Genomic DNA, 125,727 nt, shown 5'->3' with positions numbered 1-125,727 from the left:
GGCTATATCTAATAAATATAAAACGAATTCATAATTATAAATTTGATATCAATAACCATGATTATAACAATCATAAACGAATACAAATATGTATAAACATTTTGTTATAAATTCGTTAAATATCGTTCGGTAACAATATTATTAAATTTTGCAAAATAAACTCCAACGTTCTCAATCATATAATTAAAAAGAAAAAAAAATGTCGTTCTCAACCGCACCTCAATCGTATATTATTATAAAAAATCTACATCTTATAGTGTATTATATATTTATATACCTACCAATATAGACATGAATAGGTAAGACAGTTTTTAAGAGCATTGAAAAAAAATATCTCTCTCAAATATAATATGATTAATTAATAGTATAAATAAAATAGAAATGCAATATTTTCGGAAAAATTAATTCAATATAGTGCCTGCCATATCACTATAATAGTGAAATAAGTTACTATTATAGTAATATAAATATGAATAGTTTATCATTAAGTATTAAAATATACCTTAGTAGTTAGGTAGTGATAAAGGTTGTCACCACTCTTAAATTTTTTTCGTATTTAGTACTTTTCTAACAAGTTTTCATTAAATTATAATGTAACATATCCATTATAGTGACCTATCCAATGTCGAAGCACACTTGACACTTATTAGTTATTACTATAATTTATCACTCTATACAGCAGAGCAATTTTGTAGTTTCTTTTGTTTTACTAAATTTAAACAATATTTAAATACATACTATCTAATCCTATCACCTACCTATACCAGTCAGTTGTCGGCTTTTATTTTGTTTCGCCATTTAGTTCTTAACATTTGATATCCAAATTACCAACAACTAACAGGATACATTAGAAAACCAGTGAAATTTAAGATTGAAATGTTTTCATTTTGTCTACTCAAAAAAAAAAAAAAAAGTTAACAATCAATACATTTATCAAGAATTTAAAATCTTAACTAATCATTTTTATTTTAAGTAATTCTAGGTTGAAAACCATAAAAAGCATGTAGGTTATTTTTTTATTTTCACTAGTTTGCCTAACTAATATAACTATTTTTATTCATGACATTAATGTATTGACATTTGATAACAATACACAAAACCTAATTGTGTAAATTATTAATTCAGGTAAAAGTCAAAAATGAAAAAAGAAATTTTTGAATTATAACCCTTAAAAATAAAAAAATATTTTACTATAGCAATTTTGATTTTAATTCTGTAAAAAACATTTATGCTAGACTTCACAACACATGGTGAACAGTATGACAGATACTTATTTACACAACACAATAACAATAAATTTGTAACACATATTATATTGAATATTTTTTTTTTTTTTTATTAATATACGACTGATCGGAATCATATTCATGTATTTAAATCTGAAATATTAAGACACAAATAATACAAATAAAAAGAAACAAAAAGGAACCTTATATTCTATAACTGTATACATTTTTGATTTACATTATATACACATTACTGTATTGTTTGCGTAAAATAAAAAGAACGAGTATAAAAATGAGAGGGCTGAATACAAAATTAATTGGATTTTTTTTAAAACTAATCATATAATTTATAGTACAAATTTTTACACGTTAATTATATTAATATAATACTAATGTATATGATCACAGCATACGTCAATCATGTATAATAATGACAAACCTATTGTAATAAGGATACCTATTACTCATTACATTCAAAGTTAACCTATATACAACTACATAAACCATTTAACCAACATGAGCTACAAAGTAATTTTTATAATGCATATATCTTATAGACGTTAAGTGTAATACCACCCGCATAATTCATTTATCATTACGAGCATTTAATAGCATGAAAAAGTTACATTAAATTCATTGATTTTAATACCTAAATTACAACAATTCGCCAAGAACATTTTGGCTCTTTATATAACTACTTCAATGGTTACATTGTTGAAAACTATGAATTATAAAAACACCTAATACTGAGTTTAATACAAGTATAAAAGTGAATAAAAAATAAATTAAATAATAATAATTGATACATACAAAAAAAAAAAAAAATACAATGTTTGAAATGTTTGAATAATTTTGAAATTTCAACTCGCAAATATGCAGTTATTAAACAATATATAAATCATAATATTATGTAAACATTATATAAAGCACTTAGTTCTAAGGACCAAATGCTTATATTTTAAATGAAATAACATAATAGATAACAAGCAATATTAAATTTAAAATACATTATTGGCCATGTCTTTACTTAGTATATAAAAATAATATAACTTATATGAGTACACAATATCTAATCAAATACAGACTATAATATATTCTTACAGTTAATCTTAAAGTAATGAAGTAGTGAGGATTGGGAGTATGTTAATCAATTCTTTAAAAAAGTTTAACATGATTAAAACAAGCATTTTAAAACTATAAAATTTTAACAAATACACATACTTCAGTTTTGATTTTAATAATATCATTCATATAGCGTATGTGTTTTATGCAATAAAATAAATGTATATAAATATAAACATAAATTATTAATTTTGATAACATTTTAAGGTGTGAAGAATAAAATTCCAATACAATTTGTCTACTAAGCAAATTCTAAAGGTAAAAATGTATGATTTATATTAAGGCTTAAATCTGGGTAAAATTGTATAAAGCTGTAGTTAACTTTTCTATATATATATTCATGAGCTGCATTGTTTACTTTGCTAGGAAAATGGTTGCAAATTAACATTTATATTTAAAATAAAATGAAAGTAATTAGACATTATAAGAACACAACAATTTTTGATTTAATTAAGTACACACTTAATTCAAATTGTTTTATTATTCACGGAAATAATTAAATAAAACTAAAGTTATGATATCAGTTCAAAATGTTTCCTAATAAAATTGAATGAAAAAGGGAAAAGTATTCTAAATCTACAGTTTTTATAACTTCTCAAAACTGAAAAGATATAAAATTAATGTACTTCTGTGAGCCTCCATTTAAGAAAGAGTTTGTTTTACAAACTGTAAAAATGTAAAAATCTCATCATTGGTCAAATAATATCATTGACTTGTAAGTTAAAATATCACTAATAACTTGTTTTAATTATTATACTATTATCATTAATTTCTATCATAATACCTAGATCTTAAACTAACATTTAATTATAATTAAAATCCTAGAGAGGTTATAAATATATATTTTTAATCACTTTGAATACAATTAATTTTTACTACAAATGGAGGATCATGTTTTATGAGGTAATGAATTATAGAGAATTTTAATTTTTTTAATCCTGGATTGATTAATTTTTTAATATTACAAATAGTTAAGATCTGTATAATAACTGAATGATTATTTGTATTTACAATATTTTAAAAATGGAAATGTTCATACGGCTATTTGATGATAAGACATACAAACTGAAAAGCCAGTCTCAACTCTCGATCAGTCTCAATGAAAATATAGACAATAAAATATTAAAATTCACAATGCATCGGAGAAGAATAAAACTATTTAGGAACGTTTAAAGCAAATTATGAAATACATTTTTAAATAGTACATGGTTAAATTATTAAATTGTAAGCTAAAAATGTAACATAGACTTTATTTTTTATCAGTATAAAACTTAAATTCATCGAGAATCTAAAAAAAATAATTTATTTCAAAAATAAATAAAATAGGTAAATAATGACTAAAGATAAAAGTTATAGGATGAAATTAATTAAAAAATAAACCATTAGAGATTAAAGACATTTTAAGTAAACAATAAAATTCATTTAAACTTAGTAACAGCATTGTGAAAATAGATTGAAATCCTCCAAAAAGATTTATTGAACTCACTTATTCCATAAATTTAGTTGTCATTAAATAATTACTATATAATTATTTGAGTTAACTATTATATTTAATATTTTCAATGAACAAAAATTCAAAATGTATTGATAAAAAATAATAATAATTATTTTGATCGTTGGAAATTAATAATTTGAATTCATGTCCTCCAAATTATAAAAATATTATACTAATTTCTAATTAATGATTAGTTTAATACTACTATGTTCAACCTTTTACTATGAGTTAGTGTTCAATGTCGGGAACAATTTCAAGTGTTAAATTATATATTATATGTATACAATAAAGTACTTTAGAATCAGGAATATATAAATGTTGAGTATAAACTATATAAAAATGGTAATATATAGGAAAATAATATTGAAATTAATGGTATACCTTTTGAGAAAATTATACAAATTTATAATATTCTAGGTACTTATTATTTGTATTCAAATAATTAAAAATAATACTAAATTTGCATGTCAATGAAATATTTTCTAATTAAAAACTAAGATTAATTAATACTAATAATTTATTGCAGATTTATGTTTATTGCATGTTTTGATATCAATTAAGTTATTGAATAAGATCTAAATTTATTGCTTTCGTTTTAAGGACTAGACGATATTACATCAGATTCTATCAAACTTATTTCTCTAATATTAATATAGGTACCACAATTAATAATTATCCAATAAAGAATTTTACCGTGTAATTAGTTGATTTTAAAATAAATTGATTGGGCAATTATGGAAAATTAAAATGCTAATTTATGTAGGAATATCATTATTAAATTAATACAAGTATGTTAAAAAAAAAAATAGTTTTTTTTGAGACCAAAAATCTGAATGACCTATCTACAATTGTTTATTAATAAATATTATAGTCTGAATAGATATAATAGATAATGTTAAGAAATTTGAATAGATTATATGAGAATTACATCTCATTTTTGTCCAAGTGTGAATTATAGAAATTGTTCATATGTCAATATCAACTAGAGAAGAAATAACCATCAAAACAAAGTAAGTTTTACCTATCAAAATTATTATTTAATTTAATTTTTAAGTTAAATATATTCATATTTATTTTAAATGTAACTTTTATAGAGTCATGTTTAGGTTTAGCAGTAGTAAAGTTAATTTACACATAACGAGAATCTTTAATAGGTACCCTCTATTATAGGCCATCAACATTCATATGAATAATGTTGAATAGTCTGAGAGTTAAACACATCATTTTGCTCTGGTTGCAAATGACACACAACGGTTTGTCCATCAAGTACAGCAATTGTTCTGGCTGTTTGTTCTTTAAGCTGCTGTCTAAATGCTGCATTGAGAGCTGTATGAAAATTATGAGTTTCTGGATTTTGAGTGGGAGCCATAATAAGTGGCCTATGATCTCCATAACTCTTCGATGACTGTCGACTCATATCACTGTTTCGTCGACCATCTTCATCGCTTAAATCCGACACAAGAGCAGCTTGTTCCCGCTCTCGTTCGCGTTCTCGTTCTATCTCTTCGTACACTGGATCATCTAATCCAGCAGACGCGGATATACCTCCCATAATTTCAGAATATGTGTGATTCCACGGACTAGTTGCTCGTACACCACTTACTCCAATGTATTTTTTTGAAGAACAATTGTTGTCAACAAAACCATCACCAATAGTATTACATCGAAGTGAGCATATGTTAGGTGCTCCACGATTACTATGTACATAAGTAGGTTTGTTTAGAGTAAAACAGTTATCTTGGATGTTTGGTTTGCTCTAAACAAAGAAAAAAATACATATAAAAATAATACTTAAAAAGTTTTAATATTAATTTATTTTTAAGTACCTGTGATGACTGTTTATGAAGAGTACCACTAGTAAATACAGCAGTATTTTTTGGCAATTTGGTACGTGAATAACTTTTTTGGCAAGAACGGGAGTAGGGTAACGTTGCACCACATATTCCAGATTTTGGATCTTCATTACATATTGTATTATCCAAATTTGGCAAGTCCATTTCATTTTGGATATCAACCACTTTAGTCACAGCATGTCGCTCATGAGGTTGATGGAATGTCTATAAATTAAAAACCCAAAGAATATATTTTTAAGTAAATATTATAAAGTAGTTAAAGTACAAATAAACTTGTTAAATAAACCTACATTCATTCTATGAGATGACAATGATCTTGGTGTTGAAGACTCGGCTATACTACCTTGACTGTTTTGGCCAACTGATGTACCATATAAACTAGTCCTTTGATTCTTATAATTGAGATTCAATTCTGGTGTAGAATTTATTAAGCAACATTGCCATGGTAAAAATGAAATAATTGTTAACTCAGAAAAAACTTTATACACCTGTAAAAAAAAATAATATGTAATTAAATTATATTTATTCTTTCAACTTAAATTCACAAAACTTACTGAATTGTTTTTAATACAATAAAGTATTATTATTAACAATCCCTGTGAACAATTTACTGCTGAAAATACATACAACATAAATGTTGAATATGATGCTATATATAGAAATGCTAATGTCCACGTAGATGTTATGAAAACAAATAATAAAATAGCACTTTTCAACCACATCCTATAAAAATATTTTTAAAAAAAATTATAAAATGAATACGACAAATAGTTATTAAATGTCAATATTGACATTTTAATATATAACTTACTTCAGAGATGTTATTTTAACATTTTCTTTGCATTTGACCGACATCATAGAAGAATTACTTTTAATAATATATAATGACAGACACAGAAAGACTAGATTAACCTATACAAAGAATAAGAATAACATTAATATTATTCAAACAATGTTTTAATACAAATAACAAAAAATTATTAAAAATATTTATGACTTACTGAAACTACAAACATTATACTATAAATAATAATAGTATTTGCTTGAAGGCAGAAAGAATTATTTGTGTTATAGATATAAGTGTTATCCATATAACAAGCTACAATAACAACTGTTAATGGAACTCCATAACCAACTAAATAATATAAACGCATTTGCAATTTTTCTGAGTCAAATGCTTCAATTAATGTAGCATATAAATGGAACCCTAAAAGTATACAAATAATAATTAAATTACAAAATAGTGATGTTAATGAAATTTTCAAAACTATTATATAAAACATACATTTTATACTTAAGTTTTAGTAAACTCTTATAAATTCAATGTAATACTTGTCAATTATTTCAACTACTAATGCTATTTATTTTCTACTACTAAAAGTTTTTATTTCATATAATAATTAATTAATATAGTATAAGCTGCATAAAGGTATAAAAATATTACACAACTTCAACTTTTCTAATAAATAAAATAATTATACTTGTAAAATTTAAATTAGTTTTAGTATGTGATAGTTATAAAAAAAAAAAAAAATGATATAGAAGAATAATAAAATTTAATTTGAATTTAATAATTTCTATAATTATTTCATTAATTATTAACACATTATAAATATTTGTTTTAGTTTTAATATATTTTAAATATAAATGTATTAACATTTTATGTTTATAACATACAAACATATTTTTGTAAACATATATTAAACATATAAAATAATCAAATTCTAACATGATTAAAAAAAAAAAAATCATCAATTTAATAAACTTATCAAACTGAATTAATAAATTTATTAGACTTTTGAATTTAATTATATAGTTTAAGAATTTACTAAAATAATTCACGAACGATTAAGTAATAAGTTAAAAAATAATAATAAATTTAATAAGTTTACATAATAATAAGTTTTTCACTGAGTTATTTGGTTAATATAACATTTTACTAAATCTTATAAAGCACTTAGTATTTAAAGTATCCATTAGAATAATTGAAACAATAAAAAATAATTCAATTAATTTACTTTTACTTATAATGTAAAAATAATTTGATTTATTTTATTTTTATTTTATAATATTACAAAGAATATAGTATGAAAATAAATCTTTTAATTTTATTAGAACACAGTTATGACATACCTTCAATTAATGTCCACGTAAATGAACACAGCAACAATATATGTAAAATTGCTGCCATAATTGTACAAATAAATACAATATTTTCTTGTGTAATTCCGAACATAAAAAAACATTCAACCAAGAAAAGGCAAAAAAATACATTTTTCAAAATGACTGTTCGATTAGACTGTAAACATAAAAAAATTTATTAATAACATGTTTATTTATCAGTATAATAAATTAATTTACTTTAACAGTTAATTGTAGAGTAATTGCTGCCAAAAGAAAACAAATTCCAGAAAATATGCAACTTATGTACATGACCATATTATTTGATGCAATGCTTAAAGGTTCACTGCCAGAATTTTTAAGGTCCATCAATATTGCAAAATTTGTCAAATGATTACATTTGCATAATGTATGAGTTTGGTTTGAATATATAACAGAACATCCTTCCTCTGACCAACCACTATAAAAAAATTATATGTTAGATAACTACAACATAAACAACAACAAAAAAGAAGTACAGATAATAAAAAAAAAATACATTATTATTTTTATTATTTTTTACGAGTTTTAGTTAGGGTAGTAATTAGTTAATGGATTTAAACATTTAATTATTAAATCTTTTTAATATTAGCAAAACTTCATGCTTATTGGTAGTTGTGTTATAATGCATTTATTTTTTAATCGTAAATGAATACTAAAATTTATTTAAAAAATATGTTGAATTGAATCATCTCATTTTTTTAACATTTATCGCATGTTTGTTAGAAGGTAAAAAATAATTAATTTATTCATTATATTAAAATATAAAAATTAATCAATTAATCAATCCAATATAATCTAAATGAATTGTAGAATTATAATATGGTATTTTTTGACAGGATCAACTATCAAAATTGATACCAAATTCTCCAGAACAATCAAATTATAAAAAAAATTCTGATGACAATAATACATAAAAAATTATAATCAGTATTTGTTGCATATACTTTTTTTGTTATAACTATTATAGCAAAAATAATTATATCAATATATTAATATTAACATGATTCAAAACAAAAAAATAATAACAAATATTTTTTCTTTATTATTTATAATTAAATATCTTTGATTTAAAAAATATATAACTCACTTTTCTGTATAGTCCCAAAATACACAAGTAGGATTACTAACATTGTCGATCTGGAGATGTTGAAAACATAACTTTACTGGTTGGTGTAATTGAATATGTTTTCCTTTACCAAGGGATGCTGATATAATTTTACTATTTATTATTCGAACCCCATTGGCTGATTGAGGTTGTAAAATAGTTTCTAGACTATCAAATGCTATGTAAACAAGTCGTATGAATCCTGCTTCACTATTCTCAAGCAATGCTGTTCTATGCAATTGTAACCATGTATTGTTCATGAAAAATCCTGTATTAGAATGTGGAAATACTTCGGTGTCAACATTTTGTGTAGCAATAACTCTAACACTCAACACTAAAAAAAAAAACAAATGTTTCAATAATATTTTATAATAATAACTGTAAGTATAACATTATTAGTAACTTACAGATATTTTGAACACTATGAGTAATTGTCTTTTCCTTCATCATTATATCAGCAAGTAGAAATGAATTCTCTTCTAGACCAATCAATAAACTTGTGGCTACACGCATTTGTTCACTAAACGTCAAGTCTTTCCATGAAGGATATTGAGAAGCATTAAGCAAATTGCTACTAATTCGCACCACACATTGTAATAAATCAGTAACCATAGCTTCTTGTTGTTGCTTATCAGGAAAAGTAATCATATCTTTTTCCATTTTTTGAGCGACATCTCGTAACATTTTTGTTGTTGTCATCATATCACCTCCATATAATGGTTTACTGTCAGTTACCTATGGTAATATTACAAATTAAAAAGTTAAATTTATTCAAAAACAAAAATTATTAACTAATTATTAATTTATGATTAATGATTTAGATAAAAAAAATAAAAATACAATTATTATTATAAATGTACCTGCGATAAATCATTTGCAATACTAATAATAGAATCTCCCTGATGAAGTCTACTTTCTAAACTTGATAACCATACTGAACGACACTCTGAAAGATCTGGTGTAGGAGGTGATCTAAATGTTACTCCTTTAATATATGTTTGACATCTCCACCTATAAAGTACAAATTAATAATAAATGTATTAAATTTAAATATTAATATAATATAATGTATAGCAGTATAAATGTTACTGTCATATCTCATGAAGTTTTACCTAGCAAGACCAGCAGCACCACCAGGACATGGTTGTACAGCTTCTTCTCCTGATTTAGTCCAATTCCAAAATAAACTTCTTGACGTTTCAGGAGGACATGAGAATGATAATCTATCGTCCATTCCTTCAACATCAATTATGCTTAACTGCGGTGGTAAGTCACTAGTTGGTACAATCCATTCTGTTGTTATTGCGCCTGCTATAATAAAAAAATTATAATATAAAATAATACATAATTGTTCACAAACCAAATACTAATTAAAATTTAAATTGTAAGCGATAACAAATTATATAAAAATTATAGATAAATTAAAAACAATTTATCATGGATTCTTTATTATATTTAATATAATTTTTTTCATAATTTATAACAAAACATATTGAAATATTTCAATCATGAAAAATATTTACTTCTTTATTTATAAGATAGTTTTTAAATTAAATATAGTATCATAATAAAATATACTGAGAGTAGCCTATTAAACTTGATGTTGCTGTGACTAATGCTTTAAATTTAAAAACATGTCAAGCATCATATAAATGAATAGATTTTGTATATATTATGTATATAGGTACTATATTTAATTACCAATAATGTTAATATTAAATAATGATAATAATTAAAGTAACATTTACTTGATTGTAAGTGTTGTTCATTATCAGTCTTGGAATTATTTTCTTTATAATTATTAACAACAATAGAAACTTCTGGCGTAGCAGCAGTACTTGTACTTGTAGTAGTCACAGAAACTGACACAGGCTCTTCTTCAACACTAGGTCCAACAATATCATCTAATTGTGGAGATGACAAAATTGGTGGAATTGGTGTAGCCGGTTTCAGAGTCAATAATTTATCTGCATTCCAAACACTGGGTTGAGATGTTATTAACCAAGGAGGATTTGGTCTGAGTGTTGTAGTTGATAGTGATGCTAGAATTTAATAAATATTATAATGAAAATGAAACAATAAAAACAAAAATCAAATTTTTAAACATTAAATTACCAGGAACACAATGATATTGTGCCTCAAGATACTTCATAGTACCGGGACATGGATCAGAAAATAAACTTGTATTTGCTTGTATGCTGCAATTTCTTTTTTCATTACATCTAAAATAAAATAGCAAATTAATATCAAAAATTCAGTAAGAACAATATAAACATATCATAGTTAATTATTGAGATATTATAGTATACTTGTTAAAATTTCATTAAATAAAAAAAATATTTATTATACATTATAATAATTACCTGGCTTGCAGTAATGGTAAAGTATTTGTGGACATGCAATTGACACTCCAGTCCGTATTACCATGATCATTGCAAACAGTAATAGAATATCTACCATATATAGCTCTATCCAAATGAATGATTTCACCATCTTTACATTCCAATTTAAGAGGTTTTCCTTCACAGGCGTAAACAGTATCATAGCGAGTATCTATAAATTGGACTAAATTATTGAAATGAAAATTTGTAACATAAATCTCATAATTTTATAATAGTAATTTACTATGTATATTATTTAATACCTTTAGTTAAGGTGACAGGAAATAAAACAGTCAACAAGAAGAATACAAGTTTTACATTTGCACTGCTCAATCTTGCCATCTCCTTTTTGACACTAAAAAAAAAAAAAAAAAACATTGAATTTTAGTAATTTAATAAATATTTTTACTGTGATCAAATTATTTTAAATTAAATCAATAGGACCAATAAGTAATCACCGATATTATTATTAATAATAATAATTTAAAATATATTAATATTGTTTAAAATGTTTAAATAAACAGATTTCAGTTTTAAAAGCACTAACATTATGAATTACTATAATACATTTGAATTCTCAATAAAATATTTATTAAGAACTACTACTACAAAAAATAAATATATATATACATAACTGAATACAATTAATTTGATATTTTTAATAAATCAAGTGCCACCATTAATTAAAAATATATATATAATATAGATAATTAGAAAGGAGAAACTAAAATTTTATTTTTCTCCATTTTCATATTATATTTCTATATTTAACATTCATTAACTCATCATTGGTTGATATTTTCTCACTTCAATATTACTTCAAATATTTCTACCTATTATATTGGTTTATTACCTTTAGCACCCATATATTTTATACATGACATTTTAATCAAGTGAGTAGGTATTTGTCTATTATGATCTGTAGTTACACAGTGAGAGAGATTTTATGAATGTGGCAAATAATAATAAATAATTAAGATTATTATAAGACACAATAATTTAATTTTTAATGTTGTATGTATAACTTTATAAATAATAAGTTAAATATTCAAATACATGAATTTTAAAAGTGATTAAAATTAACATTCATTAAATAATACATATTTTATTTTGGCAATTCAAAACCATAAAGCATATAAAAACAATTGAGAAAATTTTTCACCATTAAGTATAAAAAAATTAATGTGACCAACATCAAATAAGACAGTATTTTAAAAAAAAATATCATGTTGATCAAAAAATTAGAATATATAATTAATATAATTGAAGTGTGTTCCTTAAGCAATATCATATAAATCATATTAATAAGAGTGCTTCACAGATAACTAACACAGTTTTTACATTCATTAAATAAGTATTTTAGGCATGTGTTGCTGGCCAAGTGGCAGAACTAGAATTTAGTGAGTACCTACACTCAATAAAATCTTAAAAGTATAATTTTATTTGAATTTAACAAAACATTTTTGTGTAACCTAGAATACACTAATTATTATAAAAAACTAATATGAATTTTTACTAATAATTAAATATTAAAACTAAGAAATTAAAAGTGATTATTTTATTGTTAAATACTCATTATTTAAAAATCGATATGCTTTTTGAAAAAATAAAATGTTATAACATTTTTTAAGTTTTTCCTTATTGACATCATACATTTTTAAATTTCATATTCTGATGTTAAATTATAATTTTTTAAAAAAAATTTTTGTTTAATTTAATTTAAGAACTATGCAAGAAAAACATAAATAGATTTTGAAATGAGTGTTAAACGATAAGAGACACAATAATTATGTTAAATTAAATCTGTATCCATTTTAATTTCTAATTTTAAAACAAAAACTATTTTAAAGTATTAACTGCTATTATTGCATATTATGCACAATGAGACACAATAAAGTTTAAAAGTGATTTAGTAGCCAAAGGGTCAAGTAAATACACTAATACAAAATATAATATAGAAATTTTTTCTTTAATTTTGTAAATATAACAACCTTTATCCAAATAAGTATATTTTCAACAAAATTATTGAAAAAATTACAAAAGGACATAGGATATAGATTGATAAGTATAAGTCGTTATTAATTTCACCAATATATTATTTATATTAATTTAAGGTTAGCTACAGAATAAGAATGGCAAAAAGATTTTCATACTTTAACAATAAATGATTTTCTAATATTCACTTAATAAATACAAAACATTTAAATAAATAGATATTCGTGTTTTTAGTTTATACCTATAATCAATAAATAATTTTCCAACTGTAGTTAGTAACATAACCAAACTGTATTTTTATTCTATTCTAAAGGTATCATTACAACAAAACCTTTGTTCACTGACATGATTTAACAGCAGACACTTTTAAATTCTCTGATCAAGAGGAATTAAGGTAATATCCTTTCAATAGCAGACCCTCTTCATAACATGAACAACTTAACTATTCACATATAGGCATTTTAAAAGCATCGAATAAAATTAGATTTATTACAATATAAAATACAATTACCAATGATAGCTACAGTCAATAACTATGTCAGAACACTTACAACAAAAAAGTGACCAATTTCATGAATTTAAAAAAGATTCTTGAGGTAATTTTTTGGCTTGACCACTACAAAAAGAATTTTAAATCAATTAAATTCAAACCTATGTCATAGTCACAATTTATTGAATCAAATACATAAAAGATTTCATTTAAATAAGTAATAAAGAAAAATAAAATTAAGTATTGCCTTATATATTGATTATTATCACAACTAACTAAATACTAAAATGCTAATAATTACATTTTAATAGATGAAAATGTTCTGAATTTGTTAAATAATATTAATTTCATTTCAGTCATTCCAACACAATATAATTAACACTTCCTAAATTTAAGAACTCGTAAATAAATTATGTTATGAATTTTAAATAATAGTTATTTAATGATGATGTAAGTATAAAAATATATACTTGTATGAATTACATTGATATTGTTTAATTTTAATAATTTATCACTAAGCTCTATAGATACTGTATTACACTTGTCCGAATTAAATGTTAAACTATTATTTCAAATAAACTAATAAAATAAAAAACATTTAGTAAACTATTACACAGAAATGATGGGTTAATAATAATAGTTATCAACTTTAATATTCATGTGTAATAAAATGATATAATATATACTGATTAGTGGTAAATAACTGCTAGGATAATAGCTGTCTTTTGTATTTTTTTCCCTAACTAGCTAATTCTATGAACATATATTATGATTACTGTGCATAATAATGTTGGAAATAACTTATGCGACTTATATATCATAATGATACATTATTGTATACAAAACTAAATCAGTGTGATGTTATTCATTGTTAAGGATAACTATGTAGGTATGTCTATACACATATCTACATAAGCAGTTTTCATTTTTTTACGCAACTGCCTAATACAAATTTAAAATTATGGTTATTTAATATGTTAATTATTTATTCTTTTGTAACTGATCTGATGCTTTTTAGAAGTGACTTTTTAATAATTTTATCAGTGCTGTCCACAGATTGTCTTATATTACTGGATATTTCAAATGAAAATAATATAAAAATCTAGGTAAATGACATATCACATAAATTATGCTTTAAATTTCATCTTTATATCTTTAACACAAACATTTTAAAGCTGTACTAAAATTTAAATTAAAAGAAAAACAAATTTAGATTACATAAAAGTAACTTGATTAAATTTATTTTAACATTATAAAATTTTTAGGTAGTAAAAAAAACTTATTAGTGAAGAAGTTAAAATTTAAATACCTAAATACTTAATTTTTCAAAAGGTTTATTCGAATAATTTCCTCATGCATTAATATAATTTTATAAGCTACATATCTAAATCCACAGTAAACTGGTCACAGATATCTGTAGGTAATTGTTTAAAATGTAGTTATTCAAGAAAAATGCATTTTTGTAATTTTACAGAAAATTAAAAATATGATTACCTAATTTATTTTGAGCTGGATAAATAGTACTTTAAATTTTATTCCTTCTAATCAAATCATCCAATAATTATAGCTAATACCAGAACACTATGAAATCAATGAAATATAAATATTATATAGTACATAATATCATGAATTTATAAAGAAATCATAGGATATGTCTAGACCTGTTCCATTAATACGTTTTTAATGTATACCTCTAGGCTATATTCATAGATTATACATATCCATATGTCATATGGCATTAGTGCACCTCAATATATTATATAACTAATTATAGTAATAAGCATGAACTATTATACTCAGACTACATACTAAGACAATATGTTTATAATCCTTATTTAATTTCCAAATAAAAATAAATAAATTCTAAATTCTGAAACGTAATAATCTAAAAAGGAGTATTACAATATCTACAAATGCATGCTTAAAAGTGAAAATTTCTAGAAATAAAGTTTAGGTACTTGGTATTACATATTTATATATAAAAATAATTAGTTAGTCAAATTATGTAAAATCCTTGACATTAGTCCTTCGACTAAGTTATTTTGATATTAAGTCCATAAAAATTATAGATAAAATATTTTTATTTTAAATTTTATTTCAAGATAGCGTAAAATTTATTCTAAATTTCATTATCATAAATGTATTCAAAAAATGACTGTTAGTAACTTCATGATAAAATCATATTTAATGGTTATTACTGTTTCAACTAAAGCAGTTAATAGGTAGGTACACCTATTGCATATTTAAAAGTAATTAGTAATAACATAATTTTAATACCTAAGACATAAATGTAAAGTGTACTAAATATAATTATTTTATATCGGTATTCAAGAAAATGTTTAATTTATACTACAAAATAATACTATATTTAGATAGCAATAACATTTTAAAAGGTTTTATTAACAATTATATAAAGGGTATGAGATACCTCTTGAAGTTTAAAATATGTAAATTACCATTAACAGCTCATACATAATGTGTAAGAATGCATATACTGTATACTTTATATCTTATATTGTCTATGTATATAATATATTACCTAATAAAAATAATAGCAAAATGATTTTTAATTTTATTGATCCTAAGGGTTTTACAAAATTTTTTCATGCGAAAAACAATTATGTGTTTTTTATAGAAAAATAATAAAATTATTAATTTGTTATTTATTTTTAAGATGTTGATATAATATAGTTTTCTAATAATTGTGCCATACCTAGTAGAAATGATTTTACTAAACTTTATAAATATTTGACTACCTAAATACTAATTACATTTTTAAATATAAATTAATTTTATACAAGCTCTGGAAAGTTAACACTAGAGTAAAAAAAAAACCATTCAGTTATTCAAATAACATCTATTAATTAATTATTCTCTATATTATTTTTATACTGTACCCATGAAAAAAATATACAAGCCTACAAATGCTGTAGATTCAGTGGTGAGTTAGAGTTGCGGAGCCACTGTTATTTCATTAATTAATTTGATACCTACATCAGTGATATGTGATAACACTGATAATATACAAAAATTAATTTTAATATTATTAATATAATAAAATAGAAAATTCTGATCTTTGTGCCACTTTAAATATATAATAATAATTTAAAAAAAAATTAGTAATGTGTATTTAAATTTACATTACTAACACTAATTTTGAAATTAAGAAAATTAATTTTCCTTATTAGCCTTGTGTTTTAGCACCTGTAATACAAAAAAAGCATAATTAATAATATAGTGCTGAATGAATTGGAACAAAAAATAAATGTAGACCTATTTCAACAATTTTCTTTTGTGATTTCATTTTATCCTTTCCTGAATTATAAGGCAGAACATGTTACAAGAAATTGAGCTATCATTACAACAGATAAAATCACGAAAATAACTATATCAAATAAATAAAAAATTGATTACGTCTAGGTACCCAATTTCCATTGCTGCTTCAAAAAAGAAACTGTGCCTTTGAAACAAAAAATAAGTTAAAAAGAGGTAAAATAAAATCACAAAAGAGAATTTTAAAAATAGGTCTATATTGAATTTTCATTCTAATACATTTATTCAATACTGTATTATTAGCTACTATATTCTGTTTTTTTTTTTTTATTACAGGTGCCAAAAAATTGCCAAAACACAAGGCTAATAAGAAAAACTAAATTTTTTTAATTTAAAAATTAGTATTATTAATGTAAATTTATACACAAATTACCTAACTATTTTTTTTTTTTAATTATTATTATATACTTGGAGTTGCACTAAAGATCAGAATATTCAATTTTATTCCATTGATAGTATTAATTATATTATTTAAATTCACGCAGTAATTTGAATGTTATCAATGTTATCACATATCACAGATGTAAGTATCGAATTAATGAGTGAAATAACTGTGGCTTTGCAGCACTAAAACTCACCACCGGAATTATGGCATTTGTAGGACCGTTGAAAATATTAGAACACAATTTATGATATTACAAAATGTAATGCACCTTATCACTAACATAATTCTACAGTACATATCTAATAATCAAATATTTAATTAAAGTAATCTACTAATAAATTTAAGTTTGTAACAAACAAAAACTACTGTTCAAAGGTATAATAGGTAGGTAAATATAAAACAAATACCATTATAAATGTATATAAAATATTGTAATAAGTTATCTTACTAATATATTTTAGTAAATATTTCGAAATACCTATCTTAAAATATCTTAGTATTGTTTACATATTTTCAAATGAATATTTTATCTAATTAGGTATATAATATATACGTCATATTATACAATAATTAATAGAACTTAGAGAATTAAGTTACTTATTGACATTTTTCTTTAAAAATAAGATAATTCAATTTTTTAGTGGGTGTTACTATTAAATACCTAAATAAATTTATTTTATACTTGAATAACAATAATCTCTTTAAATAATTAACTAATAAATACCTAGAAATATTTGTAAATTAGTAGAAGTCTAACATACACAATTGTCAGTATTTGTTTGTTATAGCTATTCCACTGTGCCATATAAAATTTATCACCCGCCACCAGGTGACAATCTGTTGTACAGTGATATTTTTTATATATTGTTACAAAACCGAGTACAAAGCTATCAAACAATGATAAATAATTATAAATTGTTGACGATTAATAGTTGGATACCTAGTAATTAATTAACATTTATGTGTATAAAAATAGAGTTTTCTAAAGACCCTTAAATATTACACATTTTATTTGTCTTAACAATAATCTCGACAATAATTTATAATGTGAAAATTGAATACAGGTATTAGATATTGAAATAAGTACCTACCTACCTAACTTATTAAAATTAATTTTTAACAATATTTTAAAATAAGCTAATAACATTTGTAACAAAGGTATGCATTTTCAATTGCACATACAGTATAGTGAAAAACTAATAACATACTAATTGTAAAATATGATTATAAAATATTAAAATATATGATTTACTATTTTACCATAAATAGATAACATACTAGACTAGCCAACAAATATAATATTATAGAGATAGGTATAGATAAATAAATATATCGAAAATATAAAACTTTTAGACTGCTGAGTGCTGACATAAAGTCACTTAATCTAATGGTGGAGTGATACATTTTATATGGGTACGTAATTTTTACTGTAATAAAAAAAAAGTGTAGTAGGTAGAATCTTATATACATATATAATTTGAAATTAAAATAATTTATTGAAAACATCTATAATTGTAACTAAGAGTTTAGTTCTTGAAAATAATATAAAAATATAATAAGAGTGATAATTCAACAAAATAAGAGTTAATACTCAATAGGTACATACTTTTAAATTAAATTTCCCTGTAGTTTTAAAAGGCTATGGTTGGGGTTATTTTGAAAAGTACAAAACCGGATGAATGTAATGAAGCAATCAGGATATAAATATTTAAAGATAACTTAGGTAAATTTTGTTTGTATGTTAATTTTTTAATGCAAAATTTTAGAAACCAAAAATATATTATCTAAAAAACTTCAGTTAAAATATAGATCTGGACCAAGGTGTAAGATTGTTGAGAAATTACTAAAATTAAATAGTACCTAAATTATAGAAATCAGTTACACCAATTAATGGAAGTAGCCAAAATTATAACAAAAATTTGAAACATTATTCCTGAATTTAGATAAAAACAAACTAAAAAAATTAACAATATTACTTGTAATATTATGATGATCTAAGTGGAGACCATTGATTAATAAATATAGAACATATATTAGAACATTGTTTTAAAGTAGCTATATTTTATCTTACAACTGAATAGGTACTGAGTACTGACTACAATATTCAGAACTTTTCCAATATTGTAACCAGTGAAGTTATCAAGTCCTTTAAAACTTTCAGAAGCATTAAAATTAGTAAAAGAAACACAAAATACATAAATGAAACATTTATTTCAGAAGTTCATAATTTGATTACACTTCTAAAAAATTAAATTAGAATAAAACCACATATTATCATAAAATGTTCTCAAACTTTGTAGCTATGTTTGTAGTTTTAATATTATATAAACACTCTCAGTAAAACCAGTGCAAGTATATACATAATAATTATTTTCAAAACTGAAAATAATTGAAAACTTATGGAAAAATACCATGAGGTGAAAGTATCTTGAAGATTTAACTTCAATAATGAATAAAAAAGATATGAGTCAAAAATTTTGATGAATTAACTGATTGGTTTGCACAATTATAATCAAGAAAAAATCAATGTTATCTATTTTAAATATTCCATTTTTGTACATTTTGGCTGAATTTTTCTTCATATTTATTGTCAGAATAAATGACTTAATAATTATTATTGAAGGTACTTTATAAATATGTTAATTTTATCTGACACATTTTGAACCAATTAATTGACTTAACATTATTATAATTAAATGTTTATTTTTCAACTTAAAATAATTAAGTTATATCTTGTTTGTTTTTAAAAATTTAGGGGCCCCAAGGAATTGTATGCCAAAGGGCCCCTAAAATCTTAATTATGCCACTGCTTACACAGTTTAACTAATTTTAATATTCTGAGTATTTTAGGTACTAGATATTAAAATTTAGTAGTCAACTGCATATTTTATTTATAGGTATAATATAAATGATACCTATTATATAATCCATAAATATTTTATACTTTTAAAGTACCTATATACTTATTGACTACTCAATATCGACTATTTATCAATACAACTAAGACAACAATAAATACAATTAAGCAGGTATTACTTTTAGTACAAGAATTATCTGCATTAAGTAAGGTAGCAAATAAGATTTTAAAATAGGAAATTTACTAGTTTTATTAAAAACTAAGAAAAAACTTAGAATAACAAATAAAATATGTGGCCAGATTAAAGTCAATCACATGTATTAAAAATATTACTAGGTATAATAATAATTATAACAATGAAACTTTGTACAATATACATTTTACTTAACTTAAAATAAATGTTTCTGATACCTTTTAATTGTATTAATCTCCGGAATTGTTAATCTACAATCTACACAGGTGCCTATCAATTATTTTTAAATTACTTTGCGAGTTAAAAAGCTTGTTCAGGTAGTAAAAATAATAATACCCAAGTTAGATTTCAACTGATACTTAATGGTTAATAATAGATACCTATACAAATATAACAACATGGGTTCAAATAATTCATATTTTAACAAGTACCTATGTCAAGATTGGACACCACAGCCCGTTTGGACTAGCGGTATTGAATAGAATATCAGTTATCTTTTTAAACAAACGTTTGCACATTAAACCTGTGATCAGTGATTACCTATTGCCTATAAGTGCGTGTAAACAGTACCAAACGTAGATCGATCGGGTTAGAGTAAAAGACTACATATTTACCTTTTATGTTCGCTATAACAATATGTGTCTTAAGTCCATGTTGGTTTGCTTTTGACTGGTGGTGTTTCTGACAGCGCTTGCGACACCGTCGTTCGGGATGTATGCTGATCAACAGACAGACGGCGATTGGCACTTTGTCCAAACGACGGCAGGATCAGCAGCAGACATCTGCGAGACGGTCGTACGCTTCGGGGCGACAGTCACTACTACTGGACGAACGACAAAAATCTCCGTTTCCCGTACGGCGTTCGCGCAACGATCGTGGTGATGTCGACATTAGACACCGGCCCGAAGACGAGAGCGGGACACGATCTGAGACGAACGCGCGCGCGACACCTGACACACACGGTGGTCGCGGGGGGACGGCGATGAGAGCTTTACGTGCGGTCGCACGCGACAAACGGTCGGCGGACGACGATAATAAATCGCGATAATATTCTGGCGGAGTCGTCGGCGACGAAACGACGGACTGGCGAGAGCCGCTCGACGGGCACCTATGGTGCGGTCGAGACGACGTCACGGCACACGAAAACTACACACGCGTGCGAACGCCCGTCGGACACAACGATTAATTGTTATTATCAGGATTTATTAGCGTATACGGCGATCGCTGTACGTTGGCGACGACGTTCGGAAGTCGAGTCCGCTGGAGTTGTTGTTGTTGTCTTCGTCGTCGTCGGCGGTGGACGGTGTCTCGTTATCGTCGATAGTGATGCGAACTCGGCGGCGGCGGCGGCGGCGGTATCACATTAATTGTTGTCGAAACGGAACGCGACGAGAACGCAATAACAACGAAAAACCCAAAATAATAGCCGGCTACACCCGACGTACGACGCACCGACGATGATCGACGCGACAACGAGACAACAATATCATTATTTTTTTTTATTTTTTTTGCTTATAATCGGGGCTACCGCACGAACAACATATAATAGTAATAGTAATAATAATAATAATAATAGTAATAATAATAATAACAATAAGATAGCAGTGCTGCTACGACGGTCCAACCATTCTGACGTCGGGCCGCGGTGCTCGTGCATGCGCGTGTGTGCGCTTCTCGTACGTGTTAGTGCGAGCGTGAGTGGTTCTTCCCGTTAATATATATATATACATATATGTGTGTGTGTGTGAGTGTGTGTGTGTGCGTGCGTGTATATAATACGCGTGTACGGTCACGGAGCTCGAGCGCGAGTGTGTGTGTGTGTGTGTGCCGTGCGCGCCGACCGTACTACTACGGTATATAGTATTGTAGTGGGGTAGTGGTAGTGGAAGCGGTAGTGGTAGTGGTAGTAGTAGTAGAGTAGTAGTAGGAGTAGTAGTAGTAGTAATAGTAATAGTAGCGCGGTGTGCGCGGCGGAGTGGTATGGAAAAAAAAATTCTTAGGAAGAGAAAACGAAATGGGAATGTGTAATGAATAAAAAAAAAAAAAAAAAAAAATACACAATGACGAATAACGGGTGCCGGCAACAGCGATCGACGTCGATGCGTCCGAAAACGCGGACCGCGGACGCAAGTACACGGCTACTTTTCGGCCGCTCCGTACCGAGCCGCGGTCCGCTATTGTATTGTGTCGACGGCGGTGCACTCCGACCGCCCGCCCACCCACCTGACCGCCCCGCCTCCGCTCCCGACCCGTCCGACGACGACGACGAGCTAACGGGGGATCGACGTCGTCGTCGTCGTCGTCGCCGCCGCTACCGCCGCGCCGCGCTACGCATACCGCATACCAGTGGTGCCCAAAATCGCGGGGGCATTCCGTCGGCGTTTGCTACACGCGACAAACGACGACGACGACGACACGGCGATCCGTACAATAAAAATATAATTCGATCGGTGACCGCGATTTACAAGCGATGTATCGTGACGAGCCTCGGAGAGACGTCGTCGTCGACGTTCAGCTCTCCGATCTCGCGTTTTTAAACATTTTTGTGCGCCGCGTCACTGCAGCAGCAGCAGCAGTCTACGCGATAATAATAATATTATAATATCGTTCGTTATGACCCTTCGGGGACTGCGGCAGGGACGACGGTAGATTTTTTTTTTTTTTTACTGACGACGAGCAGCTCCCGGCGTGTCGTCTGGACACCCCTGTCGGGCGTCGCGTTGACGGTCGGGCGGTGCCGACGGTGGTGCCGTGGCGGCGGCGGCGGCGACGACGACGGTTCGTGTGTGGTGCCCCGACGGTGGTGCGTCGCCGTCGAGTGCACCGCTGCCGCCGGCGGTGTAGTACACCTGTGCGCCGCCCACGGAATTACGGAATTCGCCTCTCGGACGGACGACGACGACGATTCCCATCTCGGCCGCCGCGTACCCGTCGACTACCACTCGTCGTCGCCCGTCGGCCGTAGCGGCGGCGACGATCGCTACGATAAATGATATATTTTATTATTATTATCGTCGCACTGTCACCAGTCGCCGCCGCGCTGGCGCGTCGACAAATACGTACACGCACGAACGTGATATATAAGGTATCGGGAGCAGAAAAAAAGTCTACTAATAAAATATTATTATAAGACTTAAAATTCGGAATATTAAACACGGATTTAAACGCACAAAATATAATATTTAGCGTATTGTAATAGTAATAATTTACACGTTATTACGACGACAAACGATTTCCGTCAAAAACGGAAAATCTTACTAATGCACTGCTAATTGCTAAAATAATATTATCATGTAATAGAGTATAGTGCAGTTATAACAGAACGACAGAAATTGAAGTACCTAATAAGCAGCTATTGTGTTATAAATAAAATGTATATTAATGTTATATATTATTGTTAGGTATACGTCATCTTGTATTTATATTCAAAAATGTAATTAGTTTGTGACTAAGGCTGCAGATGTTATAATTCCCAAAACAAGTCATTAAAAATACGTTTAAAATTTATTTGAGAAAAAAAAAATTAGTTTCGCCCTTGGCTGTAATAGCTACAACAATTAACATGTTTTCAGATTTTCCGCAACATGTTAACGACAACACAGCGTACACATAATATTATATTACGTTGTGTGACTACGTCACACAAATGTATTTACCTAACACACAAAGTAAATTTGAATTTAGCAGTTTCAATTTTATATTATTATCTTTAATAGCAAGGTGAATTGACTTTTTATGCAATTTAAATGAGACTCGTTAAATTTTTAGTAAATAAAGTGAGTTAGTATGAATTACGAGTACCTAGTAAATATCTATTTTACCTGGTTTGATGAATATTTTAATATGCTTGACTCGTTTAAAAATTAAAACATTGTAAAAGACCAACGAGAGAATACAGATTGAAAATTAATAAATTCAGTAGAATAACCTGAATTTCTTAAAGTATAGAAAGAGCTAACAATTCATTATAAAGGGGAGACCGGTGTCTTAACAAGTGTTGTAATGTATCTACTATCTAGATTACTTTTTTTATCTTGTATCTGTAGATTGTAACTAAAAATTTAAAAAATAAATAAATCTGTATCTGTACCTTAGGTTCTTAGATAGGTACTTAACATTGTATATCTTAATAGATGTATCTCAAGTATCGTATATAATACTATACTCTAAACAGAGTAGTTAAGTATTTTAAATGTTTTCAAAAAAAAAACATTCAATACAATTATAAATTAATATTTAAAATATCTTAAGGCATTTAAATATTTAATAAGTTTTATAAAGTAGAACACCTATTCATGAAATGTAATTCGATTATATATATATATAATATATAACTGTTATTATTTACTTATTATATTTAATTAACAATAACTGTACGTATGTACCTACTGTACTTATGTATAAAATTATATTCGAAGTTTGACATAAAAATGATATTGGACCTATTTAAAATGCTGTATTATTTATTTTATTTTAATACCTATATTAAATCTTGATAAAGAAAATATAGTTTGTTTTAAATGCATCTTAATTCTTAAGGTTGAGATACTTGTGCTTGTATTTTGTATCTATAGATTCTAGATACATGATACTAATTGAAAGTATCTTATTACAATACAAGTCAATTCTGGTCTTAGCTAGAATAATTTATAAGTTTGGTACAGTGGCATATTTACGGGGGAAGATTAGGGAGATATGTTTGCCCCTTGTCCCCTTTTCTTTTTTCTTTATACATATATATATGATAGAATTCGTGTTTTTTTTTTCATTAATCATTTTATTCGTAAGTAATAAAATACTGAGACGTGTACCGTGTTGCACCGACAATTTTAGTCACCTCGAAGAAATCCTAAACACGCCACTGGTTTGGTATGCTGAATGATTATGCCGTGACAAATGGTATTTTTGAATTTTGAAGCAACCTACATAGATCCAAGGTACTTACAAATTACAATTTATAATTATTATTTTAGTACATGGTTTCGTCTTACCCTCAAATAATATACGTTCGCAGCTGAACACTAAAAGCATTTTTAAGTTCGTCGTAATTCAATTTATTCTTAACAAATTTATATTAATTTATCTAAGATATTATTATACCATTATAAACTGTTTCTAAAACAGAGACAACTATATTGGTGTTACGTTTTCTTATATAAATTGTAAGTATGTTTAGAAAGACCAGAAAAGGTAAAGATTAAAAGATGTTGTTTCAAAATATCAAAAGCACTATAGGGATAACTATAATCATTTATTATATTTTTTTACTGTATAAAATAATTAAATTTTACAATCTATGTGAAGTTAAAAATGATGTTCCAATACTTTTTTTCCCGTTACTTTTTTCCGGGAGTTGAGATTTTTTTCCTCGAGACTATTTTTTCCTTACCATCTTTCGATATGAATATAACTTACAATAATAAACCTACTAGTGTGTATTGTTTAGATGGTTTTCATTGTGTGTTGTTCATCACCGCCAAACACTCGAATTCCACAAATGCCATTGTATTGTTTCACAAATCACAATAATGACAATAATTAAATGAATCATTTCGAGGTCATAATATTACTATCTCTACACATATTAATGAAATACTTTGTTTATCATAATTAATCAATTGTAAATGTTTGTAATTTTTTTTAGAATTATGCTTTTAGTAATACTAGGTATTTATTTACATACCTACTTGATATTTCGTGGAAATATAGCTCCTGCCTTTTACAATTATTTATTGTCCAAATAACATAGAATGTTTCGGTTGAAATTTATTTTTCCAAAAACATACTTAATCAAACAATTGAAAATATATTTGTTTTAATAGTTGTTATAGATAATACAGTGGAATCAATAATGGTTAAACAATTTTTTTTTAACAATTATGAAAGTGTGTATCATTATTTTGGCAGACTGCATCTTAATTATTTTATTTTAAACTATCAAAAACTATAGGTATTTTACACAATATGGTATTTAATATTATGAGATTAAATTATATTATACGAGTATGTAGTAAAATACCTAATACACTATTAATCCAAAATCCAAATAAAGTTTTAGATATTGCATACATACCTATGAGAAATTTTAATTAATTAGTGATATTCGATAATTCCAAAAATATAAAAAATTGCTAACTAAATATTATGTAGGAGTACACAGCATTAGATAATTTTTTTTTTGTCATTGTCTTATACCCAACTATTTAATATTAATTGCTTATAATCACTTGTTTGTTTTCAATATATTGTATCTATAACTATAAACTAATCCACTTAAGTAGATTATTAATTTGAATTTTTTTTTTTTAGATTACATTATTTTATTTATTTATTTTTTGACATCCGTATATTTTAACTGTAAAATTGAAAATATGTTTATGAACACATAATTATAATCTATTAGTAAACATTACTAATAGAGTCTAATAACTAATAAGTCTGAGTTTGAACAGAATTTAAGAAAATATTTTGGGTTCCTAAAAATTATAAATAGACATGGTGAAGTGTTTAGTTAGTTTAAAACATGAGAACATTATTGTCACATAAAATATAAACATAATAATATTTGTCCTTTATTATTAGTATATCTATTAGAGTATCGAGTACCTATTAGTACTTGTTTTCCAAGTAAAAATGTTTAATTCAAAATTAATACATTTCTTTAGGTTTTCTTTTCATTTTTTTTTAGGTATTAGTTAAATTATCGTTATCTATAGGGGTATACATACCATTATACTAAGTAATATTGTCAAAATACTTTGACTGATAAAATTATAAGCTTTTTATGAGCGTTTGAAATTTTAAAATTTTACTAATTTTATATCGATAAATAGATATACTCGACCAAAAAGCTTTAAAACTTAACACAACATCCTACATAATTGGTTTTTACATGGAAAAAAAGTTACATTTAAAGTTATTTAAAAATATTGAAAATAAATATGCACAATTAATAGTTTTATTAGCATTTTAAATTAATTTTTTTTTAAAAAATTATGAATATTTGAATATTATACCGTGTAGATAAGAGAACTTTAAAAATTTTTAATTTTAATAGCTAATACTTGAAATTATAGGATAATCGTTCCCGCAGAATCCTAAAATTTTCATAAATTTTAAAACAAAATTTTTTCTCTAATTATTTCAAATTCAAATTTAGACAAAGTAAGATATTTAATCAAAAAATAACAATTTTAGTTATTTCTTGTAATTTGAAAATTATTATTCATAGGGAATTAAATACTTTTTATCATTAATATTATTATTTATAACTATAAACAATTAAATTGTCAAAATATTTTTATTAATTTTAAGCTATTTATTACTCCATGGTTCCAACTTTTCAAGCAGTTTTAACTTTTAAGATGAAACTTGAAATGCTAAACTTTTAATAAAATACTACATACCACAGTGTCAGTGCATTAGTGTATTGTAGGTAGTAATCAAAATTAAAGTGGAAGTCCTTCCACTCTAAATATTATAAAAATTAAAAGCAATTCGAAGTAGTTGATATACATATCCTATGTGACATTTATGATTTATTAATTATGTTTATGTGTATAAGTTAATAAAATAATAATAATAATGATCAGATACGTTTTATGGTTTTGTATAAAATATAAGAATAAGGTAGAATATTTACTACTCTAGGCTATAGCGTATAAACAGTAAACAGCCTATAAGCAGTAATACGGCGCCGATTTCCGATGTTATGTCTAAAATAATTATTAAAAAACAAGTAGTATAAAACACCGTATCATTTTATCAATTCCTATTAAATATTAAAAAAAAATCTTTTACCTTCGGTAAAAATGTAAGATTTGAGTTATAGAATTATAAAAAATTCTAATTCTATAATAAATTATAGAATTAGATTTTTTCTATACAGTTTTAAAATTTAATATTCTATAATCATATTTATAAATACCTATCTCAATATCTAGTAAACTGAGATATTATTATAAAAAAAGTTTTATACTTATATCTATCATTTTTATAAATTGACTAATAAATAAGAATGTTAAATTTGAAATAGTGTCAATGAGGCTTCAGTTTCCATAGCCTACTTTTCATATCTACGATGTATACAATTAAATTAAGCTTCGCTCAGAATTGATTTTTATTTTTTATTAGTAATTAATACTAATCGCTATATCTTGTGCCGAGGATAGCGTACTTCCTACTCTTAGTTTCTAGCTACGCCCATTAATCTTGTTTAGCATTAACAATCAGCATTTTAAATTTTAATACGAGGTCACTCATATAGCTCATAAATTCATTTTTCTATGTTCAATTAATGTCCAAAACCATTAATTACTAGTTATATAATATATTATATAGGTACTTTACACTTTAAAAATATCTTATATAAGACTTAAACACCATTACACTAATGTCTAATATACCTGTTATACATTATATATAGTTTAACCAAAATAGGATCTGCACAAAACCATTTATTGAATGAGATAATTTATCATCAGTTTCAAATGTATACCTAGTAGTAATAAATAATAATACACGAATACCTACACCGTAATACTGTTACGAGGTGAGCAAAGCGGGTCTCATGCTAATATCATGCTGTTTTTTTAATCATTACTTGTAAACAAAAATAATATACTTACCAATTTACCTATATTTAAAATGTTTAAATAATTGAAACCCCCATGGTTTATACCTACTATATATATATATACCTACCATATGCGTTTGGCCTTGGTAAATCAAGACAATTGACCACACATTTGAAATTTTAATACAAGGATCTTTTGCAAGTCTCAACGTATATAATAAGTATATTATATAAAATTATATAGTTCCCATATATATTTCAGGAGCTCCATTTGAGGTATCGCAGGGTACCTAAACATTGGTGGCTCAACTTTTCCTAGCTGTATCCTATTGGTCTATCTCATATTTATTTATATTTATGCTGCAGCGGTACCTACAACTAAAATTTATTAAATATAATATATTGTTTTAATCTTTATTGAATTTAACATTACTTTACATTTTTACAGTTTACAGACTTACAGTTATCAGATTATAAAATCACGGTTCAACATTTAAAAATATATTTATAATTTATCACTGTCTTATAAACTTGAAACTTCTCAATATTGTGATATAAATATAAATTATTTATAGTATTAATCGTTTTAAATATCAAGGTGATAAAGTTAAATAAATAAATTGTATGTATGTATTTAATTATAATGTCAGTGTAATCAACATTTAAAGAGGAGTAATATAATGGTAATATAAATACAAAATATATACTTTTAATATAATTAATTGAAAAAAAATGTTGACAACGCAAAATGAATCAAAGAGTTACATTAAATTTTATTTTATCAATATCAGTGATATACCTACTATACCTGTAAGATATAGTACGTATAACGTAAAATCGCATAAATAAAATTATCTAGTTTTTTTTTCTAATTGAGAAATTTTAATAACATGAATACAATACTTATTTGAACGCACAACAGAACGATGAAAAAACATTGCTAATCTTAATAATAATAAAAAAGAAGAAGTAATATTAACACGCCTAAGAATAGGACATACCCGCTACACACACCACTACAGAGAAGAATAAACCAAACCAAATAGGTACACAGCTTGTGGAGTCCATCTGACTATATTAAACATATTATACTCGTCGAATGTAGACAAACAGAATAAGCCGCCAGAACTAATTATAAAATTCCAGAATTTTCATACCAGTCACTAGGTCCAAAGGAATCATCAATCAAGCAATCACTAAATTTCATAAAAGTAGTAAAAATTGAAAATCTGTTGAAAAAAGTATTGTAATAACTAATGTTAACTATGTAAAAATATAATTGTCTAATGTCTGCAGTTAATGGTCACCACTGCCGAGGCGTAACTTAATAATAAAATATAAAAAATACTTATTTGATAGGTACTGCCCCGGGACTTCAGTTTTTAATTACGCCTCTAATCAAATACCTAGTATTATAAAATATAGATATTTTTTCTTTATCTAAAATATTTAATAATTAATAATTTACTATAATATTTACTAACATTATAAATGTCTCAATGACGAGATTCGATTTCTCGTCTAATCAATATCTTTAATTTTCATAATCACACATTGTTGAATTATATTGAATAATTTGATTAGGTATATGATTATTCGTGCATACTAAAGTTTGTTTATAGTTAATAATTTATGTATTTAATTATCTGTTAAAAATACAGTGTAATCTGTTTATAACAAATTATTTAATATCATAAAATATCGTTCATATTTATGATAATATAATACATTTTTTTACTTAAAAGATTTAACGAGAGAAATTATAATTTTTGTCCTACACAGCCAATTTTTTAAAATTTGGTATTCTCGAAGAACAACTAATGCACTGCCGAATGTTTTCAAAGTGGAGATCGGTTATTATTGTGGACAATATTTTATTCTTTAAAATCTTCTAATACATCGTAAAAACAGATCAAATATCTATTGTGTGCGGAAAACCAGCATTAACAAAAATATTTTTAGGATTCCAGTTATTTCCGCCCCGCAGGCCGCCTATTGCCAAATCCTGATATAAACATAATATATAATATACGATAATAATTTGTAGGTATTTGTATTATAATATAAAATTACGAAAAGTGTACATTGTAAAATATAGGTATTATCCATTTCATTAAATAGTTATCCATGATATTATGTATTCTTTTTTAAATTCACGATATGGACGAATTTCACTAGTTGGAAATCGAGTTAACCAAAAGATTGATTTCACTAAGTGGATGCGACATGGATACAATATGCCAATATAAGATATTATATAAATAGGTAGGTAAGCATTTTTATTGTATAAGAAAAATGTTATTTACAGACACTGCGGGAGTCTTTTTTTCTCAGAAAAAGGGGTAAAAAGGATTTACAGGTAAGCGGTAGTAAAAATAGCAATAAAAGATACGACTACCTATAGAAGAGACAATTTTTACCCTTTTACATTTTATGCATTTATACGCGTATTATTGTTCAAGGCATATTGGTTTCTACTGGTACCCATGTAAACTGTAAAGATACCTATAGAAAACAGCCGATTTTATTATAATGCTGCTATATGTATGTAGAATATGGATAACATGTTTGTGTAAGTCGATATTGTTCGAGTCATATCTATTCATGTTTTTACACTCTTTATTGGTATAGTTATTAAATATTATTGTGTACATATATTAATATAAAAAGTATTACTATACAATTAAAATACATTTTAATACGAAAAACACTTTTTAATAAAACGTTATAAGAATAGGTAATATATTAAAAAGCTAATATCCCAACTACGTAGGAATTATTATTTACAGGTAAATTATTTTGATATATATAAGTATGTATGTTAGGTATGACTATAGCATATTATAAATCATTACACAAGCCGCACACAATAATATATTAATATTAAGTATATACAATTTAATATTTATCGTTGATATTAAAATTTAGAAGTATGAATTTATTACTACAAACTTCAGCATTTCAATTTTTAATAGTAGAGGAATTATTGTTTTGACCAGACCACATATAACTGACAAAACGTATAATATATACCTACATAATATTATGTATTTCAACAAAAATGATAATTTATAATAATAATTATTATGATAGACGATAGAAATGTTTAAAATGGTAATCTACATCATATTCTAAATCTAATTCATAAAAATTGTACAAACATGAAATACTTATGTTTATTCACTCACAATCATCACACCATTAAGATAGTTTAAAAATCAGGGAATTTGATAAATACTTCTATAGGTTATAATAAAGATAAATTCATCAGAAAAAAATTATAAAATTTATATGGTATTATGGTAAACAGTTATGTTTGAAGATTTAGTATAAAATATTTATAAACAGATACCTAGCCACCTAGGTATAGTCCTACTTTAAGTAGGTACTTTACCTAAAACAGTATAAATTATATTGTTCGTAAGTCTATTGGTTTATAACCTTGTAAATTATTGGTATTTATTTATTTATTCAAACTGGGCACTGGCTAATATTCATTGTTCAATAATAATTTTAAATGTAAGCACAATAAAAAGGTGTAACTAAGATTAAAAATATAATGAACAGCAGAAAGTTAATAGCAGAATAATGATTAGGTACCTAATGAATGAATGGAAAATAATCCATGCATTAAGTCTATACTCTATGATTGCAAAAAGACCTAATAGAGTTAATACCTATTGAACAGAATAATACAATATAAAATGTACTATAGTTGAAAATGATAATATAGATATGATATAATAATTATAATATTATATTATTTATTATAATTAACAAAATACACTGATTTTCTGAAACAAAATTTATAATAAATTTATAATAAAATATTCTTGGCTGAAAAATCGACAGTTTCTATTTAAAATCATTTTCCATTTACAATGGTCAGTACTCAATGATTGAATGATACATCATTGAATTCAAATTTAATACATCCATTGTAGTGACCAATGACCCACTCAATATCTAATGTAGGTACATCAGAGGGGAAGTCACTTACTTACCCACTTTATTATCTTTATTATTTTGAGATGGTCTGGTAATTTTCTTTACTTTTAATGTCTTAATAGAGCCCGATGTACCAACTAGATCTAATTTACCAGCAAAAACCACCATCAGAGTTAAAAATTGAAATTTTTTTTCTTATCTAATAGAAATAAAGCGCACACAAAACATTGTAAAATCAATACATTCATTGCTCATAATCTACTATATGTAAAAATACTAAATATCATTTATACAATCATAGTTGTAACTTATATTCCCTTAGGTTTAAATGAATATTTCAAAATATATTCTGTAAAAAAACATAAAAGTAGCCTTGGTTTATTGCAAAAAAAATTAACTATTGAAATATTATCATAAACTTATCAAATACATTTTAAAAAGTTTAATTTTAATACATTTGAATAAAAATAAATACTAACTGTTATTACTATAAATTATGATCAACTCTAAAATATAATTTGACTAGATTACAAAGATTTATTTTATTTGAGAATATGATACCAAATACTGAATATATTTTAATATATTAGTATAATACACATGTAAATTCTGACACTTATTTAACAAATAGATATTAATCCAGCGCCACGGTCGTGGCGCGAGCTAAGTAAAAAAAATAAAAGCGGCGGCACGACAGTGTATATTATCTCGAAGCAGGAGTTTCACATTAAAACCGTGTAAATTTCGGTGTTTTTTGTCAGATGAGATAATTAATTATCTACTGAATCAATTTATACCTAGTAAATTGCAAAACATGAGGAAAATCATGCAGATGATCCTTTTGTAAAAATCATAAAAATCGTACTGTTAGAAATTAAGTTATCAAAGGAAACGTGAAACATTTTTAATGAAAAATTATATTGAAATCTGGAATCACGGCGGCCGCTTCTCGCGTTGTCGTGCCGACCGGGAAATAAACACTAATATATGATATGTTAAATAAACATTAATATAATTAATATTAATTAATATATTTATTATTATTTAGGTATAAATGATAAAAATTGGTGATATCAAAACAAAAACCCTCCGTCTAACTCCGTGTAAAAATTAGCTAAGTAAAAAAAGAAGAAAAAAATCAAAAAAAAAAATCATTGTATAACCAAAACTTTTTTCGCTTCATATAGAATTTATAAAACCAGTAATTTCAAAGCACTATAAAGATGTGATATCATAAATAAATGCTAAGTAAACTGAATTTAAGTATATTTAGTCTGTTTCGATAATTTATTTACTTGGCGAGGAAATTTTTTACTTCATACGATACAATGATACAATATAAGAACCGTGGCGCTGGATGAATAATTAGACAATAAGACATTATAAATTAAAAATATTACAGTTAACATTTCTATACTAATCAAAATAATACTCTACAACCAATAATAACACTTTACACTGTATACTCTATATTAATACTAAAATTTCCTCGCCAAGTAAATAAATTATCGAAACAGACTAAATATACTTAAATTCAGTTTACTTAGCATTTATTTATGATATCACATCTTTATAGTGCTTTGAAATTACTGGTTTTATAAATTCTATATGAAGCGAAAAAAGTTTTGGTTATACAATGATTTTTTTTTTTGATTTTTTTCTTCTTTTTTTTACTTAGCTAATTTTTACACGGAGTTAGACGGAGGGTTTTTGTTTTGATTGTATTTTACATCATTACTTGTCACCGCGTTTAATTTACACTTAAATATGAATTAGTTTATTCCTGTAATTAATTGTATGTAAAATTAGTCAATTAAATTGAATGTAAATCTAGTTTACCTAAAGTCATTTAGGTAATTCAAATTCAAAATCTTCATTGAATATAATTGCAGTGGTACAAGATGCATATAAATGGAAAACATTACCTATTACAACCTAATCATGAATGGCAGTTCTTAGATAATAGTGAGACAACTAGGTAAATAAATTGTTTTAATGGGAACATTATATATTTATATAATAATTTTGTTTCAATTGATTTAATGCTAATCAAGTTAATTTAAATTAATGGGTGCTTATAAACATAATTACAATTAGCTATAATTAATAATTATTATCTACTAATAAAATAATTCCAACAAATATTGTTATTTATTGTTTACCAGTAAATAAATATTTAAAAAAAAATGTATGAATTAGTCACTAAAATTATAATATATATAATGTATACAGTATTATGTTTGTATCAGTATAAGATGAATTGTTAAATATTATAGACTTAACTAGGGAATAAAGTAAAAATTAATTAAAAAAATTACAAGAAATGCACAACTCTGGAGAATTTTTACAAATACAACTGATAAAATAATAATTATTAAAAGTAAGTTCAACTGTATTATATAGCTGAAAAAATGTTTTTTTTTTTTTAAATTAACATGTTCATTTTATTTGTTAAATTAATAATTGCATATTATTAGTAATAGATTTTAAATAAGGAATAATTCCTTTTAAAAAATAATTTTATAATATGGCTCCTAAAATGTTTTGTTTTTGTTATGTCTAAATCATTTAGTTTTAATAAAATGATATGAATAAACTAACAATAATTATACCTATCTTATAGATAAATATCATGCATCATACTAACTATTAGATGTCTACTGATCAACAATGTTTATTTTTAAGTTAACATTTATGTATATAAAAAAAGGGATACTTAAAATAGTACACTAATAGTAAAATAAATAATAATTTGAATACCTATTTTATTAAACAAAAATGTGAAATTGATAGATGAAGGGTATACAATCATCAATTTTAAAAACCTATTCAAATAAAAAACTATTTATGTTGGATATTTTAAAATAATTTAAATAAAATAAGATATAATTTATGTAACTTGAAAAATCTTAATTAATTAATGTTATTTTACAAAAAATAATAATTAAAGGTAATTAATAAATAAAACAAAACTTAAAGTAATATAGAATATGTTAATTGTGATTTTTGTTTCATACAATTTCAACTGAAAAATTCTATAAACAAGAATGATTATAATTCAAAGAGAAATTTATTTATATGCATTGAATTGAAATAATACAAGATAATAACTTCAGATAATCACTAAATATTTATTTTTAATCTACATCTATTCTTTTGGTTCATATAAAATAAAATATTTTTTTAGTTCCAGATTGATCACAAAATTAAATTATGTCCATTTTACAAATTCTTATGACAACTTAAATAAATATGTTGTCGAATTTATAATAAGTATTACAGCATAACAAACGTTAACTAAAACTTGCTTTAGGATTAGTTATCATTTGATTAAATCATAAAATATTTAAAAATTTATCAACAAAGTTTATCATCTCAAAATTAATATACAAACATATTTTTCATATTTACAATGCAATATAGTACTGTAATTTAAACAAAAACAATGCATATGGTTCTAACATAAGCAATGTTTCAATATTATAGTCCAGTCTATTTGATTTTACTATCTACATAATATTGGGAAGTATTGTAAAACGTTTAGTGTTATATTTTTCAATTATTAATTTAGATTTTGTGTGTGAACATGTATAAACAATAAATTATTTTAATAGATTTACTGACATTGTGATAAAGACTCACATAACTACCAAAATCATATATTATGTATAAATATATTTTATAATTAGGTATGTGAAATTAAAATATCTTAATATGTTCAAACATTTTTAATATAAGAAAAAATAGATTCATAAAGATTAATAATATAATGCTATTAAAACTTTTCAAGAAATTCTATTGTGTTTAATACTTATAAACTAATTTATGTAAAGAATAAAAAAATGAAAACTGATATTCTGAGGCTGCATGCAAACATTAGGTTTTGCACAATTGGTTCAACATGTGAATTCGTCCATGGGTTTTGATCTTATAGTGCTTTATTGAATTGTTACTGGATCTGTAAAAGTGGAAAAAATTTATTAAAATTAATAATTAAGTATCGTTTTTTTTCATACATTTATTTTTTAGTTGTGGTTGTTTATTATAATGATGCATTAAAAGCAATAGAAATTTACCAATTAGTAACACATGAATGAACATGCACACAGAATTGATAATGTATTGATAGCTATTTGTTTAGTACTGAATACTGCATGTAAAATCCCGTGAACTGTGAGCAAGTCTGAAGCTGAACAATAGTTATCATGCCATACCTTATTCAACATATCCTCTAGTCTCTACAGGTTATCACATACAATTTAGTTTATAAAAAAACATTTGTTCTTGTATTTATATTTATGAAATTAAAAAAATATATATATTTAGATGTATGTACCCATAAATTGTCCAAGAAGTACTGTATACAACATAATTGTATGTATATAATCCTTCAACTATCTCAATTTCTTCATTTTCACTGGTTATAATATGTGTAGAGTTTCAGAGTTTGTAACAATAACAACTTTATTATACATTCTAACTTTCACCTGGAAAATAATAAATAAATATTATACAAAATGTTGAAAACTAGATTTTAAATATAAGTTAATTAAAAATACACGTCTAAAAAAAAATTATCCATAATCAATCATTTTACGTTTAAAATGATATTAAATTAAGCTTATAAATATAATGTATAAACCTTGCAAATATAAATATTTATGTAATTTAATGGTAAAAATAAATAAAAATAATATTCTTTAATAATTATTTAATTGATATTTGAGTGTGATTAATAGGTATACAATATTTAATGTATTTTACATTTACAAGAATTACAAATTTTTAATTATCTCACAACACAGACAAAGTTTAAAAAGCAATTTTATATTTACTAAAAATATACAATTGGATCATGAAAATTATTAAGTATCCAAAATGTATGTATGACCTATTATATCAATCACTTAGATGCAATAATAAAACAAAAAAATAATGTATATCTAATGTATCAACTATCAAGTTCTTTAATCAGATACAAATAAAATCAAGCTGCACAATTTGTTATGTTGTATAATACTGGGTATAATAGACTATGTATTCAGTATGAAAGAACTACCTACTAATACACAAATATTTTAACAATTATTCTTATTTACTGAATATTAATTAGTAAGCACAAATTATGTACTAATGATCCTGGAAGTTAATGTGCCATCATTCAAATAACTAATGAACATCAATTATAACTACAGTAGAGCCTCTCTAATCCACCAACTTAGGGATTGGGGGTATGATCGGAACGCGAAAAGGGTCGGATTATCAGAACGTACAGAAACAATAATAAACTGGTAAATTGTATTAATGTATCTAGCTACATCTAGTAACATGTTTTTTTAATATTCATACCAATAATACCAGGGTCTAATCAACCAAAGTGGCTGACCAGTCATGGGCGGACAAAGGGGTTCTACTATATAACATTTAAAAAAAAAAATGAATTACGTAGGTAGTCTTTATTTTCTATGCATTTTTTGGAATTTAAAATTTTTAAACAATTTATTTAAAATATATATATAAATATTCTATATTTATATTTAAAACTATAAATTATAATAAATGCATAATTAATATTATATTTTGTGAAATTATTTAAAATTTTGTTGAAAATCAATACATACGTCATATACCTAAGCATTGGCCTTATATTTTATAAAACTCATCCATCCTTTATATTGTGATAGTCATCTAATTTGTTCTTCAGACGAAATTTTATTTTAATTTTATTCATCCTTTCTGCAACTTTTAAATCAGAGGTATTCATAATGTCTATAAAGGAACTGTGTAAGATACACTCATTTAAATCCAAATAAACTTATCACGTCTTAGTGTTATATCTTTATTTATGTTCTTTAGAACAAACTATCATAATATTTTGTATTTAAATAATTTAAATAAAAAAACTATATAATTATTATACCTAATAATATTGACAATATTGTTCAGAACTAAAGAAAACGAAATGATAAAAATTAAAAAGTAAATAATATTATCATGAATACAATTTATTAATGATAACTGATAACAATTAACCGGTCAAAATCACAATTATATGATAATATTATTGATTAATGAATATGTAGTTAAAATATTATAAGCACAGTCTCATATGTATAAATGTATAATAAAAACTTTATAAAAAATTATATAAGGCCATGTTTAAAACCCTATTAGGTAATCTAAAACCGTGTTTATAACTGAGGATCCGGTTCTCGATTAATAGATATCTTCAGCAGTTCAGTTAGTTCTATCTCGATGGTCGAGCAAGGTAAATAATTAATTTTTAATTAATATATTACTATGTGACATAAATGTGTCATCACCAGGGCTAGGATTTGAACGTAATAAAAAATTGTAAAATATGCATTTTAATTTTTAAATGTAAAGGTACACAAAAATATATTTATTTATTGATATACATCAGTGATTAGCTGATTGTCAGATAACACATATTATAATTGAAATTAAAAATTAAATTATTTATTTATTTTTAACGTTTATAATTTTTTTAAATTTTGAATATAAATGATCTTAAAAAATATAGCAATATAGCAATATAGCAAATGGTACTAGCAGTTTATTTATTTCATTTTTAATTAAATTATTTAATATTATTTAGATGCCTGGTACTAGATGTGCTGTAGCTTTGTGTACTAACAGTTTACAAGCAACCAAGAAAAAAAATTTAAATATATCATACCACACATTTCCAAAAGATCAAAAATTGTGTAATGCTTGGATAAATGCTTGCCGGAGAAAGGATGAATGGAATCCTAAGACCAGCACAATTTGTAGTGTTAATTTTTTAGAGGATCAATTTGAAGTAGATTTAAGAAGTCAATTGATGAACATAAAAACAAAAAAAAAATTGAAATCTTCAGGTACTTAATTAATTAATTATATTATTATTAATTTAAAATTATTAACCTGTGTATACATAATAATTTTATTCTTTTTTTAGTTGTTCCAACACAGAACTTAAAAGAGAATTTTTTATCAAATACATCAACTGATTTAACATCTAGACAAGTACGTGCTAATAAACGTCAGAATGCAACTATTGTTGAAAACTTAATACATCCAACTGAAGGTAATGATAATGCATAAGGTGATGAAGTTCAAGATAAATTATATGGACTGTCTCCAACTTTCATTGAAGAATTTATTAAGGTAGAGTACCAAAAATTACTTAATGTGCACGAAAAATTAAAAACAAAGTATAAACATTTATTACAATTCAAAAGAATTCAAAAACACCGGGTACTTACACTGAACAAAAATGTCAATATACTTTCTCAAAAATTTGGAGAGTGAATTTTACAAACTCAATGCCTAAAAGAATCTTTAAACACAGTATTCAGCAACACTCAGTTACAATTAATAACTAAAAGAAAAAAAAAGTTGTTTGGGGAACAGAAGACATTTCGAGAACTTTTACGTTAAGATATCTTAGTAAAAGATGCTACATTTATCTGAGAAACACATTGAAATATCCACTACCACATGTTTCAACTTTGGTTAAATGGGCATCTCGATTAAATTTCCGTCTGATTGATGTTATAAGAATCATGAAAATAGCAGCATTAAATTTAAATGATATTGAAAAATTGTGTGTCATACAATTTGACGATATGAAAATACTATTAGCTTATGAATATTACAAAAATAATGATCAAGTTATAGAACCACACAACCAAATGTAAGTTATCATGGTGAGACGCATTTTTAAAAATTGGAAGTAGCCAATATATGTGAAATTTGATAACAAGTTACGCCAGAAATTCTCTATGAAGCTATATCTATTTTGTATGAAAATGCATATACTGTGGTAGCTTGTGTATCAGATTGTGATGGTGGTAATGTAGGATTATGGAAAAATTTAGATATAACTGTTGATAAAACATTTTTTCTTCATCCTATTACAAAAGAGAAAATCTATTAGCTGATGCTTCACACCTTTTTAAACTTATTAGAAATTGGATTTTAGATATCGGATTCATTCTTTCTGATGGTTCTAGAATAAATTCAGCCCTATTAAGAGAGTTACTTAATGTTACACGGATTGAAATTTCAGTTTTTCACCAACTGTCTCAAAAATATTTAGACTGTATAAAGTTGCTAATATTGAATAACTATAATTACAAGGAAACATATAGGGCGGGTGGCCCTAAAAATAAATTCTAACACGATCGACTTTGAAATTGTCCGCGATCGACTTAGGATCGACGATCGACGTATACAGTATACGGTCTATACGTGAAGATTCGGGTCTATTGTGACGTCATGTATCACTGATTGTTTTTTATTAGCTAGCGGTGTTTGGCTTCGACCGTATTATCTATTAACCATGGATCCGGTGAATTTGATCACTGATAATCCGTGATATTGGGTGAGGCAAAGTTACAAGGCAAAAATATCTTAATTTATGTTACGAGCTGGATTACAATATTTCTTGGCATAAATTACGAACTTTATTTTACTCCATGATTAATCAAAAATATTTCATTTACGTTACCATATATATACATATATATTATATTATATACCATAATATTTACCACGATGTTTATCCATCGATCGTCGGCATGCAGTAAACAGTATCCCTCTATAGAGAGATAACCTAACCTATCATACGTTAGCGTTAGTACAATACGTCTTGTTAGTCGTTGACGGACTGACGAGCGCGATTTTCGTATTATTCGTAATAGTAAATGATTACGTCCAACGTCCGATTGCAATTCCAGACATTATTAGCCAATAGCCACAGAACTAGAATTTTTCAAAGTAAGTATGCATGCCATTATTGTTCACTCTCATTTAGTGTTTTACATCGAGTTAAACTTCGATCGATTGATGAAATTCGGATTTGCATGTGCGAATGGGACGCATGTCTCGCCGATTAGATAGAATTGCTGTTTTGACGTCGAAATGTCTGTTATAAAGATGCTGTCAGGAATCTAGGGGAAAAAAAGCCCCATACCTATTAAATACATTACTCTTTTTTATTACGATTCATATAATTACTTATAATCATAATATAATCATTAAATCATTAAATTTTTCTATGTAACACCTTAACATATACATAACCAATTATTTTTCATTAATTATTAAATTATTTTATTATATTATTATGCATCTAATTTATTATATTATTATGCATCTAATTTATTATACTAAGTAATACATTAATTTTATTAAAAGGTAACTATAAAAAAAATTACATCTAGTCTATGACACTAAACAATAACTAATTATATCACAGTTAAAAATCACAAAATATAAACCATCAATCAAAATATAGGTACATAATAAATAGTTCAATTGTCTTTGCCACCTGGTTCACTGTAATTATATGATTTCCGATGAATGAGTCGGGTGTCGGGCGCCGTTGGTTGTGTGTTTGATGTTGATGAAAGTAGTTAAGAGCCATTGAATATGCGATTTCTACTATCTTGGGGTTCTTCTAGAAACAATTTGCACGGTTTTTGTTTTTCTTGACAAAGTAGATAATTAAACTAGTGTAAAACACCAGCTTAGTATGTTATGAGATCGAAACTTTTTATTACATGTCTGTATAAGGCATGAGCAGATATAAAATGGAATTGTATAGCTAAGTCCTTGATTTTTTGTTCAGTTTAAAAATTAATATATTCAATATTTGTTTGAATTTTAATTGTTATAACCATCACAATGCTAGTGTTATAATACAATATTTGTATTATGTTTTAGGATGGACGACGAGAGCATCACATTAGATGTTAACCCTAAAGCATATCCTTTGGCTGACCAACAAATGACCAAAACAATTTTAAATTTGGTTCAACAAGCAATGAACTATAAACAATTACGTAAAGGAGCAAATGAAGGTTAATATTGTGATAAATATTTTAAATTGATAATATGCTAATTGTGTTATAAATTTCAGCCACTAAAACTTTAAATAGAGGTATTTCTGAATTCATAGTTTGTGCAGCAGATGCAGAACCTTTAGAAATTGTGCTACACTTGCCATTGTTATGTGAGGATAAAAATGTGCCGTATGTTTTTATTAGATCAAAACTAGGTCAGTACTTTAAATTAATCACGTGTAAGTATTTATCAATTTCACAAATATTTTAACCTTTTTCAGCATTAGGCCGAGCGTGTGGTGTTTCAAGGCCAGTCATAGCGTGTTCCATTACTACTGATGAAGGTTCACAATTACAGCCTCAAATACAACGAGTTAAGACTGAAATTGAAAGACTATTGGTTTAATTTTGTACACTATTTGACTTTTATAATATTGAATAGTGAATATTAATAATAATAATACATCATTCAAATGTTTAAAGTATGTAATTATTTTTAACAATATGATTTATTAATTCAATACATTTCCTTATAATAGATATCAATGAAGTTTTTACTTACCTACTCAAAGTGATTTTACGAGAATGAAATTAAATAATTACGTATAGAATAGGATATTGTTTTTAAACTCCTGTTCTAATAATAATATGAAATATCACATATTAATTACATTATATGTTACCTATACATTTTTAATCAAGTAATTTTTTCTTATATACAATGAAAAAAAGGGTGGTCTTGGTCCATTGTATAACATTCTACTTTATAGTAGATTTTGAGCGGACTTAGGAAATAGAGTAGATCACTATAATGGATGTGTTAAATTTGAATGCAAAGATAGGTGTCATAGTATACGAAAAAACCAAGTCCTCCCCCCTAAAAAAAATACATTTTAAAGAAAGAAAATTTGTTAGATAATATGCGTCATTGCGTCACGTACCGTGGACTCGTTAGCTAATAGCTATTGGGTAGGTAATAGTTATATCATTATTTTCAATGTTTTCTGTTACACAAATCGATACTTAATATAAATCGATAACTAATACTTATAGATTTATAATTAAACACCATTATATCAATGTATTTATTTTTTTTTATATTTTGAATTTTGTGTTCAGTTTTTTAATACCTATTTAAATATTTATTAATGTTACTATTAATAAAAAAAAGGTAAAATATTAATTAATTTGAAAAACGTGTATTTTTTTACCGTGAATCATAATTTATATATATAGTATATATAATATATAAATGTACCTAACAATTAACTTTTTTTTTTTAAAATGACGATAAAAAGTTTTTCGATTGGCCAAAATTGTTAAAAGTGTATTACGAAATTCCACATTTCCATATTCCACAAAAGCTGTTCTTATATCTGCAGTATAAAAATAATTAGGCACATTTTTTTTGTATACATTTTAAGTTCAAATTTTTAAAAAATTCGTCAATATCTTGAAAATGTTTAAACGACAAATACCTATTTTGTAATAAAAAATTATAAAAACTACAATTTATATAGCTATGGTATACAAATGTAATACAACATTCTGAATAAGGATTTCATACTGGAACTAAAAAATCTAAGTACCTACAAGTAGTAGGTACAACTTACAACACAGTTATTTTTTATTGACATATGAACAACATTAAGTATTTTAACGACGATGAGTATAACGTTTTTAATTATTTTGTTATAATTCAAAAACATTATTTTTAGGGTTTTAAAATGTTTATGTACCTATACATATTTCATTATGAATTTTACTATGTGAAATTTTCAAAATATCTTCTTTTTTATATAAGTACCTACATTTATTTTTATGATATTATCTATGAACATTATGAGTTTGTATGTACACTGTTTTACAGCATTTATAATGAGGTTACCTATTATTAGCTCAAAAAAAAAAAATTATGTTTTTCAGGAAGAATTAAATCAACTCACCATAATATTTAAAGTAATATAAGAATTACTTTTGTATACTATCAAAAAATATAACACGAAATAATGAAATACTATTACTTCTTAGTGATATAGGTTGACAGACTAATTTCGCTAAGAATATTTTTTCGTACTTATAATACAATGATATGTTATTGAATTCAAATCGTACATATATGTTACAGTAATCTACTAGATAGTAGATACCTAGTGTATAGACGAATAGTAGAGTGGTCACTATTGTTTTTTATTTAAATATTCAATTTTGTTAAGAATAAGACGCCAAACCCTCAGTGTTGTTTCCTTTCTTTCTTATAAATGTAGTATGTACAACACGGGAAATTTTCGTTCAGTAAAACCAATTTTGTGTGTTAATAGTTTAAAAGATATTAGAATAAAATTATCTATTATCAAACTTAAAAATAAGAGCATAATCTATGTTCTCTCGTTGGTTTTAAAGGTATTTTAATTTTTAAGTAAGTTATGATTTATGAATATGTATAGTATTAATATTTAAAACTATTTAATTATAAACATTTTTAGTAAAATGTAAGCACACGTTATAACTTTTTTATTTCTTTTATTCTCCTAATCTAGTAATCTACCATCATATAGGTACGCAAATCTTTCATCACGGCACCACACAAACCATAAAGGAAACGATGTAGAGACTGATTAATTTTATTAAGATACACCTAAGAAGTATAATATCAATGACTAAAGAGTAATTTTTTCATTTTACTATTTTTAGCGTTTAAGTATAAATAGTATAGGTAATAGGTTTAATAGGCTTATGTATTAATAAACCGGCCTCGACCATAGAGTAGGCGTAAGAGGCCGGTTAAATATAGGTACCTACAACAGTAATGTGCGTCTCTCATTGTTGCCTTTGGATATCTTATATTATAATACCTATAAAATTAAATATATTGTATTTATATAATAATACATATATGCTTTTAGGTAATAACCCATTAATCTTAATTATTGTGTATAATTTTTAATTCACATCTAAAAGCTAGAAGCGCCCTTTGTCTTCACGCCAAGCATCAGGCCATAATTCAAAATAATAGTTAGTAGGTATTATGTACTTCACATGTATGAAAAAAAATAACAAAAATTCTGAATTTCTTAATTATTTTCTACGCATGGAAGATATATATATATATACAGGGTGATTTTTTTATCAAACAACACTCATTATTTCCAAAAGTATTCATGTTTTTGAAAATATTTTTTTACATAGTTTCAAATTGTTAAAAAACAACATTTTTATAAAAAAAATTATATTTTTAAATATTTTTTATCCTTATAATTTTTTAAGTTTTTTACTTTTTTGAATGACAACATAGATTTTTAATTTCATATTCCAAAGCAGAATAATTTTCTGAGTAATTCGATACATACAAATCGAATTTAGGGTGAGTAGTTTATAAGTTATACTTATTCAAAGTTTAGACAAGCGGAGTAGTGGACAAACATTTTGCGGGGTAACCCCGTACCACTCCACTCCGCGCAGCTAAACTTTAAATACTTATAATTTATTAATAATGAATTCAGATTTTATGAAATGGATAAGATCTGGCCACTGGAATAGCATCAGGCATAGGCCTAATTTATTACTGGTTTTCAAAAACTTTGGGTAAGTATGTTTTAAAATTTGCTATTTTTAAGAGTTAATTATCTACGGGTATTCTCGGTTCTTCTTCCAATATTAAATATATCTAAAAAAGCAACAGAGAAAGAAAACATTTTAAAACTATTTTTAAATTTAAAATATATTGCATACATAATTTTTGTGGTAGTAATTCTTTTGTTGAAAGGTTTCAGAGGATAATATGGACTTTTGGCTGTTTTCTTTTTGATTATATGATTCAGAAGGTTTTGAAGGAATTTGAAGAATTGTAGTCTAAAATATAATATATAATGTTTAAAATTATTGTTAGTTAAAAATCTGTTTAAATTTAAAAATAAATTATATAGATAAAATAATATTGATGAGATACTATTGCATTATGATTTATTATTTTGAACATTTAATCAGATAAGCTATACACTTATAAACGTAGTATTAACATAAACAAGCTACATAACTAAATAACTCAAATATTAAAATATTAATGTTGTCTTATACTATTAATTTTTTATTCAAATTAAAATTGCTTTAATTTGGTTAAAAAGTACTCAACACCTATAACTATTCTTCTATCACTAATCTAAATATTTTATTCAGAATTAACTTGAAACTTGCGATGTAATCTGAAATTATGTTGTTTCTTGTCACTTAAATGTTTTATTAAATAAGTAAAAATATATTTACTTTTGACTTTGGTGAAGTATAAGTTTTTGTATCATATCCGGTATTATATTGTTTATTAATATTATAATAGTGTATTTGTGATGCACAATCTGTATATATTTTATCATCATTACACACAAAATCTAGACCCTCAAGAACTGCATTAATTTCCTTTGTTTTTGTCATATATGATTTTCTGTAGTAAAAAAAAAACCAGTACCTATAAATAAATTTATTTAAGAATGCTGTTCAAAATTCAATATTCAATGTGAATTTATTCATTTTTGATATTTATTTGCAATAAGTAATTAATAACATAGAGTAAACAATAATCTTAGCCTATGTGCGTATCACGGATGATAAAATAAATTTACGGCAGGCGGTCCCTAGGTGGTTCGCGAAAAATTAAAATTTTAATGTATAATAGATAAAAATATTTTGAACATATGACTTATTTAATATAATATATATAATATTTTCAAAAATGACAAGCTCGAAAAAAAAAGTAACCTTTGACACGTAGTGTTTAAAAGGTTTGCCATCTCTGATCTATATAGTCATGATCAATTAATAGTTAATACAATAATATGTAGAATTGTAAATATTTATTTGAAAAAATATTATTTTTTAAATTACGATGCAATAATTTTAGCATATTTTCAATATTAATATTGCTGGCTTGAAGAATTTTTAAAAGAAACTAATAATATCACTTACATTTTAATCTGTTCATTTTTAATAGGTGTAGTACATAATTTACGTTTATCTGAATGTAAGTAATCACTAAAGGTTTTATTTTAATTTGGTTTGAATCTATTTGAAAATCTACGATCCCTTTAGGGCTATATAGAGAAATTTCGAAGCATCATTAAAGGAAAAATTTTAAGTGCGTTTGAATTTTAAATTTTTACGAAATTGCGTAACGATAACTATTTATCCTCAAACGATTTTAAATATTTGTTATTATTCAAAAAGTCTAAGTCGTAGATACTTGAAAATTTCACCAGTTATTTAGATTGACATTTTCTTTACATAATTTAATTTCCAAAATACTTCGCTTTTTCAATGATATTTATAGCATTATAGGCATTTGAAATATTTGTTTTTTATAAATATCGATAATTTTTTTTTTTACAAAATACCGACATTATCAGGCGCGTACACAAAAAAATATTTTGGGGGGGGGTTTTGGTTTTAAATTTTTATTCTTATATAATCTAACCTAAGGTTATAAATAATAAAACTTATTTCCTGAAATTTCGGGGGGGGGGGTTGATCCCCTAAAACCCCCCTTGTGTACGCGCCTGGACATTATAAACAATAACCCAAAACATTTAATATTTGACCATTAACTTATTTTAAAACTTAGATTATAAGCTAATTAAAAACAGACATATTTAAATTTAAAAAAGTACATACAAACAAGATTAATATTGTATAATATATAATATATGTACTTAAATCAATAAGTAAGTTACTTCATATTAAGTATCAAATATTTACGATACAATTTAAACTATTTTTAAAAATAACAAGCTTACTAAAGTTGTTACACAATTTGCCCAAGAGGCATTGTTAACTGCTGTTGTTGCTGTGGTGGTGGCAGTGGTGGTGGTTGTTGTTTGAAAGTTTCAACTTTTCCTTATTATAATGATTATAATGACTATGCTACCTTTAAAATAAAGTAAATTAATAGTTCATTAGTAAGTATTAAAATTAGATTGGTTTTAAATATTGAAAGAAGAAACAAGAATAGTCACATTTTATTTATCGTCATAACAACATAACAATTTTTATATAGGAATAATTTATTTTATTTTTTAAACCAATAAACTGTATGTTGGAAAAATAAAAAAAAATATTAAATTCATACTTCAAATATATTAAGCTTGTCACTGATTAATGCTTAAAGAAAACTAAAAAAATTGTAAACAATTTAAAAAATGCTGAGATGTATTACTTCAATTATTACCAACCATATATAATAAGACCCAAAAATAATTATGTAGGTATCTAAATTCTTACTACCAAAACATTCAGGTGTTTAGTCTTCTACTTTTAAATACAATAATAATATTTTGAATCAGTCAATAAAGTGACAGTGCTTAAATAACATTAGCACCTTATGTCCTACTCAATTTGACAAGTGTTTCCTAACTTTGAAAAAAATATGTTATGGTAAATTTGAAGTGTTTTAAAAAATCCCTTTTTTAAAGTCTAAAATAATATTTTAATTTATTCAAATAGGTATTGCTTTGAAAAACAATTTAAATTAATGTTTAATAATTTAAATAAAGTCATAAAAATAAATAAAATTGTTTACACTTATATAGTACTTTAATATGTGGATAATATATCATATATCTAAATTATAATAAGTCACATATTCTCGAAAATATTATAATCCATAAATTCAATATATAATAATATAAATATATATATATATATTTTATTTATATATTATTATAAATGACATATTACTTATAATTTGAATATCTTCAGGTACTTATTCAATTCAACTTAATATATTGTGCTTTGAATGCAGTATTTAGACCGGGGGTGCTGATTTGAAGCCTGGGGGTGCTAAGCACTCCTTAGCACCCTCTAGTACCCCTCTGTGTGTGCCTATGCGGTATTTGTGACATTAAAGTGTAAGACGTGTCACTTTCTTATATGCTTCCAGAAACAATGAATGGCCAAATAAGAGTCTCTGCCACTAAAGAGAAAGCTAGTTTTTTTGAAGCCTTTGGTAAAGCTGATAGCCACTTTAGTCGACACGACCGTGTCGTCTTTTTTATTTTTTGTCATTTTTATATATTTTACATCAATATTTATATTCATTATAATATACCTATATATATAGTTGATATACAAGTTTTATTTTACGGTGTACTTTAAAAAATTCTCGAATTCATGACATCGAAAGCCTAGAAGATTATGAGGAAAATAAAAACGTGAATTTAATATTTGTATCTGACAGGTGATATTATTTTAATATAAAATTATATTCTTCAGCACTTATAAATGTAGGGAAGAATCCCCCAGATTTTTAGTCTCTCTATTCAAGTTTTAGATACCTTTGGCTTTTTAATTTAATTTATTTCTTTTTATCTTATTTTTACGTTATTACACTTGTATCAAATGTTTTCTTGTCTGTGGGTTTTCCAGACCTATATAAAACTATCATATTCAAAAGTTAAAGTTGGTATAAACGTATACAATTATAATAATTATTAAATGTTTAATACGTTTTTCACTGCAAGTTATAATTAATAATTTAATAACTTTTTGTGACTATCGGATTATTAAACATTAAAGCCCTTTCAAAAATTGGCTAATGGAGTTTTGCCTGAGATCTATTTAGCAGAAAATATTCTATAATGCTATTGTTACCTACATGGCTGTATGATATAATTTATACCACGTGTACTGCCAAAGAGGGGTTACTTTATGAGGGTGTATGGTGATGTACTAATGTTATATTATAAATGTATAAAGTATATAATATATGCACGAATGTACTTAATATGTAACAAAAAAAATAAGTATAAAACCATAAACGTATTAACATGTTAAAATATATTCAAAATAATATTTTTCAAAATTTTAAGGATATATTATGCAATATAATATAAAAATGCCGCGTATTAAAATCATTATGTAAAATAATAAAATATAAAAATATTTTAAAATACCTAAAAATATATATTTTTATTACTTATAAAATATTTCAATAAAATACACAAATAGTTAATTTTTACGTATTACTTGTTTTTTATACACAGAAATATTAATAATAATAAAAAAAAACCTGGAAAATATTATAAAAGGTTTATGTTTATATACGTGATGATAGTTCAAAAACTTAAGTGATTATTAAAAAAAACACATTGAGTTTTTTCAACGTTTTCTGCTGTATAGGTATTATCTTTAATAAAATATATCCATTAAATACCTACTGATAAGAATGTGATTTTTATATTTGAAAGATATTAAGATCACAGATTCCTTACAAACTCAAATGATGATGAGATAGCAGGATAAAACACACTGAAGTAGTTTCATATCTTAAAAAATTATACTTTTATTACATTAGTCTTGAATGCATTTTTTTTTTAATGAAGTATTAAATCAAACATTTTATTTTATAGTTTAGCAGCTAATATTTATTGGTTCATAAAATTTCAAATAAACAAAATTTACATCGTACAGCATGTATATTTTACACTCACTCGTCGCAAGATGGCGTTATGTATTTATAGGTAGATATTTTAGTTGTGTATAAAAGTAAAATAAATGAAATTTTGTAATGTATTAAAAATATTTTTATCGAATTTCATCGATTTGCTACAATAACTATAAATTAAGGTTCGAGTTTTTATGTTTTTTGAAAAAAAAAAATAACAAAATATGTGATAATGCCATTATAGGTATTATACTTTTAGTATAGCTAGTCATTATTGATATAAAATATATATTTACCTACAAATTTTAATTTATAACTGAATACGTAATAAAAATAATAATAACGTAAAAATATTGTATGTACATAATTAGAATATTAGAATATGATTTTATATTAAGTAGATAATGCACAAAATAAAAGTTACAAATTAATGATGTTTAGTATTTAAGATAAATATTTCTATAATAGGTAAACATATTAAAATTAATTATGTTTGATTTAGATTTTCTAGATATTTTTGTATTATAAATTCTTTTTTTTTTTTTAAGGAAGGTTTTCCCTTATGATTTTATAGGCATACATAAACTGCGCTCAAATGACCTTTTTTTTGTAAACTGCGCCAAAAATATTATTTTTGTTAAAAAGGTATAATGTAAACTGCGCCTGAATTTTTATCTATGTTAAAAATTAAAAAGGTGTAATGTAAACTCATTGAACTATATGATAATAGATGATATTATCATATAGTTCAATGTGTAAACTGCGCCCGATTTATTAACTTATTAACTTTTGACTTATTAAAGTTTCTATGATTGAAGTTTAAATAGAAACATATATCAAACTAAATAGTATAAATAAACCTTTTAAATATCAAGATTCTAAAACAAAAAAAGTTATAAAATTTAATTAATAAATAGTGGTCAAACTTCAATAAAATTGATGAATAAATGTATCAAAAATATGTTATTATTTGTAATATTTGTAAATATTTTACTTTTTAAAATTATATATTTTTTTAATTCCTTTATTTTATTTCAATTTTAATTATTCATATTATATCATTTATGGCTGTAACGAATTAAGTATAAAGATAATTTGCAAAAATATAGCTATTGGTTTTTAAAATTTTAACCGGGCACAGTTTACACGTCACCTTTTTACACTTGAAAAAAACTCGGGCGTCGTTGTTTACATATGTGATTTTATATTTACCAGTATTTTGAGCGTAGTTTACAATCGCCGGATTTTATATATCAACTTAAAAGTAAAAGCAGATACCTTTACCTACATTGATTTAAAATATTATAATTTATGGGTACTTACTAATTACCTATAACATATTGATGAAGAAAATAGAAGTAATGAAGAATTCTAATGTTTTAAAATTCTTAGTTAAAATGATTAATTATTGAAAGATGTACTTACATAATAAATAATAATAGTAATATAATATTATACCGTCTACCGCAGAGTTATTACGTCAGTCAATGTTTAACGTGTTATTGAAAGACCTCAAAGACCGTAACATTATATAGCACTCGGACCGACACTTCTATTTTCAAGTATAAATTGTATTCAAATATTTAATAAGTCAATATTATGTTTACAATTGTACACACACTGATACATAATAATTGTGTTTGTTGTATCCCCTAACCCTGTTTAGCTGTGTTTACAACATCGGATTATTAAATTTTATATTAATAGTATTAAATGATTTGTTTGTACACTACCACCAAATACCGCCAAGCAATTAAGTTTTTTATTATACCTATATAGCTGTATCGTCTCGTAATTTTAGTATCGTCAAATACGATTGATTAAAAGTTAAAAGAGCATAATATTTTTTTATAGCGTTCTTTTTCAATCAATGTGAGTGGAAAACGTATAAAGTTAAGTGGTGCTGATTTTCGTAAAAAAGACGAAGAAAAAAATTAACTAATTATTTTAAGACACCTAAAATTCAAACTTTCTACAAAAAATAAAAACTAACACTAAATAGTAGGTAAGTAATACGTTTATAATTAAAACAAAATAATAAAATTGTATAAATTGGTAATCGTATATTTAAACAACAATGAAAAATATAAAGTCTCGATTCTTACATCATATTAATTATATACTAAGCTTTTTAAACTAGTTTAAAAAACCAAATTTATAATTTTTGAAATTACGATTTCAAACATTTTTCCTTTATTGTTTATTTTGTATAAAAGGTGGATCGGCAAATAATGCCGATGCTATGCTAAGTAATAATATATGCAATAATTTTTATTATATCCAATGTCTTACATTTTTTTTAAACTAATATCATAAGAATTTTAATGGTTTTATTTTTAATATATATTTATTTTTTATGATGGGTACAAGGTTAATAAAGGGTGGAATTTTAAAATCTTCCTTCAGGTGGCATATTTGTTAGGTTAATACCCAATCTATAATTGTTGGTGTTATTAAAACAAATTGAAGATAAATCACATTAAATTACTTTTATGATATAATCATTTTTATTAATTCAATGAATCTTCAACACTTTTAATTATTTATAACTTTTCTAAACCATTATACTTATAAGTTATAAGTAATAAAAAGTAATAATTATTAAGTATCCTAATTATATTGGTTCTATAAAAGGATCTAAGTATAATTCATTTTTAAGTTTGACTGCAGTTATATTTGTATAATTGTATATTTGTATATATTATAAGTATACTAATAAATAACTAATAATATATATTAAGTAATAACAATAATACTTATTTAGATAACTTAGATAATTAGGTACAATATAGTTTTATTGTTTTAATCATCAACGTTTGCAAAGGTGGGTGCGTGCAGTGGTCCTTCCTACATATCTATTAATATTTTATGCAAATACTGTTGTATAATTGGAACTTTTTGTGATTATACAAAATTATAGTTTTTAATTACCACATGAGTACATGATACATAATATGATATTATGGATTTCTGTTAACATTATTATTTATAAACTCTAGAAATTTGTTTAAAATTAATTATTTTTTTAGATTTAGCGAAATTTTTATTTTATTCTGTTCTTTTTTTTATCATTTTTACTAATTTTATACAAAGTACAAATAAACATTATTTAAACGTTTAAAATCAATCCTTTTTTGATAGGTCTTTTAAATGTGGATTCCAAACTTTTAGAGGATATTTTACTTAATGACTATCTGTGTCTTGTATAGACACATAATATTAGTATCATTTAAAAATTGTAGGTAATAGCTTTGAATACGTCATAAATTTGATTAGATATTTTAATAAAATATTATGTTTAAATATTCACAGTATAAAATAGGTATACTTTATTCAATTTATTTTAAACGCATTTAATAGTTTATTATTTTTATTGCCTATTAAGTTTGAAAAATATTAAAATCTCACTCGAAATAGTTTTTTTGAATGTGGTTATTTCATTCAAATTAATAAAAATATAACAGATCATTATAATATCATGAACTACGGTAAGCGGAGCGTGACGAGATCACAACACCCGGCTTCTATGTCATGTCTGGCTTTTTTGTTGTTTTAATTTATACAACTTATTATATTATACTGTACGTCTGTACGTCTATACCTACCTAAACTAATCTTTTTTATTTTTATTCTTATGCATTTATTGACTATTGTATCATGGTCGAAGGTATGCATTTATTGACTATTGTATCGTGGTTGAAGGTATACACTTAGGTAACATATCCACAATAAAAGTTTTTTTTTGAAATATATTATTTGAATTCAATTATAGATTCAAATAGGTATACACTTATAGTAGTGGCCACTGTTGTTAAAGATAAGAATCTTCATCGTCTTTGTTTCCACCCTACGCTTACAAAGTTACAACTATATACGATCGTCTACCCTTATTGTCATACACCTCCATGATAGGACTCTGTTCCTCATTTCATATTGACTTAAATCAACTACTTTTATATCATTTATTTTCTGTTTATCTATCTCTTTTCGATCTTTCATTCTCTGTCTTCTCTTCCATCTACATTTATTTCTATAGCCACTTTCACAGCATCAGATTCACCTCTGACAATACGGGCAAACAATCAAGAACTTATTCTCCCTATTCTTCTTTTGTTAAAAATAAACATTTATATTATCACTTTAAAGCCGGTATTTTTGATTATATCAAATACTGTTTAATAATATATAATATTATCTATACATACATAAAAGCGAAAGGACATTCACACACTGGCTTTAGTAACTAAACGCGAAAACTTGAAAATCACTTGACCAATGAAACTAAAATTTGACAGGTAGGTATAAGTAATTTTAGGTAAAATGTCAACTAAGAAAAGATTTTGCAAGATTTCCATTTTAAAAACAGACTTTAGGGACTTATTGGCTCATGAAAAACGATTATTATTTGGTTTATATAGGATAGTAACAATTGGCTATTGAGAGTAAAATATTTATTATAATTGGATAAATTTTAGATACGTATTTTGTATTTTGTTAAAACCATACATTTAACGTTCCGTTCAATACATAGGTCTCGATAAATGTAATTTTCTTTTTAATAATTTCATGTTTTAACAGAGAAAAAAATTACTGAAATACTTTAACCGTTTCGCAGACAAGTGAAAAAGGTTTTGCTTTCATATTGACCATAATATAGCATAGGTACTATTATATTGAATCATAAAAAAGGCACTCGTGTTTTTTTTCACGGGCAACATCGGGTAATTAAATTTATAATAAATACATTTTTTTGCTGTTGTTGATTTATGTGTGTTACCTTGGTAACACAGATGCAAAACACAATTATTAATTGTTATTAAAAATTAGCGTATTTAAGTGAATATATTATGTAAAGTTAATGTGTTAGAAATATCATTTATACATCAAATCAGAATACTAATAATATTGTTTATCCACATGTGTTACTCAAAATGTTAGCATTAGAAAATCAAATTCAACACGGATAAATTTTGTAAAGGCCATGGTGAAGTGATCGAGAACAGCTAATTCTTATTTATATTAGTATAGCCGTACAGGCGCTCGTACACAATATAATATAACATAATATATTATATATATAGGTATATAATTTTAAATTATTGATCATTTATTACAGTACATTCAACTTATTATTAACATTTGATTGTTTTTAATGTTTATTTAATTATTATTTATAATAATGTAAAAATATATATATGTAAAATAATAAATAATGTAAAATACTAAATCTGCTTTTAAAATGGCACTAATTATTATTATTTTATATTACATACTACAGTATTGGAAACTTAAAGATCTATATCAGAATAAAAAAAAAATTACCTATTAATAATTTTTTATATTTATCAAAATGTTAACTGATAACTTTCAACACTTACAAGAGTCATTAGTAATTTAAAAAAAAAGAATAATGTATAGATGAATATATTAATGATAATTATTATTCCATTAAACATTTTTTTCTTTATTTATTTTTATTATTAACACATAACACATTTATTTTGAACTATTCAAGATTTTACCATAGTGTGTATAGTTAAGTATACCTATTGACTATTACAAAAACTAACTGTATATAGTTACAAGTTATCATAAATTTTAGAAATAGGTATTTATTTAAATTATAGAACTTTTAAATAGTTAAGTTACTTAAGTTAGTCTACTGGCCCCTACGTGAATATTGAAATATTTTTTTTTTTTTATCTTGCAAATACTATTATAACATCGATTTTAGCATACGTATATGTATAAAAATAAATAATAATATCAGATATTATTATTTACGTACGTGGCTAAATTTTAATTAAGAAGCTGCTTTTAGTGCTTTTACACTTTTTTAAACACCTTGATTAATCCAATTTTACAAATCATAGACTTTTAAAAAAGTCTTACTGGAAAAATTTTAGCATAAATAAATTAAAGTTTTCGGAATAGTTCAAATAAAAATGTATTAATTTTGAACTAATAGAATAAACATACAAAACGATATACCTACCAATTAATTAATAGCATAATAAGAATTACGATTTTTGTAACAATTTTGCTATGTTATAATATTAGATCATTGTAATATATATATACCTACAAATTGAATTTCAACACGTATAATATGTATGAGATAGCTAGAGGTACTTTGTAATTAGAGTTATCATAACTCACTTATAAACTTATTTGAAATACTTTTGAAGGCGAAATCAAAGAGGTAACGTGAATATTGGTGTAATGTATACCTACGGAAAGCAGTATCAACAAGAAAATGCAACAGTTATAATGTCTTACAAATCAATAAAGTATAATGCTTAAACCATTTTTTTTTTTTTTATAATCCTCTATTAATGCATTCAAGGGTACCTAGGTGGCTAGAAGTGTTTTTACGCTATGTTTACTCAGCTGACTGTTTAAATAAAAAGGTGAACAATTATTATAAAATACCATTAATTTAATTTCCATATCTATTGTATTAACCATTAATTTATCATTTAATACATCGATAAGTTTACCTTTATATATACATAATAATACCAATAATTACTATTTAATATAAATGAATGCGGTATAATATTTTTGTATAAATGTTACTTATATAATTCAAAGTAGGAACTTATACCTATACTAAGATTTTTAATTATTATAGGTATGCGTTAGTCAATATAAGATATTAAATGTTTGTAAACGTCCTGCTTTTGAAGTAGGTATATCACGCTTTACTCATGATTAATTTTGAACTCGATGTTAACATGCGACCTACGCGTGTTAATGTTTCACACTTTCATCTACACGTCTTTTTGATTACGGTCAATTGCAAAATGTAGATCGTTGTTTATTAAATAACCACACAACCATTTAATCAAATCCAATACATTTATATCTGATATGTAAATAAATGGTCAGTATGCCGGTTTCAAGCAAAATATGCATCAATGTTTTGACACAAATACCTACACATAGGTTAGTATATGATGGTGTTCGTCATACATATTATTCCGGAAGCAATATTTATAGGTATCATTGTTAACACGATCATCATTATTGTTGTAATATGTTACCTATATTATTGTATTATTATTTTATTAGATAAGCATGGGAATAACGGAAATTATTTCTTTTATGTTATGTATACCTATAATTATTATAAAGCCTATATACGATGAAACAACTCTGCGGCTGCGGGTATAGCGTATCAGGGTGGTGTTGTTGTAGGTGCCTGTACATAGTACATATTCATACGTATTTCAAAGCGAATCGGGAAGCATATTTGCATTATTGTGCCACTCATTCGCGTTAGAACTGCACAGCGCCGTTTGAGATGGCACTGAATTGATTACTGTATTCGTACGCCGCGGCATTTCGCGGGACCGCGGTCGTTCGCCTTTGAAAGCGCCGAGCGATCATTTTCCTGCGGACCTATATAGCGGAAATAAATAACGCGGGCAATATTTCATACACCATGACGTGTCTGGTATGATTGAACGATCGGACGTGTCCATTAAAAGCCCAAAACTTTCATTCAACCCGCATACAATCATATATAGGTATACAGCATTTGAGCGAGTAACGTCGACACCCTCTACCGCCCGTCCGAAGAGGAGCAGCACCATGTACTTTCGGGGGTGGCGGCGACGGTGATTTAGGTGGGGGTGTTCGTTTCGATGGCGTGACTGGTGAAGGGGGTGGTGGTGGTGTATATGTAGGCGGTGTCAGTGGTGGTGAGTGTATACGGTCCGGCGGCAATCGATATGCCGTGAACCATGGCCGCTGAGCACTATTGCCATTTAGTTCCCATACTTTCTGACTGCAACTTGTGTTTTGTTTTAGAACATACTTAGTTTTAAGCACGGATTTTTTATTTTATAATTTTTTATAATTTTTTTTTTTTTTTTTTGGCCGCTTTTGTTGATTTAATTTTTATTCGTGTATTTTTTTTTCTATCTGTCCACCTACAATTTAATATATACTATACGTATATATATATATAAATTCATATATAATATATATACATTAAACATACACACACACACACACACATATCTGTATGTGTACACGTTAAGTTCCGTATATATATATATAGGTACGTATTGTTTTATTTTATTTATATAATACCATTTAACTTTGCAAGTATACGTTATTCGTATATTTGTATTGTACTATTATTATTTTATTATTGTTATATTGAAACACTTCGTTATTATTTGATTATTATTATTGCACTGTAGACGTGACATACGACTTTTTTTAGAATACTACATAATGATTTTATGTGTATATAATTAGGTACCTGCTCTTGTAGGCTATACATTTATATATATATAACTATGCATATGTTGGTATCATATTGAGATTCAAGAGAATATTTTTTTTACCTTTTTATTTTAGTTTCGAATTCGATAGTTTCTATACAGAATCTGTATCATACCTATAAAACAAAATAGACATGGTTACTGATTATATTATATTATTTATGTTTACATATATACATATTACAGGTTGTCAGTCTATTTAGTCGTATGTAAAAACTGTTCATTTTGTAAGACAAATAGATCGAAACCTAAATTATAATTTAGCTGTTTAATACATCACTGTGTAGTGCTTTCTTATGTTCAAATTGTAAATAACCACTAAAAATTTGAAATCATAGTTTCTAAACCAGTAGTGTAACAACATTAAATTGTATTAACAATTTAAAAATTACATTTTTATTTTTGAACTTATAGTTTCTGACTCTAAAAATTCGCTAATCAAATTGTATGTCTGAATAGAATTCTACTTAGCATATATATACTACTTATATAATACATATTGTATAACTATACCGGCTAATTACTATTAGCATAAGTTAATTACATTAAATGATAATTTTACAATTTTGTATAAATAATAGTAGTATAAAGCTACAACCTATTCAATGTTCTTTGATTTTTCTTTATTAAGATAATAAGATGTAGGTAGTATGCTAGTATGCATAATAATAAAAAAAAAATTTCGCTAACCTAAACGGCTATACTTACCATAGTTCTATATATAGTATAGTTTCTATAATTTTTGATAGATATCTTCTAGTCTTATAATCTTATTATAAATTATTATTATATACAATAGTATTATTCACATATTTGAATTTTTAAATTCAAATGCTTTATATGTAAATGTTTAATTATTCGTTTTTTTCCGATGCAAATACAGTTCATAAACACTATCTTTTATAATATATAGGCACCAATATCGTATATTTTATCTACTCAATTAATTTAGTATTTGTACCTATTTGTATTCACGATATTATGAAATATTTATTTTACAGTTAAACTCCATTATTCCGTTCGTTTATCATATATCAGTAAATAGGTATTAGGTAATAGTCAATAAAAGTACTCATATTAATATAAATTATTGATTTGGTACTTTTATATTAATATATTATATTCTGACCTTTAAAATATATTTTTACTTGATTCCAATCAAACTAATTGATTAAATTGTATGTTTGTATAGTATTGGGTACTATATGTCCATAATATACTTATGTTATGTATTATTACCAAATATATATATATATATACTAAATATTAATATAATATGTACCTTAATAAGTAATAACTGTCCATCTATACTGTGCATACATTATTCAATATTCTATTTAAACATAATATTATATTTCATTACTTTTATTCTACCTATACTTCAAAATGTCTATATGTATATAGTTTAATATTTCGTAAAAATTAATAATACTGCAATAGTGCAATAACCACACGTTCTTTCAACTCTTTCAACTCTTCAAAAGTTATTCGCGCGTTTAAGTATATTTAGGTATTTATATTTTTTATTTTAACACAAAAACCATTATCATATAATAAAAATGTTCATTCGTTAATGGAAGGATTGTTAGTAAAACACAAAAAAAGTCGCTATGCTATATTATAATATACGTGACAAGTGTACCTCATATTTGAGTAGGCCAATGTGATGGATAAATTAAATTTGAATTTAATGATAAATAATTATTGTATACACGAAATAAATTCTGAGAGGACCGACCAATTTTGTCAGTTTTTATTTTCAAAGAGATTTTATTATATAATATTTAAATTGACATTTTAACACATAGATTTATATTTCCTGAATTTCTGAACTGAAAAATATTTCAGTATGTAGAATCATCTACATACATATATGTATACAATATATATTATACACCTATATATTATATATCTTTAGTCTTTACATTATACATCATTATCGGTTTAATTGGGTTGTGATAGCCGATTACTCGTTAACGACTTAAAATACAATACGCTTGTTTAATATTAATACTTTTTGGTAATTGTTGATATGACTAATAAAAAAAATCATTATTCGCGGATTATCCGTGGAAAATTCGCTTATCCGTAGACGCCCTCTTGACTGCCACTCTATTCCGCGGATTATCGAGAGTACACTGTGTTCTATAATTTAACTACCTACCTATATAATATTGTTTGATTGAATATTTGAATTGAACTTTTACATTTTTTTAGAAGTCAATAACTACAACATATGTTACTGTGTACCTAAGCATTAACCACCACGTGATATTATAATTTATTAGTTATCAAATCAATGAATTATGAACTTTTGTCTTGCAGGCTTTCGTTTTAACTTAATATTTTAAACTAGTAAGCTAACATATTAAGTTAACTAATTTACGTACATGTACCTAAAATCATCCATTCTTTCAGTGGCGGACGCAGGGGGGTTTTGGGGTTCAAACCCCCTCCGAAATAAATGGATGATTAATTTTAAACGTAGTTATTCTCACGTATGAACCTTCAAAAAATTCTAATTTTTTTAACCCCCCCCCCCCCAAAAAAAAAAAAAAAATTTTCCTGCGTCCGCCCCTGCATTCTTTATATCCAAAATTACATTTAATTATTTATTATTACGATTATTATTTTAGGTAGTTATTTTATATTTAAAGATATAAAATATTAAAAGAAAATTACAATTTATTTAAATTGTCCTCATTAAATTCACTATAGTCTATAGAAGAGATATTTTCATATTATTTATTTATACTAATCACTAATTAATAATTGATACGAATACATCAATTTTGATTTAGGTATTCTAAATTTATATTTTATTTTTAGTACTTTTTTTGGTGAACCTACCTATTATACGTACCAATTTATTGTTGAGAGTTTGGGACCACGCCTATACCATTTCCTTTTATAAATTACCTAACCATAACTAATAAGAATAGTTTTGAAACAATGAGTCAATGAAATGTTTATTTGTATAATACATGTATACTTGTTCAATACCTATTTATTACTATTAGTATAACATATAGTTGAAACCCTTTCGTAAAACATTACTTAACGTACCTACTGAACTAAGTAATCTTAAATAAATTTTCGTATTACATATTTACATTAGGTAGGCAACTTTTTTTAAAGTTTTAAAGATATAAATCATTTTTGATGTTTGGTCATAGAAGTTAAATAAGCAAAATAAACTAATGTAGCAGAAAAAAAAATAGGATTTAAAATATGAAAGTTATATAAAAATACTGGTACTGTAATTTTTAATATTAAGTAAATGTTAAATGTTTACCTTAAAGTAGATTTAAAAAATTGAAATCGAAGACTCTTGGTTTTAATTAAAAGCAGTTTTTTAAATCCCTATAATATAATATATCCTAATATAGTAATGTAGTAATATTCTATTAAATGTTTATAATATATAAATTATGTAATATATTTAAAATCTTTTTAAGTTCGTAATGTGTACCTTATGTATGAATATTTTAAATAGTTTTGATATGCTGCTATATTGCTGAAATTGGTACCTACACATTTAATTGAAATGTTAAATTTTTTATGCATGAAATAATTACTAGTAGGTATAACTCGTATAAATACTAAGTGTGTAAGTAGGTAACTATTTAGGATATAGGATTTGTATTGTGACATTTACTCCTGTCACATACAATGAGTTATCGCTATTCTATAATTAATATTAGTACCCGTCTACAAATTAGTTATATTTTTAATAAATATTGTAATCTGACATAATGGCGTATATATTACAAGACTAGTATAATTAATGAATTCGATGTTTAGGTATACTTACCTATTATACTTACCTACGTACATGTTTTATTAAATTATAAATCCTACTTTAATTAATATTTAGTAGGTAGGTGCCAGATGGTACTTATTAATTTTTATTATTTTAAAATAAATTAAGCTAGATTTATGTTTATAAATTTGGATAATAAAGAAAGACATAATTACACAATTAAATAGTAAAATAATTCTCTGATAATTTTGAAACAAATCTTTATTCTTTATAAATTTAAATTAATTTGTTGATATACCTACCTACGCATATATACATATATTTATTACAATTAATTTTGATATTTAAATTAAATTTATAAATGTGATATAGTTTAATATTTACACACAAAATACAAACTTCACAAAATAGTTGGGTAGGTACATAAATAAATGTTTGTTTTTGACTAGACGTATTAAAACAGTTCCAACTGAAAGATCGTGCATCAGTAATAATAAAGAAGTACAATACTCGTATTCGATGTAGGCAGCATTTAAAATTATATTGGAGAAGCAAGTGGTAAGAAAATGTGAGGAGTCAAATTGTAAGCTTCTAATTTACTTAAATTCTATACCCGAGTTTGAGAGGTTTTATAGGTACCTTATTATATATAAGTAGATACATTAAAAATAAAATAAATCAATACGATCCAAGCGAAATTCAACAGTTAAAACCGAACTGAGGTCCTTATTTATCTTCGATATGTATTTGTTGTTTTGTATATAGATATTCTTAATTCTATTTAATATTACACAATTTTTAAAAATTTAATATATATGTTTATAATCTGTTATATAATTTCAAACTATACAAAATACAATAAAATAAATTAATTTCCATAATTTACACTCATCATATTCTATAGTGACAGTGCTTTATTAACGTTATCGGAATACTACGTTTCTGTGAAATATTTATTTACTTATAATTTATAGTGTTTAAACATATAAATTTATTTATTATTGAACATAATTTATGGACATTTTATTGTATAAATATATACAGGACATAATAGGAACATAATAATATAAAGTGAATTGATTATTACACACTTGGCCACTTAGTTATACATCACGTTTGGTATAATGTGTTAACTGTTCTCTAAAATAACTTATTATAGATATTTAATTATACATAGATTGGATAGATTACCTGACACCTGTATAGTATATAATTTATATGTAAATTATACATATATTATTAGTGATTACAGTATTCAAGTATAGCTCGCGAAAGGTTCAATCATTTTTAATCATTTGTTAATGTAATAAATATCAGTTTTCTTATGAAAAAGAATTTGTACGAGAATGGAATGATACGCAATGCGCGTTTTAAATTTAAAAGGAAATAATTTATCACAAAATTCAAATGTCCAGACAGATAATCCTCAAACATTTATCTTTGAATCGTATTTAACATTTTGTAACCAGGACATAACAATCTTTTTACAATTTCCTATATGGTTATTTATTTTACTTATAACCGATGATAAATAAATGGTCGTTCACACGCAGTGAGTAATATAACAAAGATATACCTAATACGAATTGCGTTTTTACGACGTAACTTTAACCATTTCCCAAGATTTTTAAGTTTCCTCTAACAAAATAATATAATACCTATATACTATATTATTTATAGACATACATTTATTAGCATATTTATTTACATCCGTTCGAATTTTCCTCCGAGACTTTTAAATCGAGTAAGAGACAATTTGAATGCGGAGTCGGCTTTTGGAAAAATATTAATTGAGTACTTTCCCAAATAGTAACATTAACAGTATTTCTAACAATAATATAATATAATTTAAGCTTTATTGAATATCTTGTCTTATTATTATGTCAAAGTCAAACCATTATTTCGTATTTACAATAATTATAGTTGTTATAATACGCATATGTAGATAGTTTTAAACATTTTTACGCTGTCAATTTAGAATTTTCCGCTTTTAATCTTTCCAGTTCATAAATATTTTTCATTGGACCTTTTATAGAGACTTCATCATGGCATAATGAACACGATGGTAATATTTTTTCCCCAACTTGCAGTAATGGGAGATTAAACGAAATTCTAAACAATATACCTACTTTGCAATATTAACTTTTACGTTTCATCTATTACAAAATAAAAGCACCGAGTTATTTTGTTTCGCTAGTTATAATATATGTAATACTCAAAACGCAATTTCCTCGTCGCTACGTTTTTCTTTTTTCTCTTTTATATATATATATATATATATATAGATACCCATAGCGGGCTTAAAATATCGACCGTTGCTCACATCTATATATACAAAACAAAGGTGCGACGGCGGAACAGAGGTCGTTGTCGTTTATTCTATTTGCTCGTTATCTGAGAACTTTTTTTACGACGGTTTCAAAAACGCCATTTAACATTTAATAATCGAATATGTTTTCTGAGCACCACAGCCCTCGGGTGTATACGTTCATGTAAAAAGTAATAGATCTGATACATATTTTCCCTATTGAATTTGTTTCAATATAATGAAATCACACAGACATGAATTTTCTTTAACAATACCTACATTATTAACAAGTAGCATCGTATATATTTTTTTTATTCAAAAACGTATTTTGTATGAAAATTCTGATATATAGGTAGATATTGAATATCACAATTCTAAAAAGCAAAACGCGTTTTGACACTTTTTTTTATTATGTTATCGATAACAAAACATTATATAATGACATACGAGTCTAAGAGTCTACGACTTACGAGCAATTATATTCACTTTTACATGGTTAAATGGTTTCGATTTCAATTGTATGGAATACTTCATACATTTAATAATATTAACAGGTAACTAATGATGAACAACTAGGTATTCAGTTAAATACATTATAATGCGCGCAAAATATATTAAAATTATTAAATTACACTCCGTCTAACTTCGTATTTAAATATTCTTATACGTTTTTAATTAACAGAGTTACTGAAAAGTCCGATATTGCACGCGTTTACTACGGGCCGAGAACGGATCGAAATAAAATATTAATGAAACTCTACCAATAGCCAATAGGTATTTTATGTTTTAATCTGTAATAAATTATGCAGAACGGAAAATTTTTAAGTAAAAAAGTTCAACTAATTTAAACGTTATTAAAATATAATATATTAATATATAATTGTTTTTATCAATACACCATAAAGGTTTATATTTTAAAATATTTCAAAACTATGCATATTACATGTATCAAATAAAAACAAAATAATAAATATTAACTTATAAGTCATAGCTTAAAACTAATGGTAAATAGTAAATTATTAATATTTATTAGTATTAGGAATTATTGAATAAACTATTAGTTACCCAGTGCTCGGCTTAAAAAAAATATATCAAATATATTATATTAATATATTTATTTAAAAATTGTAAAATATATTTTTGATTAAAATTATATATAATTAATAAAATAAATGTATACTACCATAAGGGTAAATTGGGGGGAGGCGAGAGGAGGCAACTGCTCCCTTGATATTTTGTAAAATGTATTTATTAGGTATATTAAGTCTCTAAGTATCTTTAAATATACGGTAGTATATCGACATAAAATAAAATTTGCCCCCCCATAAAAATTGCCCAAGTTACGCCCATGTATACTACCGTAACTATTATATTACCACAATTTTTATAGGTAGTTTTATTCAAATTGAACAATACCTAGGTACGTATTTATAGATAGATATATGCTAAATGGAATTTTCTTTATGCGTCAATTTTGTATTAATTTGATGATTAATTTAATTGAAACTACAAAACTCATTTTAGAAATCTTTCCAATTTGTAAAATAGGGATGTTTCATAAGATTTTTTCTTGGTCAATAATCTTTTTTTGTCCATGTAAATGTAATTGTATTTTAATTACATTAATAATGATGTAGAAATAAAAATGTACGTTCGTTCGAACCCAAACTTCATATTTTGAAACCAATAATTTTCTTTTTAGTTTTTTTTTTTAAAACAAATTTAAATTGTTGTATGATCTTCAATACATTCAGAAATATTTTTAAATATATTATACCAAATAATTTTAATATAATTTTAATTTTACCTTTTCCTTTTAAACAATTTGTTTCTATTTTTTTATTTATTTTTTTTTTGTGATAAGTATTATATAAACTTCTAAAGTAACTTTATCTTTTTTTATTTTTAGTATCTACTTCACAATAATCTTTTTAATTTTATATTATTAGTATTTAGGTATTTCTAAATTATTTTTATCAAATTTTATTTTATACAGTTGATCATAACTAATATTTAATAAATTCTAAGCAGATATTTAGATATTTAAATATCTTTAATATACGAAAAAAACATTTTTTTTTTTTTTGTAGGTTCCAAGTTCGTAATTATGTTATAATATTAGGTACATTTTACTAAATATTGTCGAATTATTCCCGCAGACCCTAAAATTCCCTATTAATAATATATTTGTACTCGATTTTTAAAAACCATTATAAAATATCAAGGTATAGCCCTATTTTTGTCACTTATAATTTTTTTTTGGCAGTTACACCTCCCCTCACAATTAAGCCTATATAACATAGACAAAAGAAAACGGAAACGCTGATATATTCTCGAAAACTCTATATGTACCACTTGCGCACGCCCGTCGTTCAATACAATACATTATACGTGTGTGCGGTGTATTATAAATTATAATATACGCCCCTAGCTGCAACTATTTATTGAACCGACGCGAGTACACAGTACAAAACCACCTCAGTTGTTCACCGGGAGCAGGTCGTTGCGCTCTGTCGCGGTGGTCCGGGTCCCGGGAGCGTTGAAATCTGCGGAAAGCGGTTTCGCGTTTAAAAAATCAATAACGCCCAGGCCGTACGTACACACTATATAGACGTCATGCCAGACGCAAGGTGCCCCTCGCGGTTAGGTTATACGTCGTATTATTTCCTCCGCGAGTTTGCATAGTGCGTTCCCATATCGATATAGTATTGTATTATATACGTATAGAGTACTCGTACCTCGTATTGACATTATTAGTGCATATGCATACACTATATTATAGGCGTTTTACGCTGTTACGATTAATAATATTTACCCACCTAAATATGGGCATTTATACAAATAGTATGGTGTGGGTAATTTATATCCGTGGTTTAGGCGGGGAACTGTTTATTATATATTGATCGTTCGTAGTATACACTTGTATAACTTAAGTCGGGGGTTTTTTTTTATGTCAAGTATTGACGTATTGCATATAAACATATAATATTTCATGAGAATTGAAATTTTTGAACGAGAGTGAGAAATATGTATAGTAGTTTGTGGTCCATAGAAATATAGAATTAAACAAAGTAATAACAAATTAAAGTTTATATTGCATGTAAATTGTAAAATATAGTATATTTTGACGTTTATGAATATAGTCAAATCTGCAGGCATTTAACTAAATGTCTATTTCAAGACAGGCAAATAACAAAAATGATACATTTTGTATTATTTTAAAATTAACTATATTTTCTATTAATTATTTATTGTTATTTTATACATAAAAAAAAACTATGTATTATTTATTAATATTATACAAAACACATAGGTATATAAAATATATTTAATTTTGTATCCATCGGTCATTGTTTTAAAACTTAAATCATAAATCATTTTTTTTTATCTTGGTCATCATAAATTAATCTCAATTTTTCATAAAAAAATCACTGTGTACACATAATATATTATATTTTAAAATTCAAATAAGAACAATCAAAGTTTAAAATATACAAAAGAAATTCAATATATTATAACAATATTAAATCCAATCATAATACACACATTACATACAATATACGTATTATAGTTATTATACACGTATTAAACTAAATTATTGTACAATTCAATTGCATGTTCTGTATCTTTTTTTGTACCTATAACGTCATATTTTTGTCGTTATAATCGATAAGATTACCTATAATTTTTCTCACGGTACTCACTACTCAATGTAGATTTAATTCTCATACAACCAAATATCTATGTTAATTCCTAGGTAAAAACTTTTATTCAACTTTTGGAACTTTTATTTTTATTTAATAAGGATATATAGTACTCACTACTCTTCTATACTGGCTATACTCGACTATAGAGGTTAAGATAATATACTTGTATATATTAATTACAGTAATTACCTACCTATTTATATATTTATAATTTAAGTTTTAAAGCAATAGTACCAATGGATACGAAATTAAATATATTTCATATATTATCTACCTTCTACTTATTATTATTTATTAATAAATAATATATAGTTTTTTTTATACTATATAAAATAACAATAAATAGTTAATAGAAAATATAATTAAATTTTTAAATAATACAAAATGTTTCATTTTTATTATTTGTCTCAGGCAAATTGCCTGATTTGAAATAGGCATTTTAGTTAAATTGCATAAATCATAAAAATCAATTTTTTGAACTATATGCTTAGGCATTTAATAAAATGCCGTACAAAAACATTCAAATTGATAAGATTAAACAAGGATGACATAGTATAATATAAAGAATATATTTAGTTGTAAGCTTTTTTACTCAAAAAATTATTATTTTTAATGTTATTTATTGAAAATTTATATTTATAGTTTATATTTCAATAATATTAAAACAATATTTTTAAATACTGTTATAAAATATTAGCATCATATAAAGTATATTTTGACTTAAAATCCGATTTCTAACCTATTCTATATTGATTGTATTGTATTGTATAAAAAATAAAATATTCATAATTAACAATTTCGAACCTGCCGTCTATCTAATTGTCATGATGTTTTTCTTATCTATTATACATTTTTTTTTTATTATTATTTATTAGCTACTAGTATACAATATGATAGCTCAAAACAAATTCTTAATATTATACATTTTATAATGAACCTTTAAATGGAATAAAAATAGAGGGTATTGTTATTAATTATTATTTACTTATTAATAATAAATTAAAAATGTATAGCCGAACGTTAGTATTTTTTTTTTTTTTTTTACACAAAAATAATTATGTCAGTATCAAAAACTATTTTCGGACTTTTACAACAAATATGTATATTATATTGCCGTTGAATTATATTTTAGTTATGCTCATATTAGACTAAAAGGTAGTAACTAGTTTCTTAAAAAAAAAAAAAAAAATGTTAGTTATGTTAAAAATGTTGCTATGTACAAAAATGTAGTATTACGTGTATGAGTGATATAATTTATATCTAATTCAAGTTAATAAATAAATTAAATATCGGTCATTAATGCATTGCAATTTATTATGTAATTGGATGTATTGAATACAGACGTGTTTGAATATCTAAAATGTACATAATATACGACGGTATAATTATTATATACTTAATTTTTAAAATATACATATGATTTTAAATAATTATTAGTACATACATAGGTAATACGCACTTTAAAATGTTAAATGTTGTTATAGGTTATGACATATGCTAAACTGATGAGTAATATGCTATCATAATAATAACTTAACCCTAATTAATTTTCATTAAACATTATGTTATTCTCAATACATAAATTTAAATTATAGTTCAAAATCATTATTAATTCATCATTTATTTTATTGGCATTTTAGTGTTTGATCTGTATAAAACCCTTATCAGAAGTCTAAAATCTACATTGCTACAGCTTGACCTTTATTATTGCAATAGCTATAAATATTTTATATAAGCAAAAAAAAAATAAACGAGTCCAATATTATATCATTATAAACTAATATGTTCCACATTTCGGTTTTACGCGTTACACCCTCCTTCATTAAAATGCTATACATTGTGTAATAGTGTAATAAACTCTGTAACTAGTTGATGGACGGGAGAGGAAGTCAGCCAGATCTTGCATGATAATATAAACACAAAATATACCATTTAAAAAAATATTTGATCACTTACAAATTATAAATGTTATATTCTCTACGATGTATAAATTGTGATTAAATCGAAAAAAACATAGGTAGGTACCTACCTTTGATTATCAGCATCCGCCAATTGATTAAGATAAGTTTAAATCGTTTCTCATTGCTACTTCACTAAATTTAGTATTAAAAAATAAATGTTCAACAGACTCAAAACACTATAAAAAAAAAAAATTAAAAATAAATAGGCTACAGTGTGTTTATTAATAGAAAGTAATAACTATATTAATAATAAATTACAGATGGTAGTTATTTTCATACTCATAATTTCGATCTTTACACGATATAAGCTTATTCATATTTCATATATTTACAATCTATATTAAAATTTATAAGGAGTAACCTGCATTCTTTTACAGACGATGTGTTCATAAAATTATATCCACTGCGTGTATCAAGTTCACTGATAATATTTTATTTAAGTCCACTAACACCGTGTTTACTGATAAAAACATTTATTTTTATAATTTTTGATAACTCTATGAAGTGCCTTGGCCTCTGTATTTCAAATTTTAATGTATTTATGTATGATCTGTATGATAAATTTTTTCGATAATTCAAATTTCGTTAATTCGAATTTCTCGATAAGTCGAAGTCATTTGAGTTGATTTTTGGCTTATAACTCAAATTCTTCAACATAGGTACATTACCGAAAATTCTGAAGTATAATATACATAATAATTACGTAGTATTAAACTTGCGAGTATAATAAGTGTATGTAGGTACATGTATAACGATATAATCGTAATTGAAAGCCGATTAGTTTTATTAATCTTTACTTAATACTTAAAACTTAAAAGGCAAGGTTATACACGGAATAAATAAATAAAACTATATAAAATAAAGTCATTGTGTTGATTTTTTTTGCCCTAGACTGATTCGGATATTATTTGAGAAAAAATATAATTTAATTGATAATAGTAAAATATTGAATAAAATGTATACTCAATCAAAATTTGATGATATTTTTTATCGTTTTATATGAAAATGAAGTTCGCGTTTAACGTGATCATTAAAAATTGTAAAAATGTATATAGGATATATTATAGGTATTTATTTATTACCAAACAGTAGTAATTTCGAACATACTAACTCTAAATCACTAAACCCAAGATATTTTGAGTTTTGAAAAAAAATGTCAACTTTTCTCTACTATTTATACATTATATATTATAAAAACAATAAAATTAATTAAAGTGGAAACCAATTAATAACAACAAGTTGAGCCGTTAACACATTCGTATCCACAAGTAAACGCTAATGTTTAAATAAATTTGTATTTATTAATTTTTTTTTTTTGTATTTGTCATTAGTTAATATATAATAAGTAAAAACTATGTAAAAATATTAGGTAGGTATCTAATTAAACCCACTCAATTAGCAACAAGAATAAACATAATTGTTGATACTTGATACGTATAAGAAAAAATATCAATTTATTTAGATAATGAATGCAATGCACGTATTAATTTTACAAAATCGTGTATGTGTTTTTTTTGTGACTGTGTACACGATCAGTAATTGATAAAAATGCTTCGAATTTTTTTTTTTTGAGGGTGGATCATAAATCGGTTCTAATTTATACTTAAAAGAAGTCAAATTTAAAAATTCACAGTACATTTTAAAATTGGGAAAAACAAATGAAAAAATTAAGGAGAAACTGGAATTTTTACGCAAATCGAATATTATTATTAAAATAATTGTTTTATAACCACGGTTACCAAAATTTAGACAGTCTTCGCACACTTTTTCTGATTTACTGATTTACTCAATAACGAGTTCCACTCGACACCTAATGTACAACAGAGCGGTATTTACTTGCCCAAATTAAAATTATTTATAACACGTATTCCAATTTTACAATGAAAAAAGTACTTTCACGGGGACCCGGGATCGCGTATAATCTCCTCTTTTTAAGTTCCTTCAAATCTGGAGAGTAGTGTAGCAGCACTTTGAAATCGCATATATTATGCAGTAGTTACGAATAGAGTATAATCTTAAACGCATTAAAATTTCCTAAGAAGTTGTTAATAACTTTTACCAACCCTGTAAAGTTTTTGGCTGTCTAATGCAAAAGCGTGCAAGGGTGTGTTTGCGAGCGCTGTATTCGACGACCGGTGCGGCACACAGCATGTTCCAAAAATCAATATTATTGTTTCGGGGGAATGGGGTGTAGGAACAAAGAATAAAATAATATAATACCATTATATTAAATGCGAGATGGCGATGACGGACTGCTCTACTCGAGTTCGCGCAATCGTTCACGCGGCAGCGGCGGCCGGGCCCGTCGATCGCTCGAGCTCTACTCGGTCGGTAGTGACCCGATAGACGAGGGGGGGAGGGGGTACAGAGAGTAGAGACGAGACCGCCGCCGACAAGCTGCAGTCGTAGAACACCGAAAGGAATTCTGTAAGCTTTTCACTAGCGGCGGGATCCCGAAGCTCGCGTTTTCGCGCACGCGCCCTCGGCCCGACGACGACGTCTGATGATCCGTAGTCGCAGCTCGACAGTTGTTCCACTTTTATCATCATCACATCAACATCCATTAATTATACCGTTTATTCTTCACGCACCGCGGCCCGTAAAAACTACAAACTCGCCAGCGTTATTGTACGCTAAAAAGTCTGAGTCAATACGTTCGGTTCGGTAACTATTGCACCCCCCCACATACGCAGTAGTCGTTATCGCCGTCTCGGGTCTGACTCACCGAGCTTACACACCGTTTGCGTGTCTACGCTTGCGCGTGCGTGTACCGGTGCGCGTGCGCGAGTCCGTATGGCGTACCAAATGATATCGCGTTATTAGCATAATAATAATAATAATAATAATATAATCACGATCATAATCATAATCATAACAATCGTGTGTATATTATTTACATAAATTTAACCGCGTTTAACGACATCTATACGTCGTCGTCGTTTAGCGATTTATACACTTGTCTAGTATATTAATATTATAATAGAGTAGTTACTAGTTACACCGTTTACGCGGAGAGTTGTTATTATTACATTTTAATACTTTACCGTTCGTTTAACGGTCAAATCGAAGTTTAGGCGATTAGGCGACGACGTTCGGCGGTGTGTAACTCACGTAAGCGCGTATTATATTGTACGTCGACGACGAAGACGACGACGCCGCCGCACACGTCGAAGTCAGACGCGTCTCGCTTTTACCGCACTCTCTCCGTCGTTCGCTCGCTCTCGGTCGCCCGGACGTCTTCGTCGACTCTCCCGCACACACACGTCTTACTCTACTTGCCCTGTCACTGTCTCTTTTTTTCTATTTTATTTTTTTTCGTTTCGTATTTTCCGTATTTTTTTTTTTTTTTTTTAATCGTTTTTTAGTGGACCGAAAATGCGTTTGCCTACAGTTGATCCCGTAGTTCGCCGTGCCGGTACTTGTGCGTTTGGAAAATGCAACTGAACTTGGGCGGTTCTCGACGGACTGCAAGTTGCGAGTCAAAAATCATAATTCATAATATTATTTTAGTCTGTCAGCTGTTTTGGCTGTACTTAACAATATATTTTTACGTGGTAGGTAACGATTGCTATTTTTTTTTTATACCTCATCCCACATCTATTGCTTGATAACCGTGGAATTTTGAACTAATAACTCTTCGTTCCAAGGAGATCAACCGTGAAGCTTGGAAATACTCATCCCACAAATTTATCTTGTTATATTTAACATCACTATTTTTGTGTACCTTTATAAGCATCGCGTGAAAAATGTTATTTTTATGTACTTAACTTAGGTAGTAAGCATTCCAACTTCATATAAAAACCAACATTTTCTTGGATAGGAGTAGTTATTACTTATTTTTATTCTATTCAAATAAGGATTGTAGATAGGTAGGTCTAACGAATATATTCATGAATTTTGTTTTACAAGTATTGTTAACGATTTATTATAGTAACACAATTATAATAAAGATATATTTATCATCCAAGGTACCTGATAGTGTATTTTATGACTTCATATAAAAAAAATAAAATTGAATGAGTATTATCCTGGTTAGGGATTATCTAATTACTTCTTAATATATTCAGGTTAACGGTACTTCTAAAATAGTGTTTATTATTTATTTGTTATGTGTAGGTACTACTTTTTTAACATTATGTTATACTTCAACTAGGTAGGTACCATCTATCTGGTTATGATGAATATTCTTATAAAAACTAAATCTTAGATTTGATTGTATTACTTATCAAATATGAAAATAATTTTTAATTGCTATTAGAGAGTTCAAAAACAGATTAATACTATTAATAATAAATTTATAAGATTAGTGCCGGGTTACATGAACAATCACTAAACATTTATTGAATCAATAATTACTTAATGGTTCCTTAAACATGATTTAGTGATCTACAATTAACCCATTAAAGTTTATTGACCATTTAATTAATCAATTTTTCATGCAACCTTGCATAGATCTATTAAAAGTTCTGTTAAAAGTTATTTAGTGATTAATTATTATAAGTAATTACTTACAGTTCATATTCTAAATATTTTAAAACTATCTTTGTCATTGCTTTGTTGTTACTTTAAGACAGTCGTTCTAGTACCATCAGTCCTGTAAAAAAAAAAAATTTATTCAATGAAATCAGTAGTAGATTTCTTAGATCAAAAATGTTAACTTGTAAAAAAATTTTTGAGACATTTCTACATACCTACTTATCTTTCAATATCAATAATAAATTAATAATTACTTAATGTTAATTAATATAGCTCAACTTACTAACTTTCTATTTTTGATTACATTTCAGAATTTATTGTTTTAGTTTTCATTTATTTAATTTGTTTACTGAAAACAAAAAAAACTAGTCAAAAAATCTTTAAGAATAATAATTATCAATATGATGCAAAACGGAATGGATTCACTACCACATAATGGTTCAATACATACCTCAAGTACAAATTCTCATGCATCACAAGGAAATTCTTTGAATGAAGAAAGTAAAACCAACCTTATTGTAAATTACTTACCTCAAACAATGACTCAAGAAGAAATTAGATCATTATTTTCTTCAATTGGTGAAGTTGAAAGCTGTAAGCTTATTAGAGATAAAGTCACAGGTAAGCAATTATATTCATGTCTTTATTTTTTCAAATGATAACTTTTAGTGTGAAATATTTATTATATTATTACAATTAACTACTGTGAATATCTACATAAAAGATAATTTACCTAGTGTAACATAAAATGCTACAATACTGTAGAAAGTAATTGTATAAATGAAATAATTTTAATATTTATTAGTAGGGAATTTAATAAAAGTAAAGTAAATGGTCTTAATTTTATTATTAAATAAATTCTTGGATATTATTAATGTTTATAAATGTATTTGTTAAACACTACTCTTCGTGCTTCATTTGAATGATGTTCAAAATATGATACCTAACTGAAAACTTACTTATTCTAAAAATTTTAAAGTAAAGTTATCCAAAACATTCATTATTGAAATTATTGATTTAGTTTATTGTCTTGTGTTAAATTTGGAATTATTTTGTAAAAAGATCTTTTTAAATGTTGTGTATTATAAATCATTTTTTAACTACGATTGACAGATATAAAAATAATACCTATGTAGGTATAACAATGGTTTTTATATGTAAAATGTAGAATTTATAAATAAAGAAAGTAATCTATATATTATAAACGAAAATTCTAAAACTATCTATTCTACATAGGTATAAAGTAAAACAATTTTGAATTATGAAATATTTATATTAGTATCTAAATTTATTTGAATAATGTAAAAATTGAATAATAAAAATATGTGTATAAATCTAAAATTCAAAATATTTAAAAATGTTCTATAAAGATTCTATAAAGATGCACTAAACTAAACATAAGAACAACCAATATTTAATAAAAATTATCTAAAAAGAAAAAAATTAGGTATGTAGGTATGCTTATATGTATGTATGTAATGTGATGTTTAAGTATAATTCCCCGATTAAATTGAATATACCTACCAAAACATTGTAATTAATTTTAACAGAAATGTTGTATGTCAATGTTCTAAACATAACATATTAATATAAATATTATTTTCAAAATAATTAATTTGTGTATTCATATATTTACCTACTGTTTCTTTGAATATAATAAAATATCATAGGTAGGTATCTCCAGTTTATATTATTTTTGTAACAATACCTATAATTGTTATAGAAACTATAATAATTAAGATATAGATTAAATTAATTATTTGTTTTTAAGAGCTAGATTTTCATCCCATCCTCCCTCAAACCTAAATTGTTATTAAAAAATGTTGGAATAAGACTTGGATCATTATACTTTATTGAGAGTTTAAAATAAATCCCTAGAACAATGCTCCTTAAACATTTTTTTTGGCATGCTGTACCTGATGGAGACTTATTTATTTTTGCTTTATAAAGTTTGTTCTTTCAAACTTTTATAATATTGAATTATTTTGAAAAATTGTTATTATAATTACTACTGAATAGAATGTTTAGAAAATAAAAAAAGTTAATTTCACTATGAATATTTATATTATATATATTTTTTTTTTTTTGCAGAACGATTAAATTATTTTTAGTTTTAAAGATTTGTACCCTATAATGACCTATGTGTGCATTATATATATTTTAAATTAATATATTCCCTGATTAATAATAATTTAATTTAAAAAATATATTGCTTTTTATGAATATAATCAAATCTAAAACATAGGTATTTAAAACCTTTCTCAATTAAAATGATATACAACTACATATTTCTTTTTTATAATGTAATAAAATAATTGTTAATAGTCTGAATAGTCTGATTAGTATAAAATAAAAAATATTTACAAATTTCAAAAGGATTTTTTTAATTTAATTTTGACCATTGAATTTATTATAATAATGATTATAATTATTGATATTTATTATTTGGTACTAAAATTACAGTTTAATTATTATACAACTTTTAATTTAATTAAATGTTTACATACTAAAATTAACTAAACAAAATAATTTATTATTTACAAGAGGAATATGGTTACATAAAAAATTATATTCATGATTTTATAATTTTTCATTTATTTGAAATAGATAACATTTAAAAATATTTCATTTATAGAAAACAAATTTTTTATGTAATGGCATTTTTAAATATAGGTACTCATAACATGTTTTTATTTTTATTTTTATTTTTTTTTCATGCTTTTTCACAACAGGATCTCTTCCATCAGGTACTGTAAAGCATTGTTAGTTCTTAATATGACAATTTTTAATTTAAAACTAGGATGTATAATTTTATTTTATTTCAAAATGTATTATTTATGTTTACTTATGCCCAAACTAGCTGGTTATACAAATACTTACTTAGCTCTTAAAACAAAATATTATTTACTTAAGTGGATATTTATAGTTGTACATTAAAGTATTTGAGACTAGAAATATAAATTAAGAATATTATTTTTATAAAATATAAATGTTACCCATAATAAGTTCATTGCCCAATTGGTCTTACAATTTTTTTTGACTTAATTTCTTAACTTATTTCTTTTGTTTTTTTTTTTAGTAAATCTGTATATTTAATTATATATAATTTTTTTTTTTGGGCAATGAAGATTAATTAGTACAACAAAAGTTTCATATAGCCTCTCTATAGATTAGAAATTGGATACAGATGGTACTTTAGAGAGGACATTTTGAAATTTGTCAATAACTTTTGTCAAAATTTGACATTTTTATTAAATCATATAATATTTGTACCATAGTTTTTTAAAAGGCAGCTGTATTAACACTCACCTTTTTATTATTATTAAATTTATAATCAATTCCAATAAAAAATTCTAATACATATTGGAATAAAATCAATAAAAAAACTATACATCTAAGATCTAACTAGACACCAATGAAACTACGTTTATTTATTTTTAATAACACTTTATTTTATATTGGTGTATAATACCAATTATAGATATAACTATGAGAGCATGTAACATACATACATATAGGTGCATACATACCTATTACTTCATACATTAATTTGATATTTAATTGTTTAACTATTTTATTTGTATTTATCATATAATATGTTCACTATTGTGATTAATGTGCATACTTTAATTGTTTTATTATTTTTGGTTTTATAGGTCAAAGTTTGGGTTATGGTTTTGTTAATTACCACCGACCAGAAGATGCAGAAAAAGCAATTAATACTTTAAATGGACTTAGACTACAAAATAAAACTATTAAGGTATATTTAATTTCATACATATCCACAATATTAGTTGATCAATATCTTAGTAATTAATTGTTATAAAAAACAATTTTAGGTATCCTTTGCAAGACCTAGTAGTGAAGCAATTAAAGGGGCTAATTTATATGTCAGTGGTCTTCCAAAACATATGACACAACAAGACCTTGAAAATTTATTTAGTCCATATGGTCGGATTATAACATCAAGAATTTTATGTGATAATATGACTGGTGAGTTTAGTTTTATATTTTTATTATTTTATTGTCTGCCTTGAAATATTCTAATGGAAGAAATATTACTGATATGTTCACAGTTCGACAATTTGTGGGAAATACTGGAGGAGATCATTCGCCGTGTAAGTTATTGATTTTAATAAAAAAAAATAACACTTATATAATGATAAATATTTGTTCATAAATCATAAATAATTGTTTAGTTTTTAACTAACTTAACAACATTTAAATATTCATAATCAGATTTAAGTTTAAGTTAAACAAGTTTAGTTGGAATAAATATAATTTTATGTTTTTCATAAAACTGTTGTGTGTTTAAAGTTAGATTTTAATAAAAGATTATTAAATTTATTATTAAAAAAAAATATGAACTATAATTTAACAAATATTTATTATAATATCAATGTGAATTATTTTTAAGATGATCATTTTAGACAATAATATGCTAAAAATAACTGAAATATATCTAAATTTAGCATATTTATTTAGTTAGTATACACAATAAAATTTTGTAATTTTAAACCATTAAATTATTTATTTGCTTAATATATATAAAATACATATATAATTAAAATTATTTGTACACATTAAAAAAAATGTATAAATTTAATTAAATTTCCTACTAATAGTAAACTGTAATTTATTAAATTATTATTTGTATGACAACTTATTGTATAAGTGGTCAAATGTGTTATACATTTTATTTACTACAATTTCTTTTTAGCAATTTCAAAAGGTGTTGGTTTTATAAGATTTGATCAAAGAATTGAAGCCGAACGAGCAATTCAAGAATTAAATGGAACTGTTCCCAAAGGTTCAACAGAATCAATTACTGTGAAGTTTGCCAACAATCCTAGTAGTAATAAAGCAGTACCTGCATTAGCAGCTTATTTAACTCCTCAAGGAGCTCGAAGATTTGCTGCTGGCCCTATTCATCACCCTACTGGGCGCTTCAGGTATATTCCACTCTCCCCTTTATCCAGGTATGACCATTTCTTCTCTTCATTTGTTTTACAGTGATATTATTAGAATCAATTCATTAACAATTCATTTAAAATGTACCATTTTTCAATAAAATTACTATTAAAGAAATTTAAATAATAATTTGGTTAGATAAAATGAAATTATATTACGTTAAATATACATTTTAATTTTTTTTTTTAATTTATAGTTTGATAAAAAAAATAAATAAATGTTCATATAATATAGTAAACATTTTACTAATTAAAAAATGTTATTTTTTAATTTATATTTATTGACTAAGGGGGAAATTAATTAATATAATGTAACCAATAAATTGATAAAATGTTAGATTTTTCAAATTATAATATGTTTAATGTTCATTTAAACATTTTAGCTAAGTATTTAATCATTAGGAAGTGATTTTTATTTTAAATGCTCATCATAAATTGATTAATTACTTTTTTTTATTGCGAATTTTCTTTTTATAGTCTCTCAAGTGCTTACTTTTTACTTTTCTTTAAGTGTTCACTTAACAAATTTACTTTTAGTAATATTTTTATTTATTATGTTTCTTGATATTACTTCACAGGTTTATAATAAATAATGATACTTAAATTTTAAGAAGAATTTTTTTTTATTTCATACCTTAAATGTATTAAGTAAAATTTCTAATTATATTAATATCTTTAAACACCAAAGAAAAAGTTATCAAACATTTTCATAAAAATATTACATACTTACTTATATATATATTCTTTTTAATATTGTCTCAATGTCTTCTAAATTAAATTAATATTTATAATGATTTTATTAAACTTTTCATCATAAAAAATTAATGTAATAAACCAATTTATATTAAAATTATAATATATATTACAGTTATATAAACATAACACATAGGGTAGGGATACATGGTATCACGAGATATCCATAATTATATCTATAATTGATGATGAATTTAAATCTTTGTTTTAAAATACTCTATTAATGTTCTTGAATTATTATTATTAAAAAAAAAAAAAAAAATGATTTCTATAAATATTTTAATTTTTACCTGATTAAATAATACTGCACCTTAGTTGTTTAATATAAATATATATTTTATGCATTTATTTGATCATTTTGGATACATAATAAGCAATATATTAGTAATATGTATATCATATCTAAATTTTAGATTCTAAAATGAAACATCGGTATGTTTAAATAATACACTAGATTTTACTTACAATATAATTAATTATTTTAACTCATGCCTGAAATACTAATATTATGTTTTCAACTGCTAACTGTGACTGTATACTGAACCTCTAGGCTCTAATTATATATTAATTCATATATTATGACTATGTCTTTTAACTGCTTATTTAACAAAAGTAAAATAATGTATTCCTGTTAAATGATTCTCATATTTTATAATAATTAATACATTTTACATTTTACTTTAATGTATAAATCACCCAACCTTCATATATTTTAACTTGATATTATTTACGTAAATATATTATTATTAAAGAACCAACATTTTCCCAATTATTTAAATTTTTATTGATAAGTGATTACAGTATTTTTTAAATTTGTTATTCTTTAATATCATTCAAGTTTTAGTATATACTTTTATTTTGTCTTTTGTTTTTATTTTATTTTTTTATATTACAAAGTGTGGCAGCTTATAAATAGTGTTGTTTTACAATTTTATTTTATTTGATTGCACATTATACTATTTTACATCTACCAATATATTAATGTACATATCATAAAATTAATTTTTAGTAACTCAAATGTTGATAAGTAATGTTGTTGTAATGTTCTTTAATTTTATAAAAATATAAAATTGAAATAGAAATGTTTTTGTTTATCAAACAAGAAGTATTAAACTACACTTGCTTAAGTTTACTTTGAGTATATAGGTAGATATAATTATTTTCAATATAAAAATTGGATTTACATCATAGTTTTACCCAATAGCAACTACCAAATTAAATTATTAAAAAAATTATAATTGATTTTTTTTTTCATTGAATATATAAGTTCAGTATTTAGATAATTCACTGCTACAATGTAATTAATACCTATTAGAATAATATTTACTTAAAATCAATATTAATATTATGTACATATATTTTATTACATGATTAGTGTATAAATAAAATACTATTATTTTGCTGGTATTTAATGAATATTATTATTTTAGTTTCCTATTTTTATGTTATGTGTGTATTTAATTTATTATTTAATAACTTTAAGTCTATAAACTTAAAGAACATTACAGCAAAGTGTTAGGGCTAGGAGGATTCAGTTCCAGTTGTGCGATAGTTAAATAAGTATTTCTTCTTAAATTAACCTATTTACTATTGAAATGATGCGTATCATTTGATTATTTATGAAGTGGGATTAAAACTTTATTCTATTAAACTTAAAAATTTTCAACTATAATTTAACTTGTTTTTTTAAATAAACATTTATAATGTATTTTTAATAAAATAACTAAATGTTGTTTACTCTTGCTCCAAAAATTCCTATGCGGATGATGGTCAAACTTATACTTTAATTCATTATTGACATTATTTGTTAATGATTTAAAAGATAATATTCACAATAAATTAAAAATTGACTTAAAACTCAATAACCCAATCAATGGAGAGGAGAAATTGTTCATACCATTCCTGGATCTGTAGCAAAGTGTAATTAATAACCAATGGATTGATGTATCACGAGATGGCATAGGTAATATATTTCCAATTATTTGTATAAAGTGCTAGTAAGCACACACAATTGCTGGTAGGCAGAAATTATTTAAATGTGATATAATTACTTTTGTTGTGCACATAGAACATGTGAAACAAGCTCATGTTTCATATCTGAAAGAGGGGGTATACAGTATTTGCCATTGATATGCATGTAATTATTGGCTTCTAAAGAAAGACATTTTTATTTTTTATCTTAATTTAGATTTTTTTAAGTTGCTATTTATTTATATTTGAATAAATAATTTGTATTATAAATTATTATTAATTTATATATAAAACATGTGAAAGATAGTATTTGATTTATATACTGTTAAAATTTATATAAATGAAGTTTTATAAACATTTATTTGCTTCATTTATAGAAATTATTTTAAATTAATATTAATAATTTTAAATATGTATTAAATTACATAAAATAGGATTATTTGATCAAGTAATTCATTAATCGATTTTTAAGAATATATTTTGTATTGATTTCCTTGAATAAATAATATTTTAACAATATGCTATCAAGAAAATTTGCATCTACCTCCTTATTTTGTTGCATCAAATAACTGTTTAGATAAAAACTTACAATTTATTTTTTCTTGTAACTTAATATTTATAAAAGCTGCCGCTCGTTGTACAATTTATTTTACTTAGATTTTATTGTTTTATAAATATAGATACATACATATATTTATTTATCTTATTTTTATTTTGTTTTAGCACTGGAAAGACCATGCTAGCCATAAACAAAGGCTTACAGAGGTCAGTATTGTTCCTTAAATAAACTTCTGAATACATAGATAAATATAATAGTAGGTAAATGTGAATATAGGTCCATACATTTAAAATGAATGAATAATATTTTCGTACCTTAGAAAGTAGTATAAGAAGAAGTTCATCACTATTTTTTTACTAAAACCATATTAGTGAATATTTTTGCACAAATATTGTTTTATGATATTTTTATTGTAATCTTTTAAATTTCTTAATTCTTAGTGGTGTATTGATTTTAGAATAATTTTCTTGAGGATATATTAATAAGACAGAAATAACACATTTAGATAAATATCCTCTTGATCATAGGCATTAATAAAACATTAATCATTATGATTAATGGATGCAAATACTTATAACTTTGTTAGGTTTTTAATAAATTTTAAACAGAAATATTTAAATTAAAATTATTATATTAAAAATCATAGTATTAAACTTAATAATAAAATAAAAAGTTAAACTTTAAACTTTAAACACAAATAGAACTCTCGTGAATGTTACCATTTAATAACGTTTATCAAAAAATCCTTCTCGTTATATTAGTTGCTTAATCGAGTTAAATAGTTTCATTTAAAATGTGAAATAACTTGATTGTAAAATTAAATGTAATGATTTAATTTTAGATACTCACCATTAGCGGGTGATCTGTTAGCAAACTCCATGTTACCTGGTAATTCAATGAATGGATCTGGCTGGTGCATATTTGTATATAACTTGGCGCCAGAAACAGAAGAAAATGTATTGTGGCAACTATTTGGTCCATTTGGTGCTGTACAAAGTGTAAAAGTTATTAGAGATTTACAAACAAACAAATGCAAAGGATTTGGATTTGTCACTATGACTAATTATGATGAAGCAGTTGTTGCCATTCAATCTCTTAATGGATATACGTTAGGCAACCGTGTACTTCAAGTATCTTTCAAAACCAATAAAGGTAAAGATGATATTAGTGATTTAGAATATTTATTTCGGAAAAAAATTTAAATTTAAATGAAAATGAAAATAAATTGTTGGTGTACCGATGGTTAAGTGTAAAAAAAACAGTTATGTATAATAAATTAATACGCAATGTTATTATAATAATTTACATGTTATAATTTTTAGGCAAAGGAGATGCATCCAGTTTGTTAATGTCTCTTGCTGATTCATTAACTGACTGTTAATAATTTCATCAATCTTCTTCGAATATTTTCAAATGTTTACATAATTCATTCTCCCTTCTAATACATCTTTAACTGAATTGCAAATTTGCTGATATTTATCATGTCTAAAGAAGGTAAATTATGTTTATTTATTAATTATATTTTTAATTAGATACATTTAAATTAAATCGCGTGCACCATAATAACGTTATCAAAATAAACACTTTTCAAGGCATATTATAAATAATATACAAATTATAATTTTTTTTTCCTGAAAAAAAAAAAATGTTAATATTTCCTAAAACATTTTGTTAATGTTTGTGCAATATAATTATTATTGGTACCCATCTATTTAAAAATTTCCCATTTTTCCTTTACTATACTTTTGGAACAGATTTAAATAATAATTGCGCAAGCATATTGACTGATAGTGTTCTGTTCTATTTAACGTTGCTAGTCTAAGATATTCCTAATATTTTATATTTTAAATTTAAATTCGTAAATAATTTATAATATTTTCTTTTTCTTATGTTGCTATTATTCCATTTATATGTGTGCGTGTATTATGTGTGTACATAACAATGTAAGTGTGTTTATATTAAATATAAATTCATTCATGTTTACTATATATTTAGGTAAATATCATATTTACCAATTTACATAAAATGTCCATGAGAAGCTATTTGTAAGTCAATGTAATATTTTTACTTTTTTACTCGTTCTTATAATGCCGTTAGGTACAAGAAAAAACAATACATTTTATGTACTTAATAATAAATAATCTTATCTTCCTCCCCACTCACAACAAAAGACAATTTCTGATGCAATTTCATATTTTTCCAACTTATTTTATTGTTAAATATTTTTTGAGTGAAAGTTGTTACCAACAGTTGAGAATATAACAATGTAATGATTAAGAACTATTGCAAGAACTATTATTCATAGGAAACTTGTTCATTTTGCATTTATTAATAATTCTGAAAGAATCCAGTCAATTTCTATAACGTACCTATGTAATATTAAGAACATATTTGTTTGTTTTTTTTGTTGCTTGTACGCAGTTGTGCAAGTACATAATCAAATTGTTTGATTTGTTTTACTTGCACATAAACCGGTGTGATTATTGATCTCAATGAACAGTATTCAACACTGTTTAAAAACAATAACATATAAATCTAATTAGTACTGATTGTAGTACATAATGTAATAAAGGGTGGACTTATTGGAGATTATTTAACAAAAGTTAATAACTTAATTTAAAACCACAGGGTAATTTTATGAAGGCAAGTTTAATACAAAAACAAAATTCCATCTCTAAAAACTGGATATTTTTAATGCTATATTTATTTAATATGAATCCTAGATTACATTTATTCTAATCACAAATAATATTTATACATTATTCACTATTAAAATAAGAACACATTATTTTAATTTTAAAAAACATTGCTTCTTTTACTATTAAGTTTGAGTTATAAATTTTACAGTGCATCATTTACTATGTCAAAATATTCAAACTAAATTATTTATAAGCTACAGATAATTAAAAAAGGAAATCACTAACATCACACTTAATTTACTCATGAATCAGTGAATCATGTTAGAAAAATACTTTTAAAATTGTTATTATTATCTCCAAAATCTTCTTTAAGTCCACCAAATTTCTTCAGTCAACATTTTAATTTCTGCTTCTTAACTGTATTTAATTAATTTAAGGTCTTTTTAGTATCATCTTCCGTGTAGTTATATTTTAAAACACCAGTACCTGATTACGCCAGCTGTAACTTAATTTGTAGATCGAATTATTGGTCTAATTGATTGTTCCTTCATGATTTAACATTCCAGCACGGTGTTTAATAGTGAAAATATTATAATATACACGGATAACGAAAATAAAAATTCATAAGTTTTTTATTTTATCAGCTATAATAAAAACGTATGGAATAAGAAAAGACTTAAATATAAATAATATAACGAGAAAGAGACTGAAATTAGTTATCAGTATACAAGTTAGGAAAATTACGTTAAAATGTTAAAGATATAGGTCGTAATATTAATATTTACCATGATATTATTTATTGAAGAGTTTCTGGTTCCTTAAATGAAAAAAAAAACTGTCTCTTAATTATAATCTGCAAGTATTCGTGTATCATTAGTTCAACCGTTTTAATTTAGTGTTTTGTGTACATAATGCCCTATCAATCAAATTTCTAGTTATGATAATACAAATGTAAAAGGTATATTTAATAATAAACTAAAAAATTAAGTACATATTTTAATTAACAATTTTAAAATTATTTGTTAGGCTTAAAAAAAAATAACTTCTTTATATTAATTTTTGCGCATGAAAATAAATAGGTAGCTATTCAAATATTCACTAAAGTTAATCAACTTTTGTCTATACTGCAATAATATGTTCCGTAGGATATTAATTTATTATTTATATTTTCAAGAAAAATGTTATCAAATTGTATGTTACAAGTAAAAATGCCTTTGATAAGATATAAAATAGTGTTTGATACACTTATACATATAGATAATAATTTTTTTCACGTACTTAACAATGTTTTTACAAAATTCTAGTCAATAGATAAGCATTTTTTTATCTAACCTTAGTTTAAAAAAACAAAAAAAGTAATTTAGTTAAATGTATTAGAACAGATAAAATTATTTTATTATAATATAGATATTTCATCAAAAATTAGTTCTGTATGTAACTAAATTTACAAATATTGGAATAAGATTGATTATTAATTGTTAACTGTCGAGTAAAATTTAAAACAATTTAGTGCTCAAATTAAATTCTTTCCTGGACATTTTTTTTTTAAACATAATTACCGAATTGCCGAATCTATTTTTATATTCGACGCTCAATCCATTCGGTTGAATATTCTCTGGCTGTTGATTATGTATATGAATAACATCGATGTAATTGTTTTTTCTTGAATTTATAATGTGCAGTGCGTGAACATCTAAGTTTGTATTTGTAAAAATTTTACATTAAATAAATCACTCATAATTAATTAACATTTCCTGTAGGCTTTAAACATACTTCATTAAGCCATTTACTTAACTTTATACAGTGGATAGATGCTAATGGTTTCCATTCGTTGTTGGACTTGCTTCAATTATCCAATCATAAAATGATGTATCTTCTCTGTAAACATATTTATACTCAAGCGTAGAAATCAATAAACAATATATTTTCTATTCTTGGTATAATAAATGTGCAATATTTATCATACTAATTTATCAATTTCAAAATATCATAAATATTGAAAAGTCAATCAAAACGGCAATTTTGCTTAATATACTCTAGTCATATGTGTATATCTGTATTTTTTTTTACGGTGCTAAATTATTCAAATATATCGTACATATTTTTTCTTTTATTGATTTAGTTTTTTTTCGGTCAGGAAAAAAGGGCCACTTAATGTTTTGCATGATTTTAGTTAGTACCTAATTTAATATTTATGAATTATAAATACACCTTGACTATTTAATTGTAGGTACTTCAAAAGGAGTAAGATATAAAAATTTTAAATATGTAAAATAATAGATTAATTAGGCAATTTAATTGTTTACAGTCATAGTCATTATAGTTCGTTACCATATGTTAGGCGTGCAATAGATCAGGTTAAGTTTTAATGAATACTATACATACTATAATATACATATTGGCATTTATAATTTACTCTTTATTAAAATATTATGTTATTAGAATCTATTGGTAAGTATTCGGATATTAAACTGAGTGAGAGCGTAGTCAATATTTTTGAATTTTAAAAATAGCAATTTGGCTCATTATAAAATTCCGGTGTACCATAAAATTTACCGTTTAGAATTGTTAAAAAAAAAAAATTATAATAAATAATAATAATAATAATAATAATAATAACTATAAAATAAATGTAGAATTTAATCATCAAAAGTATTAAAAATATCCAGTTTTCCTACTGATGCCACACTGACGTAGGTACTTAACAAAATATAATGTATTTGTATTTAAACATCACTCAGAAATTACTCAAAACTAATACTTCTCGTTATTAATATCTAATGTTATTAGTGAAATAAAGAACAACATTAAATTATTTGATAATACTTTGGTAGAAGTTAAATATTATTTATTTGAAATCAAGAACAAAAAAAAATATTTTGCAAGTTATTATTATATAGATTAAAAGATAAGATAATAAAAAAATTGCAAATAAAATTAAACTTAACATTTATAAATTAATACTAGGTTAAATAACGCACATTAATACTTATTGTTTGTATTTGAGGTTTTTATTTGAAATTTTAATATTTTATATTCGTTTTAATAAAACTCCGTGATAGAAATTTCTGGCGTGTTTTGTAGTATTTTTGATTATTAGCTTTTCGATATAATATATTATATACTTGAATATTCTTATTGGTCTTTAGATAATTTTTTTTAGTAAATCATTTTATCGATTTTATTTAGATTCTTATGAAGTCATTATTTAATCAAGTAAATTATTTAGAAAACTTCTTTTAAAAATAAAAAAAAAAAAAATTGAATACTTAAAACATGGTTTGTATAAGAAATTCATATTTTATATGTCGGTATACCTATTGGAATTTACAGAATCTATTACTTTATATATTATATATTATAATACCTACATTTATTTTGGAATTCGTAATATATTTTTAAATATGAAATAATAGAAAATATTTCTGGAACATCGTACATAAAATAAGCAACAAAATAATAATAATAATAATAAAGTTACGTATTTTTTTACATAACTAATATAAATATTATAAAGTAATAATAAAACATTAAAACGTGGTTTTTCTGTTAATCACTATACGAATACTAAAATGCAGTCTTTCCAATTATCAGATTTTAAGCAGGGTTTTAGATTTTTTACTGTAGGGTTGAAAATTTGCATTAAATTTCCTGATATACGAAAAAAATTATTTCACTACCAAAACCCGCTATAATGTTATCAGGACATTGTTCCTCAAAGAATCTGGGTGGGGAAGTAGAAGGGTTGGTTTGGTCTATGTAATATAATATGTATTCTATATCTGAGTGTGATTTATTAATCAACCTCTTGCATTTTTATGTGTAAAAAGGTTAGTTATCGATGAAACTAATGTTGTAAGTTTTTTTTTTATTTTATTGCATTCAGTTTGAGTAAGAACGTTAAAAAATAACTGAATTTATGTATTTATAAAATTCTAATTAAAATCGTTAAACAATGTTAATGTAATCGTTCGGTGATCACATTGGAGAATCGCTAATTCAATAATTAATTATAATTTATAACTTACCAGCGAATTGCGATTTATTTACATTATGAAAATCATTGACATCTCATGAATCACAGTATAAATCTATACTAATATTATACATTATAACTGTGTAGTTCCATTATAATATCGGCCATATTATAGCTTGTATAATGTCTATGATCCATTAATCCATGATATTCCGTGTTTGGAAGCTCCTATTATAATTTTCAAACAAATGCTTAAAATTAATAAAGCTTTAATTCATTCACGTGCTACTATATCGACGAAATATACTACAAACTGGCGTAAAAACGGAAAAATATATAATACAAATCGGCTTATACTCTTAATATATTGATAATGAATAAAAATAAAAATAATATAAATGTTTTGTTAAATGAAATTGCTGTCGATAATGTATGTGGTAGGTTATTGAATGTGCGCAGTACCGATTTTGGTGCTTATTATTAGTGCATTAGGTAACAAGTTCTTTTACCGATATTTTGATATAAGTCGATCCCCAACATGTTTCTGTATCATCATATAAATTGATAAAATTTCAGTATAGATTTATAACTGTGTATATAAATATATTGCTGGTATAATATGACGGTATTGCATAAAACTCATGAATACGTTTATGTATTGTATTATAATTTAAAATATTATTTTTTTCGTGTGCAAATGTATTTTATGAACGACTTTATTATGACAACCGTCAACGCGAAATGTAAAAATTTTAACGCCCAAATCAGTGCGGGATCGTCTTGAATTCGTCTTTACCATATTTGTTTCTACATAATTTTGTGCGTTTGTTGACGATGCCCGCGTTTTTCACACACATTTACAAACTGATTTAATCGTAGATTTTCAACATTCATTTTATTAAATGTGTTTACAATTATAAAACCGGTCAAAGTATTATTATATACATTTATAAATCTAATGAAAAGCAAAAATAGATAAGTACATTATCATTGTTATACGGTAATTTATGATTCAATTCTATTCGACTAAACTCTTCCTTTGAATTCTACACTCCAGACCTTTATTTTATTCAGGATGGTCGCAGTAATTTATCTTACCGAAGTCTCCTTTATAATATTTATCTAGGTAGTTACGGTTTAACATCACGTGTCTGTACATTTTTCAAGTATATAGGTTACTTATAATATTCGAATATAGTTTTCTAAATGATCTATGACGAACCACGAAGTCACTTATTTCACTTGCCATGCAATTTGGATGCCTAATGATTCGAATTAAGTGGAAAAATGTATTGAAAAAAAGTCCTTAAGTTAATTGTATTCTTATTTAATAATATGTAGGTACCTATTATATATGGTGACTTTATTTATTAAACCTAACATACTATTTATAATGTTTATTATTTAAATGGCTTGTTTTGTTTTTGCCAGTATAGTCTACACTATTTGTAGGTAATGTTTTTAAATATTGTGGTTGTTAACAACTATAATGTATATCTAATACATTTGCAAGAACTTAAGTAAAAATTAATACTAATGTGGCAGATTGATTGTTTTTTGTTAAAAATGTCATTATTACGACTAATACACAAATTTACTTTCATTGTTCATCAAAATCTCGAATAAAGAACAATAATTATTATTTAATTTAGATTATGAATAGCACACATTTTCTAATGTCCTTATAAAAATTCTAGAACAATAAATGATAAACATGTAGAAAATAAAATAAAATCATGCGATGTAACCGACTCGAAGCAATATAAAAATGAACTAAGTAGCTTATTTGGTAATTTTATTTGCTATATTATTAATCTTGTATTTTGTTGTTTGAACTACACTAATTAATAAAAGTAAATTGTACATTTAACGACTTATTTAACATTTGAAAGTCCACTGGCCTAAACAATTATATAAACGTACACGCTCTTTTATAGATTACCTATAGAGTAAAAATGTAGGTAATGCAGATTCAAAACGTCTAGCCTTGGTTTTGGAATAATTTTGTTGTTCACTGATTCTTTTTCATCGGTTTAAAAAAAAAAGAAAAAATCGAGTATTCATGATTATACGAAATCTAATGGAGATTGTAACTCGCGATAAACAATTCAAATTTGTGATTCCTCGCAGGTTAGGTTAAGTTTTTGCATTTATCAAAAATATTTTTAAATTTTTCAAGTGAGATTTGTAGCGTTGTTGAAAAGTAATAACTATGTTTTTGAACAATTAGGCTGTTAATATGTGTGTATATATTATGGACGGGTGAGAATATAACTCTATATACGTATGTAGATAAGTGTTTTGGCTTTGAGTGATTAGAAAAATTGACTTTCTACACTCATGCGAGTAATATAACATATGTAATGAAACACTATTGCTCTGAGCATTTAGCTCGTTGAGTTTTTGTATATTTTCTGAAAGCTCAGTAGGGTATAATATGTTACTTTAACGCCCGGTTGGGTTGTTTTGATAAAGCATACGCGCCATATGTCTCCACGACCATGTCATTGTGATCTCATGAGTTTCTACCTACTTCTTTTACCCTTGTTATGGCATTGCCAGTAAATTATCTTCATTTACCTATCCGTGTGGATACTGTTTCGCAAACTTCATTTTATTCCAAAAATATAAATTATGTTTTTCTTTGTTTTTAACTGTTTCATAATTAATTCTAGTTTTTAAAATATTTATGAAGTCGACACTTATGGTATTTAACGTGTAAATGTAATTTAAAAAAATATTTTAAACGTTATTACTCGTATTATCGTTGATCTTCTCTCCCCGTAGTCGTTAAAACTTAAATTGGTTCATCTTATTCATGCTAATAAATAATAAGTCGTAAAGAATATTAGTCGTGGCTAGCATCTTTCGCCAATTCAATAAGATAAATTTATATTAGGTGATATTGCATTCGGTTCTATATACCGGAGTAAAGTATAAAATATTTATAATAACCTTTGTGCACCAATAACAGATCTCTTTTTGAATTTGTTATGTGCACTACTTCTTAACTAAATTAATGGCAAATTAAAACAATTATACAACAAAAAAATCCTAATAATTTATTTAATGCCATAACAAAATAAGCTATACAACAAAATTAATATTCTTTAAAATAAAATATGATTTTCATATCATGGCAACTATTTTTTACACAATAAGATGAACTCCTTTGTCTTCCAATCTGATTTCATTCTGTGTATCTACTTAATTTTGTACCTAGTAAAATTAACATAATATGGGTTGTCAACTTTCCATCGAATCACTTTATATAACAGTTACAATATGATTAAATGTTATAAAATTGTTTCAAAATAACCTAGGTCTACCAAATGTATTATGTACATTATTAACATTATAGCTTTGATTTAAATTGTGTGTGTTTAAATAGTAATAATTATTATTATTATTGTTATAATTATTATGATTATTATTACTATATAATATTATTACAAATACAATTATTATGATTATTATTATTATCATTCTCATTATAATAATAAAAACTAACAAGATAATTTAATTCATTTTTATTAAATTTATGTTTTCGATTCTATTTGGTAAAATATCATCATTAATGTCTGTGTATGTGTGTGTGATTTTTTTCGATTTTAATTTATAATTTAGGTGTTTCAAAAACAATAATATAATACACGGATATGCTCGTAAATATTGTACCTATAAAATGAAATGAATATTCATTTTCAATGACTTCACACTTATTTATGAACCATATTGAAACCAATTATATTATTATGATTGTTCATAATTATTGAAGTTAAATTTAAATAAAAAATAGTATTTAATATCAAGTGTATTAATACTTAGAAAAACACTACTCCGTGAATTATATTAATTTTTTTTGAAACACTGTGCATCTTAGATAATTAATATTTATTATAATTTATTATAAACTGAAATTAATGTTTAAATTTTTTCTTCATATTTTTTTTGTTTTTGTTTTTTTTTTTTTTTTAATTATTACTATTAATTTAGCACCTTATGAGAGTATAAATGAGTTTGTGTTTTTTCGACTAATTTTATTTTATTCTTTTTTTTTTATTATCCCCTATTAAGTTATTATATATAAATGCGGGTCAGCTGTTTTAATGTTACTCCTGTCTTGCGTGTCGAGTAGTGATAAGTTTATATTTAAAAAATAATCCTTACATATAGATGTAATATTTTACCAGTGCACAAAATGAGTGCTCAAGTGATTTTATTATTATGAAAAAAATAAATTGTTAATTGTGTTACCCCGTATCAACGAATCGTTTTTAATTATACGAAAACAATATAAAAAAACATTTTTGCATTTTTGTCTAGTTGCTGGCTGTTGCTTGTTTGTATCTTTTTACTCTTACATCTACTTGGGTGGTATGATATAGGTATAGGTACTATTTCCATAATCGGACTTTGGCACTATCCATGTATCGATTGGTGTTAGTATGGTACTTACACTGTGGTTAAGTATATTATACCTATATTATGCTATTCGTATCTTCCAATCATTCCAAGTCCTTATTGATTCTGTAGTAGGATATGACACGAATGACTTATTGATATGTGTGATAAGTGGCGGCTATCACGTAATTAAAAAGGTGCTCAAGTTCCCTTTTATGGATAATTAAATGTATTCACGCATACTTAAACTTGTTACATATATAGTAGGTATGGATGAAGTGAATGTATTTTAAAACTCAAGTTTTTATAAGGCCAATTCTAAAAAAAACAAAAACCACATTGAAACAAACTTTAAATGTTGGCAGGTTAAAAAGTTTTTTTGAAATAAATATTTTTTGCATTACCCGAAGGCTGAAATACTGGTAGGGGGTACGGGTACTAGTTCTTTTAAGTGAGCACCTGTACAATTTTTCGAGATAGCTGGTACTACGTACTATTAAACCTATGTATTTTGAATGTCTGTCGAACGCCAACGTTTAGACACTGCAGCTGAACGCTGCAGAGAAAACGTAACTGCGAGTGCTGTGTCTGCAGTACACACTACTCGTATAATTATAGTCCAGTATAACGGCTATCTCGAAAAATTGTACCGTCGTACGTTAACGCTACCCAACAATATCGCAATTCACACCTCTGCAGACTGGTGATACCATAAATACTTTGCCGGGCATTTACGTGTCAAATTGAGTTTTGGGAGGGCTTACGATATCGAGCCTATATTATGTATATATTATATGGTATGATGTACGTTTATTTTTATCTAAACGTACCTACAACATAACTATATGTTATTTAGGTGAAATAACGGCTCGATGTGAGTATCGTGGGGTGCAGTGAAAAGCCAAAAAGTAATATATGTATACACAATACAATACAATACAGTGTTTGTCGAACGTAACAAAAAGTAATGAAAAATTGTTTTTTTTTTTTTTGTATAATAAGCATAAAAAACACGCGTTCTTTTAATTTTTTCATTCTATTCTCTTTTCTCTTTCGCCCAATTTATTTTCAGGAAGTTGGAGTATATAAATCCACACGCCGCAAGCCCGCAATTTATCATATAATATCCTATTCAATATGAAGTAGTTTTAATTAATGTTTAGGATTTTTCGTTCGCTTCTTTACAGAATAATATCGTGTTGTTAGTATAGAAAAAGTTGTCGCTTTCGTCTGCACATTAAAACTGTGCGTACACCATTCGTCAAGGCAACGACATTTTTAGTACCTACCATGGTATGCCGTGACTGGAAAAGTAGGTATCGACTGCGAAATAACTGGTAATTGAATATATATATATATTATATTCTGTGTATAATTGTTTATATATTATAATATATAGGTAGGTAGGTGGGTATACCATGACAGCAATAATACAATATAGGTTAGCTAGGTATTAAGTATACTGTATAGATGTTGTGTGCACTTTACTTTGTGCAAATAGGTATTATAATATATTATAAATTATTATAATAATGTGCGATTGTCTTGTCAATGGAATATTATATTCAGTAAAATCCGTCCTCGTGTAGTGAAGAAATAAATGTTACCCAAAATATATTGTAGAATTAAAAAAAAAAAAAACGTTTTTTTTTTTTGAATAAGCCATTCACTGAATAATGCAGCTATCGATATACATATAAAATTAAAATATAATATATGTACTAAACATAATATCATCCCCGTGTGGGGGAGTGCGCACACATACACATTTTCTAAATATGAATAAAACTCTGTGATAATATTGAAATAATTTTTAATAACAATGTATTATATAATGAAGTAACGATGATAATGATGATAATGATGATAATAATAAATAATAAATAAATAAACGGTAATAGCGATAGCAGAAGAACAATTCTAAACGCGATTATCCGCTGAGCAAATCGAACGTCGATTTGCGAAAAATGTAAAAATTTAAATACTTAATTTGATATTATTATTATTATTATTATTATACGCTTTTATACATAAAAATATATATTATTATATGTATTATTTACACGAACATGTACATGCATACATCTACATATTATTATTATATAATATGTAATATTAAACTATCTACTTATTATTATTATTATTATTATTATTATTATAAATTATTATTATTATTATTATTATTATTATACGCTTTTATACATAAAAATATATATTATTATATGTATTATTTACACGAACATGTACATGCATACATCTACATATTATTATTATATATAATATGTAATATTAAACTATCTACTTATTATTATTATTATTATTATTATTATTATAAATTATTATTATTATTATTATTATTATTATTATTATTATACTTCTTCCGTAGATACTTTTTCTTTAACAGTATAATTAATTATATATTATATAAAAACGTACAACGAACGTACGTAATAATATACTTATTTTGTACATATATATATATATTAATATATATTTGTCGTTTTTAAACGCCATTTTATTTACTTCTCTGTTACATATTATAATATAATGTTTATAGATGTACCTATCATTTTAAGTAATATATTATATTATTTATTAATATACATATTATGTACCCTAAACGTTCAAACTTTACGAAGAAAAAAAAGTGACGTCATTATTTATAACCCCTTCCCGTACCCCGTCTCTTGTCACCGCGTAAGATCAAAGTCATAATAAAATTTCAAATGTTTTATTGTTACATTTGATATTTATGTAAACGTGTTTTTTTTTTCTTAAATTGTGTAGTTAACCAATATTTATATATTATTATTATTAGATAATGCAATATTATTATTATTATTATTATTATTATTAGATATGATTTGATTTGATTTAACTTTTTTTTTACCTAATTTCTTTGTAACGAGTTAAAATATCATTGCAGTAATATGTTTAATTATTTTACTGTTGTGTTTATCTTTACTACCTCACATACATCTTTATATATTATATACATATTATTACGATTATTATTTTATACTTTGTTTGAATAATATTCTATAAATTATTTTTTCTCAACATTTCTGTCGAATGTAATCTTATAATCTTTTTATTAATTATATTAATCAATATTAATTTATCGCTTTTGTTCAAATTCAATTAGTTTTAGTTTCGTTTGTGTTTTATTAGGCGTCGTTCGCTTTTTCACGTATATAAGTGTATAATATTATGATATATTATGTTTGTCATTATTATCATTTACTTATTTATTTATTTTCAACTAATTTTTTTTTCAAATATAAGCGGTTAACATAAACAAAAAAAAATGTGTTATTGTACTTGTCAAGTATATAATTATTATTATAATATTTTTATCATTATTTATTGTTTTTCGTTTGCTATATACACATGATATCTAATTTTCCACGCTCGCGATGCTTTGATTTAATTGGTCAATAGGTAGATGTAAATGGTACCTTTATGGCTACTTATGTAGTTATTCCTGTTTTTCCATGCTAATAGTATCTACCATCTATCCTTTAATAATTATTAACATGTACGACACACTCGCCTGCGTAGGTGGCAACATCTTGAGAGAGCCTTGTTAAAGTAATTTTTTACTCTACCACTCTAGATGATAGGTATTAATTATCCCTCTTACAATATAATACTAATTATTAGTTAGCCCTTACCATCAAATTTTTGATTTATAAAGTAGGCTCATTTCAGCAATCTTTAAACCTCGAATTTTCCTCTCTAATATCAACAAAATAAGATCACAGATTTAGAGAAATTTATTATATTTAGAGCTATTTATCTACGTATAGTCTTAGTTTTATATTTCATAAAAAATTACTGATGGACTAATAGATACCTAGCAGATTGTGCCAGTTTCTCAAGACTTATATTCCTAATTCGTCTGACCGTAATTTTTGCATCTTATTCTCATAACTCGTCATATATCAACCATCATATTATTTCGCAATCTTGCATTTATAACTTATAAGTAACTGACCAACTGGTCTATATACGAAAAGGTACACCGCAAACCACCAGACTAGATACCATCATATTAGGTACACTGTTTGTATTTCGATACTATGAATTAAAGATATTGCAATGATATATATATATTACATGTATGTTATTATTGCAGTGGCGTAATAATTATTTATGGCTAAGTATTTCGGGGTCCACCACTGCTGAGAGCTTAATATATTCTTATATTTTTTTTTTTTAAACTTAGACAGGACTAAAAGAAAAAGTTGAAATTTATATGGTACAACATTTTTTTTGTATACATGAAGAGTAGGGGTTATAAAATATATATACAATTTAAATATAGCCTATGGGCCATGTTAATACATTTCATCAACTTGTTAAAATGTGTGAATAATATACATTATACACATTAAATAGTATTACTTAAACATTGTATCAATCTGTGTATATGTCATAGTACCTAATCATTAATTAATTTTTAGTGTTTTGGGTAAAATGCGATAATAAAATTATTTTTTTAACGATTACACCACCACCACAAAAAAAAAAAAAACGCTGACTCACACTGACTGCATGCGTATTCATTTGTCTGGGAACAAATATTCTCAGACTTCAGAAATTACGTTGATTCAAGTCATTTTGGTAGAGTTATTGAGGTAGTTGAGAACTTTACGTTAAAAAGTCAACAATGTAGTTCCTTAAATACAATAAAAGTCAAAAGTTCAAACCTAATCTTATTTAAATTGATTTGACCAACCATTAATTATTTTTTTTATACATATATATGAACAATTAAAAGTTTAAGCTTTTTCAACCAGGATTTTTTTATTCTATTTTGGTATAGACTATAGGTATAATACCAGGTTATACCTATGAGATAGCAACTAGCTCGTTAATTTAATACGTTTACAGTACAACAACAAAAACGACAAAAATAATAAAAAAATAAATCTGGCAAAAATAGTTGATGTACAAAAGAATATGTATCTACTGCGAAGGCCGAAAATCTAAAATTTTAAACAAACAATTTGTCATAACTTCAAAAGGTATGTACTAGCTTATTTAAAACTTATTTATACTGAATAATAGAACCTTTATGAAAACGAAAAAGATGTTTTATTGATTTACAAGAAAGTTGATCATATGGTTTTTGGTTCCATAAGGTAAGTACTATTAAGGTCTCCACACTGCAGTGGTGGCGGTAAATTTGTGTCTGAACTCATTTTAAGAGATCTTTAGAAATAATTTTTTTTTTGTTCTTGAAGTACCTAACTTTACCTAATCAAGATAATGATAAATGATTTGAAACTATGTATTTACTTCATACTTGATTTTTTAAGCTTAATAAATTGGGTAATGATTGATATTTTGTAGTTCGCTAGGAACAAACAAACCTTTATTAATGTATTTTTTGGTGTTTAATTTTATTATGCCTCTCTCTGATAAATTTCCTGCAAGCGCCCATGTCAATTGCATATGATATATATTTACAAAAAACATATACGTTATCAAATAATGTTTATGAGTAGTATAAAACTTTATATTAAATTTTCAATCCTTACTTATAAAAATTGTATGGTTTATACATTTTAACTGCTACACTATTTGAATATTTTTATATTTTTTTTATAAAATTTTAATCAATTAAAGTGTAAACTATAGTATTTTTAAAATAAAATGAAAATTTGTTTTTGTCCAATTATTTATATAACTAAACATATATATACTTGACAATAGCGTTTATCACAGCATTATTTTCAATATGTAGAGCTTACAGAACAACTGCATTAAAAACCTGCAAATACTTACCGAAGAATAATGATCATTATTTTTAAAAACAATAATATCTTAACTAAAGTTTTAGATATTGTATTTTACTGTAATAATAATTTTATTATTATACTAAAAAAATTTAATCATTTTAACATGACAGTAAAATGATACCTATGATTTTCAGGTATAATTTGTAGATACTAAACAAAAAAAGGGTAAAAACTTAGACAATTTCTTGGTTAAGTAAAGCTATACAATGTAGATAAATATATGTTATTTATTAATTATTAAGATTTAATAAATAATATCATTATTGGTAGGATTAAAATTTAAAAATTATTAATATTGATCAATTAATATTATTTAGTTAATTAGTAGAATTACCAAGTATTTAAACAGAAAATTAAATCTTGTTTAACATTAGTGATTAATGATTACATATTATTATAATTTATTATATAAATAGTAAATACTTTTAAATATTTTTTTTTTATTTTCTAATATTAATTTTAAAAATTTAAAACAATTGCAATGGAGTTAATTATAGTATTAGGGGGGATGTAGGCCAAAACCCCCACAGATCTGTGTACCATTAATTACTCCAGCATCCCACAAATTCATACCCAATGTGCGCCTATGGCTATGAATAAAAAAAAACCACTTAAATTTAAAGTAATATATTACAATAATTTTTATTAATTACTAAACAAACATATAGTGTTTGTTGTATTATTATTTTGCCTTAATATTTACAGAAATATATATTTTTTGTTTTGGTCTAACCAGTAACAGGTCATAACACCTTTATGTTTTTAGTTAAATAAAATTATTACAATCATTTGTCACAAATAGTTATTATATTTTAAAAACAATAGCAAGTTATACAAAATGAAAATGAAAATGAAAATTATAATTTTATTTTTAATAACGAACACATTTTCTATAGAAAAAAGGTAATTTGGTTCTTTACAATTATTAAAATTATAGTAACTTGAGGCAAATCAAATAACAAAATAAATCCTTCATAAAAAAAAATCTAAGTATTTAAAAGTACACACATTCAAATTTTGTATATTATTTCTTATTATTCATTTAAGGCACATATCTTAAATCTAAAGACTATTATTAATAACAAATTAGACAGTCTCTGTATATTACTTATCAAATAGTTATATAATATATTAAAATAAAATGCCAATTTATCATTTTAGTATCAAATAAATCTTATTATACTGAGAATTATGAATAATTAGTTGTCTTGTAAAAATTGGTTACTAAGATTTCCAAAAATTTGGGTTCAAATTTAATTTTCTCTCAAAATTTTCATACCATTTTTGAACTGATAAAAGTGGTACCATAGATGTCTGCTGTGGACCATCAACTGCATAACTAGATACGTAATTGTATAAATTTTGCACCATTTTTTGTGTGAATTCTACAAATGTTGATACATTTTGTGTTGGTTCAATACTGGTTGTTTGCATTTCAGCATTTAATAAAGGTTCAATAGAAATACCAATTTGAGCATTTATAGAAATTGATGGGAATTGACTAAATGCATTTATCGGTTGGTTTGTTATATCAAAATGTTGTTTAAGATTTGAAAGCTTAAAAATGGCAGATGGCTTGTTATTGGATAAAACACCTAAAAGTTGCCAATTCGGTCTTGCATTTTCATCTGGCCAACTGAAGTACACTAAAATAAAACATAATATATAAATAAATACATATAATTGATGTGTTACCAATAACTATATATACCAATTTAATTATTAATATATTTTTAACATAAACTATTATTTTTGTTATTTTAGTACTATTTATTTTACTCAAAATAGATTTGGGATATTATGTATTTTAAATCAATTTTTAAAATTGATAAACTAATATTATTGAACATAGTTTAGTTAACTTAATTCATTAAAGTAAGGTATGTATTAAAAAACAAACACTTTTTGTTTGTAGAACAGGTATTCTTTTGAATTTAATCAAATTATTTTACTTGTTAAAATAAATATATACATATATAAACGTAGAAACTAAAATTGTTTGATAGCGTGTCAGTTTAGTATTTTTTTGTATTTATTATATTTTAAATAGTTTAAGTATTACATACTTATTGTCATTAATAATTTATAAATTAATACTTGAGAATCCATAAGTATAATTTGTAGGTAGGTACCTATTTATTTTAAAAAATATTATATTTAAGTATATTACTTATTAGTTATTAATTTATATTTTGATGATTGATTTTTAATTGTAACTTCTTAAATAATACAAATTATTTTTCACATTTTTCTGTAATTATTATTTTATTGTACCATTTTAAACTGTTATTTATAATACATTTTAAAAATTGAATATAATGTTTTGTCAACCAGAAACATGATGGCCGTTCAATTAACTGGTATCACAGTTTGCAATGATTATTAAATTATGGAGAATCTAGTATTATAAAGAAGTATGTGGTGTAATACAGTAGATTTTGTTTAATAAACATCAATTAATTAGGACAACTGCTTATTAAGACAATTTGTCATTTATCAAAATAAACTAATATTTATAATTATAGTATAAATCTCGCCACTTATCTAGGCCAAGAAATAGGAAAATGTATTGAAACATAGTTATTGAATTTACTATATCAATATTATAACCTATAATTAGATAAAATTAATTTTATAATTAAATTATTAGACTATTTGTTAGAGTAATAAATCTTACAAAGTACAATTTAATACTTTAAATCCAAAAATCCAAAAATAAATAAACAAAACATTTTTTTTATAAAAAAGTAAATTTGTGTTTCTTCATTTCTTGTATTAAAAACTATTATTATTTTGTGCTTAAATTATATTTGTATTTGTTATGCTATAAAAACATTTTTCTACATGTATTAATAAAACAGTAACTTATCAGTTATCATCAAAAAACTTTTGTTTTGTTTTATTATTTTGGATTGAGATAAAATACCATGTAACCAATAGGTAGGTAATAGATTGTTATTTTTTATTTGTATTTAATTTCATGAATGGTGTAGAACATTTTAAATTCTAGTCTCACCATAACTTCGGGCTTCTGGAGACTAATTTTTTCGCATTATATTAAACTTAAATTGTATATTATTTGAAAAAAAAACAATAAACAATCTATCTATTTATATATCTTTTTTTGTACCAGTGTGTCCCAATAAAGTGGAGTACTTTTAATAACAATTTATTAGAAATTGCATATAAGTATTTTTTTACACTTGTCAATTGCTAATATGTTTATTTTAAAACTAGGTGGCTTGCAAACACTAATTATTAATTTTAAAGGTTATTAAAACTCACTTGCAAAAGTTGCAACTATAGATTTCAATAAAAATGATCCAATTAGGTATATAGTTTTTGACAAAATTTAAACAATTGAAGGGGTAAAATGAAATTACTTCATATTAAGTTTAACTTTTAAGTATCAAATGTTTTAAATGATAACTCCTTGAAATAATCATATTACATCATTTTTAGATTTTATGCATTATATTTCAGTATTTAATTATGAAATTATAATTTTTATATTAATACTATTTATACTGTTAAAAGTTATAGCATATTCTTACCTGAACCAGCTGTTCCCTCAGGAAATGGCACGAGACCCGTCAAAAACACACAAATATAATTTACAGATTCAGCAGAGTTGATAGTTATCATAAATTTTGTTTCTTCTAAACGTTCAAAATCTGTCCGTACCTTAATATAAAACATTAAAACATTATTAAAAACATTATTATTTTCATTACAAAAATATAAAGAGTAGGTACAGAAAATTTAGTTCATTATATTGGTTTAAGTTTTCTGTATAGCAAACTTAAATGGCACAGTCAGGTAGGTAGACCACAAATTGGGTACTTGTCGGTTATCGCGACTACCTAGCGAGACGTACATCTGCGTTATCACAATTATCACATATCATGGGTTACAGCGACGCAGTGTCCTACTCTAATCTTGCATTTCGCTAATGAATTCTATTTCTAATTCCATTAGGGATAATTAGGGATCCATAAGGGCCAGCGTTGCCATTTGTTAGCTGCGCTCACGAGTGACATTCAAAAAGAAAATATTCCTCGATTTGCTGTGCAACACCACCTAAGGTAGGTCACAGGGTTAAAAAAAAACCTTGCCCATAATTTTGCTAACATTATCGATAAATACATTGACATTAGCTTTGGATAGTTTTGTATCATTGTACATGTATTAAACAGACGTGCATTGCACACCATGCGTTCGACATGACGACATCAAGGTAGTCGCGATAACCGAAAAGTACCACAAATTGTATACAACCGTACTCACCAGTCTACCGCTGACTAACAAGCCAAACATAGCAGGTACCGAGTCCACCATGGTAACAAATCACGGTCAAAACAAAATTGATCAAATCGCCAAATAGTCGAGTATGTGTATGTCGTTAACAGATCGGACTTGGCCGAATTCGCATCGAGCAAGATAGTGGTATGGATGGACGGTTATAGAATCCAAATCACGTGCAATAACAATCGTCAGTGAAGATATCAGCTGCAGCCTGCAGGAGCCGGTTTATAAGCGTATTTAAGAGGTATTGTAATTTCGTTTCACACACGGCTAAAGAAAAGAAAAACAGAAACGTAATGAGCTACGGAAAAAAAATTTAAGCGGCAAGCGTACAGCGTAAGTGACCAGTGAACTACGATAGTACGATCTAGAAGGTTCTCGGCCGGGATATTGATAAAAGATAATCATTTAATATTTATCGTTATCGAGGTTTCCACGCCTATGGAACAATTTAATGACAGATAACGTGATAAAGAATGGTGTGTCCGTTCGGTACATGTGCCCAGCGATAAGGTGAAGCGCGAAATGATTTTTAATTTTTACAACACTTTTTATAATACTTTATGTCATTTTTAATCCTTAGGACTCAAATTATGAATTTATTCAATTTTTGTTTAATTTTTGGGACTTAAACTACTGTACTGAAACATTATATTTCCAAGTACGTTATGTGTTGTATGAACAAGGTATAATATATTTTGTCCTGTAACAATTGAAACATATAGTTTTTTTAATGAAAACTTCTTTTTGAACATCACTGTTTTCATACTAATAGTTAAATCAGTATTTTTTTTAAAAAAAAAATGTTTATGTATTAATATCGAAATTTTGAGACGATTTATTGAGCCCATAACTTACAATGCCATAGTCATTGCCATCTATTCTATTTTGTCATGCCAACACTGAAACATCTATGAGACAAAAAAATGTCTCATATCGTTTATAATATAAAGTATAAACAATAGTTGTTTACGTATATCTATGATGGTATATATTTATTGATGTCTAAATGGAGATACCTAACTTAGATTTTTAATTTTTTTTTAATTGGTCTGTAGGCAATTTTTGGGACTTAAGTTGACTGAAATCACATTTTTGTGAATTTCTATTAAATATAAATTAAATAATGTTCAATAATTAATTCAAAACTATCTAAAATATTTATTAAAATATTATAACCATGCATTAACGACAATAATAAAGAAATATTAAAAAAAAAAAGAAAAACTATTATATCTACACTACATGCAAATATAATGGTACATGTATTTGTCTAGTTTCTATTGAATACAGTTGACATAAGAATATCGATGTCGATTAGGTATTAGATACGAGGAGAAGAGGATTAAATTATAGGTGAATTAAATTTACCTACAGTAAAAATAATATATATTTTTTAAAAATGTTACATAGCAACCGGTTGCTATAAACAATCACCATCTCGACTGGTAACATTCACAGTGTCGCACAAATTAACTAAATGACCACCAGCCATAAGACACATACATATCAAAAATAAAAATAATTGTATACTACTAATTTTTCATATTGAAATCATAATAATTAATCGCCATTCGCCACTAAACATTTTAGTACCTAATTATATTATTTTATTCTTATAGGATATAGAAAGAATATAATACTATCACTTGATATTATAATCGTTTTATAAATTATAAAAACAACATAATATCATAAATAATAAAAAAAAAAATGTATAAGTTTTTTTGGGGGGAAGTCTAGGTACCTATAGGTAAATAAATGTTTTAAAACTGATAGTGAAAATTTAAATTTGAACAGGTAAACGAGTTTTTAAATTATGACATTGAAATTTACATGATTTTTATTATTTTTAATATATTACATAATATGCGATTTATTAACTATAATATTATTTATTAATGTTCATCTTCACTACATATTGAATCAGAGGTACTCGTCTCGTCTTCGTTTTCTATTAAAATATTTACTGAAAGTAGATCATACATTTTCCCGGCGTATTTAAAAAATTTCAACAGAACTAACAGTTAAACAACAAAATTATCAAGTGTAGTGGCTACCTTCGCCTACCACCTCCGCGTGACATTAAAGTATATGGTAGCCAGTAGGTATTCCACGCACACGTAAAAACGTAAAATCGCAAACTTTGGAAGGATATAACTTCCAAAATAATGATTTGCGCAATTTTTTTTGCACCATCGTTCTTAAATCGTTGAAATACCTTATAGTTTCAATAAAAAATCAATAAAAAAAATCGCTTGGGAGCGAAACTGCTAATATACCGAAACATGTTTTAACGTTTGAGTCTGCAGAGACCGTTTGGAAACGACTGCTGATTGCTGAAGGTGCGATCAACGAGTCCCTGTACTCTGGGTAATGTTTAATATGGCTCCCAGCCTCCATAATCATGGCGTTTAGAGACTCTTCCTCCAGGTTATGTAATCGCTTATCAGCGTTCCCAGAGCGTTTGCAAAACGTTTCTATCAGCCGAATATAATGTTTTAACCCGCGTTAGTGACAATCATAATATCCGGCATAATATTGGAATCAAACAATGACAATAAATATTATCGTTTTTAATGTCTTAACTAATGACCAAATACCTTTACTCTATGGTACAAACGACTGTACCTATAGTATTTTATTTTATTTTGATGTTAGTTAACAGTTTTAAACCGAATTTTTGAGTTTCTCGACATCAGAGGTTTGATTTCCATTCACAGGTAACTGAATAATCCAGCACAGAATTTTGTTGTACATTTGTTCGTTTTTGAAATACGTTACATTGAAGTTATTTTCTTTGTCGTAATCTATTCTACAGGTAAATTTATAATATATTTATTTGTTAGCTTTTTTATTGTTGAGTGTCGTAATAAATATTTATAAATAAAATGAACACAATCAAAAATTTAGATACCAATTAATGTATTTTATTTAAATTAGATGTTCACACATCTTAACATTATTTATTTTCATATTATTATCATTATCTGTACACTGTGCAGCGCTACTTTGATTATCTTCAACTAAAGCAACTATGTACAAACAAAAAATTACATGAAAATAAAACAATTATATGAAGTTATAAAATAACACAATTCATATGTGAAATTCATCTTGAAGATATAATATATTGCTTCTAATTTGCGCTTAACGATAATTTGTGTTCTTTTTTACTTAATTTATTCAAAAATTATTTTTGTGTTTATACTTAAAATTGTTTGTTTATTTTTTAGGAATATAAAAATGGATGATTCCTTGCCAGGTATGGAATTCATATTCTTGTATAAGCCAATCTGTTATTTTAAGTTATATTTTTTTCAGCTCTCTGTGAGATTATCCATGGCTTAGGTGAAAGATTACCACGCAGGGATACAGTAGCTTTAATTCAGTCAGTATTATTAAAACAAATGATCTTGTTGGTTCACCGTCTTCAAAAAGCTGCAATTTTACATAATAACCAGTATATATCAGTCAAACATGTATTATATGTTTTAAAAGATCATAAGGTCACCATCATTCGAATTCTATCATACTATTGTAAGAATAATAATTACGTATACATATACCATGTGTCCCAAGAAACAGGGTACACTTTATCACTCTTTACCTTTTTAATATTTTTCAATTCTGTTTGTGGGACATTAAACTACACTTATAGATCATAAATTCCTATGAGTTAAATTTTTTTTTAACTCAAGTATTGCGCGCATGCGCAACAAAACTTTATTTTTTTTAAATGGCAACCCCTGTTTCAAATATCATTTTCGGATTAATTGATTTTTTTCAAGTGATTTTGATGTATTAACTTGTATTGTTAACTTAAAATTAGCTAAATTAGAGCTAAAAGTATAATTTTAAAATCTTATTAAATTTGAATATATATTTTTTTTAATTATACATATTATTTCTTTCTAAACACCGTGATGTAATCAAAATTATTATTATTAAAAAAATAAATTATTTACTATTTATTTCATTTTATTGTTAGGTTAATGAAATAACATAATTTAAACATGTATTTTTAGGAAATAAAATTCTAAATTTCTATTTTATTTTATTTGACAATACTATACAATTTAATTTACAGAAATTACATGGTTTACTATTCAATAAAATTTTTCAAAAGTCATTATTATTTTAATAGATACCTAATTCTAATTCTGATGTAAATAAAATAAATGTTCAAATGTTTAATTATCATTTTGATACATACGATTATACACAACAGAGGGACTTTCGAACAATTTATTGAATTTATAATTTATTACTTTAATATTAATAATTTTGATTACATCACAGTGTTTAGAAAGAAATAATACGTACAATTAAAAATATATATATATTCAAATTTAATAAGATTTTAAAATTATACTTTTAGCTCTAATTTAGTTAATTTTGAGTTTACAATACAAGTTAATACATCAAAATCACTTGAAAAAAATCGATTAATCCGAAAATGATATTTGAAACAGGGGTTGCCATTTAAAAAAAATAAAGTTTTGTTGCGCATGCGCGCAATACTTGAGTTAAAAAAAATTTGACTCATAGGAATTTATGATCTATAAGTGTAGTTTAATGTCCCACAAACAGAATTGAAAAATATTAAAAAGGTAATGAGTGATAAAGTGTACCCTGTTTCTTGGGACACACTGTTTATTATTCAAATAAATAAACCAAAGTTGTCAATTATTATCCGAGTAATTTATAATGTATTGCTAATTTTCTAATATAATGTTATGTTATTTTTATAGATTTAAAAGATATTATTCTAAAACTCAGTAAAATAAGTAAATTAGGCAGTATTGAAGAATTAGAGAAAAGAAAAAAAGGTAAAAAATCACAATTACAAGGATTGTTAAAAGATGACATGGTTGACAATATTACAAATGTTGAAGACGAATCATTAAAATTAGGTATTATTCAATTTATATTTAATTATATGGACTTAAAATAAAAAATAAAAAATATGTAACTTAATTTATTAAGTTTAATGAGGTATTAAACATTTTTATATTATTCATATTAATACAAGTAACAAATAAATCAAGTAAATGTAATAATAAATAATAAAAGATTAATTGATAAAATGATTTTTAGATCCAGCTGCTGCCTTGGCAGCCATTGATTTTACAACAAAAGATCCATCATCACCTTCACCTACCAGTACAAATGTCAAATGTATTTTTTCTAAACTCAGGAACACAATTGCAGAATTGAAATTAAGTATAAATATTACTGAAGATGAAGTAAAAAAAGCTAATGAAGCACGTCTGATGAGAGTTAATGATATATCAATTTTATTATCAGCCAGGTATAACAATTATTTTTGTAATAATATTTGTATTTAATATATTTACTAATTTTAGTGGATATGAAGGTTTTGAAATGTGTAGAAGAAAAAGTTTTCATGGTCGATTAGGAGACAAGTTATTAATTCAAGTACAGGACGTTCTCCCATGGGATATTACTATCAATAGTCAAGTTAAAGATATTCTGATGTTTTTAGCTAAAGTAAAGTTTTAAATTTTAATTACTTGAAATACTAATTATTACAATTGATTTCTAAATTAATACAATTTTAAACATTGTTTCTTAACAGGAAACAATTAATTGTCTTATTGATCGTGTGTTTGTAATAAGAAACTGTCATGACATTTGTGATGAAACTAATAAAAAAATTATTAAGGTAACTGATTTTTGATGATAATTAAATTTGTAGCTAATGACTTTTTCTATTTAGAAAACAAAATATCGATCTATTCTTGTTCATGAAATAACAGCAGTCACTTCACAATTCTGGAAAATTCCTTTGTCAAAAATCCATAACCCCTACAAAGAAGACGATACTTTTTTTAACGAACAATTGATTTTTGATTCATAAACAGCATTGCTTTGATAATTAAATATAATTAAATGTTTATGTGATATGTATAGCATGATTCAGAATAACAATAGTGTTATGTTATATTACAATCCTGAAAACCATATTAATATTAGTATTGATTATGTTAGCATAATCAAAAAATTATAAATAAATTACAAATTACAAATTTAAATATATATTTTTGTCTAAAAGCAAGTGATATTATGTATAGTTTAATTTATAATTTTATAATTTAAGTGCAGTTTTGATGAATTTTCTATATTTTTTTAAAATATATTAATTTAGTTTATAATTACTTATTAATAAATAGTTCTATTTTATATTATAATTGCATTGTTTTAAAGTTTTTAAAAACTTAACAATGCATTTATTGAAAATATTAAATAATGAAATTGAATAGATTGAATTATATTTTTCCCACAATGTCTACTACAAACAGTTTTACTCTCTCATTACTTATGTAATATAATTCATTATTGTCTTTTACATAGTATTTTAATCTCATAAACAAAAAATGTTTTTTTAGCAGAAAGATTTATTTTTGTATTTTAAATTTAAAAAATAGTAGTAAATAAGAACAGCTAAAATGTGATACATAATCCGTATTGTAATTTTATTACAAAGTATTTACCTAATTATAATGACTGATTTACTCTAAGTTTTGTATTTATTGTATTTATATTTATTAATATCAATATATGGACTATAATGATTATTAATTATTTTTGAAATTATAATTTTAGATACTAAGTAATTTTTTTTTAATTTATGAATTATTAATATTGTACTAATCTTAACTGTTTGTATTAAAAACAATTATACATGTAATTTGTTAGTTAAGTATTTCTCATCAAATTTAGCACTATGTATTTACACAAACAACAATTCATTTTCATTGATAATATATAGTTGTTTTAAAATTCTTTAGAATTTTTAAATTTTTTTTTTCTTGCTTTTTAGTTATTATTAATTTAGTTTACCTTGAACAAAGTGCATTGAATATCCACCAAATTATTATGAACCATTACTAATAAAATTAAAATCATTATTAAGAACTAAGTAAAAACAAGTAACTTTTATATTAACGATTTATTCAAACGAATCATAAATTGTGGTGTTTTTTTTAAACATTTTGTTTAAATTGTTCAATCAAATAACCAAGTAATTTTCTTAATTTATCAAACATCATTGTTATATATTTGGAAACTGCAATGAATAGAGCTTGTTCTCATTTCCTAAAGATAGGTAATAGTTTATTTTTAAGTATAACAAAGGCTGTGTTCAATTGAGTGATATGTGATTTATTTGAAACTGTGAAACTTGTCATCAGATCTGAATTTTAAAAAATTAAACATTTCTTATTCAGTAATTTCAAATGTAAAATTGTGTAGTTCCGGTAAATTTGGTTTTATGCCTGAGACATTTCAGTATAACTGAATTTTTAAATCCCAACTGATCAGTTAAACTCGTTCATTATCAATAAGTTGATAGTATTAATTCAACTAGACAAAATATTAACACTATCCACTATGTCTATATTTAGCTTGATACCTCTGTTACATTCAATAAAAAAATAAAAATAATATGTTTGTTTTTTGTTATGTTTATAAGTAATGATGAGTATTTGAAATACAAATACTGAAATGAATAACTTCCATTATTTATTAAGTAGGTAGGTACTAGCTAGTTAATTTTAATTTTCTAAAATTGTGTTAGGTACTGCAAAGAGCTAGTTTCTATCACACTAGTTTTTGTCTACATTATGTGGTGACGAAAATGATTTATTAAATTTTGTAAAGAACTATTCGCATTCATAATATTATGTAGTCCTGTGGCTAGCAATTTTGTATCCGTAGCCTAAATATGAAGTGGAAAAAGTGCCTCATTAGAAAAATAATTAACTACCAAACAGTCACTAAATTCTTGAACAGCGATTTTTTTTCTGGAATAGATAACATAGAACCATCTGTATAAGATATAAGGTTATTACTAAGCCTTACCATGAATATTTTTTATGATAATTTAAAAGTTCAACATTTAGGTTTACAATCATATATAATTTAAATATAAACATAAACAGAAAACTGTAATGTTTAGACATCTAGGTGAAGTTAAGTATATTATAACCTGTTAAATAAAAACAAAATTATTCAGAATGTTCTACATAATATATTGTTTAATTAAATATGAATTTATGTATATTATTAAATTACGTCCAAATTTACTATATTAATAAAACAATTTAGAATACAATTTTTTCTTGTAGAAAATCAATAAAAATATATCAAAACAGCTTTAATTAAAAATTACAAAAAATATGAATATATATTTTGCATAGTTGGAAAAAATAAAAAGTACCTATAGTACCAATAAAAAATACACCTATTGAACCTATCAGTTAAATATTAGTTAAATTGAATATTAAAAAGTAAACAAAAATGAGAATGTATTATAAATTACAGTTACATGTATCATTAATAATTATAATTTTGTTCATGGGTGATTTGAGATGAGTTTCACATTTATTTAATTCTTCGAACTTTATCTTAAAATAATAATAAAAAATATATATATGTTTTGAATTAAAAAATATACATATCATTTTATACTTTACATTTAGACATATTAAATATATAAATTTTTTTTGACATACTTTAATAATAATTACACATTATTTTTTCGATGTGAACACTTAAAAATTATGAATAGAATTTATTTGTAGAATCAGGATTATTTTTAACAATATATATTATAATAAATCATTAATGTTCAACCGTAAATTTAAATTAAATTGGATATATTGGATAAAATGGATAAAATGGATAAAATGAATAAAATGCATTTATCTTGTTATAGAAACCTCCCCATTGATTATTTTGAAAATTGATTCCCAAGTTATAGCGACTGTAGCTTTTTTCAGTAGGACGTTGCTCTCTTGGATCATAAATTTTACGTCTAAAAGCTTTTTCCGTATACAATATTCCACTGCCAATTTGATGACCTTCGATCGCTTTATTTAAACAGTTTATATTTATGATTTAATTTCTAATGAATATGAATGTGTATTGTGTATTTATGTTACTTACAAAGAGCTTTGCCAACTGAATCTTTGGAATCATACTCAACAAATCCAATTCCATTCATTTTACCAGTATATTTGTTAGTAAGTGTTTTTAAATACATGATCTTGCCAAATTTTTCAAAATATTCAATAAGTTCTGCTTTTGATTGATTTGTTATACCAGTAATATATATTTTATTTTCATCAAACGCTCTTTTTAAATAATTAAATTTCTAAGAAAATAAAAAAAAAATTAAACATTATTAATACTTGTTAATAACTATTGAGTTTTATTATTAGTATTGACTAAAATAAGGAAAATTGTATTTATAGTTGGAGTATAATACTTTTATTTGGCTAAAATCCAAATCTTTAAAAGTCTACTTATTTTATTATATTCATTATGTATTGATTAATTTTTAATTTTTATCAAACTTATTGCTTAATAATTTATAAATAATTTAAAGAAAAAATATGTAAATTTCATACGCTGGGAAATTGAGCAATCCTGATTTGAACTTCACGACCGTCGATTATATGAGGCAAATTTGACATGGCCTGCTGAACCATAGACAATTGTGAGTAAGTAACAAATCCAAATTCTCGAGATCTAGATATTCAAACATTACAATTTTTAAAGTTTTGAAAATAATGTGATTTACTGAGTTATTTAATAAAATAAAAACAATTCGTTACTCATTTGATTGAGAGTCTCTCTTGACAACAGCTGACTCAACTTTACCCCATTGTTCATAAAAATTTTTAAGTGATTGACTTGTTGTATGTTTATCTAAATCCCAAACGTATAATAGTCTGTTTTGTTTCTCTCTTTCCTATAATAAAAAAAATTCTTTAGTACTGGTTAGCACATTTGTCTTTCATAGTAATGATTTTCCTTTAATGTATTAGGTACAAAATATAAATATATATGAATAATCTAAATTTTTTTATGTAGTATTTTTATCAGCATACAGTTTTAGTTTTTTTGATTTTTATAAAAAATTAAAACTAAAATTTGGTTATTGTTTTAAGATAATAAAAAAATATTTTAAGAATTAAGATTAAATATATTAAGCTCTTAGATCCTTATTCCTTAGTTATATTTAATCAAGCAATATGTCATATTAGTAGCCTTATGATATTTAATTATAATGCAATATTTAAAAAATTTACTTTTAATATTATAATGTTTCAATTTTTTAAAAATATATACATATAATATTATAAATTAAATTAAAAATATTTAAGATAAAAGCATAAGATTCAAATTTCATACTGCTCTTATTTCATCGATTTTAGTATCCACATTATGATCATCTATTCTATGAGGCAAGTTTGACAAAGCAAGATCAGCCATATGCGATTGAGAATAAGTAATAAATCCAAATTTTCGAGATCTAAATATTAAACATTACAAAATGATTAGTGACTTAATGAAATGTTTAATAATATCAAAATTATTGATTACCGATTGCTTTGAGGATATTTTATGACAACAGCTCTTTCGACTTCACCCCATTGCTCAAAAAATTGTCGGAAGGATTGATCCGTTGTCTGCTTGCTTAAAGCGCCAATGAATAAATGTCTGCTTGTTTCCCCTTTCTATAATAAAAAAATTCATTAGTAATAGTTGACAAATGATTCTTTCATGTTAATGAATTTTTTTTTTTGAATAAAATTTATATGTTAACATTACTTACGTTAGCTTCCATGTTTGATAAGAAAACTTGAGGTACAAACAAAAACTGTCAAGGTAATGCAAGTATAATTTTAATATATAATTGAACTAAATTAACAAATCTTAATAAATTGTTTGATTAAGTATTTTTAAATATTATAATTAAGAATTAAATTCAAAAACAAAACTATAAGTAATTTTCACCTTACACTGAAATGTTACTGTGAAATGAGTCAAATCTTAGATTTAAGAGGTAATGTGTTCTCTGTGTAGTATTTAACCAGACGAAGGCGTGGTGGTCTTAGTTGAGTTCACCTCATTACAGTGTGCACACTTGTTGAATAATGCACAATCATCTCTCTTTATCAATGGAAGAAGGTAGTATAATACAATTTTTTTAGGTTCTTTTTGGCCTAATCGTACTTATGTAAAATTAAATTTAGTCATTAATGATTTTAAAAAATATCAAATCGATATTGTATATTTATCAGCATATAATTTTTGTTTTTGTTTTTTTTTTTTTTGAAAATTGTTTAATGTATCGATCGATTGTAAAGATTTTTTATCATAGTAGTTATTTAATATTTTGATATACTCAAATTGATTGATATTAGCCACGTAGATAAGTAAGAATGAAGTTGAGCGCGGTCTTGCCCAACAAAAAACACAAAAAACAGGGTGTCTCAATTGAGATTAAATTTCGTAATCGTTGACATTTTCGAAAAATTTGACCCTAAATTCTTACCAGAATAGGTCGAGAACTTTGAAAGAAGTGTACAACCGTTTACCAGCCGTTCCTTTTAATTGCAATTCGACCGCTCTACACCAACCAGCGGGATGTATGCGTACTTAAACGAGTATCTATTCACGATTCACGTTTGCTTCAACGTCTTTAGCTGATCCGCAGCAGTTTTAAAAACAACAATGCGTAGTGCGTGCGCAAACTTTCCCTGTCTTGTGATTGACTGGTGTTCGCTGTGTCCTGGCTCACCGCAGGAAAAGTTCCAGGGACTTGGTTAGTTGTAGGGACATAGGCGCACATTGGTTATAAATTTAGGGGATGCTGGAGTAATTAATGGTACACAGATCTGTGAGAGGTTTTGCCCTACATCCCCCTAATACTATAATAAAATCCATTGCAATTATTTTAAATTTTTATAATAAATATTAGAAAATAAAAATAAATATTTAAAAGTATTTAATATTTATATAATAAATTATAAAAATATGTAATCACTAATGTTAAACAAGATTAAATTTTCTGTTTAAATACTTGGTAATTTTACTAATTCACTAAATAATATAAATTAATCAATATTAATCATTTTTAAATTTTAATCCTACCAATCATAATATTATTTATTAAATCTAAATAAAGTTAGTCTCACAACAAATAAACTTAAATATGGTACGTAGTTTATGTGTTAATACATTTTAGCTAAATTAACTAACGTCCTTATGCGAATCTTATTTACTAACTTAATAAATCTCATTGAATCGGAGTCTAAAATCATTATGATATTAAATATTAATTTATTAATTAGATATTTAAATTATTAATACAATATTTAGAACAATATTTAGAACAAACAATGGAAAGAGTACAGTAGTCACGCCTTTGCAATGACCATTAACAAAGCACAAGTATAATCATTACAAGTGTGTGGATTGAATTTGGAAAATCTTCCATCACATGCTGGATATGTTTCTTACATGGACAGCTGTATGTGGCATGTTCACAAGTCAGATTTATTTGTGTACGTAGGGCCGGTTTTAAGCGTAGGCGACGTAGGCACTAGTCTACGGTGGCAAAATTTATATTTATATACAGGCGGCATATAAAAAAAAATAAGAAAACAAGAGGCGACAATTTTGATCTTTGCTTACACATAAAAATTTGCTAGCACTGGCCCTGTGTGTACGCACTAGAAGAAAGAACAAAAAATATTGTGTATTCAGAAGCACTTCAATAAATATAATTTAATTGAATATTTTAATTGTCAGACTTTTTTCAATAAAATGAATAAAATTATATAAATATATAATATTATAATGATATACTAAATTGAATATCGTTGTAAGATTATTACTTAATATATTTTAACCGTTATATGAATAAATTAATGGATATGAATAAAAATATACTGCTATCACAATCACGGGTAACGAATTTAAAACACAGTTTGAGATATATAAGAGGTAGGATTTTTACGGGCCACGAAGTGCACAGGTTCAGCTAGTATGATAGTATATTAATTAGTATGATCAATATGAAAAAATATACAAACGGATATCAATTTATTATATTACGATTATTTTTGTTTAGGTAGTAAGAAAATTAACAGAGACTTTTATTGGTCTGGTGTAATGGATCAAGTGTTGTTTAAATTTGAACAATTAAAGCTTTACAAGTATGTTATTATTTGACTTTTGATTTTTCTGCTTAGCATTTTATTATAAAATAAATTTGTATTTTTTGTTAATTGTGAAAAAAATATTTCTATAGATGAGATTGCTGGTGTGAATACCTACCCATCAGTGATTTAGTGGAAGTTGTAGGGTGTGGCAAAAGATATGTTATGGGAATGACACTATGGACACTTATAGCTGATAGCTGTTGGAATGAGATTCTATGGTTCAAAAACATATTTATACGTTTTAATTAAGTTTAGATTTAGAATAATATAATATAAATAACGATAATATTCCTTGAATAAATTATTTACATTATGTAGTAACTTGTAATTAATAATAATAATTATTGTTTTTTTTTTTTTTTTAAAAGTAATAATTTCATCAAAAATATTGCAATTATCATCTTTGTTGAAAAGCTCAACAATTTCATCAGTAATATTTTGTTCTAATTGACTTTAATAGACATACCTAATTATGTAACTATAAATTTATGAACTTGAGTTTGTACCTAACAATTAACATAAAATAAAATATTATACGTTCGAATAACTAGAGATTTGATGAAATACTAAGACTATTAAAAATGTATTGATAAATATTGAGAAAGTATGTGATACAAAATAGGTATAATGTTTACGGTACCTAACTATCAATATTATCTTTTTTTTTATCTAAACCATACTTTATCTTATCCATTACAGTACTTATTATAGGAAAATATATTTATACATGATATACAAAACATAATATAACAATATTAATGATGTGCAGGATTTTTAAATTTTGAGGTAATAGCTACCTAACAACATTTGAAACGTTCAAAAAATATAAATTTAATATACCTAATATGTCATTGTTTTTATTAATTTAGATTCTGAATGAAGTAATGAATGTATTGATTTTACAATGATGTTTGTTTTCTTTGTTTTTCTCTGTAAATACTTAAAATTTTAACGAAATGTTTATAATGGTGCTATCTACATACAGTTAAATTTTCAAAATATTTTGCCTTTTTAAACCCTTCATAGACAACTGAAATTTTCGATTTTTCTAATTGTTTTTTTTTTTTTTGAAGTGTCGATAAAAAAATTTTGGTTGACTATAAAAACTTGAAAATGCAACATAAAGTTCCTTATGAGTTGTTCTATAGTTGTTCTACAGTTTTAACAGTAGTTAAAAAAAAATCGTAAATCGTAAATCACAATTTTTTTATAAGCGTTATAGTTCAAATTTTTACGAATATGTCAAAATCAAGAAAATTTGTAATTAATTTTATAGTTGAAAAATCATAAAAAATTTTGTGTTAATATCTAGATTAAAAAATTCAACACTAAGTTTTCCATAAGTTTTCCTTCAAAATGCTATAAAGAAAACTCGAAATATCATTATAGGAAAAATTTTATGTGCGTTTGAATTTTAAATTTTTACGACATTGCATAACAATAACGATTTATCCTCAAACGATTTTAAATATTTATTATTATTAAAAAAATCTAAGACGTAGATACTTGAAAATTTCACCAGTTATTTAGATTGGCATTTTCTTTATATAATTTAATTTTCAAAATATTTCACTTATTTCAATGCTATATATATAGCTTTATAGGCATTTGTAATATTCGTTTTTGTTTATTTTTTTTTATAAAATACCAACATTATAAATAATAACATAATACATTTAATATTTGACCATTAACTTATTTTAAAACTTAGATTATAAGCTAATTAAAAGCAGACATATTTAAATTTAAAAAAGTACATACTAGCAAGACTAATATTGTATGATATATAATAAATGTACCTAAATCAATATGTATAGTTACTTCTTATTAAGTATCAAATATTTACGATACAATTTAAACTATTTTTTAAAATAACAAGCTTACTGAAGTTGTTGCTGTGGTAGTGGCAGTAGTGGTGGTTGTTGTTTGAAAGTTTCAACTTTTCCATATTATAACGGTTACAATGACTATTACTACCTTTAAAATAAAACAATTAATAGTTTATTAGTCAGTATTAAAATTAGATTAGTTTTAAATAAGTTACTTACGTCTGCTGTAACACGAATATAATTGATGAATATTTAATATTGAAAGAAGAAACAAGAATAGTCACATTTTATTTATCGTCATAACAACATTCTATAATGTACAAAGACATAAGAAAACTATCTACTGATTGCAAGATTAAAGTTAGGTAGAGAGAAATCAATAAGTCAAGGAAAAATTATCTCCATAACATAACAACAAAAGATGGTCGGAGGATAATTGTGAATTTGTAGAGGTACAGACTAAAAATCTTAAACACACCTATTACTTATTAATATGTACCATATTAAACATACAAATAATAATACATATTAATTATATCCATCTTGTGTTTCTAAAACAAAATAGTTTGTAAGTTTTAATATAATTAAAATAGCAATAAAAAAAAAAAATCACAAACTTGTATATACTCATAATCACTAATAAGTTGTGTCCTAAGCTTTTGATAACAATCTCAATAGAAAATTATAATACTATAAGATTTGTTGTTGCTGCTTGTCTTGTTTTGTCTTTAGAATTGAGCAGCAGTTGAGCTATTGTAGAGAACATGTAAAATACAGGCACAAGGAGCTTATACTTATTATATATATAAAAAAGTATAGTATTCATGTACCTGAATTTGATATGTTCAATAGGCAAAATTATCATATTTAATATTATATTATAATAATATGATATCCTGTTGACACATTTTCATACATTATTTTCTTCTAAAACAACATTTAATATATAAATAATCAACATAAAAACATTATTTTTCAAATCACACATGAATATTATTCAAAAGTACTATGTAAACCTAGAAATATTATAACTATAATAGTATTATATTAGATAAAATAGATATATATAAACATAATAGTCATAGAACATATTGCAAACAAACATTTAACTAAAAGTATTTAGCTTTATTCTTTCTAATAAATTCCACTATTTTACCAAAATTTAAACTGTCTATTGTTTAATATTTATGTAATGACTCAATACTCGAACAATAGATTTTTTTTCAAGGTTTTATTTGATGAGAACAGACTAAGAAGACAAAGAATAAATTCAAAGACTGTCAATACACAAAACTCCTAAATCTCAATATATGCAATATGATCTTTTCAAAATATAAATAGTGTTAAATGTAAAATTTAACAAGTTTGAAGTAGCTCTTGGTCTTGTAATTTTACAATTTTTTTATTTTATACTGAAAGAAAAATAAATGTTTTAGTTAATTATTATACAAATATAAATTATAGTTCTTAATATACTCTTATTGATATGTTTATAAATTAAAATTAATTACTTTCTTAGTTGTTTAATGTTATTGTTTACTTAATGTTAGCTCAATATGTTTAATTTATCTTGAAATCTACCATTCAATACTTTCTTAAGATCGACTGGATGTACATAGTCAATAATTTGTGTCCGGAACATTAAAGATATGCTTTAAAAGCCAAATTAATTTAATATAATTAAAAAATAACAATAAAATATTTACATAATATTTAATAATAGATACCTATAGATTTAATAATTTTAATGTATTCCTCAACATACAAGTATTTAGATACATATAAACATTAAGCATCTATTATTAGTTAACAATTATAATATTAATACTAAAAATGTTGGTTTAAATTTCAACAAGGATTAATAGTTATATCTAGGGCTCAAATTTATATTTATTGAATAAACCAAAATATGTAAATATATATGTAATAACAAATCGCTTTATATGTGATAAAAAATTAAAATATGGAATATAAAAAATTTACAAAAAAACATAACTGAAAAAAATGCTTTATAAATGACCAAAATTAAAATGAAAAAATTTAATTATTATGAAATTGTACGTTATTCATATTGATCCTGAAAGCAATGCAATAACATATACATGCTCAAATTGTCAAAGTTAAATGATCTACACTCTACAGTTTAGTCGTAACACACATTTGTACCGACTAAAGGAGTAATCTATCCATGGGCGGATCCAAGGGGGTGGCACTGGGGGTAAGTGCCACCCCCCTTGGAAAAAAATAATATTAAAAAAAATGTTGGTGGGGGGAGCTATATTAAATATTATATCATTTTTCCTATAAAGTGCCCCGATCGTAATTACATGCTGGATCCGCCTTTGAATCTATCTATTGTTTATCGAGGTCAAATATCAAACATATTTTTATATCAACCATAGGTTAAGTTCAATAATTGGTATTATGTTGTTTATGTACTTTTAGAAACATAAAAAATTGTCTTTTATTGAAAAATACAATAGTATATAGTTAATAATAAATCGTAAATCAACAAACTGTCAAAATATGTAGGAAAAATGGAATTATTGAAAAACATGTAATTATGGTAAAATATGTAAAATAAAATAGAGTTAATTTCATTGGAAATCGCTTGAAACAAATTTATCACTTACTTAAATTTATGTATCAAGTCACAATAAAAACATGTATTTACATATCAATCTGAGCGTTAACTTATAAGGTTATGAGTAAATATTGTTTCTTTTACGCTTCCCTGTATGACATCCAGCACTTAGCCATTGAAAACACTTACTATTGCAGAGTGTCGTGTAAAGATGCACAGAATTAGTATGTTATCTTGTACCATTGGCAATAGTGAAGTTATAAATATATTGAATAATCTGAATAAAAACTCATCAGCGGTACCAATTTTTCACCATTCTTAGACTTACAAAAGATATTTGATACAATAAGCAGACAATTATTATTATAAAAAGTTAAAAGAATTAAGCTTTGATATCATAATATTAATTTGATTCACTAATTATTTAAGTAATAGACAACAATTAACTACCATTGGGTCTCATTATAGCAGTTATAATGTCAAAGATTATGGACTAGGAACCAGGGGTGTTCCCATAGGGTATACTACATATACGCCGTATACTCTCAAGATTTTTTTTTCAATAATATGGGTATACTGAGTATGCTCTGAAGTCTCAATTGATTTGCGATTTTAACTCTCAAGATATTTTTACGAAATGTCAAAATTATAAATATAGTGCATACACTCAAATCATATACAAAGGAAAAAACAAAATTAATTTAATTAAGTAATTTTACAATATTTACGTCAATTATTTATGACTGAAAAAGTCATACTCTTTATTTTTTAGTATTTATAAAGATCGACAAGGTATAATTTAAAGAAGATATGTAAAAAATCTATTTAAAATTATTTACATATTATTAACACGCTCTTTACCGGCTTTACTCTTATAAAACCAATAATAAAAATATTTGTAATGTATTTTAAATGTTTATATTTTGGTTTTTGATGATTTAGTATACTCTCAAAAAAATATTGGGAACACCTCTGCTAGGAACTTCACTAGGTCCTATATTTTTCTTAATTTATGTGAACTCAATAACGGTATTAATATTAAAAAACAGATTATTCATATTTGCCGATGATAAAATGCTAATTAATTTCAATAATAGTTGGGAAGAATTAAAACAAAATGTTGAATGTGATTTGCAGAATATCTATAATTGATCCGAAAAAAATCTGCTATCCCTTAACATAATTAAACCAGTATGTCTTAATAGTCTTAAAATAGATACAACTGTAAACCAATTAAAACAGCATTATCATTCAAATATTTAGAAACAACAATAGATTTTGATATGAAAAGGTCAAATTATAAACAGAATCTTAAAAATAAAGTTAGATTACTCTGTTTTACAAAATTTGTTTCCTCAATAAAATACCTAGTTATAAGACAAGTATATGATATGGCATTAAGTAATTCAATCCTGTTATAAGGTATATATATATATATATTGTCTATACCTATTATAGGTATAACATGCTGAGAAGGCACAAATAGAGCAGACATAAATACAATACATAATCCCCAAAAAAATAAAATAAAAGTACCTTACTCTCTTCTGTCAACATACCTATCAGTCGAGTTATTTAACCATACAAATATGTTATCAATCTATTAATTGTGTATTTATTCAAATTCTCATAAGAATTAAGATTTATATAAAAAAATATACTCAATTATTTAAAAATAATAGATAGGAGAAAAAAAAACAGAAAAATATATAAAACCATATAATGTAACATTAACTAGTTCAAAAGGTTCTCCCGATTACATAGTAAAGATATTTAACAATTTGGGAAATAATGTAAAGAGTTTAATAAAACCAATGATATGATAATTAATAAAGATTTTATAGAAAAAACAATTAGTAAAATAGTTAATAATCTTGACGAGAATATGTGTATCAATCAAATTATAAAAAGTAGTTAAGTGTATTTATAATTAACTAAAGAAACTTTAATGTTAATATTAGAGATATAATTTAATCAATAATATTGTGTATCTAAAAAATTAAGTTAACTTTATTCTTTATGTCCTTATATAAGACATACCTAGAAGATAATATCTTCAGTATCTTATCGTATTAATTTTTTCACATCATTAATAAAAAAAGATAGAAAAACAAAAAAAATATATTGCCTATTATTAATAAATTATAAATATTACAAACCACGTTATAAAATACTCACTTCCGTAGTAGATATGTATAAATTTGATTTCGAAACATGACTCCCGCTTGAGTGATTATATTTTATTAAAATCAAAAAAATTCTTTTCTCCACTTCGATATCTAGGTATACTAACAAACGGCCGTCAATCATGAATTTGCGGAATAATATTACTATCTCAAATAAATGTATTAAAATCTCGGGAAATACAATGTATGTATTATGTAAAAAAACAGTTTTAATAGCGAATAAATAAATAAAATATAGGTATTATTATTACATCAAATCAGAGATAATAGTCATTTTTACAAAGGTTTGTTTATAATAATTGATAAGATAGAAGAAAAATATTCATCATAATATTATTAAATATAATACGTCTATTATATAAAAAAAAGTATAGTATAGAATACAGTATGCGTACTGTGTAGGTATATGAGTTTAGTATGAGGAACTTAGTATGAGCCCATCTCGAAGATGTGTGATGCAAGCGTGTAACTAATAAAAGCTAAAAATCAATACTCGCTAGTCACGCGCCATGTATACGGTGTAAGATTTTGTAAATATTTCGGTAGCTATGGTTACCGCGTCGCGGACGTTTCAGAATGGGACATTGCGATCCACATATTATATATATATATCTCAACACTCAACGGCAGTTGACGTAAAACGGCGCACTAAGCCTTTGACTTTAAGGATCAACTCCCGTACTATATAATATACGCTTAGTGCTGTCTATCGTTGAAAATGTTTATTCAGTTGTAATAATATCCGTACTGTATTGCTGTGCTATTATTTATGATCGCTACATTACGTCG

At 25.0% G+C, this 125,727-nt stretch overlaps 7 protein-coding genes and 1 long non-coding RNA gene across 27 annotated transcripts; 3 read left to right on the top strand and 5 right to left on the bottom strand.

Moving 5' to 3' along the window:
• Nucleotides 1-1,350: 1,350 nt before the first annotated feature.
• On the bottom strand, nt 1,351-22,873 carry LOC114124108 (latrophilin Cirl). Of its 3 annotated transcripts, none has more exons than XM_050205859.1 (17): nt 21,213-22,873; nt 11,609-11,700; nt 11,328-11,529; nt 11,080-11,186; nt 10,713-11,006; nt 10,077-10,272; nt 9,825-9,975; nt 9,372-9,699; nt 8,947-9,298; nt 8,058-8,277; nt 7,830-7,995; nt 6,698-6,903; nt 6,508-6,608; nt 6,251-6,419; nt 5,987-6,184; nt 5,670-5,900; nt 1,351-5,599 (listed from the first exon to the last, which is right to left on the bottom strand). In XM_050205859.1, the coding sequence occupies exons 2-17, from the start codon at nt 11,685-11,687 to the stop codon at nt 5,018-5,020; spliced, it is 3,582 nt and encodes a 1,193-aa protein (XP_050061816.1). In that variant the 5' UTR covers nt 11,688-11,700; nt 21,213-22,873; the 3' UTR covers nt 1,351-5,017. The 3 variants fall into 3 exon arrangements, with proteins under 3 accessions (XP_050061816.1, XP_027843094.2, XP_050061817.1); XM_027987293.2 differs by having other exon boundaries at nt 10,077-10,275; nt 21,213-22,871; XM_050205860.1 differs by having other exon boundaries at nt 10,077-10,275; nt 11,328-11,517; nt 21,213-22,871.
• A 13,908-nt stretch (nt 22,874-36,781) lies between these two features.
• Nucleotides 36,782-39,076, bottom strand: LOC114124110 (uncharacterized). 3 transcript variants are annotated; one of them, XR_003592416.2, is made up of 4 exons: nt 38,743-39,076; nt 37,458-37,608; nt 37,138-37,359; nt 36,782-37,079 (listed from the first exon to the last, which is right to left on the bottom strand). It is a non-coding gene; the product is annotated as an uncharacterized LOC114124110 (long non-coding RNA). The 3 variants fall into 3 exon arrangements; XR_003592415.2 differs by having other exon boundaries at nt 37,198-37,359; nt 38,743-39,075; XR_003592418.2 differs by having other exon boundaries at nt 37,198-37,359; nt 38,752-39,075.
• A 1,159-nt stretch (nt 39,077-40,235) lies between these two features.
• LOC114124109 (NHP2-like protein 1) lies at nt 40,236-43,512 on the top strand. Of its 3 annotated transcripts, none has more exons than XM_050206848.1 (4): nt 40,236-40,291; nt 42,854-42,990; nt 43,050-43,187; nt 43,254-43,512. In XM_050206848.1, exons 1-4 carry the CDS (start codon nt 40,254-40,256, stop codon nt 43,376-43,378), a joined length of 438 nt encoding a protein of 145 aa, XP_050062805.1. In that variant the 5' UTR covers nt 40,236-40,253; the 3' UTR covers nt 43,379-43,512. The 3 variants fall into 3 exon arrangements, with proteins under 3 accessions (XP_050062805.1, XP_050062804.1, XP_050062807.1); XM_050206847.1 differs by lacking the exon at nt 40,236-40,291 and adding an exon at nt 40,306-40,820; XM_050206850.1 differs by lacking the exon at nt 40,236-40,291 and adding an exon at nt 40,847-41,905.
• A 2,630-nt stretch (nt 43,513-46,142) lies between these two features.
• On the bottom strand, nt 46,143-47,428 carry LOC126552802 (uncharacterized). The gene is made up of 3 exons (XM_050207750.1): nt 47,236-47,428; nt 46,705-46,824; nt 46,143-46,639 (listed from the first exon to the last, which is right to left on the bottom strand). Exons 1-3 carry the CDS (start codon nt 47,398-47,400, stop codon nt 46,592-46,594), a joined length of 333 nt encoding a protein of 110 aa, XP_050063707.1. The 5' UTR covers nt 47,401-47,428; the 3' UTR covers nt 46,143-46,591.
• An 11,760-nt stretch (nt 47,429-59,188) lies between these two features.
• On the top strand, nt 59,189-98,550 carry LOC114124104 (ELAV-like protein 3). 10 transcript variants are annotated; one of them, XM_050207764.1, is made up of 11 exons: nt 59,189-59,468; nt 76,224-76,533; nt 78,645-78,659; nt 79,569-79,672; nt 79,752-79,905; nt 79,977-80,030; nt 80,633-80,891; nt 84,330-84,371; nt 85,007-85,317; nt 85,488-85,659; nt 96,041-98,550. In XM_050207764.1, the coding sequence occupies exons 2-10, from the start codon at nt 76,314-76,316 to the stop codon at nt 85,544-85,546; spliced, it is 1,218 nt and encodes a 405-aa protein (XP_050063721.1). In that variant the 5' UTR covers nt 59,189-59,468; nt 76,224-76,313; the 3' UTR covers nt 85,547-85,659; nt 96,041-98,550. The 10 variants fall into 10 exon arrangements, with proteins under 10 accessions (XP_050063721.1, XP_050063725.1, XP_050063723.1 ...); XM_050207768.1 differs by lacking the exon at nt 59,189-59,468 and adding an exon at nt 73,083-74,990 and having other exon boundaries at nt 79,989-80,030; nt 80,645-80,891; XM_050207766.1 differs by lacking the exon at nt 59,189-59,468 and adding an exon at nt 73,083-74,990 and having other exon boundaries at nt 80,645-80,891.
• A 3,052-nt stretch (nt 98,551-101,602) lies between these two features.
• LOC114124106 (protein OPI10 homolog) lies at nt 101,603-105,688 on the bottom strand. The gene is made up of 3 exons (XM_050207773.1): nt 105,279-105,688; nt 104,546-104,675; nt 101,603-102,637 (listed from the first exon to the last, which is right to left on the bottom strand). The coding sequence occupies exons 1-3, from the start codon at nt 105,327-105,329 to the stop codon at nt 102,216-102,218; spliced, it is 603 nt and encodes a 200-aa protein (XP_050063730.1). The 5' UTR covers nt 105,330-105,688; the 3' UTR covers nt 101,603-102,215.
• Nucleotides 105,689-107,776: 2,088 nt separating this feature from the next.
• LOC114124105 (uncharacterized) lies at nt 107,777-111,894 on the top strand. Of its 2 annotated transcripts, none has more exons than XM_027987291.2 (8): nt 107,777-108,019; nt 108,533-108,561; nt 108,621-108,836; nt 110,051-110,212; nt 110,397-110,610; nt 110,666-110,810; nt 110,899-110,985; nt 111,040-111,894. In XM_027987291.2, the coding sequence occupies exons 2-8, from the start codon at nt 108,543-108,545 to the stop codon at nt 111,178-111,180; spliced, it is 984 nt and encodes a 327-aa protein (XP_027843092.2). In that variant the 5' UTR covers nt 107,777-108,019; nt 108,533-108,542; the 3' UTR covers nt 111,181-111,894. The 2 variants fall into 2 exon arrangements, with proteins under 2 accessions (XP_027843092.2, XP_027843091.2); XM_027987290.2 differs by having other exon boundaries at nt 107,790-108,117; nt 111,040-111,891.
• Nucleotides 111,895-113,871: 1,977 nt separating this feature from the next.
• Nucleotides 113,872-125,126, bottom strand: LOC114124114 (ribonucleoprotein RB97D-like). Of its 4 annotated transcripts, XM_050207664.1 has the most exons (10): nt 124,931-125,126; nt 120,999-121,095; nt 120,388-120,918; nt 120,224-120,316; nt 115,713-115,846; nt 115,521-115,641; nt 114,941-115,077; nt 114,734-114,854; nt 114,270-114,477; nt 113,872-114,193 (listed from the first exon to the last, which is right to left on the bottom strand). In XM_050207664.1, the coding sequence occupies exons 6-10, from the start codon at nt 115,599-115,601 to the stop codon at nt 113,970-113,972; spliced, it is 771 nt and encodes a 256-aa protein (XP_050063621.1). In that variant the 5' UTR covers nt 115,602-115,641; nt 115,713-115,846; nt 120,224-120,316; nt 120,388-120,918; nt 120,999-121,095; nt 124,931-125,126; the 3' UTR covers nt 113,872-113,969. The 4 variants fall into 4 exon arrangements, with proteins under 4 accessions (XP_050063621.1, XP_050063620.1, XP_050063622.1 ...); XM_050207663.1 differs by having other exon boundaries at nt 120,224-120,918; XM_050207665.1 differs by lacking the exons at nt 120,999-121,095; nt 124,931-125,126 and having other exon boundaries at nt 120,224-120,954.
• Between the last annotated feature and the right edge of the window lie 601 nt (nt 125,127-125,727).

The sequence above is a fragment of the Aphis gossypii genome, chromosome X, assembly GCF_020184175.1.
Source record: "Aphis gossypii isolate Hap1 chromosome X, ASM2018417v2, whole genome shotgun sequence".
Classification (NCBI taxonomy): Eukaryota; Metazoa; Arthropoda; class Insecta; order Hemiptera; family Aphididae; genus Aphis; species Aphis gossypii.
This window is presented reverse-complemented; position numbering and strand designations above follow the sequence as displayed.

Excerpts from the sequence above, each read along its gene's own strand:
- LOC114124109 (XM_050206847.1), top strand. The coding sequence starts at position 40,690 with ATGAAAATAGCAGCATTAAATTTAAATGATATTGAAAAATTGTGTGTC. Across the intron at positions 40,821-42,853 it reads ATAGAACCACACAACCAAAT|GATGGACGACGAGAGCATCA; the intron begins GTAAGTTATCAT and ends ATTATGTTTTAG. Across the intron at positions 43,188-43,253 it reads TTTTATTAGATCAAAACTAG|CATTAGGCCGAGCGTGTGGT; the intron begins GTCAGTACTTTA and ends AACCTTTTTCAG.
- LOC114124104 (XM_050207764.1), top strand. The coding sequence starts at position 76,314 with ATGATGCAAAACGGAATGGATTCACTACCACATAATGGTTCAATACAT. Across the intron at positions 80,031-80,632 it reads TGGAGGAGATCATTCGCCGT|CAATTTCAAAAGGTGTTGGT; the intron begins GTAAGTTATTGA and ends ATTTCTTTTTAG. Across the intron at positions 80,892-84,329 it reads CCACTCTCCCCTTTATCCAG|CACTGGAAAGACCATGCTAG; the intron begins GTATGACCATTT and ends ATTTTGTTTTAG.
- LOC114124108 (XM_027987293.2), bottom strand. The coding sequence starts at position 11,687 with ATGGCAAGATTGAGCAGTGCAAATGTAAAACTTGTATTCTTCTTGTTG. Across the intron at positions 9,700-9,824 it reads TTGCAAATGATTTATCGCAG|GTAACTGACAGTAAACCATT; the intron begins GTACATTTATAA and ends ATATTACCATAG. Across the intron at positions 5,600-5,669 it reads TTCATAAACAGTCATCACAG|AGCAAACCAAACATCCAAGA; the intron begins GTACTTAAAAAT and ends TTCTTTGTTTAG.
- LOC114124114 (XM_027987299.2), bottom strand. Across the intron at positions 114,478-114,733 it reads GGATTGCTCAATTTCCCAGC|AAATTTAATTATTTAAAAAG; the intron begins GTATGAAATTTA and ends TTATTTTCTTAG. Across the intron at positions 114,194-114,269 it reads TTCAGTTGGCAAAGCTCTTT|CGATCGAAGGTCATCAAATT; the intron begins GTAAGTAACATA and ends GTTTAAATAAAG.
- LOC126552802 (XM_050207750.1), bottom strand. The coding sequence starts at position 47,400 with ATGACAAAAACAAAGGAAATTAATGCAGTTCTTGAGGGTCTAGATTTT. Across the intron at positions 46,825-47,235 it reads ATACTTCACCAAAGTCAAAA|ACTACAATTCTTCAAATTCC; the intron begins GTAAATATATTT and ends ATTATATTTTAG. Across the intron at positions 46,640-46,704 it reads ATTACTACCACAAAAATTAT|ATATATTTAATATTGGAAGA; the intron begins GTATGCAATATA and ends TTGCTTTTTTAG.
- LOC114124106 (XM_050207773.1), bottom strand. The coding sequence starts at position 105,329 with ATGGTGGACTCGGTACCTGCTATGTTTGGCTTGTTAGTCAGCGGTAGA. Across the intron at positions 104,676-105,278 it reads TGTTAGTCAGCGGTAGACTG|GTACGGACAGATTTTGAACG; the intron begins GTGAGTACGGTT and ends TTTTATATTAAG. Across the intron at positions 102,638-104,545 it reads TGAGGGAACAGCTGGTTCAG|TGTACTTCAGTTGGCCAGAT; the intron begins GTAAGAATATGC and ends GTTTTATTTTAG.
- LOC114124105 (XM_027987291.2), top strand. Across the intron at positions 108,837-110,050 it reads TCGAATTCTATCATACTATT|ATTTAAAAGATATTATTCTA; the intron begins GTAAGAATAATA and ends TTATTTTTATAG. Across the intron at positions 110,213-110,396 it reads AGACGAATCATTAAAATTAG|ATCCAGCTGCTGCCTTGGCA; the intron begins GTATTATTCAAT and ends AATGATTTTTAG.